Genomic DNA, 144179 nt, shown 5'->3' on the forward strand with positions numbered 1-144179 from the left:
ATGTGTTGGCTGTAAATAGTTGGGAGCCGTTCAAACGTAGGCCGTATCCCATTCCGGAGAAACATCGCCAGGAGGCTGGAAAAATTATTAAAGAGATGGAAGAAAGTGGGTTGATTTCCAAGGCAAATACACCATTCGTTAATTCCTTAGTTACCGTTCAGAAACCCGACGGGTCCCTGAGGGTATGCCTGGATGCAAGGGTCGTAAATGACAGACTAATCCCTGAAAATGATAGAGCTCCTCCCATCAAAGAAGTTATTAGGAGGTTTAGGGGCAAGCGCCGCTTCACTAATATTGATCTGACCTCGTCGTATCATCATATAATGCTCGATGAGAAGTCAAGATTGTTTACTGGATTCCTGTATGACCAGCACACGTATGTTTTTAACCGTCTCGCGTTTGGAATAAAAAACGCCGGTGCAGCTCTCATACGCGCCCTAGATCGCAACCTCACCGAACAAGTTAAGGCCATAACTACGCGCTATGTCGATGACATATTGCTTTCGTCGAAGGATTTCGAGGAAAATCTTCATCATCTCGAGTTGCTACTCGAAAATCTCAGGGTGGCTGGTTTTAAGATCAACTTGAAAAAATCAAATTTCGGACAGGAGGAAGTTCTCTTCTTAGGACACATCATTGATGGTGAAGGAGTACGCCCTAACCCAGTGAAATTGCAGGCAATCGACAACTTTCCAAGGCCTATCAAGGTAAAGAACGTCCGACAGTTCTTGGGTATGAGTCAATTTTTCAGTGATCATTGTCCAAATTATACGGAGGTTGTAGCTCCATTGCAAGATTTGCTAGTAAAGAACAATCGATGGAAATGGTCTAGGGAACATGAGATTTCTTTTCGGGATACTAAGGAGATGTTAGCTAGAAGTGTGAAGCTAGGGTACCCGAATTTCGATAAGGCCTTTATCTTGCAAACTGATGCTTCCACCGTAGGGATTGGTGCAGTTTTATACCAAGAGGAAGGAGAAGAACCCAAGAAGAAGAACTACTTGGCATTCTTTAGCCGTAAACTTAGGAAACACGAGCTAAAATACAGTGTCACTGAATTAGAAATGCTTGCAATTGTTCAATCACTACAGCACTGGAGAAAGATGATTTTTGGATTCCCTATAACCATTAGGACGGATCACAAGGCCTTGACCTTTGTGATGAAGACGGTAGTTGCTAGCGAGAGAGTAGCTAGGTGGGCACTGTTTATCCAGCAGTTTGATCTGACCATCGAGCACTGTTCAGGAATGTCAAATGTCCTGGCGGATGCCCTAAGTCGAAACCCAAACGATAACGAACATGAGGTGAACTTCGTGGAGTTAACTGACGAAGATAGAACCTTTCTAAATGAGCTGACACGATTACCAGAATGTCAACGACAGGACCAGTTCTGTGGCAGGTTAATTTCGTTGTTGAAGGGAGAACTTCCACATGACGACCCAGGACGTGGAGAAGTTGAGAAGCTAGCTGAGAGCTATTTGTTTGTCGACAACACCTTGTTGAAATTCATAGACAAGGATCACACTAAATCTCGAATTGTGGTACCACCACCACTTAGGAAGGGTCTTATATGGCATGCCCATAGGATAACCGGTCATGGTGGGATTGACAAGGTCACCGCCACCCTTCAGGAAACGTTCACCTGGGTTCATCTACGAGAAGACGTGAGAAGCCTTGTAATTACATGTGACACATGCCAGAGAGTTAAGGCGAACCCGTACCTCATTCGACAGGCACCGATACCTCTCTTACCAGCTAAACCTCGTGAATTGTTCGCGATGGATATTTACGGAGTCCTTCCCAAGTCACGTAGAGGGAATAGATACGTCTTGGTAACCGTGGACGTATTCTCTAAGTTCACATCGTTATGTCCATTACAGAAAGCAAACACTAAATTGGTATTAAGAGCTATAAATAGGACCATAATTCCAGCTATGGGGAAGCCCATGTTTTTATTAACGGACCACGGTACACAATTTACCTCAGCTCAATTTAAACAGGAGTTGCAAAGGCTTGAAATTCGACATATTCTTAGTTCAGTTCGCCATCCGGAGGGAAACCCGTCAGAGCGAATTATGCAGGTCATCGCGAAGTTCTGTCGGATCTTCTGTGCTCAAGAGCATTGGAGATGGATGGATGGATGTGTTACCTATCATAGAAGATTGCGTGAATAACACAATCCACGAATCTATAGGATGCGTCCCAAATGTGGTTCACTCCGATATTTATCCTTTGAGACCATGGCACGCAGTGGTGAAGTGTCCGAACGACCCACGGCCGACTCAAGCGATGCGCATTGAAGAGACAGCTAGGCATCTTCGTCAGCAAGCTGACCGACGTTTGAGACGCGTCAAAAATAAGAGATTTCATCGGCCCTTGAAAGAAGGCGAATATGTGCTTGTTCGTAAACCCGCTCTCTCAAAACCTGAGGACAAGTATTACGCGAAGTTTGCACCGTTGTATATGGGTCCATTTAAAGTCATCCAGAGTTTCCGAAATAATTCCTATAAAATCCAGTCGTTAGATGGACGCTCTGAGGCTATTTTCAATGCAGCCAACTTGAAGGTTTATCGCAAACCTGAAGATATGGCGGACCAGGAAGTTAACCTCATTGAATCAGTGGTGAATCAAGATGTGGAACCGCTCGAAGAAAAGCAGGATGACCCACTGAAACGATGTAGGGAATGCAGGCAGGTCCCAGACTCTGTGATATTGAGAGCATTTGAGGAGTATTGGAATCTTACAGAGAAAATCTCGATAGAACAGGGAGAATTTGAGGAAGGTTCTGAGGAGGAAGACTTTGACAGCGAGGAAGACTTTGACGGCGAGGAAGGGATAAATAGCTCAGTCGAAAATTCAGTGGAGAACTACCAGGAAGCTGAAGGCATCAACCAGTATCCGCACACCAGAAGATGACCAACTGCATAAGAGAGAAGAAAGGAATTTATGTTCAAAGGTCATGTTTCATCAGACGTCAAAATTAGAAATTTCGCCATCTGGAGTATTTTAAAGGAAATTCCTTGTCACTGCGCGAAAGGAATTCGTGTCTTGGGGGAAATATGAACCCATGACCTTTGTGCCCTAAGAACATTATGCATTATATAACAATTAAACTAAAAGTGGGATTCTTGATAGCATGGATTTGACACGTGACGAGGGGGTGATTACCTTCGGTCCCACGCTCTGGGGTACGTGACGTCAGCCACACGTGTCGACGGCGGAAGAATCTCAAGTAATTTTTATGAACTATTTCGAAGCGCGTGTACACGGCGTGACCACGCCAAGTCAAAAAATATAGTGCCTATCAAAGGGGGTCAATCATCTCACAAATCGAACCCGTAAAATTTTTAAATGTCCATGAACACTACCGTCAGAAATGTAGCAAGCATGTAGTCACTTTCAAAACTCTTGAAATTGCAGTTTAGGTAAGTCAGAAAATTTAGAGAAATTTTCTTGGCGGCAAAGGGAGAGATCCGAAGAGAGGGGGTAACTGCTATAAATATGAAGGGACGCCATGACGAAGCTTCCTTCTCCGGCATTTGTGATACATAGCGGACGACAAATTGTTGACCTGCTCTGCGAAATCAAACCAACGAAAGTGGACTGAGTTCGACTGCGGATTTTAGCCAGTGTGGCTAAGTCTTGACTCCATGGGGAGATAGTTTTCTTGAGAGAAATAAGTGTATCAGATAGGACGGTCAAAGTACTGAAATATTCTAATGTGATTAAGTAATTCGTGTGCGGGAGTAATTATAATCCATCGTGTGCGTTCAAGCAATCAAGTGAAGGGTATTTTCTTTTTTTTTTATGCTTTATTCCAGGAAACCTGAAGAAATAATTATAAATTGTAAAGCCATGAATGTAAAAATGGCTAAATAAAATGCCAGGGTCGCAGGTGAGCCCTAAGACGAATACTGGCATGAAGACATGAGGTAGGTGACTTCCCATCTTACTGCCTCTTATATCTCATCTCGTGATTTCTAAAAGTGTATTTTGCATGGGGATATACGACGCAGTGGTCACCCCTACTAAGTTTGTAAATGTGAGAGTACGACTAAAAGAGTCATTTGTTTTATTTTCCACTTGGATAAAATTTTGAAGTCTTGCGAGTGCCATATAATGTTGTAAAAAGTTATTGAATAAGGTTCTGAAGTGATATCACGTCCAATGTAGATCGTCATCCGTGTGAGTGTACTGCCTATATTTTGTGATGTCAAAGTAAGATGTTCATTCGACGTAAAATTCTTCTGACTGCAATTTGACGTGAATAATAATAATCCATGGTCACTCATTTTCAATCGAGTGGAAGCGCGCTGTCGGGTGAGAACCTAGGGGATGAATTTGGTCACGGAGAGAAACGTTCTTTTTTTTTAATGCCCATTTTAAACTGTGTCTGACTGACAATAAATGATCTAGTAGAATGTTTCAGTCATTTCTCGTAAAAATCAAGTTATTAAATACGATATAATTTATGCGAAGTTATTCATGATTAATGCATTGTGCGGTATTAGACGTCGGTATTTCTAGTGAGGATTTTATTCCAGTTCTTTGTCGATGATAATTGTGGAGCTGGGAAATAGAGGTCAGTTTTGTGAATCAGGTTGGACCTGTCATTGAAGCCGGGATACAGAGCCCGAGGAGTGTTTTATATGAGTTGAGATGAGATGTGCGAATCAGGTTAGAGTCCTGTCATTGAAGCCGGGATATGATAGCTCGAGGAATATTTTATAATGTTGAGAATGGAAAGAAATTCATAGAAATCCATAGCGGTACAATTGGCGACGCGTATAATTAGTGTGGGCATCTTGAAGCATATCTGTGCATTTTGTTGGTTAGAATATCGTATTTGTTTAATCATGTCGGCAGAGTTTAAAGGGAGCATTTTGAGAAGTCAGTCAGGTAGAACGAACCGGGTGGTTTATGTAACTGCCAAGCGAGCATGGGGTGAGAGACCTAAGCGGACAGCGGGGATAATAACGGGAATAGGAGTGGAGTTGAGATTGTACTGTATTCTCGGCCAGGGGATATGTTAAAATGCTGGATTTAGTTGAAAATTCATAGCCGGTAATGATCTAAGTATTGTGAAATACTGTAATTGGGGACGTAATGAACATTGGAAACCATGAACTTTGAGTATAAGGAACGGAGTAACCCAATTTCAAGGTTGTCCAAAATATAGAGCGATGGTCGTGATGATCGATTTGTCTGTGAGGGGTGTGCAAAATTCATAATGGTAATGACGAGATATGACATCGTAATTATATGGCGAGTTGTTTGGTTTGTACGTAGATTATTAGGATATCCAAGTGTTAAACGGTTAGGATTAGATTAGATTTTTAAGCATGATATCACGAGATGAGATATATAGCTGGACCTGAATGATGTAACAAATTCTTTTCCAGCCAGATAAACATCGCAATATTGAATTCACATCGCAGCTGCGTAGAAAGTTGTGAAGAAACCAGAATCCGCGGAGATAAAATTTACTGTTCTTTAACATTTCGATAAATCATTTAAATTTATTAAATTATTAAATTCAGTGAAACCGCATTTTGAAATAACTTTAATCAAGCGAATAACTTGGAGATGCATTCTGGAAATTTTAGTTTGTTGTCTGGGGAATATTAAAATAAAGTAAAGATTAAAGGGACATATCCGAAGGAAATGGATTTTACTGCCACAAAGTTTGTGAGCATTGCTATTGTTGTAATTATTGAACTTTGATTGATTGAGCAGTGAATGTGCTGGGGATAGTAAAGTGGAACTTTGGTCATCAACCGATGTAACTTAATTGTGTTTAGCCTTCAGCCTAGAAACTTGGATGGTCAGGGGGTCATCAACCTCAGTGACTTAGATTAGGGCCATATGCCATTGTAGCATCATTTCCTTGCGGTCATCATCCACAATGACTTTAAAGTAACTTAAAAGATTAGAGGTCGGTCCATGACATAGACGCAGGTCACATCGATTCAATTAAGGGTCCATGCCGTAGAACCACTGTGTGGCACACACCGATTGGACGGCCTTAATTATACTCAGAGTCCAGAGTTCGTGTTACGAGGGCTGGACCATAACGAATCACTATGATGGTACATGTGGTCTCACATGGAAGCCGAATTTAAGGATTTCCAGACTTTCCTTTCTTAAATGATTAATAATTGAGACAATGGTTTCTAGTAAGATTGCCCATCAGGCCGTTACGTTAAAGTCTCACACCAGTGTTCTGACATTTATGTAAAAATGATTGTGGTGTCCAGTGGACACAATTGACTATGACATCGTTGACATAGTAAATTACTTCATTTCCCTGAATAAATAGGAATATTTTAAATAGACCTTTCATTCCAGTAGATAGATTAGAATTAATGAACCCTACCTTTACCTCAGCAAGTGACGAAGAACCCGAAACGACCCAAGAGACAGATCTCATGAGCTTTGCTGATAGGTAAGGAAGGTAGGTATCCCTCAATATGGACCTAAAGGGTTCAATACGTTGAAAGTCTGTTTCGATTTCTATCATCATGTCTGGCCCTCGTGAAGTCCTCGCTCCCGGGTCCTTACGCAAAGAGGAATTGACTTACAAGCTACTCATCAGAAAGGTCCAGTCTGGAGGCACGGTTGTGGCAGATACTGCCAAACTTAAAGAGTCATTAGATTTTCCAATTTGTATCCCAATTTTGGAGGAAAACGAAATTGATGAGGCTATATCCACCATCACTGACAATACCACCAAATTAGCATCTATAGTAAGTTTTTTGAAGTAATTGATCCATCTCCTAACCGGCTTAAGGGGACTTATGAGTGAGTTTTCATGAAAATACGCCCAAAATTCCAAATTTTGGATTATGCCAAAAATTAGGGCCCAAACCTTTTGTGAAATAAGGAATGTTGAAATTTCTCCCATAGTGCCAGTTTTAAAACCCTGGCGGTGATTTAAAGATGGTTGCGCGTCATTATTAAATACCTGAGCATGGCGTGCCTACCTGTCTCATGTACTGAAACACTTCGGATTGTGTTTTCCATGTCATTGCTAACAAGTTACCACAAAATCCACTTGTAGGAATGGTCATGCAGGGGTCTTTTGACATCTAGGAACAGAAAATTCTCATACTTTACAATCGTAGTCAAGTTATAACCTTTATACACGGGAATGAAATAACCTGTCATAAAATATTGAAATAATTTCCTTTAGATTTCAAGTTTTATATTCTTCATGCCGTCCAATATATCTTTGTTATCACTAATGAAGTAAATAGAAGAAACTAGTCAATAAATGAATTGGTTATTTGAATACTATAGTTACTTCCTACCAATCTTTGTTGATATTCGCTCCATGTGGTTTGCTTTTTAAATATTTGTTGGTGTATATTGATCTCTGACAAGGGTAATATTGTTTGGAGTGTGTCTTATTATTCCTGGTTTGATACTTTACGCTATTAGTTGTGCGAAAACCAAGATTGGCCTCAGATGCCTTGCCGGAGAGGTGCAAGAGAGGGAAAACTCAAAATGCTTATGAGAGTCTTCATAGAATTATATTGCATAACTGCTTTAAGGAGGTCTTCGTTTCAAAGAAGAAGCTGGAATTAGCAGTTACAAAAGCAATGAGTGAATTTAACATGGGTTGTATGTAAACATTAGAAGTGATCTATGACATTAGGCAAGAACTTATGACAAGTTCTTCACTGAAGATCAGTGAGCAACGTGATCACAGTCGTCTTCGTCAACACTCCATGAGAGAAAACTGCAAAATGTGTCCTTAGAAGAAAGGATGAAGAGATCTGAGAGCTGTAGATATGGTGCAGGGCAGTTATGATGTAAGTAACGAACCACCCAACTGAAGTTATTTTTGTTACAGGTATTATGATAAAAAGGATCCCTGTATTTCAGTTTTCAAGTTATTTACTTCAAAGTTGGATTGGATATTTAAATATGTATGAAAATTGTAAGTAGCTCAGGATTTTTATGTCAGTGAAAATAACTGCATTATTTGTGCTTTCAAATATAAATACTTTCTGGTTTTTGGGCAAAACATAAATTTTATCACTTTGATTCTCTCTCCTGATTCTCATATTAAAGGCACATCAAATTCAAAAGCAATTTCCAATTATGAATGTGTTTATTGGTAATGTTTACCAGGTATGCATGAAAATGAGTGAAAACTCCATTGCAAGTAACATTTTTATGACCCAATGTTTTAATAATTTTATTAATATTTCAAAAACTATTTGAGCAATCAAGTTAAAATTCAGAATGTGTACTAATTATAGGCACATCTGCCTGTGGTTAAAATGTCAAACTGATCCGTCCAGTAGTTTCAGATTTTCAAAACTCAATCATGAGTCCCCTTAAAAGAGTACAGGCTAGATTGTTCCATTTTTACACGGTCTTACCTAAGCAGCGGACGGAAGCAGACGTTAGGAGCGGACAGTGCCGGTAGAGCGGGAGCGCAGTGTGTGCGGCGAGTGGGAAGAAAGACGAGAGGGAAGAGGAAGATGATTGGTGTGGACCAATATCGGGTGGTTATTGGAAGATGGCAGGGAAGACGGAAGATAATACAGGTGGCAGCGGTGATTATGGTACTGTTAATTATAGGGGGCGTGGAAGCAAATCCCGGTCCGACTCACAGTGGCAACATGAACTGGGAAGACGTGGAGGTTATAAGAAAAGTGGTCAAAGAAGTTGTAGAAGAAGTTTGCCCGTTTGAACAGATTAAAAATGTGATGAAGGAAGAAGTGAAAGAACTTGAAAATATAAGGCGATGGATACAGGGAAAAACGGAGGGAACAATGACCAAAGTGAAAACTAACGAGAGAGAAATTACATCACTCAAGACGAAAATAAGGAAGATGGAGGAAGAGATGTTAAAGTTGAAGTCAGTAGTAGAAGATGGTAACCAAGAACGCAGGAATAAATGCTTATTCATATATGGGGTCCCGGAGGAAATAGGTGAGGACAAAGTACTGACTATATACAAAGTAGTGGAAGTCGTCCAAAAAATTATGAAAATCAATTTTAGCGAAGCTGATATTGACGATGTGGGAAGGGTAGGTGAAGCACGGGGAAACAGACCGATAAAAATGAAGTTGTTTTCCACCCTGATGGCGGAAATAGTGATAAGAGGAGCGGATAATATACAGGGAGCAAAAATTTGGATTAAAAGAGATATGGGAAGAGATGGGATCAAGAATATAAACACCCTGAAAAGACATTTGGTCCGGGCGCGATTGCAAGGATTAAGAGCCTACATCAACGGTCAATTATTAGTGGTAACCAATGGTCAATGGACCAAATATTGGACAGTAACGCAATTACGTGAAATGAAGCAGAATGAGAAGGAAGTGGTAATGGGGAAGAGGGTAGAAGAAATGCGAACTACAGATAGTACAGTTGGTGAAGACGGGCATGGAAATAAAGGAAAAACCAAGGAAAATAGGGCATTAGAAAAGAGCTCGCAACGAGAAGGAGACACCACGGTAGAGGAGATCATACAGGTTATCAGTGAAGAGATGAGGAGGGAGTCCAAGACGAGGATTGAGGAGCTGAGGTCGGAGTTCGGTGCCAGAGACAAAAGGAAGGAACACGGAGTGAATGGGGGGGAGGAAACACAAGACGTGAGGAGTGCACATAAACGGAGTGAAAGGGAGAAGTCAGAAGCACGAGGTGGCTTGGTAAAAGGGAGGAGCTTGAGCCTGAAAGAAATGTGGGAGAAGACGAGTAACCTGGACATAGGTGTAATGACAAGAAGTAAAAAAACAAGCAGTAGCAGCAAGTAAATTGTTTAAGCTAAAGGGAACAGTGGAGGATGTGTGTTATTTGCAGTTGAAGTAAGAGTGATGAAGTATTAAATTAGTAGGAGGTGAAGTGTGTGTGGACAAAAGAAAACAAGTGTAGCGAGGCAGTGGAATTCAAGAACAGGCAATAGTAATGAAACGTAAGGAGAAAAGTGCACAGCGACACGGCAGTGGAGGTAACAATGAAACGGGAGGAGAAAGAGTGCTCAAGGACACGGCAATGGAAGTAACAAGATAGCTGGGTTTGCAACGTAAGTAGAAATACAGGAAGGTCAGTGTTCAGAAAAGATTGTGCTGAGTAACGTACCAGGCCGGAAGAGATATGCCGCGTGTTTAAAGAACAGACACCGTCTGCTTACACTATTACATCCTACATAGCAGTATGTTATTGTGTAGACACTCTCCACAGCAATGTGTTATGGGTTTAGTTCACACTCTACATAGCAATATGTTATTGTTTAATATCTATATGCAGCAATGTGTTATTGTTTTAGTTTCTGATTATTATACTCACAGACTACATTTCTGCCACGGCCAACAGACTATCAATAAGGGTGGATCTCGGGTCAGGCGACAGTGTTTATTCAGCATATTGCTTTTCATGATTATTATTATTATTATTATTATTATTATTATTATTATTATTATTATTATTATTATTATTATTATTATTATTATCATTACTATTATTATTATCATTATTAATGATTTGTTCGTGGGTCTGTTGTTTATCAGGTGACAGTATTTTCCTTTTCCTTTGTGAGCTGGTTTAGGTAAGATTTGTTATTTTTTTCTCCGCATAAATGGATCATATACACATTATGTAGATCTGGAGAAAGAATAAATAAAGAATAAAGAATTGTTCCATTTTTATAATAGGGCTGGGGACCTATTGTCTCTAGGAGGCTAGTAATTTAGTTGACCATCTATCAGAAATTTCAAATAGAGTTAATCAATTTTTGACGGGGGCAGCGGCTCCCAAAACCGACCAAGCCCCCGTGATAAACATAGCAAGTGAGGAGGATTCTTCCAAAGTAGGAGAAAGTAGAAAATCCGTGCCAACTCAATAAACTTCTGCCACATTGGATACTGAGTCAGGTCACCCTAAACAACCTTCTATGCAATCACCAATTATGTCACCCGGTTTCGGTAGTTTGCCTCATCCATTGGCTATGTTGCTTAGGGGAATTTCTAAATTTTCAGTAAACACAATTAGGCTAATAATTGTTATTTCATTTCTCAGGTTCCTTGTTGAATTTCAAGATCACGCTCTATTGTTTTCTCTCTCTCATTCCAAAATTCTTCAAATCCAGTAGGCGTCCTCTCGAACAAAATAGTTAAGGCCATTGCTGATCGATCATCAATAGAAGATTTCCACGCCCACCTTTTGGAAAATTTCATTCCGGCTAAGGAAATGTCATCTTTAATACAGAAGTTCTATTTTAGGGTACAACGTCTGGACGAAAATCTTGCGGACTTCATCCAAGATATCAAAATGCATACCCGAGTGTTCGCTCTGCATTTTTCTGAAGACCAAATAGTGCACACAGGAGTCTGTTTTCTCTATATTGCGCGTGCGTTCGACAAGGTTTGGCACCAAGGACTCATTTTTATATTAAGGACATTAGGTTTTCCGCCCTGCTTAGACGACAGAAAATTCCAGATGCAAGTTGCACGGCTCTGTCGGACCCGTAGTCTATAGAGGCTGCGGTACCACAGGGCAGTGTGATCTAGCTGACAATTTTCAACCTCTTCATGTCAGACGTGCCAAAATCAACGAACGCGCAATTGCATTTACACGCGGATGATACGGCGATATCATCTGTCTCGTGGAAGGCACCTAAGTTGAAATATTACCTCAAAGACGCGCTCTGAGCCATGGCTAGAGAAGAGTTAAAATCAATGTTGACAAGAGTAGCGCCACGCTATTCACTAAACGCCGCCCCCTCCGCCTTCCCTCAAGAGCCACTGATGTCTTCCGACCGACACATCAGGTGGACTAATCAAACCAAGTATGTAGGTGTCACCCTAGTCAGAGGGTTAACGTTCGAAAAACATGTTTCTAATATTACTGCGCAGGCAAATGTGCGCCTATTTAAATTGTTCCCGATGATTAGAGCCGAGAATGGGCTAACAATAGAAAACCGACCCCTGATCTACAGATCGACTATGAGACCGATATTAGAGTATGCCAGCCCTGTTTGTGGCACTGCAGGTACAAAGCGTGCAGAACCGTGCGCTGCGCCGATTGACAGGTGCCCATTAGTACGAAGCAAACGACGACGACCTTCATGAACGGTACCAACTCCCCACCATTCATAGCAGGACTCGCAACCCAGCCGCGAAATTTTATGACGCAATCACTCAGAGCAAATTCCGTTGATCAGGAACATAGGAAATTATGACACCGTAGGTCTGCGGTACTGAATACCTAGGGATATCCTCAACTAATCCCACCCCATAGATGGGTGCAGACAATATCCCGGTCAGCGTGAATTAAAAATTTCAAGGTTCAAAACCATACCAACAAAAATGCAGTTTTTAGCTAGTAACCTATTAAGAAATAGCACCAAGGCCCAAATTGGGGCGACGAGCTAAAATTATTCACTGGTATCGGGACTTCCCGGCACCGATGAGAATTGTGGCTGCTTCTAATAACACAGATTCGTTTCGAGAGCTTCGGACAGATCACTTGAGCTATCAACGCAAGAAGACAGAAGAGACCAGCGGAAGCGTAGTGCTACGGGTTGCGGTGAATAAACACACACTCGCCGCATCTGCTTTCGCTCTGTGCTATAGAGTTAGGATGCTGAGCATTTGTCAGGGGCTGTCCTTACATTTGGTTGTAACACAGACCCAAACGTGAGCTGTTTGTCTTGTATGAACCACTGTGCCACGTACCCGCGACCTTTGCTGCAGTGACGTGGGACCTCTGTCTTCTGACGTCACGGGCCCTCGCTGGGCAGCGAGCTGCTGGACCTTCTCTGCTGCGCTGCTCTGCTAGCCTCGCACTGAGACTGGTAGGGTAGGGGAGCGGGCCTTAGGCCTACTTGTAGATCCCTGATTTTAGTCGCTCCAGCGACCAACATAGACTTGGTGCACCACTGCTCGTATCTTGTCTGTCTCCCCAACCACTTTAGAAACTCGCCCTGATACGACAGTGACAACAAGTGTGTGTGTATCAAATGGGTTCTAAAAGCCGATGTAGAGCAAAAAAGAGAAAATTTCATGGAAACAGACATAGCAAGGTGAATGTCAGTGTTACTTGTGCTATCAGTATAAATAGTGAGACGGAAGGTAGGCCTAATGTAAGGGAATCATTTGCTAGTGATTCTCAGTCCAAACTTTCGTCTATAAATATTGAATCTGATAGTACTAGTGACATTTACAATATCATTATTGATATAGAGTGCTTTACACGTATATTATCTGCATTAGCTTGCCCTGGTTGCTTCAGTTGTAAAACAGTTTTTGTAAAAAAAAAATTGAAATTCTGAGTTTTGGTTGGGGAATGTCCCTTGCATTGTTTTGCAGCAACTGCGATTATGAATTCCGCAACTGACAGGAGCACTCATCGATAAGATGCAAAATTATTTGGAATTGCTTTACCTTCCAACACAAGCAGTATTCACGCCATGTCAAATGGCATATGAGCCACATTGTACCATTTGACAGCAACAAAGGATCGTCTCACCCACCATTGGTATGCTGCAGGAACTGACAGCTGGTGCTCATGTCAGTGAGCTAAAGAAAATAATGAGATAGAACAATTTTAATTCAAACCAGGCCTGTCCTTTGGCATTCTTCAAGCAGTGAAGCCTATATATGAGCGACTCACCGACCCAGAAATGCTAAGTCCTTGCATGGATTGACTCAAAATAATGAGTCATTCAGTGCCATGGTATGGAGAAGGTGTCATAAGGAGACATAAATGTGGAGCTTGATACCTTAAAATTAGGAGTGATGGATGCTGTTTGCCCTTTCAACTGGGAGAACGAAGTGGAAATAGAAATACTGAAGAGGATGGGAATTGCTCCTGGCAAGTACACATCACCTGGCGTACTTGAGCTGATGCAGTACGGTTGCACAAAGGTGCAAATCAAAGTACTGCAGAACAAAAGCAGAGGAGGCAGAACAAAAATAAAAGAAGACAAGAAACTTCTAAAAGAGGGTCCAACCTATGGAGCAGGCAAGTTTCTAGGTGCCCAAATAAGTGGGTTATGCTCATAACTTAGTCCTAAAACTTCAGTGCTGCTTTTCTTGAATGTAATTTTTTGCACACCTTCCCACATTTCAAATAAATTTAAATATCCTTAAAATTGAGATAGAAAAATCAATGATAGATTAAATTAAAGCTAATGAATATGGGAATGTTGTAAACTAGTACTTTCTTAATATTGTGAATATTGTTATTGTTATTATTATTTTTATGGCCACTGTAACACGGGTGATTAATTATTTTTAAACTTTTGTCAACAATTATGTCTAGCTCCCTTTCTGTTTTTTATAATTAGAAGATCGTAGTTCACAACATTCTATGAATGAAATACTTCAACTTGGTGAAAACAATTTCAAGATTATAACATTTTTGGAAATTTTATGACATTTTGAAAATGTATGTGTTTTTTTCATTAAACTAAATTTATGGGTGAAGATAAGGCACAACATTTTGATTGCATTATACGAAACTGTTAGTCTAATATTTTTTGTTTTATGGTACGAAACTCACAAAAATCGGTTAAGAATTTTGGATTTTCCTTCGAAACGTTAAAACATATCTTAAACTTGCCGTTCCTCTACACGATTTTTGCCCTGTTCTTAAACATTCTGCTTATCGTCAGTGGCAAGAAGATTGAACTCGATCTGCTTCTTATAAAGGTCGCTTTTATTACAATATCCAGCCTAGTATTCCCCCCAATCATTGGTATCTGAAGGGTAACTAATCTCGCCGTCAGATTACAAACATTATTCGCCTTCGCTTTAATCATGCCCTTACTCGTCTGTATAAACATTGATTGAACCTGTGCTCCCACTCCTGTCTATGTGGTACTCCGAGTGCTGATGTAAATCATTTATTATTCCAATGCCCTATGTATGATTCTTCTCGTCCGGATTTTATTTTCCGTCTTATCAGTCTTCAGAAATCTCTCCCCACCAACGTCTCCTGTTTGCTTACAGATATGTCTCCTGCTATCAAATATTGTCTTTTTCATTTTTCGCACGGTTACATACTCCTGCTTCCACTGTTTTTTTTTTTTTTTTTTTTTTTTTTTTTTTTTTTTTTTTTTTTTTTTTTTGTTTCTGCGCACTTCCTTTGTTATGTTTCTCGCTACTTAAGATGTGTACATAGACATGATATTCAACTCTATTCTTGTGACCTTCGTAATGAGAATAATTGTGTGTGATTTCGCATTATCAGTGTCATATCACGATAATAAGTGTTGTGACTGGGTGAAATAAAAGAGCCCACAACTTCTCCAACAAAAACAACACATTACACAGAGTGCTCTTTTCAATAAGTGTCATATACTTCGGAGTTGTCACTGGTAATAAATCGTTTTCTAAATTTAGCCTGTGCTACGGAATGATAGAAATCAAATTTGTTCTTCAAGCGTTTGTATTAAGTGATTAAACTACATTAAAATATCTGGTCTTGTTTCGAAGTGTCGGGTATGTTGTTATATGAGACGCGTATTAGCCAGTTGTAAGCTTAACCGTTAATTGTGTAACAGATTTCCTTCATTGAGGAATTGTTATTTCTATCATTTTACAGTGTGTTCACAACCTCTAACATATTATCGGTAATGTTCAAGTTTCAATAATTTACTTTTGCCAAACTTATAGATCTCAATTGGGAACTGAACTAACATAACACTAAGATTTCTCAGTTTCAGCATTCTAGCCTACATATTTTGTATATTTAATATTTTTAATTTCCTTAAATTCTATTTTTAGATGGTAGTTTCAGAAAGATGGTACAAAATGTAGTGTACCGGTACCGTATAATTTTAATTATTGTGTTAATATGTTATTTACATCTGTGTGCGAATTAAAAGTGACGCTGTGAATGTTGAGTTTTTCTTTACACTGCAACCTGCAAAAAAAGGATTCGAAATCTTGAGAGTTGTTCCGTTTAGGAAATCTGTAACATTATCTGAATATGTAGAATTCTTGGTATATAACTTAAATGTTGTTATGGAGATTCTTCTGTATCACATCATTGCCCCACAACAGCTATATCCAGTATTTATTCCTCATGTTTTACTTAACAGTAGGCTGCCTCTCTTTTGTAACATATTTCCTGATAATTATTGGTGTGTAGAAGATCTTCTTCAGGGGTGAGTGGTGGTGAGTTGGCATGGGTTCGAATTCTATGACCGGCAGCTCTGCATATTGTTACCGTGGTTTCCCCATTTTCTCAGTAATTAACCTTAATTTTCCTAATCCTAGCCCTTTCCCAATGATGTGTTGGTTCAATATTAAATTATTAGCAAGAAAGGAAGAAAAATATTCAGGACTAAATTCTGGCTCTGTAAACTGTTAAATGCATTTACTTGAAAGTAAAACCAATCTATATATTAAAAAAATTTATGAAAACTAAAGTCAGTCAGTACGGCCATTCTATCCGGTCGATTTCCTTCATTTTTTTTTTAAACTGAAAGGTATTCATGCACAGATTTGTCATCAGGCACTATAAATCACTTAACTTTCACCTTCCTCAAATTATTTGATTTTTTCAATTTTTTGTCTCTTTGGCTCTAATTGAGCTACGGAGTTCGTTTTGACCTAAGAACACTCAGTGGATCAAGATCTTTTATTTCAGCTCTTAATTGGTTGATTCTGAGGAAAGTTATGAGTGCACATTCAATTTGACGTCCCATTTCTTCAACATTTTTTCCTCTTTCGTTCTAATTGAGGTACGCAGTTTGTTTTGGTCTAAAAACACTCAGTGGATCGAGCGCTTTCTTTTGAGGTAATAACTACTTAAATTGGTAGATTCTGGGAAAAGTTATGAGTACATTCGTCTCCATGACGAAGATTTTTCAAGGACTTTTCAATAATTCAGTGCATAGTGTTGTTCGAAGGAACGTTTAATTCACTTTCCTTGTGTGATGTATTTTCAAGTGTTTTGTTGACATAATATTACATTCTATTACTGCAGCAGATCATGTGCTTTATTTCATTAAGTTGGAAGTTTGCAAATACATCCGTGAGGAGGGTAACGAACAACACCATACTTTGCACATTGCGGGCGGAGCCAGCGGGAAACTCCTAGCATTATATTAATAGAATAAACAGTGATGGCCAAAACAAGTAAACGTGGCACACATAAGTAGTGTCCCCTACGTTGAAGTATACAAAATACAATTAACCATAGTTTCCTGAATAGATATGTTTTTACATAGAAATATGTTTCCTGGCAATGAGTAAGAATCGATGCAATTGGCCAGAGGAACGAAGCTCATATTACACGTGTAAGAAATTGTAGTATTCACTGTTGGTGCAGTAAGTTTACTTTTACAGTAGAATATCACAAAGTGACTAACAAACACTGCTCTTGGCTGAAATGAATTCTGTGAGGCACCACTCACAGTATTCAATACAGACAAGTTTTGTACCATCTGAGGAACAATAAAAACTGCTAAACATTTAAATCAATCGTTCGACACTGTACTCCCTTCGAGGGGCGCTCTGGTAAGCAACCCTTCGTTGTGTCATTAGTCATGACATGCACAGACAAATAAAGATAGGACACTTAAATAAAGGTTGGTGGCATTGTTCAATGAAATGAGCTGATGGCAGTGTTGTATAAATTGTTGTCTTCAGTTCAACAGATTCTTCTTCATTTTCCATTTCCAGTCTTCTGGGTGGAGTTGTGAATCAAGGACCCCCTCAGTTTTCTATCTCTCCACCACTCCCTTCCTTCTTCCAATATATTTTCTATACATACTCCCATCTTCTCTGTACTCTCCTACACCATATCCACCCACCTCTTCCTGGGCATTCCCTGATGTCTTTCTCCTATCAGTTTCTCTGTAAATATTCACTTTGGAATTGTATTCTCTTCCATTCTCATCATGTGCCCATACCATTTCAGCTTACTGTTCCCTATACTGTCTTGCAGTTTAGGGAATCCAATTCTCTCCCTGATTTCTATGTTTCTGATTTTATCCCTTCATGTGTTCCCTATTATTCCTCTAAGGAATTTTATCTTTGCCTCTTAGGTTCTGCTTTCATCATATTTAATTGTTGTCCATGTGCCCGCTGCATATGTCTTAATTGGTGTGTAATACAGTGGGTGCAATATTTTGTAGTATTCGTGTGGGATGTCCCAATTCCAGACTATACTTCTCACACATTGGTAATGCCCATTGGCTTGTTCAATTTTCTTTCCACTTTCTTAGTTATTTTCCTATCTTCTGCAATTATTCTCCCCAAATACATGAAGCTTCCACAACATCAAATTTTCTTCCATTTACATCAATATTCCCTCTTCCTTCTCTATTACCTCTCGTCACCACTGTATCCCAGGTTACACTGTTGTTTCCTTCATTAACATTTTTAGATATGACATTCCGCTGTGGAAATTTGTGTTTCTGGGAATGCACGACTGCATATCTGTATCTTGTGGGAGTGATTTACGTATCATGGTATGGCTGTCCCATTAACTGTAAGTAATGCCTTGAATTAAATATTGGTGTGTTTCGGCATTGAATTCAAAAATCCTTGTGGACTAAGACATTAGCTTCTCGTGATCTTCATTTTGAACTATGTTGCGGAGCTTCTGAGTATTATGTCTACATAGCGAATCTTTGAAATTGTTTTCTTCTTAAATTTATTTCTGGTGTAACTTAAAATCTAAAATTTAAGCCTCCTAACAAGTTATGTGATTTCCATTTGGGGTGAGTTAAACTGTCTCACTCCTGTGAAGTTGATTAATTACCTTTATTATTATTATTATTATTATTATTATTATTATTATTATTATTATTATTATTATTATTATTATTATTGCAAGCAGGTTCCTTTTAAAATTTTATGTAATGCATTACTAATTTCAAATTTATGTTAAAGTCTGTTTAACTATTATGTGAGTTTCTGCAAAAATTTTAAATTATTGTCTGATCCCATTCTTAATATTAATTTTCTTTTCGCCTTTTATTATTTTATATTAACATGTAATTCTTCGAGTAGTGGAAACTAACTGATTCCTTTTGTTTCATATCATGTGTCCTTCCCATTGTTGTGCAGTGTTTTGGGATTGGTTGTTCTGTCTCCTTGTTTGGTTATTGCTATGGTAATGGCCAAGGCAGCCGGTGTGGCAGTTTTGTCTGTGGATATACACAGTGTTAGTGGTGTATTTAATGTTAATTCTTCAATTCCAAGTGATGCTTGCGCTCTTTCTTTTGCTTCTTCATGGTAATATTTTTCTGGTTTTTTTTGTTACAATAAACTCAAACTAGTAGATTATTTTGGTGATATGCCTTACGGAAGCTCAGTAAGATGTCTTGTAACTAGCAGAACTTAACTAAGGCTGAGAATTCGTTAAAAGAAAGAAATTGAGAGTGTACCTCAATTTATTTTAAGTTAAATTTACTGTAATTTGTGTTTTCTGGATTGCATGCCTGCATGTCTGTATCTTGTGGAACTGATCTGCGTATCATGGTATGGCTGTCCCATAAAATGTAAGTAATGCCTTGAATTAAATATTGGTGTGTTTCGGCATTGAATCCAAAAATCCTTCTGGAGCAAGGCATCAGCTTCTTGTAGTCATCGTTTTGAACTTTGTCGTGGAGCTTGTGAATACCACATCTACGTTGCGAAACTTTGAAAATGTTTTCTTCCTAAATATATTTCTGATGTACTGTAACTTAAAATCTAAAACTGACCATTGCTAACGAGTTATGCGATTTCCATTTCAACTATATCCATTTCCTTTCAACTATTTTCCTTTTGCATCGGCCGATCGCAGGGTTAGTCTCTTATTTGTTAGTCTTGTTCTCATTTAAAAACGTGTTATTGTTTATACCTTTCTTTGTATTTTCATTGAAGATGACCTTAAGTTTTGCTGTCTGCTAATTCAATTTTTAAACTTTTTTTTTTTTTTCCTTAATTAAATTTTGTTGTTCAATTTTAAGAGGTGTTTTCATTTTAATGGGTATTAGACTGATACCTTATAGGTATATTTCCTGATCCACTCCTTCCAGGTCTCTCTCTGGGTTTTAGGGTAAGTTTCTTTCCTTGTTTTTTTGGGGGGGCCTGGTGTTTTATTTCTGTTATTGTTATCATTCTGTGTTATTACTTGTGTCTGCTCATTTCAGTACCATTGCACCACACCATTACTATCGTACACTTCTTCTGCATAGTTAGTTTGATTCCATATTCCTCTATTTCCTGATTCCATACAGTAACTTGTTCTTGTACTTCTGTTTCACCTTCTCTCCATATTATTTTGTCATCTTACTATGCCTCCTTGGTTTCCATTTCTGTTGTATACTCTTGTGGATTTCATCCATGACTGTAATGAAGAGTAGAGGGGATAATGCACATCCTTGTTGAAGTCCTGTTTCTACTTTGAACCAGTTTGTTCTATCGTAGTTTTATAGTACTCATTTTTCGTTTTTGGCTTTTATAATTGGTTCTTCTCCTCTCCCTGCCTTCTTTTTTATCAATGCATCCAAGGCCACTTGTCGTGGTACACTGTCATATGCCTGCTCATTATCTAAATCTAATCACTAAATCCTACCTAAACGCCAATCTTTTCTTCATCATGTTCTTTAGATTCATTGGATTGTAAAACTTAAAATTGTGTTCACACAAAGTGGTTCCAAGAAAAGCAGAGTTGAAGCCTTTGAAATGCCATGTTATAGGAAGTTTTTGAAGATCAGATGAGTAGAACATGTCTCAAATAAGGAGATAGTGATTCAGCTTGATGAGAGGAGAATGGTTTGTGAGAATTTGATCCTAGGGATGAAGAATTTGATAGAACAAATCTCATGGCACTGTGAACTTGTTCAGTTAGTTTCGAAGCAAAGTGCAGAGGATAAAAATGGGGAACAAGGCCAGAATTCGCCAGCACAGCTATGACGACATACTTGCGGGACCCCCTGGGTAGGAGGGGTTTCGGGTGGGGAGAAATTAAAACTTACTGAAGAAATTTCGCCTCTACTTTCTATCTCTTCACCTTCTTTCAACTCCCGCCTGTACTTCACCGGCGTCCACTTAACCTAATTTATACGTACTTATTCTCATACTATACTAATTTTACTTACCTGTTATAAATTCCTGGCGATAGTTCGTCTTGAACCGGCAATCTTCAATTCCGTAGTCCATCAGCTTATCCACTCAGCTAACATGTTACTTGATAATTTGAGGTGTAAACGATGTATATATAGATACATATAGTACACTACCAGTAATAGAGATGGCATTGCGAAGTAATTAATATTTACCCCAAAAGATGACTCTGTCGTCTCTCTTACTACTGTTGCCAACTTAACTTCTACGAGGAACAAAAATACATCAAACTCAAATCACGAGTCTCTTTATTGGCAGTGTGATTATTGTTTGAATAGGGAGTACAACTAAATAACAGACGAATACAAACCAGTCGTGTGTCGTGTCTCCAGCTATGTTATAGCCATGATTACTGTCTTAAGAGGAAGTAGGCCTACAACTAGACAAAAGCAATCGAGTTGTGTGTCATAGTCGTGATTATTGTTTTAAGAGAAAGTATTACTAGACAGAAACAATCTAGTCGTGTGTCCAGCTCTGTAATAGTCGTGATTATTGTTTTAAGACGAAGTACAACTAGCCAAAACAAGTAAAACTAGCCTGTTCGGTGCTGTATCCATACTAGTAATTATTACTTTAAGAGGGAGTACATCTACGTAAACACAAGAAGTCCATCTTCTGTCCACTCCTCTGTCAATTTATGGTGAGTACCCATATATTCATATCCTGTCTCAGTGATTGCAGTATACTTGTATGTATAGTGTTGCCTTCCCATTCGTGATGTGATCACCATAAGTGTACTTACAACGGTCGCTGAATTAGCAATGCTGTCGCACCTATCCGACCCTAACCTAACATGTCACTACCAGTGGTTTTCTGTGGATCACAACCTAACCTGTCACTATCAATGGTTTTTGGTGGATCACCCCATTCAGTTAGCATTGTTGTCGCACCTAACCAAACCTAACCTAACGTGTCACTACCAGTGGTTTTCGGTGGATCACAACCTAACCTGTCACTATCAGTGTTTTTTGGTCGATCACCCCGTTCAGTTAACCATGCTGTCGCACCTAACAAAACCTAACCTAACGTGTCACTACCAGTGGTTTTTGGTGGATCACAACCTAACCTGACACTATCAGTTGTTTTTGGTGGATCACAACCAAACCTAACGTGACGTGTCACTACCAGTGGTTAACCATGCTGTCGCACCTAACCAAACCTAACGTGACGTGTCACTACCAGTGGTTTTTGGTGGATCACAACCTAACCTGTCACTATCAGTGGTTTTTGGTCAATCACCCCGTTCAGTTAGCAATGCTGTCGCACATAACCAAACCTAACCTAACGTGTCACTACCAGTGGTTTTCGGTGGATCACAACCTAACCTGTCACTATCAGTGGTTTTCAGTGGATCACAACCTAACCTGTCACTGTCAGTGGATTTTGGTGGATCACCCCGTTCAGTTAGCAATGCTGTCGCACCTGACCAAACCTAACCTAACGTGTCACTATCAGTGGTTTTCGGTGGATCACAACCTAACCTGTCACTATCAGTGGTTGTCGGTGGATCACAACCTAACCTTTCACTATCAGTGGTTTTTGGTGGATCACCCCGTTCAGTTAGCAATGCTGTCGCACCTAACCTAACGTGTCACTACCAGTGGTTTTCGGTGGATCGCAACCTAACCTTTCACTATCAGTGGTTTTTGGTCGATCAAACCGTTCAGTTAACCATGCTGTCGCACCTAACCAAACCTAACGTGACGTATCACTACCAGTGGTTTTTGGTGGATCACAACCTAACCTGTCACTATCAGTGGTTTTTGGTCGATCACCCCGTTCAGTTAGCAATGCTGTCGCACGTAACCAAACCTAACCTAACGTGTCACTACCAGTGGTTTTCGGTGGATCACAACCTAACCTGTCACTATCAGTGGTTTTCAGTGGATCACAACCTAACCTGTCACTGTCAGTGGATTTTGGTGGATCACCCCGTTCAGTTAGCAATGCTGTCGCACCTGACCAAACCTAACCTAACGTGTCACTATCAGTGGTTTTCCGTGGATCACAACCTAACCTGTCACTATCAGTGGTTGTCGGTGGATCACAACCTAACCTTTCACTATCAGTGGTTTTTGGTGGATCACCCTGTTCAGTTAGCATTGTTGTCGCACCTAACCAAACCTAACCTAACGTGTCACTACCAGTGGTTTTCGGTGGATCACAACCTAACCTGTCACTATCAGTGGTTTTTGGTCGATCACCCCGTTCAGTTAACCATGCGGTCGCACCTACCCTAACGTGTCACTACCAGTGGTTTTCGGTGGATCACAACCTAACCTGTCACTGTCAGTGGTTTTCGGTGGATCACAACCTAACCTGTCACTGTCAGTGGTTTTCGGTGGATCACAACCTAACCTGTCACTTTCAGTGGTTTTTGGTGGATCACCCCATTCAGTTAGCAATGCTGTCGCACCTAACCAAACGTGTCACTACCAGTGTTTTTCGGTGGATCACAACCTAACCTGTCACTGTCAGTGGTTGTCGGTGGGTCACAACCTAACCTGTCACTATCAGTGGTTTTTGGTGGATCACCCCGTTCAGTTAGCAATGCTGTCGCACCTAACCAAACCTAACCTAACGTGTCACTACCAGTGGTTTTCGGTGGATCACAACCTAACCTGTCACTGTCAGTGGTTTTTGGTGGATCACCCCGTTCAGATAGCAGTGCTGTCGCACCTAACCAAACCTATCCTAACATGTCACTACCAGTGGTTTTGGATGGATCACAGCCTAACCTGTCACTATCAGTGGTTTTTGGTGAAACACAATTGCTTTCGTAAGGAATGCTACAGGCCTGTTGGCCATTTCGCGGTTCTAACCTGGGGGCTTATGCCCCCAGACCCCTTTGCTTGTCCCCAGACCGATGGTTTTGCCACTAGCCGGACCTAACCAAACCAGACAAATAATTTTCGTAGTTGCCGAACGGACTTAATACTCGTAAAGTTTTCGCGTCATCAAGTGAGCCCCATCGTATCGTACCGTTAATACTTATTTCACGAACCAACTAGTCAAGTTGTAACCCAATCTAGTACCTGTAAATTGTGTTACGCAGTCTCAAACAGCTAAATAAACAGACCATTAATTTATACATTTAGCGGCCGCTACACGTCCCTTCGAATTATCCGCCATGTTTGCAAACATCAACTCGCCAAACACGTCATATATGACGTCATATAGACGCACAAGCAGCGGCCGCGGAGTCCGTGCTCGCCCGTGCCGGCGGATCCTGGACTTATACCAAAACTGGTAGGAAGATTCAAAGATACGGACCCGGGTGATCAGAGTGATATGCAAATGGAACAGTTACCGAATTTTCAAGGAATTTTGTTCATTTCGATCACAATCAATGTTTGTTGGATTTTTGAAAAGAAAAGTTTTGTTGCTGTGGATCAATTCCATATAAAACTGTATCTTATATAGCTAAGAATATGATAATAAGTTGTCATGTAAAACTAGGGATCCTATGACTTTGATCTCAGTATCAAAATTATGTTAAATTAGATATCGTATGAAAGTAATCACTGTATTAGAAGTCATGTAAAACTTGAGGTCTTTAGCTACGATCGTAGTATCGGTCATAGAAAACTTGAAGTCGTATAGGTGCGATCACGATATCAACAGTCACCTAAAATTTTGGGTCTTTTCTGTGTTATTATGATATTGACAGACATGTAAAATTACAAGCTTGTTGTTTAGTCTATTGACAAATAACCTATGTAGCAATGACAGCAATAAGGTAATATATTTTCTTGGCCTGTGTTTCAGTGTAAGGACTTCGGAAGTAACCAACAACCCCAGTTCCTTCTAACTACTTCGGTTGCAGTGTGAAATGGACCTGGAAGTGAACATCAAGGAGGAACCAGCCTGGCTTGAAGAAACAACAAATGCATCACTTGTAAGTCTGATCCAGATAATTTTATAGAGATCAGAATTTAACCCTTAGTAGCTGAATAAGTTTAGCAGGGGCAAAATTTACCATGCGCTTACCCAATATTAACACCAGCAGTCACCATTTTCTGCATGGGCTTCTAGGTGTGGTTTGTCTCTGTTTTGTTTCTTTATCTGAGAATATGCCACAGTGTGCTAAACAAAGATGCCAACTCTTAGGAACTATAAACATCACTATTGATGTACATCTATGGGTCCAGCTAGTGACAAAGCATTGTTCATGGGATAAGGAAAGAGGATCTGATGGCATAAGCCCCCAGATTAGGGCCGCTGAGTGGACAATTGGCCTGTAGCACTTGCTGGGGGGACGGCAGTGCATTCTATGTTTTGTAGTGTTAAAAAGCTGAATTAATGTTGGGGGCTTGAGAGTGAAGGAGCTGTGGATAGGTCCAGTTTGTAACAAACTTGAGAAGGCAGTGTCTCAAGATCGAGGCTTCAGGGAATTTCATGTGTTAAATACCCATTGACTGACTTTCTGTTGTTAATTGATTACCTCTATTGGTTATTGAAATGGATTTCTGGAAGGTGCTTGGTTATGAATTTATTCTGCATGGTTTGCTAATGGAATCTTTCTGTGATTGACATCATTTCCTATAACAGATCAGATGTAAGGCTTTTCATTTCCTATCATATGTCAGCCAATTGCAGTGCTAGTAGTTACTGAGGTGATAGAAAATGGTGGGTGCTAAATTGATTTGGGTTATGGCCAGTAGGTCACTAGCTCTCATGGTGAATATATTTTTCCTCGAAAAGAAATTTCAGGTAAGATTTGCATCATTTAACATTTGTCACAATGTTAGTAATGTTGGGTGAGCATGTAATAAAATTCTGCCTTGGCAGTTTATTGTGAGTATAGCTCACCTAAAACAAACACCCTGATAAAGGCGGAGATGCAGTCGAATATTAGGAGAAGATAGCAATATAAATGGTCCGTTATTGGACATTATAAATTTTCCAGCTAACTCATTCTTGGTTGCCTGAGTGCTACATCCAATAAAGTTTATGGTACCGGCTAGGAGTGGCAACTTTCTACTTGGTTCTCACGAGAAAATCACGCGTTGAGGCCTGACCTACTTAGAAGGACAAGAGAGACAACGATAACACCCACCAACCCTTGGGAGGAAATGGAAGCATCCATGCTGCGAAGAGCGCGAAAGTCTCAGCCAATCACAAAATTCCAAATTTGAATGAACTGTCATAGCGGGAATCTACAGTCAGTATTTCGCTATTTGGAGCCCGGAGGACAGGAAGTGACAGGAAGCCATTGATAAGTCAGCTCTGGTATTTTGTAACAAGTGAAGCAGAGAATGATCTAGAGATCGAGCTAAGTGAATAATATCCCTGATGATCTGCGTTGATAATGGAAATGTGATATTTGGACCCTGTCATGAACTGTCGTAAGAAATAGAGATGTGCACGACAGATATTTCGCCCGCCGGATACGAGCGAGGCCGTATTATGAGGTACTACGTCGAGAATAATGATGAGTAAATAGGATTGAGAGATGAATAATTTAACCAAGAGTGTTAAATATGTTACGACATGGATTATGATTGTAGGCAGAAGCCTGTATTTTGTTTCAAATAGTTCCAGGGAAAGTAGATGCTCGGCAAATATGCTAGTTATAGCACGAGGTATATGTGAGCAGAGCGACGAATCAATGTGCATTTTGACAGTCATGTAGAGTCATGGATGACATGGAAGAGCAGTAATTATTGTCCATAAAGGTTAAATAGTGTCATGGCCAGACATTTGTCGTCTGAGGTTAGAGATTGCCGTCGAATTCACAATATTTCTGCTACTCGTAGCGGGGTAATTTTTCTTTTAGACTCCGATATTTGCGCATTTTATTCTTATTAATTTTCAGCAGGCAGCGATGTTGGGATCTAGATTTGTTTATTTATTATTCTTTCTTTGTGTACTTTTTATTACCGTCTATTTGTAGGATCTGATCATATGTGAATTATTTGTATTTAATTGATGTAAATAGATAGGTGTAGTTAGGCTAGTTTTGATTTCAGTATTCTTTTGTTGGAGCAGTGTTTCTCCATTAACAGGTCTAATTATGTAAATAAGATTTCATGTGTTAGGATAAGAGATCATCGATTAGGTCATAGTCAAAACTATAGTAGTGGTATGCTCATACCAGACATTCAGTAATTACCAAACCTTTAAAATCCACTACATTTTAATTAGGAAATGAAGCGATCTTTAATAAACCAGTTGTATAATAACTGCCGCAATGAATGAGGTAAATAAGATGGGATCTGCCTCCATCTAGTGGTGGTACCACAAATAATGAGTTCGTAATGAAATGCAGTCAGCGGCAAATTAAGTAAAATTTTAATGTACAAGGACCGCTTTCATTTGAAGTGTAAACATGAGGCACTTGGCCTAATCATTTGAATTATTTTAAAGAAGTCCAGGCTATCACAGTCATGCAGGTGAAGTTTAAATAATTAAATGAGTGATTGTAACACTCAAGTTCATGTTTCAATAATTTCTTGTTTGGCAACCACGAGTAGTTTTGAATGTGGCAGTGGTTATGTGGTAAATGAAGTACGATGTTCATGGCTGTTTCTTTGAATTCTGTCTTTTATTTGTTACACATGGTTAGTGCAGTCCACGATTATTTTAAAGTTGGGTGTTTCCCAACTGAGTCACATGTGTTAAAGATTTGAAAAGCACCTCTGAGTCAGTGTCGATTTGATGATTTAATTAATTAATTAACTACACTAGTTTATTTTGATAGACTGTTTCAATGTATTACAATTCAGTACTTCAAATGAGGTGGTATTTCTGACCAGAGTTTTGAATTTATTCACGTCATCGTCTTGAAGACAGTGTCAACGTAATCTGGAATATTTAAATTTTGTTCGACCTTCAGTCAATTTTATTAGGCAGAGAATTGAGTTATTGTAAGGTAGATCTTTAATCTTTCTTTTAAATTTCTATTTCATTACACTTTGTTTATATTTTCCACCAGATTATTTTCAATTTTTGGCACTTTACACTTTGTTCAATAAATCGGTTTGTTATTTAAATTTTAATTCAGTCTTTGGGTACCGTCATTTTAGTTAGTTTACCCCATCTTTTCATTTCCTCATTCCCTGATCGACGTGTGGCCTATCACCGGGGATATTATCGGACGCACCGCGACTGAGGAAGAAGAGTCTACATGCAGCGGTGAGTATCATTTAAATGTCATTTATTACAGGAGCAGCCGGCGCACAGAGGAAGGAAGGAGTTCACCGCATTTGTTGCCTTAAGAAGGGCACAGGGGCCGGAGTGAGGAGTGAAAAGCGTCAATATAAATGGTCCGTTATTGGACATTATAAATTTTCCAGCTAACTCATTCTTGGTTGCCAGCGTTTCGCCCTCGTGTGCACACGAGTCACCATTTTCTGCATGGACTTCTAGGTGTGGTTTGTCTCTGTTTTGTTTCTTTATCTGGGAATATGCCACAATGTGCTAAACAAAGATGCCTGTAGCAGAAAATGGTGACTCGTGTGCACACGAGAGCGAAACGCTGGCAACCAAGAATGAGTTAGCTGGAAAATTTATAATGTCCAATAACGGACCATTTATATTGGTATTATAAATTTGCTCATTCAGGACAAGTATTTCAAACATCTATATCATCTGATGGCCAAGCAGGCATCAATTTTTGATAATGAGACAAAGTCTCTTAGTGCATTGGCACTGCCGGTGGCTCCAGTTAGCCTACGCAGTGGCCTCCACGGTATGCACTAGCCAGCGTATTGGTAGGTGTGCTAGGTACCAACTGATGAGCCCACCCTAGCACACGAGGGCGAAACGCTGGCAACCAAGAATTAGTTAGCTGGAAAATTTATAATGTCCAATAACGGACCATTTATATTGGTATTATAAATTTGCTCATTCAGGACAAGTATTTCAGATTCCCTATGGGAATCAACATCTATATCATATTAGGAGAAAAAGCGAGATATTTTCCTCATCTTTCTATGCTGTGTTTGTTGATAATGTATACACAGTCCATTGCAATCCTCTGAGTGTGTGGCTTTCAGTTCAGTGACTTCTTTTGATAGCTCAGAGGGTAAATTGGTGACATGCTAATTTCATATCAGCGAGTGTGATTCGGTTTCGGTCTAGAGGTATTTGAAGAAGCTGAATTATCCCAGCATATATCTGTAGTGATACAGGCATGAATGTGAATTCCTGCACATCATTATGGCACCAAAGATTCTTTGAAAAACTTGGAAGTTGTAAGAGGGATGTTCAGTGAATAACTGTGACTCAATAGTAATAACCTATTGCAAATACTGTGAAATGCATACTTATAGATGAGATACAGCCCAAGATTTGCTTAAAGCTAAAATTCTGCAATAAATGCACACTACACTCAGAATTAATATGTGCTTGTTGAGTTCTAATTTACAGGTGCTACAGAAGAGAATGGTTGCTGAACCTATCCGAGATGTGAGTGTACTGCTTTTCTCTTTATGTTCTGTGTCAAACTTGAATCTGACATATGAGCATCCTCCTGATCAAGAACTCTAGGTTTGATGTTTCTTATAATGTCACTGCATCATACTTGCACAGATTTGAAAATGATGTTAAAGAAATGTGTGCCAATATCAGCAACTGTTAGCGAGTGTGTTAATGTTGAGGTAGGGTTAGTCTGTATGTGTTACTGTCCGTATCGAAATTGCTTTGGTTACTCTGATTACAAAAGAGGATGGTTGGCCCATTGTACTTTTTAAAAACTGTAATATCCTCGAACACTACCACACACCCATTAGCACCGCATGTTAAAAATTATTACTCCTATCTTAATAGTGTAGACGAAGATAAATCACAAACTTTCTTCAGTGTTTTTGAGACTGGACATACCAGTCTGCTAAACAGAATATCAACACAGTTGTGATTACTCAGGGTTACCCTCACATCCGCAATCTGCTGGGAGATATGTGTGATAAGGAAAGAGCAGATTTGCCTATGGCATATGAGAGATAAAATAGCTCAAAATTCGAATGTAATTTCTCTCAAAATTAGTATTTTGCTGAAACGTTGAATTCATTTAGAAAGACAGAACAGAGATAAGCTCGTTTTATTCCTCAAATACAGGTCAGTGTCTGTGTTACATAGAGAACCATGTCTCAGGACTATAGAATTCATGATTTCTGAGAAAATTTTGTTTAATGGGCTCTGATACTTTGGGAACTTAAGGCACATTAAAAATGAACTTTTCTTTCCTCTTTATCATTATTTCCTTCTGTTTTTTGCATCTTTTTCTTCCTTTCTTTAGTATGGCTCTTTTATCTTTCTTCTGTATTGAATGGTTTAAGTCTGTATATATTGTAGACTTTTATACTTTAATTCTTTTTTATTAGTAAACTAGGTGTAGTACCCGGCGTTGTCCAGGTAGCTTTTGAATGTTTACCTTTAGTATTTGTATTCCCAGTTAAGTGTGAAGTGGATGCTTATTGATTTATTTTTGAGATGTTGATATTATGACCTAATATATAGCTTTAGAGTCATCTAGATGTATCTGATTTCAAGTTTTAGATTATTTAATTTCCGAGTAGAACCTTGTCCTTGTAGAAGCTAGAATTGACAGGGAAGTATTTGATTCTTTCCAAAAAAATAAAAGTAATAATTATATGTATTTACACGTCACACTATACATATGATGTACAAGATTTAGGCAGTCATTGAGACTATCACATCCAGCCTAGTGACCCCAAAAGCAGTGTATTCAACACTAATCTCGGTCATTTTATACTGTATACTTTTAAGCCCTTCTCAGCTCCTGTCTTAATGGAGACTGAACGTGGACTTAAACGGTATCAAGAGCGTCACAGTTCGTATAAGAGACACATAAACAATGGATTTTGACATTAATATTGGATATTTTCCACCATATTTGCATGTCAGCCCCTCTCATTCCCCACCCCCAGCTGAGGCTGTGATTTTTCCTCTCCATATACATTCATTTTCACCCCCTCTCAACCTCCATACTGATTGCAGCTCAGGTATGACTTAACCATGCAGAGTGTCACAGATCAACTCTGTGACCTCGTAAAGAACGTATTTGACATTAATATCAGTAATTAATCGTTTTTTAAATATTTCACCATCTCACCTAGGTGTGGTATGGGTGTTTTACCCCAACAGTATTTTTTTCAGATAGTAAGTCATACGTGTACCAATTTTATATGAAGGCTATGCTGGATGAAAGATACATCCGTATTCTTGGTCATTTTGAACATGTTTCTTTCCAAACCTTCTAATATCCATGCCGATAGGGGCTGAACAACGACAACTGGAGTGTCATTATTCATCTCAGCGACCTCGAAAAGTATGGACTGTACATGAATATTTGTTGTTATCTATTACTTTTTATATTTCACTCGTCTTCCTGTGTTTTTTATAATTCACCCTAGACCATAGGGGTGCTAGGTGTATCTGACCCTTTCTATATAGTAAGTCATGTGTATACCAAGTTTGGTTGTGAGGTATCCTAGAACATTCGTCTTTAAACTCTGTCCCTTTGGACATTTTCTTTTCTTTACCAGTTCTAACCCGCCTGCCGATTAGGACTGAACTTAAACGGCATCCAGAGTGTCACAGTTCATCTCAGCGATCCTGAAAACTATGGATTGGACACAGATATTGGTCGTTTTTGGTTTATGTTTACATTTGAGCTCTACTTTAGAGGCTAGGGATCTCTTACCCCAAAGGTATTTTTTCCAGACCTTAGGTCCAATTTTGATTGAGAGTTATGCTGGAATATACACGTACACGTCCATTATCTCGGTCATTTTGGAAATTTTGTTTTTCACTTCTTCTCACCGCTATGCGAAAGGAGGCAGAACTTGGTCTTCTAAAAAAATCGGAGCGTTACTATTAATCTCAGTGACCCCGAAAAGAATGGATTGGACACTATTTTCGATTATTTCTATATCTCACCCCCCCTAGTGGGTGTGCTGGCGTCATACTTCCATGCACTTTGTCTCTTGATAATAAGTGATAAGTGACTAAGTTGGTTGAATTCGCTCCTGTAGTCCCAAAAAGTATGGATTCAACTCTAATATTGTTATATTTCGTCCCCTTATCAAAGGCTTCTAGAGGTGTCTTTCCCCCACAGTATTTTTTCTAGATAGTAGAATATATTTGTACCAAGTTCAGCTGACAATTATATTGGAACCTACACACAAACATCCTTAAACTCGGTCATTTGGATATTTTCTTTTCTTCACTTCTTCTAACCCCCTTGCCAATCGGGGATCAACTTGGACTTAAACGACAACCGGAGTGTCACTATTCATTTCAGCGACCCCGAACTAATTTTAATGTGACCATATTATTGATTATTTTTATATCTCACCCTTTCCAATGCCTACACCTAGGGGTGCTAATTTGTCATAACCCCACGCAGTTTATCTCCATTAGTAATTCATGAGTGTACCAGGTTTTGTTAGAATTGCTCCTGTAGTCCAGAAAAGTATTATTGTTCGCTTTTAGTTACGTATATAAATCACCCCTGCTCTAGAGGTTCCAGGGTTGTCTTATCCTAAACAGTGCTTTCTCCAGATAGTAAGTCATGCTTGTATCAGTTTTGGTTGAAAGCTACTCTGTAACATATATAGGCTACAGTACATCCATTATTTTGGTCATTTTTGATAATTTCTGTTTTACCCCTTCTCTCCCTATGCCAAAGGGGGATGAAATAGGATTTATAAAAAAATCTGGAGTGTCATTATTAATCTTACGGACCCCGAAATTATGGATTTGACACTGTTTTTGTTTATATATATTTGTCGCTTCTCCCGCGCCCCCCACCCAAAAGGGGACTCTACTTGGACTTATAAAATATTCGGAGTGAGACGAATTATGTCAGTGCCCATGAAAATTACCGATTCGACACTATTTTAGATTACATTTATATATCACTCTCCCCTCTTCACCACCTCGAAGGGGCTGAACTTGGACTTTAAAAAATCCGGAGTGTCACTGTTCACCTCAGTGACCCCCAAAACTATGGATTCGACACTATTTTCGATCATGTTTACATCTCGCTCCCCGATAACCCCCACCATATAGGGTGATGAACATGGACTCATAAAAATCTGGAGTGCCACAATTCACCTCAGCAACCGCGAAAACTATGGATTTGATACTATTTTCGATTAATTCTTATATCTCAAACGCCCTCAACCCCCACCATAAAGGGGCCTGAATTTAAACTGAAAATAATCGGAGTGCCACTAATCACCTGTGCGACCATGAAAACTGTGGATTCGACACTATTTTCGATTATTTTGTATAGCTCTCCTCCCTCGTCCCCTCTCCGAACGGGGCTGAACTTGGCTTATAAAATTCTGGAGTGTCACTGTTCATATCAGCGACCCCGAAAAGTATGGATTCGACAATACATTCGATGATTTTCATATCTCACCCCCAGTCTACCCCCACCCCTAAGGATGCCTCATGTGATTTGTCTCATGATACTAAAATCCGGAATGCCACTATTTATCTCTGCGACCCCAAAAACTGTGGATTCGACACTATTTTTGATTATTTTTTATATTACACCCCCATCGCCCCCACCCCGAAGGGGGAAAAAAATGGCAATTAAAAAATTCTTGAGTGCCTCTATTCATCTCAGCGACCCATAAACGTGTGGATTCCACACTATTTTGATGATATTTATATCTCACACCCTCGCCCCCACCCGTAACGGTTCCTGATGGATTCTACACTATTTTAGAATGTTTTATAAGTCACCCCACTTGCGCCCCCACCCCACCCCTATCGGTACATGGGGTAACTTACTACCACGCGGTTTGTCAAAAGAAATCTGGAGTATCACTATTCGTCTCAACGAATCCAAAAATGATGAATTTGACACTATTTTCGTATATTTTGATATGTGACCCCCTTGCCCCCCCCCCCGCCCCTATGGGTACATAGGGTGTCTTACCCCCACGCAGTTTTTCTCCTGATACTAAGTCGTAAGTGTACCAAGTTTGGTGCAAATCGCTCCAGTGGTTTAGGAGGATATATAATACATACACACATACACACACACATACTTTCAACGACATTTATTTATATACTAGCTGTATTACCCGGCATTGTCCGGGTAGCATTTGAATGTTTACCTTTAGTATTTGTATTACCAGTTAGTTAAGTGTGAAGTGGATGCTTATTGATTTATTTTTGAGATGTTGATATTGCGACCTATTATGTAGTTTTAGAGTTATTTAGATGTATCTGATTTCAAGTTTTAGATTATTAATTTTCGAGTAAAACCTTGTCCTTGTGGAAGCTAGAATTGACAGGGAAGTATTTAATTCTTTCCAAAAATATAAAAGTAATAATTATATGTATTTACACGTCACACTATACATATGACGTACACTATTTCGGCAGTCATTGAGACTGTCACAATCAGCCTAATGACCCCAAAACCAATGTACTCAACACTAATGTCAGTCATTTTATACTATATACTTTTAAGCCCTTCTCAGCTCCTGTCTCAATGGAGACTGAACGTGGACTTAAACGGCATCCAGAGTGTCACAGTTCATTTCAGCGATCCTTAAAACTATGGATTAGACACAGATATCGGTCGTTTTCGTTTAATGTTTACATTTCAGTTCTACTTTAGAGGCTAGGGTCCTCTTACCCTAAAGTTATTTTTTTTACCAGACAATTTTGGTTGAGAATTATGCTGGAATATACACGTATACATCCATTATCTTGGTCATTTTGATCCCCTATGGGTGGAGGCGGTAGAATAACACGCACGGTATCCCCTGCCTGTCGTAAGAGGCGACTAAAAGGGGCCCAGGGGCTCTGAATTTTGGAGCGTGAGGTGGCGACCATGGGGCCCTTAGCTGAGTCCTGACATTGCTTCCACTTACTTGTGCCAGGCTCCTCACTTTCATCTATCCTATCCGACCTCCCTTGGTCAACTCTTGTTCTTTTCCGACCCTGCCGCTATTAGGTTTGCGAGGGCTAGGTAGTCTTTAATTTTCACTCCCTTCGTGGCCCTTGTCTCTCTTTGAACGATATCTTCATTTCTCAAAGTGTCGGATCCCTTCCATTTTTTCTCTCTGATTAGTGTTATATAGAGGATGGTTGCCTAGTTGTACTTCCTCTTAAAACAATAATCACCACCATCTTGGTCATTTTGGAAATTTTGATTTTCACTTCTTCTCACCGCTATGCGAAAGGAGGCAGAACTTGGACTTCTAAAAAATTCAGAGCATTACTATTTATCTCAGCGACCCCGAAAAGAATGGATTCGACACAATTTTCAATTATTTCTACATCTCACCCCCTCGTGGGTGTGCTTAGCATTGTCATACATCCACGCACTTTGTCTCCTGATAATAAGTCATAAGTGACTAAGTTTGTTTGAAATTGCTCCCGTAGTCCCGATATGGATTCAACACTAATATTATGTTTCGTCCCCTTGTCTAAGGCTTCTAGGGGTGGCTTTCCCCCACAATATTTTTTTCTAGATAGTAGGTAATATTTGTACCAAGTTCAGCTGACAATTGTATTGGAACGTACACACAAACATCCTTAAACTCGGTCATTTGGATATTTTCTTTTCTTCACTTCTTCTCACCCGCCTGTCAATTGGGGATCAACTTGGACTTAACCCTCCAAGTGCAATCGTATCGCTGCGAGACGATTCGGATCCCGGCTAAAGTGCTATCGTCTCGCAGTGAGACGATTCATGAAATCATTATAACAACTCGTAAAATCGGTATAACAAGCGATTTTATAAATATTCTCGCTGCGAAATGAAATTCTCTATCTGGTAGGCAGTCCAGTTAGGTCTTTAGTTGGGGAAGGAAAGCAGTAAGCGGCGATTTTGTCAGCTGTGAACTTCTCTTTGTTTACGTCTGCTCAAACTGTCCAGTTGCTTCGAGCATTTGAAGATTATTGTTTGCTAGCCAATTTGTGATAATTGTGTGCCTGATTTACTCTATTTTAATTGGTTTATTTTAGTTGAGTGATTATTATAATATAAACATGAGTGAACTAAGTGGTTCAAGTGCAATTAGAGAAGCACTGGAGGAGCTTGGGAGTGATGAAAGTGAAGACGACATTCGTAATGTAGAAGATTTTCCTGGTGATTTATCATCAGACGACTTTTCTTCTGGAAGTGGGGAAGAATATGACCCTAATTTAGATACCTGTGACTACAGAGATGCGTCAAAAAGTGATGTAGACAATCTAAATGTGCTAACCCTACCAGGCACATCTAGACCTAATGACCCAACATAACAGACTCTCTCCGAGTCCTTTTGCTGTGACTTTTTTATTATTCATTGAAATTCCTATTATTATATATCATTGTTATTGTAATGAAATTTGGCACATTTTGTATATGTTGGAATTTAATTTCAGACAATGTAGTGCTTGTGACTAACCTAAAAATTTGGAATACCTTTTGATTAGCTTTTTAAAATATGACTTATCATCCATTATATATTTACTGGTTACTTGCAAGTAAAACATCGTACCATTCTCTTATTCTCTAATTCTTCCTGAACAAATTGATATATAATATGCCATGTGTAGTTACAAATTTGAATTTATTACAATTTTTTAAAATGTATCTGCACACTGCCTTAAGAATGCTCAGCATTTAAGAGTGTAACGATCATTACTTCGAGGGATAAACGACAACTGGAGTGTCACTATTCATTTCAGTGACCCCGAAAACAATTTTGATGTGACCCTATTTTCTATTATTTTTATATCTCACCCTTTCCAACACATACACCTAGGGGTACTAATTTGTCATAACCCCACGCAATTTATCTCCTGATAGTAATTCATAAGTGTACCAGGTTTTTATGAATCGCTCCAGTAGTAAACAGTACTTTCTCCAGATAGTAAGTCATACTTGTATCAATTTTGGTTGAAAGCTACGCTGTAACATACATAGGCTACGGTACGTCCATTATTTCGATCATTTTTGAAAATTTCTGTTGTACCCCTTCTCCCCCTATGCGAAAAGGGGGATGAAATATGATTTATGAAAAATCCAGAGTGTCATTATTAATCTCAGGGACCTCGAAATTATGGATTTGGAACTATTTTCGTTTATTTTTACTTAACACTTATAAAATATTTGGATTGAGACGAATTATCTCAGTGCCCATGAAAACTACCGATTTCACACTATTTTAGATTATTTTGTACATCACTCTCCCTTCTTCCCCAACTCGAAGGGGATGAACTTGGACTTTAAAAAATCCGGAGTGTCACTATTCACCTCAGTGACATCGAAATATATGGATTTGACACTATTTTCGATCATATTTACATCTCACTCCCCCATAATCCCCACTATATAGGGGGATGAACATGGACCCATAAAAAATCCGGAGTGCCACAATTCACCTAAGCGACCCCGAAAACTATGGATTCGATACTTATTTTTGATTAATGTTTATATCTCATATCCCCTCACCCCCTACCATAAAGTGCCCTGAATTTGGACTTTAAAAAAATCCGGAGTGCCACTAATCATCTGAGCGACCACGAAAACTGTGGATTCGAACTATTTTCGGTTATTTGTGTATAGCTCTCCTCCTTCGTCCCCCCCCCCCCCCCCCCCCGGGAAGTGGCTGAACTTGGTTTATAAAATTCTGGAATCAGCGACCCTAAAAGGAAGGATTCAACAATACTTTCGATGATTTTATATCTCACCCCCTGTCCACCCCCACCTGTAAGGATGCCTGGGGTGTCTTACCTAAACGTGATTTGTCTCGTGATACTAGAAATCCGGAGTGTCGCTATTCATCTCAGTGATACCGAAAAGTGTGGATTCAACACTACTTTCGAAGATTTTCATATCTCACCACCTCCCCCTCGCCCCACCGCCCCTAAAGTGTGCCTGGAATGTCTTAACCCCACATGGTTTGTCTCATTACACTAAAAATCCGGAGTGCCGCTATTCATCTCAGCGACCCCGGAAACTGTGGATTCGACACTAGTTTCGACTATTTTTATATACCACTCCTCCCTCGCCCCTACCCCAAGGGGGGCTGAACTTGGACTTATAAAAATCCGGAGATTCGCTATTCATCTCAGCCACCCCGAAATGTATGCATTCGAGACAATTTTCAATTATTTTTATATACCATTCCCCCACCATGAAGGGGGCTAAAATTCCATATTAAAAATTTCCGGAGTGTCACTATTAGCTGGCCATACACGGAAAGAAATTGTGACAGGCGAGACCTGTTGTCAGCGCCTCAACGGAAAGACCTCGCTTCACAGATCAAGCCTCTTGTAAGGAAAGCATGGAGTGGACAAAGGTACTGCTAGAGAAATTTATTGAAATGTACAAAGAGCGGCCGTGTCTCTGACAATTAAATCATGAGGTGTCGCAATCAAGCTTTCTTTAGTATCCTCCTTTCTTCCTTCTTCACCTTAGAAGCTACAATATCCACAGTAAACACACTTTCAATTACATTGTTCTCCAGTAATAGCTATGCAAAACAAGTTTTTTTATTAGTGGCTTTACGCCGCACCGACACAGATGGGTCTTATGGCGACGATGGGTTAGGGAAGGGCTAGGAGTTGGAAGGAAGCGGCCGTGGCCTTAATTAGGGTACAGCACCAGCATTTGCCTGGAGTGAAAATGGGAAACCACGGAAAACCATCTTCAGGTTTGCCGACAGTGGGATTCGAACCCACTACTCCCGAATGCAAGCTCACAGTTGTGCGCCCCAAGTGCACGGCTAACTTGCCCGGTAAACAAGTCATTATGTATGTGTTGTGTATGTTTGGTATTCAGCCTGAAGGTTGGTTTGATCCTCCACAGCTATGCCAACAGCTGTCATAGCCTAAGCATCACTAAAGAAGCATACTAGGGAAACGAGGAGTGAGGTAGCTTCCTGTTGCATTCCTCACCGAGTCAGAAATTGCTCGCATATCAGTCTGCCAAGCCCACTGAAATACATGCACCAGCTGACCCTATCAGTGATATTTTCCTACCATTCATACCAGCGACTGGCTGCATAAGGAATGGTATTACTAGCATCGCTCATACCTCAGTCACTTTCATATTGTCAAAGCCAAGGATGAGACTGAGACAGATCAAACATTTAACATAATAACGAGAAAACTCCATTCATGCTTACTTTTTTTTGCTAGTTGCTTTACATCACCGACACAGATAGGTCTTATGGCGACGATTGTATAGGAAAGGCCTAGGAGTTGGAAGGAAGCGGCCGTGGCCTTAATTCATTAAGGTACATCCCCAGCATTTGCCTGGTGTGAAAATGGGAAACCACGGAAAACCATCTTCAGGGCTGCCGACAGTGGGATTCGAACCCACTATCTCCCGGATGCAAGCTCACAGCCGCGTGCACCTGACCGCATGGCCAACTCGCCCGGTACATGTTTACCTAACAGCATATCATAATCGCTGTGGTCCATTCGCAAATAATTCCTGTAATCATCCGGTTCATTTTCTCTCAGGTGTTGTGTCAGACTCATGTGACTAAAGTTGTCTCGCTCTCCTATCCATGATTTCATCCATTTCTATTGATTTCTCTGTTTGCATGATTTAACATACCGGTATAACAAAATGCAGATTCCATGAGCTGCAACAGCAATATATACATTCCTGGTTCGATGTCCATCGCACAATTCTAAGTACGACAGACCCGACCGGCAAGGATTTCAAACTAGTTTGAAAGGCCAGCGGGTGAGGCTTGGCCTGCCGAGAACAGAGGGATCATTCCATTAACGGGAGGGTCTGGAATATTGACAGATTATGTTGCACAACACGACAGGCTTGGTGTCACAGTTGATGGCGAGCAGCAGGCCGGGTCTCTGAAGGTCACGCCTGGCAGGCGGTCTGTCGGATCTGGCCCCAAAGGCGAGGCCTGCACAAAAATTTGTCCGTGTGTGGCCAGCTATTCATTTCAGCGACCGCGAAAAGTATGGATTCAACACTACTTTTGATTATTTTTATATCGCACCCCCTTGCCCCCTACCTGTAAGGGTAGATGGGGTGTCTAACTCCCACGTGGTTTGTCGCATGATACTAAAAATTCGTAGTGCCGCTATTCATCTCAGTGACCCCGAAAAATGTGGATTCGACATTATTTTCGACTATTTTTATGTATCACTCCCCATGGTAAATGGAGGGAATTAGATATTTTTCCACCAATAGAGCATATCAAAAATCAGATCAAAAATTTAGATGTATGGCTTTTCAGGCGTTTGCTCTATTAACCAGCATTTCGTCTTAGGTCTGACACTAGACTCGTCAGAGTGGGATGTGTCAGACACTACCCACTTATGCTGGGGTGTATGCAGGTAAACTTATCAGAAGCCTCTTATGTGGCACTCGCTCCCACCCCAAAGGAGCTGAATTTGGACTTATAAAAAATCCGGAGTCTCACTATTCATCTCAGCGACCCCGAAAACTATGGATTCGACACTATTTTCGATTATTTTTTATATCACTACCCCTATCCCCCTCCCCCGAAGGGGGCTAAACTTGGACATTAAAAAATTCTGGAGTGTCACTATTCATCTCAGCGACCCTTAAAAGTATGGATTCGACACTATTTTTGATGATATTTATATCTCACCCCCCTTGCCCCCACCCCTAACGGTTCCTGGGGTGCCTTAAACCCACGCGGTTTCTCTGCTGATACTAAAAATCCGGAGTGCCAATATTCACCTTGGCGACCCCAAAAACTATGTATTTGACATTATTTTCGATTCATTTTATATATCACTCCCCCCCGTCCCCCACCCAAAAGGGCGTGACCTTGGACTTTAAAAATATTCAGATTGTCACTATTCGTCTCAGCGACCACGAAAAGTATGGATTTGACACTATTTTCGAATACTGTATAAGTCACCCCCTCGCACCACCGCCCCAATGGGTACATGCGGTGTCTTACCCCCACGCGGTTTGTCGGAAGAAATTCGGAGCGTCACTACTCATCTCAGAGAACCCAAAAAGTATGGAATCGACACCATTTTCGGTCATATGGATGCATCACTCCCCCCTCGCCCCCCCTAGAGGGAGCTGAACTTGGACTTTAAAAAATCCGGAGTGTCACTATTAATGTTAGCGACCACGAAAAGTATGCATTCGACACTGTTTTCGATAATTTTCTTGTGTCACTCCCCCATCGCCCCGCACCCCAAAGAGGGCAGAATTTGGACTAAAAATTCCGGAGTATCACTGTTCATCTCAGCGAACCCGATATGTAATGGATTCGATACTATTTTCGATTATATTTGTATCACACCACACTCCCCCCCCCGCTCTTAATGGTTCCTGTGGTCCCTTACACCCAAGCGGTTTTCTCCTGATACTAAAAATCCGGAGTGCCAATATTCACCTTGGCAACCACGAAAACTATGTATTCGACACTATTTTCGATTAATTTTATATAACACACTCCCCGCCCTCACCCCAAAGGGGGTTGAACTTGTACTTTAAAAATATTCAGATTGTCACTATTAATCTCAGCGACCACGAAAAGAATGGATTCGACACTATTTTCGAATATTTTATATATCACCCCCTTGCCCCCTCAATGGGTACATGGATTGTCTTACCCCCACGCGGTTTGTCAAAATAAATCCGGAGTGTAACTATTCACCTCAGTGACCCCGAAAAGATGGATTCAGCACTATTTTCGGTCATTTTGCTATATCACTCCCCATTTGCCCCCACCCCAAAGGGGGCTGAACTTGGACATTAAAAAATCCGCAGTGTCACTATTAATCTTGGCGACCGTGAAAAGTTTGGATTCGACACTATTCCGATAATTTTCTTACATCACCCCCCCCCTCGCCCCCACCCCAAAGGAGGCTGAACTTGGATTTAGAAACTTCCAGAGTGTCAATGTACATCTCAGCGACCATAAAAAGAATGGATTCGACACTGTTTTCGAATATTTTTTATGTCACCCCCCCCCCCTTGCGCCCAACGCCCCTATGGGTAAATGGGGTGTCTTACCCCCCCCTCGCATTTTGTCAAAAGAAATCCGAAGCGTCACTATTCATCTCAGCGATCCCAAAAGGGATGGATTCGACACTATTTCCTATTACTTTGATATATCAATCCCCCCCTCGCCCCCCCAAAAAGGGGGCTGAATTTGGACTTGGTAAAATTGCGGAATGTCACTATTCATCTCAGCGAATTCAAAAACGATGGATTGGACACTATATTCGTGTATTTTTATATGTTTGCCCCCTCCGCCCCTTTGGGTACATGGGGTGCCCTACCCCCACACGGTTTGTCAAAAGAAACCCGGAGTGTCACTATTCATCTCAGCGACACTGAAAAGTATGGATCGGACACTATTTTCGATAATTTTCTTATATCACTCCCCCCTTGCCCCCCACCGAAAAGGGGGCTGAATTTGGGCGTTAAAAAATGCCGGAGTATCACTATTCCTCTCAGCGACCCCAAAAAGTGTGAATTCGATACCATTTTCGGATATTTTTAAATATCGCCCTCCACACACCCCCCCGCCCCTAAGGGTACTTGGGGTGTCTTAGCCCCACGCGGTGTGTCTCCTGATACTGAGTCGTAAGTATACCAAGTTTGGTTGAAATCGCTGCAGTGGTTTAGGAGAAGATGTAATACATACACACATACATACAATGACACATATATATATATACTAGCTGTAGTACCCAGCGTTGTCCGGGTAGCTTTTGAATGTTTACCTTTAGTATTTGTATTACCAGTTAGTTAAGTGTGAAGTAGATGCTTATTGATTTATTTTTGAGATATTGGTTTTACGACCTATTATGTAGTTTTAGAGTTATTTAGATGTATCTGATTTCAAGTTTTAGATCATTTTATACTCGCGTAAAACCTTGTCCTTGTTGAAGCTAGAAATGACTGGGAAGTATTTTATTCATTCCAAAAAATAAAAAATAAAAGTAATAATTATACGTATTTGCCAGTCGCACTGTACATAATGATGTACACGATTTCAGCAGTCATTGAGACCGTCACAATCAGCCTAGTGACCCCAAAAGCAGTGTATTCAACACTAATGTCGGTCATTTTATACTATACACTTTGAAGCCCTTCTCAGCCCCTGTCTCAGTGAATACTGAACGTGGCCTTCAACGGTATCAAGAGCGTCACAGTTCGTATAAGAGACACATACACAATGGCTTTCGACATTAATATCAGTTATTTTCCATCATTTTTGCACGTCAGCCCCTCTCATTCCCCACCCCTAGAGGAGGCTGTGATTTTTCATCTCCATAGTATTTTTTTTAAGATGAAAAGTCATATGTGTACGAAGTTTCGTTGAGAGCAATTTTGGAACATACCCACATACAGTACATCCATAATAGCCGTTATATTTAGATTCATTCCCCCCCGTCTCAACCGCCGTCCTGATTGCGGCTGAAGTATGACTTAACCATCCAGAGTGTCACAGATCAACTCTGTGACTATGTAAAGAACGTATTCGACATTAATATCAGTAAAATGGTTTATTTTTATATTTGACCATTTCCCATACGTGTGCTAGGGGCGTTTTACACCAACAGTATTTTTTTCAGATAGTAAGTCATATGTGTACCAATTTTATATGAGGGCTATGCTGGATGAAAAATACATCCGTATTTTTGGTCATTTTGAACATTTTCCTTTCCACCCCTACTAATATCCATGCCAATAGGGGCTGAAAAACGACAACCGGAGTGTGATTATTCATCTCAGCGACCTCGAAAAGTATGGCTGTACCTTAATTAAGGCCACGGCCGCTTCCTTCCAATTCCTAGGCCTTTCGTATCCCATCGTCGCCGTAAGACATATCTGTGTCGGTACGCCGTAAAGCAAATTAGCAAAAACAGAAATAAAAAATAGAAATGTATGGATTCGACACAGTTTTCAATTATTTTTATATATCATTCCCCCATCGTTCTCCCACCCCGAAGGAGGCTAAATTTGGACATTAAAAATTTCCGGCGTGTCACTATTCATCTCAGCGTCAGCGAAAAGTATGGATTCAACACTACGTTTGATGATTTTTTATATCTCGCCCCCTACCCCCTACTCCCACGTGGTTTGTCTCATGCATGATATTGAAAATTCGGAGTGCCGCTATTCATCTCAGTGACACCGAAAAATGTGGATTCGACATTATTTTTGACTATTTTTATATATCACTACCCCCTCGCCCCCACCCCAGAGGAGCTGAATTTGGACTTATAAAAAACACGGAGTCTCACTATTCACCTCAACAACCACGAAAAGTATGGATTCGACACTATTTTTGGTCATTTGGATATATCACTCCCCCGTCACCCCCCACCCCAGAGGGGGCTGAACTTGGATTTTTAAAATTCGGGAGTGCCAATATTCACCTTGACGACTCCAAAAACTATGTATTCGACACTTTTTTTTCGATTAATTTTATATAACACTCCCCCCGCCTCCACCCCAAAGGGGGTTGAACTTGGACTGTAAAAATATTCAGATTGTCACTATTCATCTCAGCAACCACGAAAAGTATGGATTAGACCCTATTTTCAAATATTTTATATGTCACCCCCTCGCACCCCCGCCTCAATGCATAAATGGTGGTGTCTTACCCACATGGGGTTCGTCAAAAGAAATCCGGAGTGTCAATATTCATCTCAGTGACTCCGAAAAGGATAGATTCGACCCCATTTTCGGTTATTTTGATTTATCACTCACCGCTCGCCCCTCACATCAAAGGGGGCAGACTTCGACTTTAAAAAATTCCAGAATATCACTATTCGTCTCAGTGACCGTAAAAATTATGGATTCAAAACTATTTTCGAATATTTCATATGTCACCCCACTTGCGCCCACCCCCTGCCCCTATGGGTACATGGGGTGACTTACCCCCACGCGGTAAGTCAAAAGAAATCCGGAGTGTCGCTATTCATCTTCAGCGACTCCGAAAAGGATGGATTCGACACTATTTCCTATTACATTGATATATCACTCCTTCCTCGTCCCCCACCCAAAAGGGGGCTCAATTTCGACTTGGAAAAATTCCGGAGTATCACTATTCATCTCAGTGAATCCGTAGACGATGGATTCGGCACTATTCTCGTATATTTTTATGTGTGACCCCACTCGCCCCCGCCCCTATGGGTACGTGGGGTGTCCTACCCCCACGCGGTTTGTCAAAAGAAATCCGGAGTGTCACTATTCATCTCAGTGACCCCGAAAAGGATGGATTCGACACTATTTCCTATTACTTTGATATATCACTCCCCCCTCGCCCCCCACCCAAGAGGCGGCTGAATTTGGCCTTGGAAAAATTCCGGAGTATCACTATTCATCTCAGCGAATCCGAAAACGATGGATTCGACACTATTTTCGTATATTTTGATATGTGACCCCCATCTCCCCTCCGCCCCTAAGGGTACTGGAGTGTCTTACCCCACATGGTTTGGACTTTAAAATATTCCGGAGTGTCAGTATTCATCTCAGCGACCCTGAAAATGATGGATTTTACACTATTTTCGATTATTTTGATATATCACTCCACCTCGCCCCCACCCGTAAGGGAGCTGAAAATGGACTTTAAAAATTCCGGAGTGTCATGATTCATTTCAGCGACCATGAAAAGTATGGATTCGACACTATTGTAGAATATTTTATGTGTCACCCCCCTCGCCCCCCATTACCACTATGGGTACGTGGGGTGTCTTATCCCACGCGGTTTCTCAAAAGAAATCCGGAGTGTCGCTATTCATCTCAGCGACCCCAAAAAGGATGGATTCGATACTATTTCCTATTACTTTGATATATCACTCCTCCCTCGCCCCCCGCCCAAAGGAGGCTGAATTTGAACTTTGAAACATTCCGGAGTGTCACTATTCATCCCAGCAACCCTGAAAAGTATGGATTCAACACCATTTTCGAATATTTTTAAATGTGATCCCCCTTACCCCCACCCCCACCCCAAATGGGGCTGAACTTGGACTTTAAAAGCTTCCAGAGTGGCACTATTCATCTCAGCGACCACGAAAAGTATGGATTTGACACCATTTTTGTTTATTTTGATATATCACTCCCCCTTGCCCCCCACCCAAAAGGGGGCTGAATTTGGACTTGGAAAAATTCGGGAGTATCACTATTCATCTCAGTGAATCCAAAAATGATGGATTCAACACTATTTTCGTATGTTTTTATATGTGACCCCCTCGCCCCCCCTGCCCCCCACCCCAAAGGAGGCAGAAGTTCAACTTCAAAAATTTCCAGAATGTCACTATTTATCTCAGCGACCATAAAAAGTATGGATTTGACACTATTTTCGAATATTTTATATATCACCCCCTTGCGCCTTCCCCCCCCCCCAAGGGTACATGGGGTGTCTTACCTCCACGCGGTTTGTCAAAAGAAATCCGGAGCATCACTATTCATCTCAGCAACCCCAAAAAGAATGGATTCGACACCATTTCCTATTACTTTGATATATCACATCCCTCTCGCCCCCCACCCAAAAGGGGGCTGAGTTTGGACTTGGAAAAATTCGGGAGTATCACTATTCATCTCAGTGAATCCAAAAATGATGGATTCAATACTATTTTCATATATTTTATATGTGACCCCATTCGCCCCCCCCCCGCCCCCAAGGGTACATGGGGTGTCTTATCCCCACGGGGTTTGTCTCCTGATACTAAGTCTTAAGTGTACCAAGTTTGGTGTAAATCGCTCCTGTGGTTTGGGAGGAGATGTAATACATACACACGTACATACATACAATGACATATATATAGATAGATAGATGAACTTATATTAGAACGTAAGCATTTGATCACAGTCCCTCCCCCACCCCTTCAGTGCTGATTTTATGAATCCAAGTGAGAAATTTTATGGTCTCGTAGTAGATCATGAAAGTGCTTCTGAAACTGTAGATGTACACTCCAACACTGCTGACTCTCCACTGATGGTGTTCTTATCCCCACAATTCCTCACAGAACACTACATAACATCTTTGTAGTGGTAAAACATTTTCATTTGTACAGTAGTTGCTTTGAGTCTAGACTACATCACATCTTTCACAGGTATCTGACTGTGATGAGCTTGCTTCTTTCATGATAGGTTTTTATATTTACAACTGGAAGCATTGAAATATGCTGTTTGAAACAGAACTGTCCCAATGCAGTATGTAGTCCCTGTGAGCTCGGCAAACCCGGAGTAGAGAATGTGATTCAAATATTTCAAGGTATTTTAATGTCTGTAAACAAACTCTGCTGAAAATAAAGAAAGATTTAGAACAGTTTTAACACTTCAAACTGGTTCAAACAACCTCTAAGATTTGATTGATATGATTGGACATACGAAAACAGTTCATAAGATTTCGTGTTTGTCTATGGCAGCTTCCTTCCAAATTCTGTGTGAGATGGCCCCAGTTCCATTCCTGGTAGGATGTCTTCTGATATGGCTAGAAAATATTTCTCATTTTATATTTCATTCTCAGTCTCATCCTTTCCCTGATATAAGGAGTGAGCAAGGATAGTAACACGATTCTTAGTAAAGTCTTTGGTTTTAAGAATCCTCTGCTGGTAGAAATCTTCCTTGAACATTAGTGAAATTTTAAAAGTAACTGTAACACTGGCAGGTAATGAATTATCATGCCCATTTGTTGTTGACTATATTTGTAGATGAGTGTTGCGTACCTAATATAACTTATTTTCCACAGGAAAATATTGAACATGCATCAGAAGTGATAGCTCTGAAAAATGAAGCCAAGTCAGAGTTAACAGAGCCAGAGTCAACACAGGAAAACTCTCTTGAGGTAATGTGCATAATTAGATAAGCCATCATAAGGTAATGAAAATAGTTAGAACATGGCTTAACAGATACCAGTGGTTGACCCTTCATGTAAATGCATGCGATTGATAGTCCTATGGAAAAATGTACTTATTTATGAGATTGACTGTTTACTTACCTAATTTTCACTTTTCCTTCAAGTTGTTCTATGATCTTGCATTAAGTATTGTGTAGCAGTTACAATTGGTTCAAAGGCATCTACATTGGGTTATCATTTGGGTCCTGGTGTCATTCCTAATAATTCTTTTGACTTCGTAAATATTTTTGAACACCGAGTTGCTATAAGATAAATGTTTTGTTACTGTTACTGGATATTTTACTAGTTTCTTCCAAATGATACACCTTTGTTTTTTCATTGATTACATTAATTACTAGCAAATGTACCCGTGCCTCGCTGAGGCATTCTACACTGTATACGGATATCGAAGTAAATTACTGTACATGCAGTGAATAAGATTTTTAAAAATTGCATGTCTCTTAGCATTATCCAGAAGCAGCAGGGTGAGGTTCCCATACGTTCTTTCCAATGTAAATTGCAAATAGCGGAGTTGTGATGATAATGACATGCTCACCTGCCTACTGCCATTCACATTCGAGTTGGTAAGTTTTCATTTCTGTGGGAGGCCGCACTACCTACTCAGAGGTGCCAACTATTACGTGTTGTGTGTAATTATTACGGGTTTCACCTCACAATTATGGCATTACGATCGAAGGGAAAATTATTACGGAAAAGCGACATTATCACGAAAGTCATTTTCTGCAGACAAAAAGAAATAAGGAAGGAAATATGTTCAGTCCTTTCCAGCTTGTCTGATAAATCCTCCTTGTTTCATTGCTTGTGAGTTGGCAACAGTATTTATTCAATCGTATGCATTGTCAAATTATTTGTGCTATGGAGTTTCTCTGCTCTTTTCCAGTACAAATCCTTAAGTAATGTTGAATTTAGAGAATTGAGGGCCACGTTAAGCACATATATACTGGAATCATTTATGGTTGAGAGACGTACATGTCATCACAGGGGGAAGGATGTTTCAAGAATAACGACACTGAAAAGCATCTGCTGGATGCAAAACAAGTTACAAAGAATGTTTTATCAGCAAATTAACAGCGAGTGTGCAAAAGTTATTGTGTAATATGATATACTTAAGAATAGATTGCGTCGGGAAGGAAAAAGGGGGTATTATTATCGAGAATGGAGGACATGCTTGGGACTTAAACTCGAACATTTTCTGAGAAGCGTGATTACTGATTATCGACTTCAAAGGTTGGCACCTCTGCCTACTGCATGGTCGCAGTAGATTTGGGGAGTTTTGGTTACAATGGCAGGTGCCCTTTCCTACTTCCAGACACATTACACTTGAGGAGTTTTTATTATAATAGCAAGCATCTTCCCTACTGCTTGTCATAATTGAGTTGTGCTGTTATCATTGTAATGACAGCCCCTTTTCTTAATGACAGTCACACTGAGTTGGTGAGTTTCCATTGTAACAGCAAGGCCACTCTGCCTAATGCCAATCACACTACATGTGTACAATTTTTTATAATGGCGGGCACACTTGCCTACCCCCAAACACAATCGATTAGGGGAGTTCTGAATAAAATTGCATGCTCTCTGGACTTCTGCCAGTCAAAGCAATGATGGAATTATTCATTAGAAAGGTAGTTCCTCCTTACTAATGCCAGTTACACAGGAGTTGGAAAGGATTCCATTCCTACAGTCGATGTGGAGAGTAATGATTGCAATAGCAGATGCCCTGCTGCTGAGAGTCACTATTGGTTTGTAAAATATTAATTATAAGGGCAGACACCCTTTCTGCATTGCTACAAATAGACTTTAATGAATATATATAGATTGCTTGCATGTGTACAATATTGCAAACTTTCATTCACAGATTAACTGCTGCTATACAATACATCATATCGACAAAGGGATTGTACCATAAGCCACCTCATTTAGTGGTCCAAATGGCTGGTCTTAAGATATTTTCTCCTGTCTCATCTATTTATGTGTAAAATTGAGTCAGAAATATTGAATAGGGTGAAATATGGATAAGGTTTCCCCAACTTTGGGTACTAACGTGGCAAATATAAAATTTGGCTCACGTGTGGATTCTGGGTGGGCCCATATTCATGTTGAATTAGATGATTCTATCTTTTGTTTAAGTCATTCAAACTACGAACTATGTGTACAATGAGGAAAATAGCAATCATAATCTCGAATATCCTCAAATATAACTATGTCCAAATATCAGACAACATAACCCTATCCAAAAACGTAACCCAAACAAACGGAGTCCTACAAGGTGACCAAATCAGCCAAATTTTATTCAACATCATGACAGCAGACATCACAGAAATAATCACAGATACCTCAGCATTTCTTATACTTTACGCAGACGATATGGCAATAGGCTCAGAAAACATAGAAGAGCTCCAAGAGGTCCTCAATAGGCTCACATCATGGGCAGAAAGAAACGGTTTGCAAATAAACCACAACAAAACTAAACAAATGACCTTTAGGAAAGGAGAAAAACATGCACCTAAAAATACAATAACCATGCACAACAAACCTCTGGAAGTAGTGCCGAAATTCAAGTACCTTGGAGTCACCCTCCAAACTACTCTAACATCCTACAATATCCACGTCAAAGAAAGAGCAGCCGCAACAATAAAAGCCATCTACAACATTCAACAACCTCAACAAATATCATTGGGTACAGCAATGCTACTGTTCAGGACGGCCATATCACCAATAGCAACCTATGGGATTAGCATCACCTGGGAAAAACTCACGCTCAGCGACCTGATGACAATAGAAAAAGTCAAGGCCCGATATCTCAAGAGAATACTAGGCATTGGGAAGTCAGCCCCTTCAAGGTTAACATATGTTCTAACCAAGGAGGACTACTTCATTGACGATATCAAAACACAGTTTTGTCTACCAAACACCAAGCCCTACGAGAATGCACGCCAAACTTTAAACAAGAAAAGGAATGCTATTTGGTCCGACTTCTATTCCACGGACGCTATAATGACGGAAGAGTGGAAGCAAGCAAATTACGAGCTACGGCACGTAATTACACGTTACGCCACTCATGGATTTCACCACAGATTCTGCCAAACCAAAAACTTCCACCAGCCGAACGAAGTCTGTATATGTAACCTGTGCAACGATCATTGTGAAAGATACCATGCACAAAACTGCAAAATGAGGACAACCTCAATAATAAGAATGCATTAGCAAAGTTGACCATCTGTACAAAAACTGTTTTTGCACATTGTGCGCTTTTCATTTAATAATAATAATGAGGAAAATGTACATATATTCAAGAAATAGAGAAAAATGTAACATATAAGGAATAGAGATAGGATGAAACATCACAGGACCGAAGTTTTAGATCACTCCAAATTGAACGGAGATTGTGCCATCCGTTTCGTGATACGACTTACCGTTTAGCCTTGAAATGGCTCGAAACAATTGTTTGCTATGTCGTTAAAATTGCCTCCATATTTTGATATTCTTTGGGGATAAAAAGTGACAATTTTAAAGATCTTGGAAGTTTTCTAGCAGTTACAGGCTGAAACTTAGAATTTTTTCTAATTTCAATTTTTTAGCTCGTCTTGCAGATTGTGCCTCAATCTTGAATGTGGGTGAGGGAGAGTAATATTTAGAACTTCAAGGAAACTGTAGTTAAAAAATTTGCAGATAGCCATTATTACACCTGAAATGGATAACTGTATGAAAATTTCACCAAAATAGTCAATGTACAGACGCACGGTCATTGCGATTTTATTTCTATAGTTAAAGAATCCGCTGTACATACACTCAAAATCTTTTGCATCTCATGGCCAGAAATATTTATTTCAGGCAAGAAATCAGTACAGCCTTCAGAACCACTGCTTACATGCTCTCTCTCATTGGTCACATTCACTGGATGCGTTAACACATGCACACATCTGAAGAGTGAGGGGAGGTGCAGAAAAGAAAGTACGATGATATCTAGCATGAACGATACACACGCGGAAGGGAAGTTACGTCCTTCCCCTCCTGTCTTGACGTCCCACTGGCTCAACAATGAAGGCAGAGGAGATGAAGGGAGGTACCACACGGCTCCTTCAAGGCAACAGACATGATGTGTATGTCAATGCATTGAGGGTCAAATTCTCCAGGTTGTTTGTAATTCTTGTGTGCGATGTCTGGCTGAAATGCTAGCAGTCTCGAATAATATGACTTCATTATCAAATGGCTTTGTGCTCCACCACTCTAAGAAAGAATGACCTTATTTTTGTCAATATAGGCCCTGTCAAATAATAATAATAATAATAATAATAATAATAATAATAATAATCATTGTTATCCTCACAAACCAAAGTAAGTATAACCTTGGCATTAAATAATTATGGTTATCAGAGACACAAGGGCATTTAGAAAACCGTTCCTATGAAGTTATTGTCAGTGCTGATCAAACAATGAAATGCCATGTGTTGAGGTGGGATTACATCGTGAACACTTCATCGCAATTAATTTACAGTTAATATTTTTACTTGATTTGGAAAAGCTAGTATAGCCAGAATGTTTAACCTTAGAAGAATCTTAATCAGTTCCCAGAAAACATGGAGTTGGGAGTGACCTTTGAGTGTGCAACATCGCGAGCTCCACCTTCTGGTAGATGAGCACGTGATGTTGCCTTGGATACTTCTCCTTATCTTCAGTGTTGGCCAAAATCTTTTCCCGAACATTACTTGTTTCCTTTTCCACCCGGAATTCTTGGGATCGCGATAGTACAACACCTCTTGGGCTACAAAACCGACCATTCATGATATTTAGTAATCCTCCTGTCAAAAATATGCACATGAGGAAAGTTTTAGAAATGGATTTCTATCAAAGTTGGTCAATTTGCAGTCAGGCTGGTCTTGTATACTTTGTGGGAGTAATATCACTGTTTCAGTTCCCTGTAAACCCCCAGTACTTTCTGATAATTTGAAATGGTATGGACCTCAAAATCTAACTTTGAACAGGTGGATGGTAAATATAAAATATGGTTCAAATATCTTCAGAAGGTTTCAACTTAAAAGAAATAACGCTTTACACGCCCCCGCTCTTGAGTTATGTCTGGTGGGACTTGTACCGAAAAACGGTCCTTGAATGATATCTGCCTTATCAATCCTCGTATCCAAATAATGCACATGAGGAAAAAGGTTTAGAAATTGATATCCGTTAAGGCAGGTAGATTACCATTAAGTTAGGCTGTGTGTACTTTGTGGGGGTGCAAAATTATGGTTTCAGTTTTGTAGAAATCTCCAGTCGAATCAGTGTTTTAGAAACAATATTGGCCCTAAAACCTACCCAAGGACAGGTGGATATTAACTATGAAATTGGGTAGAAATATATCAGTAGTTTTCAAGTTATAAACAGACACCAAATCTAAAAAAAAATGCAGATGGTTATTGTTACACCTGGAATATATAGCTGTACGGAAATATTGCCAAAATAGTAAATGTACAGACACACGGTCATTACAATTTTATTGATATAGATAAGGAATCTGCTCCATGTACAACACCTTTTGGATTATGTCCACTGAACTTAGCCTGAAAAACTGACTGTTCATGATATCTCATTATTCATCATTCTGTCAAAAAATGCCCATGAGAAAAAGTTTTAGAAATGGATTTCCATCAGGCTTGGTCGATTTCCAGTCAGGATGGTCTTGTATATATTGTGGCAGAGTAAAAGCACTGTTTCAGTTCACTATAAACCCCCAGAACATTCCGGGAATTTGAAATGATATGGACCTTAAAACCTACCTTTGGGCAGGTGGATGCTAAATATAAAGTTTGGTTGAAATATCATCAGTAGTTTTCAAGTTGTAAGAAATACGCCTTACTTGCAACCGCTCTTGAGTTACGTCCGGTGGGACTTGCACAAAAAAAGGGTTCATTAATTATGTCTCCCTTATTAATCCTCATATTGAAATGTTGCACATGAGAAAAAAGTTTTAAAATTTGATTTCCATGAAGGCAGGTAGATTTCCATTAAGTTTGGTTGAGTATATTTTGTGGGAGTGCAAAATCATGGTTTCGGTTTTATATAAACCCCCCAGTCAGTTCAGGGATTTAGAATCAGTATTGGCCCTGTACCGGTTGGTACACCTATATCCCGCACATTTGAATTTTCGGCCTTAAAGTACTTCTCTACAGCTGAATCCCTGAACTTTAAAACCGAATTAATTCAACCATTTATCAGAAGATGTCACTAAGTTAATTTCGAATTGTTTTTGTTTACTAATTATCAAGAAGTGTGGACATTCTCTCACAGATGTCTTTACCAAAAACTATGATCATGCACCCTGGTGCGAAGTGAAGATATTCTTGAAGATATTTTGTATTCATAAGTTTGTTCTTTACTAAATATTCTTTCATTTGTGGGTTGGCAGTATTAATCTTTCTTTCCGCCAGTTTTGAAATTAGCCAATCGTAAATTTCTGTCATTAATTTTTAGCCCATGGCGTCTTTCTTCCCCATTGTTGATGTGTAACTGTAAGCTATCCAATAACGACTGTGGGTGTGTCTTAATCATTCATGAAAAGTCTCGAATTTTCCCCGAGAGTATAAAAACTGCTGATTTTCCTGGCTCTCGGCCACTCGTACAACATCTTGCTTAGTGTATGGAAGTATACCAGGAAGCGCCTTTCATCCGCCAGCAGCTCTTCTACTAGGTAATGGCCTTTTAACATCTTTAATTCTTGCTAGCTCAGCAGTTTAGCCCTCGGGGAAGGTCCAAAACTTTTTCAATGTAACCTACCTTTCGAAAAATGTAACTTAGTGCCGACTTATGTAAAAGTTTCTTATTACTTTAACTTTAAATCGGGGATAGAGAGTGCTTTACCCTCTCGAGCTCCCCTTCATCTTGAGTTGAGGTGACTACGTTTTCATAACCGATTTTCTACTCTTAATGTCTTAAAATTTTCTTATACGAGTCACCTCCCTAGCTTGGGAATAGCCCCTGTGTCAGCGGCCTAGTGCCCCTTAGGTTTTATAAGGTTTCATGTAGGAGCGCAAGCAACGCCTCCATTCATATTGGTATTTTGGGCCATTTAATTAACCTATTATTTTTTTTCTTTTAAGGCCCTGTAGGCTGGGTACCAGGTACCCCTGTTTAATTCTTGTAAGTTGTGCCTCGATGGCAAGTTACTGTAAAGTCTGGTATTGCCTTTAAGAGGCTTGAAAAATTGAGAGCGGCTCAGCTCTTTCTTGTGTCTGAAAAGTGCCTCTGGGAGGCTTGAGGTTAAAAGTTGGGAGCAAGTGCTCCATGTAATGAGGGGTTTTCTGCCCTTCAGTAATTTGTGGTTGTGAGCTGAGGGCTCAGGAATTATAACTTGGGGCTCGAAGCCCAGAATTTGTAAAGACCTCTTAACTTGTGCTTTCGTTTGTAAAGTTACAATTGTACCTGATTTTCTTATTGTTATTTCCCCTAGTGAAAATTTGTTAAATCTTGTTGTCTATTGAAAATATAACCTTTATTGAAATTTTAATCCATTTTTCAGACTTGTAGTTAGACCCATTCCAGCCCGCACCTCCTTTCACCTCTGCTGTTCCACAGATACCTCGGAACAGGCCCTATAACCTACCAAACATCAGGTGGATTCTAACTGTGAAGTTTGGTGGAAATATATCCAGTAGTTTTCAAGTTTTCATACAAACAAATAAACAGTCAGCAAATCCAAAAATATGCAGATGGTCTTTATTACACCTAAAATGGACAACTGTAGGGAAATTTGGCCAAAGTAGTCAGTGTACAGACACATGGTCATTATGATTTTATTTATGTAGATAACGGGTAAGAAAGGGTATATTTGTAAGGGCAGACCATTATTTTGAGATTTACTTCTGCTAAACGATACATGATATCAACAAACAGTTTGCACCATCAAATGCCCCTTTTATTGCTCTAGATGTTTGCTCTTAAAACATTTTCTTGTATCTCCCATATTTAGCCTATGGGTTCGAATGTGTTACGATTTATGAATGGGGTGAATTTGGGTACATTTTTAACATTTTACAATATTTTTCACAAACTTATGTGGAAGCTAGAGTCATGAAATCTGGTTCGCATATAGCCATTGGTCTTGTCAATATGCTTGCCAAATTCAATAACTCTATCTTTCCTATAAGTGTGTCGAACCATGTAATATACGAGTAAAAAGCACAAAATTTAGGAACAATCAAGAAATACAGCCAAATGTAACATATAGGGGGGGGGGGGGGGGAGAGAGAGACGACAAAGTTCATAGGACCAAAGTTGTAGATCACTCCAATTTGAACTGAGGTTGTGCCATCTTTTTGTGATAGGACTTACTATATAGGCACCAAATAGCTCGAAATGAGGGTCTGCTCCGTCATCACAATTGGCTCCATATTTTGATATTCTTTGGGGATAAAGCGTGAAAAATGTAGAGATCTTGGAATTTTTCTGTATATATAATTTTGCATAATTTCAGTTTTCTAGCTCGTCTGGCAGATGGTGCCTCTATCTTGTTTTTGGGAGAGGGGGAAAATTAGGACTTTCAGGAAACTAAAGTTAAAAATTGTGCAGATGGTCATTATTACTCCTTAAACGGATAGCTGTACGTAAATTTCACCAAGGTAGTCATGCACAGGTGCACGGTCATTATGATTTTATTTATATAGATAAGGAATCTGCTCCACATACAACAAAATTTGGGCCATGTCTGCTGGAATTAGCCTGCAAAACCGACCGTTCAAGATATCTGCCTTATTAATCCTCCTGTCGAAGAATGCCCATGAGGAAAAAAGGTTTATAACTGGATTTCTATCAAGTTTTGTCGATTTCCAGTCAGGTTGGTCTTGTATATATTGTGGGAGAATAAAATCATCATTTTGGTTTCCTATAAACCCCCAGTCCAGTCTGGGAATTTGATATGGTATGGACCTTAAAACCAACCTTTGGGCAGGTGGAAGCCAAATAAAAATTTGGTTGTAATGTCTTCAGTAGTTTTAAAATTATAAGAAATATGCTTTACATGGACCCTCTTTTGAGTTCAGTCCTGTGGGATTTGCACTGAACAACAGTTCGTTAATGATATCTCCCTTACTAATCCTCGTATTGAAATGATGCACGTGAAGAAATAATAGGTTTACAAATTGTTTTCCAATGAGGCAGGTTAATGTCAATTAAGTTTTGCTGAGTATATTTTGTGGGAGTGCAGAATCACGTTTTGGTTTCATATAAACCCCCCAGTCAGTTCAGAAATTTAGAAAAAATATTGGCCCTAAAACCTACCCAAGGACAGGTGAATTCTAAATATGATGTTTGGTGTAAATATATCCAGTAGTTTTCAAGTTATAGACAAACAGACACCAATGTTTAAACTTATGCAGATGGTCATTATTACACCTAAAACTGTAGGAAAATTTTGCCAAAATCGTCAATGTACAGACATACGTTGTTTCGATTTTAATTACAGTATATAGATTGATTTCTAGATAATACAATTATTTGTAGATACAAGTTGCAGGTGACATGCTTGCTTACTGTGAACTTTCACTTATTTATACTACACACATTGTAGCCATCCCGTGACAAATGAAGAATGTTCTTGTTCTTCCTAACGTGGTTTGTGGTGTTACTAGTCTGTTGTGCACGGAACCCCTCCCTTACCGAGAACAATACCCCAGCATATACACACACATCGGGAGATTAGGACGCGTGGATGGTGACTAGAAAAGGCCAGATAAAACGGCCTTGAACTGGAAATGACCCTCATTACCAATCCAAATAAATATGGGACTAATACTACTAGCAATGAAATTCAAATTATGATTAATGAGGGTTTATAGGTATAATGAAATTAAAAACAGAAGCAAAGAAATGAAGCAAACACTTTAAAAATATAAATAACCAAAGGATACATACATGAGCAGAGTCTGTTGAGTTGATGTGGTAACATCATTTCGTGAGCAAGGCATTTTTCAACTCCAAGATAAAATTACACTTACGATGGGCTCACCGCTTTAAAAGTAATCTCATTTCATTATCTGCCATTACAAATACAATGCACACGGGACAATTAGATCGTTCCTTCTGCGAGATTACAATCATCCTTCACATTCGCATCTTTAAACTCCACCATCTTCTCAACAATTATCCTACAACGATAAGCTCCCATGTATCATGGAGAAGAAAAAACCCCGAGCAGATAGTGCAAAGGAATGTAGGTATCGTCATGGCACAGAGGGGGAACATCTCTGGACCAAAGAAATAATGATCAAAACCCTAAGAGAAACACAGGCATTCGCATAGCCTAAATATAAGGAAAACAAGCATGGCGGCATCGCGGGCAAGCCAGCGACCAAGATAGCCACATAGCTAAAATAAATAACACCGCATCCCAAACAAACATAAGGTACAGAAACAAGATCAAAAATGAAAATTGAGCCAAACGATACGTGATCCTTTCACTCACCTCACTCGCCAACACACACCCAAACATCCAGACATTGCCGGTATCGGCAACAATATGAGCTCAACTCCAGTTAACGGTCGAAATCCAATTCAAATACTATGATTCTCACGGTCATCGACAAAGGTCTCGTACATCTCGGAAGCAGCGTGCACGGCTCAAACAATTCAGCAGTGGGATCAGAGAGGATCCCGTATTCATACATAAACTCATCAGGTTACGCACCTCGTACAACACGAATGGAACTTCACGTCGACACGGGGGCGTGCGTTCTTTTGCTGGCATGACACTTTAGAATGCAGTGCACATAATAAAAATCAATCTGAGACCCAGCTATCAACATAACTCAATCACAATAAACAACAACAAGCACGCAGCCCATTAACACAGCAGAGCAGAAGGATGCGTATCAATCAGCTATGAATAAAAGCGAAAAAAATCCACGAGAGAACCGTAGAACCAATATTAAAACAAGAATTACCATACCTGAAATATTAGCCATCAAATTTAAATGAAGGATGGTAGTATAGGCTAAGTTTGAACCGATTAGAAACCCATCTGTAGCTTAAAAATTCCACTCCGATCTGCGTGCACTCCATTTTATATTCTTCTCTCTATAAACAATGCAAAGAATCGATCCAAAGAGATATGACAACTATCTCGTCAGAAAGAATGATGTCCCATGTTCACAACCGAGAGAGCTGCCCTCTCTAGTGCAATCTTGGAAATGGCTAAGTCAATCAATGAGAAGCCCGGAAAAGGCCATTAGCAATAAAAGAAAGGTAACTTTTATGAAGCTACCATTCAAGCATGGCTCAGTTGTGAGGCGCTGGCCTTCTGACCCCAACTTGGCAGGTTCGATCCTGGCTCAGTCCGGTGGTATTTGGGGTGCTCAAGTACGCCAGCCTCATGTCGGTAGATTTACTGGCACGTAAAAGAACTCCTGCAGGACTAAATTCTGGCACCTCGGCGTCTCCAAAAACCATCAAAGAAGTTAGTGGGACGTAAAACAAATAACATTATTATTATTGTTATTATTATTATAATGTATCAATAAGCCCTTCAAGAGTGATCTTGCCTTTCTGTTTCATACTTCATAAGGGATACTGTTTGTGAATAGGCCTTGAATGTTCACTGTTACTCACCTGGACATTCGTTACAGGAATGGATCCGTCACTGCCAGGATACACATTTGATCACTGCCATTGTCCACTACATAGCACGTATGTCGTCTTCTTTCAGTGTGACCATGTTGCTATGGGGTATTTAATTGCCCATTCATTGAGATATTCATTTGACCACCTCTTCCAGGAGTTCTGGGTTAGTTATTGACTATATAGCCATCTGGGTGAAGGGAGAGGAAGTATAATCAATGTCAGGGAGTGTAGCAGTTTGCTCTTTTATAAGGAAATGGGATGTAGTTAGATAAGAAGTGTCAAAAGGTCATCATTTAACTTGGGTGAGAGGATGTGTTTGTAAGAGTGATCCATTCTTTCTTTGTGAAACAATATGAATCCATCACTCTTCTCAGGTGATATATCAGACTATTGACAGCTGCTTCCCAGATTCCACCACAGTGTGGTGCTGCAGGAGGGATGAAGTGCCATCTCAGTTCCATGCCTGCAGTTACAGAGAAGAGTTGCTTTTTCTGAGGGTTGTTTTGCAGAAAGGCCTTGATTTCTTTAGCTGCTCTGATGAAGTTCATGCCGTTACTGCCTGTAATTGTTCAGGGAGGGGTTGGTCTCTATGAGAACCAAGTCAACAAAGAGAGGTGAGAAATGTAGTTGTGTTGAGATCAGGTATCATGGCTATGTAGACAGCCTTGGTAGCTAGGTGGTCTGGTGTTGTTCATTCAAAGTAATGAACTTCATTGTTAGGTTCCGTATTGAGTTGAGACTATGCTTAAAGTAAATACAAAATTTTAATATTCCACCTTCTCAATACTAAAAAATCATTTGATGTTTTTACAAAAACATTACAATGATATTAATAGGTACTAGTTTCGGTCTACTGTGGACCATCATCAGCCTAGCCAAATTACAACAGTAAAAGACATAGTGATAAAAATAGTATGGAGAAATGAGAGAGGATCTAGAAGGATGGGATAGTGGTGGAATGACAGACAAAAGTGAAAAACCGTATTTACGAATAATGATAAAAGTAACAGAAGTGTTCACATTGACAAGTAAAATCTTGTGAAGTCACGTAAAAACTCTTGATGAGATAGTCTTTGGTTGGCAGTTATTCCTGTGTTGCACAATTAAAATATATAACTAAGTATATGCTTCTAGAAAGTTCTAGATGTGAGTTCCACTTTAGCGTAGAGGGAAGAAATGTCCGATGAGACCAGCATAATATTAAAAGTTGACACAGTTGGACATGTTCTATGGTGGAGTGAAAAGCTTGCTGTGTTAAACAGAAGTAGTGTCAGTTCAATCGGGACCCCAATGAACCTTGCGCTGTGTGGAACAAACTTGCTGTATTGAATGCAACTTGCAAGTTGCAAGAAGCATATACTTAGTTATATATTTTAATTGTGCAACACAGGAATAACTGCCAACCAAAGACTATCTCATCAAGAGTTTTTACGTGACTTCACAAGATTTTACTTGTCAATGTGAACACTTCTGTTACTTTTATCATTATTCGTAAATGCGGTTTTTCACTTTTGTCTGTCATTCCACCACTATCCCATCCTTCTAGATCCTCTCTCATTTCTCCACACTATTTTTATCACTATGTCTTTTACTGTTGTAATTTGGTTAGGCTGATGATGGTCCACAGTGGACCGAAACTAGTACCTATTAATATCATTGTAATGTTTTTGTAAAAACATCAAATGATTTTTTAGTATTGAGAAGGTGGAATATTAAAATTTTGTATTTACTTTAAGCATGGTCTGGTGTTGTTCGATCTCACGCCAATTTTTATGAGAATTGGGCTAGAATAGTCTATTCTAGTGTTAAAGAATGGGTACATCAGGGATACATGCACCCTTTGTGCATTAGTTGTTCAGAAGTATCTTCATTCCATTTTCAATACTTGCGACGTGCATAAATGTGGCTCTTGTACTTGCTGATGGGATCCAAACGTTGTCTCTCAGGGTTGTGATGAAGAGTTGAGGGCCAGGATGAAGTAGACAAAGTTGTTCCGTCATCATAATTAGATTTGTGAGATGATGATATGGATACAGAATGTTCTAATGTTTCCACTCCACTAGGATTAGGATATTGTGCAGTCATCCACGGACAAGAATATTGCCTTCTTGATTTATAATTGTGTGTATAATCTTAATATGAGTTGATAGTTTCCTACACAACATTAATGGAACATTTGAGTGCAGGGTTCAACTCGAACACAAACAGTGGTCTTGAATTTCACTCTGTGGGTTGTTTACAACAATTTGAGATAAATCACAAATAATATACAGCTGCTCTCTGTACCTTGTTTAACACGTTGATTGCCAGACCGAAATTCATGGGATTTCCGTGTAGTGGCATGGGCTAATAACATTGGGTTACTCCCTGGTGCTAAAACGTTCATCGGCTTAACCAAGCAAGTGACCGCTGAAATGAGGATGTATTTACGATATATTAACTTATTTTGAATATTAGATCAAATATAGCGACCCCGTATAGGAGCGTATTGGTCATTACGAATTCTGTACGTACACGCACCCCCATATAGAGTCGCACTTATACAGTAGTTAATGTCCCAACGCTCAGCCATACTTACCTTTTCCTTTGCAGGGATGTGGTGTATGTCATTGATTATGAGAGACGTGTTAGCTTGTTCATACTGGAATCGTACAAAAGTACGATCCTTGATTTTAAATGGGGAAATATTTGTAAATGGCGATCTCCCGATTAAATGTTAGCACATTTTCGCATAAAATTTTATTATATAAAGTAGTGAAAATCATGTGAATTTGGTAATATTAGTATGTAACAGCATAATATTATAAGAAGAATTTGTAGTTAGGGAATATTAAATATGTATATAATTATGTTTGGATAACTTTTAATTTGGGTAAAAGAACCTAGCAATGATGATTGTGCAACATGCAAAACCAGTGGCTATATCATTGAAGATGGTTGAAGTTGGTCAAAAGTGTTGTAACCGGTGGCTTGGAAACCCGGAGTTCAGTGGGGAAGTGTATGCTGAAGATTGTAATTCATCAGTGTGGATGTTGTGTGAGATCGCTATTTACACTATACTGGGTTGAAAATCACTCTAACTGTATACTTCTTCTACATCATCATTGTCCGACTTGTTCAATATATCATCCAGTTATCTGCACTAAGTCTTCTACTGCTCGATTTACTCATAGTGACTTAAAGAAAAGGGAAACTCACAGCACTGCACACTTACATAAACAATCCGTGCGCGAAATAGACACTCTTGACATACACATTTGGGGTCGCGCCAACACAGCTGAAGCAGGTAATCCAAGGTCACAGTAGGGGTGGATTTTGACGACAACAACAAGATTATTGGGAAGCTCCTTTACTGATAGTAAAACAGCAATCATCTTCAAGGTTCCTGGACTAGCCGAATTCGAGACTTTTGTAAATTTAAAACAAATAGCAGCCACCTTGGAGGGAGTAAATGAAGTGAATACGTAGCAACATACAGAACAGTGACAAATAGCAAGTCATATCTTTTCCTGCTCTCCTGCTCCTTTGTTCGTCGTGAATTTCAGTCCGACCGGTTGCAAACTCTCTACACCTCTTACGAATATTTTTGACATCCATGCACCACTCAACATACACTTCCATCAATTGGCAATGGATTTCAATCGGTTCATTACATTTTGCATTCAAAAAACTGAATAACTACGCGCACTTCGCATTTGGCGGTAACATCCAACGGGAGCTCCATTCTCAACGGCTGCAAGCCAAGACTGAGTGCCTCAGCGCGGCATGCGGATGTTTATATGTGAGCGCGGGAAACACTCTTCACAATATTGTGACCGACAGCCACACGAACAGAGTTCTGTATTTATATATAAAAAAGGAGATTTTTTGGGATTATCCTCGTACTTTTTACAGCTTCAAAACACACACTTACCATGCACACAAATGGGTGCGCACTTTCCCGATTTCAAACGGACGTACGACCTCATATGTGGACGTGAATTTCAAAATCTTGACTAGTCTCACGTACCCAAATGGGGTCGCTTGTCACTCAACGTGTTAATCTTGAAACTTTGTTTTGAATAGATCATCATGTAGAGCTGTAAGAAGCATTGGTTGCATTCTTTGACCTTGGAGTTTAATTTGAACTTCACATTTTGATTTTTGCTTACTCAAGAGATCTTGATTCAACCATCTAGGACCATGCCAACAAACTGTATTGTTGATGATTGTCGTCTGGACACTAAGTCAGCGTGTTTCTCCTGAGACGGCACATGGTGCTACTCATTTGTACCTTTGCCAAGTTCAAACTCAGAGCCTTTAACCTTTTCTTGAGTAGTTTTGTCAAGAGAAAGGGTCCACAAAACTCAAACATTGAAGGGAGAGTTTTAGCTGTGCTACCTTGCATTTTACACAGAGCAACATTTTTGTCACTCAAATTTCATTCCTAGCTGATCTGACATTCACACGTTAAGGCTATTTGTTGAGCCCGCAGTCACATAATTATAGGGAAGTAATGTCCTTGAATAGATGCCCCTATATGGTGGATGAAGTTGAGACTTATGCCATTGTCAGTGTTGACTGAAGCATTGAAATTAACAAGGAGTTGAGCTGGAATTCAATTCAACTACACTGGGCAGATAGAGTTCCATTTCCGTAAGTTCCAGTCTCTTCTTCTTAGAAGGTTTAATAGTTCATAACAAATTTTGATTGTTTCCTGTAATTCGCCCATGCCAGAAATACAGCCATCTACATGGAAGTCTTGATTAATGATGTTTCCTCCATGAGGGGAGCTTGTACCTTCGTTGAATTCCTTCATGCATCTTGTGGAAAGGAATACTCTTCTGTAGGTCACCATAGTGAGTCCATATGTTTTAATTGTCTATTGTTGCCTATCTTGCAAGAGTATACATCATGAGAATTTTAAATGTTATTTTTGATGTTCACCTGAAGATACATTTTCCTATGTTGGCTGTAAATGCTATTTGTTGAGCCTGCAATCAGATGATTATAGAGAAGAGATGTTCTTGAATAGATGGCCCTACATGGTGGGTGTAGTTGAGACATAAGCCATTGTCAGTCTTGAGCGAAGCACTGAAATTAACCCGTGTTTTTGTTATTGAACTTGACATTTATGACAGGGTGATGTGGAATTTAATAGTGATTTTCTTCCTGCGAGGGTTTCACATTAATTTCTTTCATGTGGTCCAGTGATTTGAATTCACACATGAATTTAATACATTCCTGGCAAACCTTATCATTTAGTGTCAGTCTTTCTTTTTTTTTTTTTCAAGGACAGGACATGCTGAAGTGCCTTTTGTTTAGATTAACACAGTTTAAAGTATTTCTTAATAGGGAGTTCTACAGTATATCTCTCATCATGTGTTGCTGGAAGTCTGCTTCACACTCTTTTTTCCATTGGTGGAATTCTCTTGTATTATCCAAAACAGTTGAATTTTGTTTTGTAGATTGTATAGGAATAGAGATTGATGAGGTGTAGGTTTTATCTTCCTTTCTTGTTAGTAGATAGATGCAACTGACTATTTTTCACATTGTCAAATCACCTCTGCCATATTCATCATTTACCGCTGCTTTCTTCCTGGCATTTGACATGTCCACACTGCCACAGTTACGGGACTACAGTCAGCCAGTTAGCTGCATCAAACATGGATGACATCATTTTTAGATTGTACCATCAACACTCTTCATGGATGTTCTCGATGTTTCTGGTGCCATGTGTCATGACTTTTCCTGTACCTTCCTTCTTCAACTGGTCCATATAAGTAGTTCTCTTAGCCTGCTACCTCAAGGCACTCCTTGGCTGTTGGAGAGCAGGCAAAATATTTGTGTTATGCTGGTGGAGATTTTCATACTGTATGAATGAGCATTTATTGAACATTGGAGGCATTTAGCCCAGATACATGTTCACAATTAAATTACATTAAACAAAGAACCCTTAAACCCAGTGAAACTGAACAATTGTAGACATAACTAAAAATACACCAATTAAATTACTAAGTGGCCTCTTACACAGGCGGATGACCAGTCCACATGTAATGGCCAACCCTACAACCCTCTAATCTTACAACTAACTTGGTGGCCCCCCACACGGATGGAATACGAGACCCATGCAAGGCTCCACCCCTAACTAAATCTACTTAGCTGCCTCTGACATGGGCGGATGACCAGCTCACATGCTAGGGCACCCCGTACATCTAAATTAAGCCTATAACTAACTACTTACTACATTAAATCTATACTAATTCTATCCTAAATCTGCCTGACCGTGACACTCCCCTGGGATGTCACGGCCAGACATGTCTCATGAGGCTCGGGAACCGAAACCTCACCGACCCCTTAAGTTGTCAGCGTTATTCCTCACCACCCCATCATGTAACAACCCACAAGTGTGCGGATGCCAGCTCAACAGTTAGGCCGTCATGTGTGTATTCTTCTGCCGAGTCGGTGGTACGACTTGGCTCATCTTTTGCTGTCTCATTGACAACTTACTTCCTCTAACCTAATACTACTCCCTACCTTACTCCACTCTACACGTGCAGACGTACTGAATCAGCACGTAGCCTGAGATAGGTCAGGCCTATCTCCCCCTCTTCCATCTCTACGTCACCAGCCAAACACCACCATATCTGATAGAAAAAAACCAACAGACAGACAAAACAATTTACCAACAACCACAAACAACCTGATTAGAAGGAATACAATACGACTTACTTATCAATGAACTAAATACTACTAATTATAAAACATACAATACGTAAGGAGCAAACGATCAAAACTGGACATATATATAAACAGGACATAATACTAAAATTATAATTATTGTCACCCTTACTATTACTGACTTGAACTCTGTAACGTTCCATATCTGTGTATCCCTCTTTCATCACTTTCATCAGCATTTACCCTTCCCTCATTCACCACTTTTATTTTTCTCTCCCGGTCTTTTTACAATTGTCAATAATTTCGATAGTTTCCCTGGCCTTCTCCATTCCCTATTCATTAATTTGACAAGAGTATAATGTTCAGATTTTCTTTCCATCTTATTTATCTCTTCCGCTTCCAAGTATTTAACCCGTAATGTTCTTATACTTTCACACTGTCTCAAGAAATGTGCATTTCCTAACTCCTCCTCACACAATAAGCATGTATTTGCCACTTCAATAAAAGCCTTATTTTTATAAACTCCCATCATTCACCATATCAATACCCTGTATTCTCTTTTGGTTAATCTATCATGTATTATTTTCATACCTAGATATATATTCATGAATTCCTCCAGAGTTTTCCTATTATTACCCTCAGCTCTGTGCCACTTCCCTACAGACTTTTCTTTCTTCTAAATCTTTGTCCCAATAGTTCCCCATCCCAATTTCTTCTAGTACTTTCTTTAAGTTGCCCGCCCAGTACCCATTCTGGTGCAGGTAAGCTAAATCTAGAATTTCTCCCCCTACTTACCTTTTTAACCTAAACCAATATTTTATTACTATCTTAATTATATCCACCTTTATGTTAATGTCTGTACACAGTAATCTAACTCCGCTATTCGCTGTACATATTGGTAAACCTGTAATTATTTTAAGAAATCTACTAGTAACTGAATCAAGCATTGCGATTTCCTATTCTGTGCTCCATATTTCTGCACCATATAACATTTTAGATTTTGATCACAGCAGTGAATACATTTCTTTGTACCCTAAAATTAATATTAGGCATCCTGTTATCTAATATTCAGATATTAGCTAGGGCTGCTGCACCAATCATTTTTGCTTTCTTGATGTGTTCAGACCAATTTCTATTTCCTGATATAATTCCTAAATGTTCTAACTTGTTAACTACTTCTAGTTTTACTCCTTTCAAATACCATTTTTCTTTTTTTGCTAATTTGTTCCCCTTTTTGCACACCATTACTCTAGTTTTCTGTGCGTTAATTTTTCATTCCATTCTTTACAGTACTTCTCGATACTATCAATACTTTTTTGCAATGCAACTGGCGTTAGTGTGAACAGGAGTATGTCGTCAGCAAAGACAAGACCAGGAATATCCTGATTTTCTAAACATGGCAGTGCAAATCTTTCCTCAACTCCAAATTCTAGTATATCGTTAATGAACAATTAGAATAAAATCGGTGACACTTTCAGACCCATTTTGGAGATAATCTCTCCTACTACTACACCTTCTTCCACTCTCACAGTACACTTTACGTCAGCATCCATCTTTTCTATAGCTCTTATTTTTTTTTTTTTTTTTTTTTTTTTTTGCTAGCGGCTTTACGTCGCACCGACACAGATAGGTCTTATGGCGACGATGGGATAGGAAAGGCCTAGGAGTGGGAAGGAAGCGGCCGTGGCCTTAATTAAGGTACAGCCCCAGCATTTGCCTGGTGTGAAAATGGGAAACCACGGAAAACCATCTTCAGGGCTGCCGATAGTGGGATTCGAACCTACTATCTCCCGGATGCAAGCTCACAGCCGCACGCCTCTACGCGCACGGCTCTTATCATTTTACATGACACTCCACCCTGTCTCAATCTAGTAACGACTGCCCCCCTGTTCACAGTATCAGATGCTTTTTTCTAAATCTATTAATGTTATATAGAGCTTACCTCCTTTTTTCTTTACATATTTGTCAATAAGTGTTCTCTCTATAAAAACATTATCTAGTGTTCTTCTCCCTTTTCGGAATCCACTTTGAAATCTCGACAGGATTGAATGTCTCTCCACCCAGTTTCGTAGTCTATTTGCTAGTATACCAGTATATACTTTCCCCAATGTATCCAATAATGTAATTCCCCTATAGTTTCCAGGATTTGATCTATCCCCTTTATTTTTGTATATGGGGCATATTATCCCCTCTTTCCAAGCTTTCGGGAATACCCCTTTCTCGAAGATTTTATTGAATATCCTTGTCAAAATTTCCCACATGCCGTTTCGCTCTCCCACCTCTTTCCAAAATTCATATGTGATACCCAAAATAGCTCCTGATTTCCCCTTCTTAGCTCCTTGCAACTGGTTCATTATTTCCTGAGTCGAAATAGCCTAATCCAATTCAGGCAGAGTGACACTCAGAGACAATAATCCCCTCATGATGCGCTCTCCATTTGTCTTCTTTATTCAATAATATCTCAAAATACTGTACTATGACTTATATTGGTCCCCAGTGAACCGGATTTCTTCTTGGTCATCTGATTTATTTTCTCCCATACTTTCCTATTGTCATTTTCATTACATTTTTTATTTATGTCTGCAGCCATCTTTTGTTGCCATTCCGACTTTGCCGTTCTTAACAATTCTCTGTATTCTTTCCGTGTTTTCCAAAATTCGTTTCTAGCTACTTGACCATCATCCTCCCTGTATCTCCTAAGTGCCTTCATAACCAGTGACTTTTTCTTAGCACATTCTGTATTATACCATCCACATTTTATCTTCGTTCTACCTGGATTTTGCCTCATACATTTTCCTGCCATTCCAATTACATTTTCTATCCTGGTTAGGGCTTCTTCAACTCTATTCTCTTCTATCAGTTTTACAATACCTATTTTCCAGATCTCAAAATTCTCTCCAGTGAAGTACTCTCTAAATTCATTCCCTAATTCTTCTCTCCAACGATACCTGGGTATTTTCCTTTCCTTTGCGCTATCGTAAACTCTCTCTTGCACTCTTTTATCTTGAATCATTAATTTTTGAGATACTGGCATATGGTTTGCCTCCGCCCAATCTCTAACACATATCTCTTTGATAACTTGCGAACTATCCCTATAGCCTACACCTAGGTCAATTGTACTGCCAACCGAGCTCGATAGCTGCAGTCGTTTAAGTGCGGCCAGTATCCAGTATTCGGGAGATAGTAGGTTCGAACCCCATTATCGGCAGCCCTGAAAATGGTTTTCGGTGGTTTCCCACTTTCACACCAGGCAAATGCTGGGGCTGTACCTTATTTAAGGCCACAGCCGTTTCCTTCCCACTCCTAGGCCTTTCCTGTCCCATCGTCGCCATAAGACCTATCTGTGTCGGTGCGACATAAAGCAACTAGCAAAAAAAATTGTACTGCCCCCAATTTCTACTATATAGGTTAGTGTTCAACTCTCATCTTCGAACCACCATCCATTGCTCCTCTACCGCGCATAATTCCATTAGTTTTTCGTCCATTTCTGTTACATTCTTTATCCTGGCTGTTTCTGTTAACTATTAATGCCTCATCCTCATGGTGACTATAAACTGGCTTCTTGTCCCCTATCCTCGCGTTAAGATCACCCATAATAATAATGCTTGCCTGATCATACGTACTTCTCATTCGTCTAATTTCTGTCACTAAATTATCAAAAAACTCGCGCAAATGGGGAGCTCAGAGGTGGATTATATACAAAAGCTATACATATTTCATTCCTCCTATTGACCCTATCCAATATTCTTATCCAGATTAATTCCTTAAACTCAGATTCTAAGAGCTGTATCCTATCCCTTAAGTTGTTTTTGATTACCACTGAAATTCCTCCCGATATCCTTCCTCTGTTGGATCTCCTTGATACATATTGACTTCATACAATGCACCCTTCTATCTTTAAGTCTTTCTTGTAATCAGCCCAAGTTTCTACAAGTCCAAGAATATCCATATCTTCCAGTAGCTGTTTAAAGTCTTCGTTAGCTGTTTTTTTTTTTTTTTTTTTTTTTTTTCAATATTCCTTCGATATTGACACATGATACCTTTAACTCTAGTTATTTTTTACTTTTACAGTCTAAATTCCCTAATTTACTTCTGGTCATTCTAGATATTTCCATTTGTTCTATTTCTACCGTATCCCCTTCTGGAGTTTTAGGCATTTTGCCATTCTCTTTCCCCCCCTTATCAGTCTGTAACTTATTTCTCTTTGCCCATAAATCTTTTAGACTTAGGTTTTTACCCTTTACCATTGTCTCTCGTCTTCTTTCTTCAATCCCCTTGCTGACCCCTGGGCGTTGCTCTATAGGGCTGTCTTCCAGTGCGTTGCCCTCCGCTCCCTCTTGCGCCGCTGACTGCTCATCTCCTGTATCCACTCCTCTTCCTTCTGCCATATCTCTCCCACCTACGTCATCGCTGCCTTCCGTCAGCGTTACCTTGCTCACTTCTGCTACTTCCTCACACGTTACACTCTGCTGATGTTGGTGTTTTTCTTCTATTTCCTGTAGCTGAGCTGGTGTCCACGTGCGCCACCAGCGACCGTCTCCAACGATCAAACGCTGCCCTTTAATGTAGGCCTTTAGGCCTTGAAATCTAGCTTTGCCTAGGTGCCTGCGTAAAATGGTTTGTTCCTTGATGACGCCATTGTCCATGTCCCTTCTCACCCAAATTTTCTCACCTTTTAAGTTGCTGCTATTCCTCAACACTATTTCCGCCATCAGGGTTGATATTAACTTAACCTTGATCGGTCTCCTACCCTTCACTTTCCCCACTCTATATGCATCGTCTATGTCCACCTCACTAAAGTTTATCTTCATTTTACTTTGTATCACTTCTACCTCTTTAAATACTATTTCCACCTTGCTTTCGTTGTCCCCTTCTGGCACACCATAAATAAAAAGGTGTTTCCTCCTGAGCTCTTGGTTTGTCCTGTTTTCAGACCACTTGACTTGGCTCAGTTCCTCCTCTAAATCCCTGACTTTGGTCTTCGGTCGTTCTACTTCTTCCATGTTATGAGCCACTCTCTCTTTTATCACATTCATCTCCTCTTTAACACACTGTTTTAACTCTTTTATTTCTTTATTTATTTCCTTGGCTTGTTCTCTATTAGGTCTCTTGTTTGCTCGTCCTGACATGCTTCTTTGATCAGTTCCTTAATCATTTCGAATTCTTCCCATCTGATTGCACCAACTGGTCCAGGCCCCGGGTTTAGCTCAACTCCACCTATTTCCAATAAGGTTGCTATTACTGCAGCTACCAATAAGGTTACGAATACACCCATTTGCTGCCCATTTTTCATCTCTCCTCTCACTTTTTCACATTTCACTCCTCCATTCCACCTTCCTATAGCTGCCCTGTACTGCTCTAGTGAATCGCCCATGTTGAGCACTCTACTCAGCACATCCGCTCACTCCACTGTCTCACTCACGACTGATTTTCATACTGGTATGGGACTTCTTCTTGGACCATAAGCTGTTGTAAACTGCGCTTGATATGCGAGTGGTTGTGTTCGGTTATGTATCCATAAGGAAACAGCTGTATGTCTAATTCCTTTATTTGGAACACTTTTGGAATTTATGTGAAAATGAACTTTCTGTGTGTCAATTTTCTTGAAAACTTCTGAAATTCAAAATTTGTTTACGTTCTTCAACTGCGCAATAGTCTCGTCTCTAACTTGTTTACATTTATACTTTCTAGTCAGGTCAGTTCTTACGGGATGCCCAGATTTTGTAATTGAAAATGCTGAGCCTTAATTCGTTCTCCTGTTCTTTTTTTTTCTACGATACCTTACCTAATGTTTCTTATTGTGCAGTTGGTTAGGAAGCGTCTGTTCTGTTTAATGAATGTAATTGTAAATGTTGCTGTCAAACCCGCTGATCTTAGTAATATTCCCTTTGTGATTTCTTGTGAAATATCTTTCGATATTTTTTGTGCTGTACTATTTGTAACTTGTGTCTTGTTTTTCAGTACATCCAAAGTAGCCAATTCTTGTTCATCCACTAGTGTCCTTGTATTTTCCTGAAAGCTTGTACATTATTTATTTCTTTTCCCTGTGTACCATCCACGGTATACCCCTTGTTGGTCAGCACTTGCATATGTCTCTTTGATGATCACCTTTTATCTTTCATAAGTAATTATACTAACCTATCCATCACTGATTCATGTCAATTTAATGTTTTGGTGAACAGGTTATTTTTCATGAGTTTCCTGATTCATTATTTAATTCTGCATGAAAACTTGAGTTCCTGGGAATAAGACTGTTTGAGGAGTATGGAAATTGGGATCAGCTAGTGTTATGTCTCTAGGAATGTTCTAGAAGAAAAGGTGATGATCAGTTATTTTAGGAAGAACAATGCAGTCATTGTTGAAACTGTGGTTCTTTACCAGAAGTTTGTTATCCAGGGTGAAGACGATGAAGTAATTGTCTCTAGTGGTGTTTCTCCCTGATCCCTCAATATCCCTGACAAGTCTCAAATCCATGTTCCTTCCCTGGTTCACTTCTCTATGTCAGTTTACTGGATTACCGTTGTAAACTTTGGTGGTGCACACATAAGCTGTGTCCATATCTGAGAAGAGGCATAGTTTTATTCCATATTTTCCTTGTGGTTTGGTAGATAAATAATGCTTAAATGGGCATTTCCTACTAAAGTGAACCTTGTGTTCATCAACAGTAGTATTTATGTATGCAACAAACACTTTAGGTGGTTGTGAAGTGAACATGTCAAAGACATCCCTTATTGCAGCTAACTTGTTATATCTTCTAAGGGTTGGTTTGTCTCCTTTATTATCAAACCTCAAAACTGGGTTATTTTGAACTGTTGAAGAGATATTATAGCTCAAGAATAGGATGACCATCTGCTTCATTCCATAATCCTTAAAGTAATTTGCCTACTGATTTGTTGACTCTGGCCAGTAAAACCCAGCCTTTAAATATAGATAACTGCATGTCATTTTTGGTTGTGATTATTACCAGTCAACAATAATGACAGAAACTGCTATTGTTACTAAATTGTGTAAACCATACATACCTGAAAATGCTTCAAGCTCTATCAAAGAAATGGGCTTGTAGGTTTTTCCCTTTACACACAAAAACTCTCACCATTTCACATCTTGTTTCCTATAAAGTGGTTTCCAGCATTTTATCAATGACGAATAACTTCATTGCCAACATCTGTGAATCACCTGTCCTCTTGGGCCCAGGTGCAATTCACATTATGTTACACAATCTGGAATACACATAATTGAAATTTACGTTTCTCTGAAGTATTATAAACAGAACCTCCTGAAAGCTTGATGAGCTTATAGCTTATAGATATAGGTTGTACATAATGTAAATGAAGCAATAACATAGTTCATACTACAGTACAACCACTATTTTGCGTGACCTCGATTAGATTAAACCTGCATTTAACGGAAGAAATTTCCAGTCCTGAAAATTATTCCATAAGAGTGATGCAATTGTATATTCGATTTCACATAATTCAAAATAGGGCAAAATTCGCATTTAGCATTAAGGAAATCTTAAAATTCTCAAATATTTATTTGTATTTATTTAGGTTATGGGACATTAAGTACTTGTGCAAAAGACATCATAAGCTTGCCAAGGATGATTCAGGGCAGGAAAGGAATTTATGGCACGGGCACTTAGGGCTAAAGTAAGATGTCGGACTCTGATACACATCCTACCGTGGCCGCTGTAGGAGATGAGAACCCCTGTTTTAATGACTGTGTTGTATCCTTCGAAAATTTCCTGTATTAATCTGTGCAATATCCTTTAATTACAATTAGAACCCTTTTCACAGGCAAATTCGGGCATGTTAGTTTTGATCCGTTATCAATATTCATACACTTTATTCCAGCATTTATGTTGAATGTTCCTTATCGATTCCTTGCTACATGTAAGCGAATCATTCTTGAGAGAGCCTAAGGTCTTCTCACAACTCCGACTGGTGTACCAAATATCAGGATAACATGTTTTGGCAATATATGCTATGACAGAAGTTGTTAACTCCTTAGAAATATAAGCTGAATGAATGATAGCTTCATTTTATAACTATGTACTGAAATAAAACAAGAATGTGATACTTCCCCTTATCAAGATACAATGGCCTACATAACTAATTTAAGAGGTTAGGTTATATATTTTCACATCTCGTTAATTTTCAGAAAGGCTGTTCCCATCTAAATTTTTATTAAAAATGTTATCATTATTCTACAGGGAGCTTGAAATATATTATGATAATACGTACGCGGTATACCTAGGGTAGGTGATGCTGTCTGAAGTACTGGGCGAGTTGGCCGTGCGGTTAGGGGCACACGGCTGTGAGCTGTCATCCGGGAGATAGTAGGTTCGAATCCCACTGTCGGCAGCCGTGAAAATGTTTTTCCGTGGTTTCCCATTTTCACACCATGCAAATGCTGGGGCGGTACCTTAATTAAGGCCATGGCCACTTCCTTCCAACTCCTCGGCCTTTACTATCCCATCGTCGCTATAAGACCTATATGTGTCGGTGCGACGTAAAACCACTAGCTGTCTGAAGTAAGAAAATGGAAATGTTTGCCACAATCCTCTGGACTGATTCTATTGCAATTCTTAAGAAGGAAACAGAATATGCATGTTCAGTCTATTGGAGTTAGAAACTATGAGCTAATGAGTAAGCCGCTGCTTGGAAAACATCTGTGAAAATGTTTAAACATACCGATTGCTGTTTCATAACAATTTTAATGTGTTTTTGTGCAAGTTTTTTTTTTATTTTTCCCTAATTTTATGTAAATTCATGCATAACATTATAAGAAAAACCTTAAATTGAAACGGATTGCATTCACCGAAGAAAACTTGTCAAAATGAAGCACAAACTGTAACTACAGTACAGTGTGCAGATAGATATATTCTTTTATTTCTCTCATTGTGTAAATAACATATGATGGTACAATGTGTGTTATTACAGGTAAAAATCTCTTTGAAAGGTGTGCTTCATACTGAAGCCTCGATTTAAGGTTCAAAAATCAGATCCCTGTAAAAACGTTAATTTGGGTTAATCTGTATGTGTAGAATGTACCTAACATATGAATATTGAATTTTCACGACCGCATTGAAATCGAAACAGACTTTCAACCTATTGGGTCGATAAGGAACATTCAACATAAATGGTGGAGTAAAGTGTATGAATATGGATAACACGACCTAATAGATTGAAAGTCTGTTTTGATTACCTAACATATGATTGTCAATAGGGTTGTTTTCTCAATTGTGTCCCATTTCGATATATGTACACTTTTTGTTGCACAGAGTCAACCTCAATTTGTCGTTCATTATCAGATACTTGGAGCTTGTGATTTTCTTCTCCCTTGAGACAAATGTGATCTTCATCATCAGTTCTGTGGGAAACAATATCAGGATCAGCCAATGTGTCATCAGCTTCCTCTTCATGTTCACTCTCACTAGTTTCATACAATATATGTCGTATAGATTTCTCACATAACCGCTAATGACCAACCATATTTGAACACAAACAACTCAGTAATCCCTAGTCGTGGAGGTAGTTGAACATTGTTTCTGTAGCGACCGGCAGGTAGGGCAGCATTTAAATTAATAGATGGGTCCATTTGAACCATTAATCATATATGTCATTTAATGAACAGGTAGAGTAGTCAGCAACAGAAAAATATTTTAAATCATGTCAGTAACTTCTAAAAGAGATGAACAATTACACAAGGTTTTGGGCATTCTGTATACAGTCCATATTTTATCAGTTACAAACAATTGAAAATTAAATCTGGGTCGATTCGAACCATTTAGAGTAGAAATGTTAAATGTTGTGGAGACGAGCCTTAATGAACATGTCCAGATGATGATAATATTTTCTTATTCATTATAATGCTACAAGTGGAGCACAGCTTATTTGTGGATTTCAGGATGCGCATCACTTACCCTGCTGCAGTGAGCATAGGGCAGTGATAGCGGTTATTATTATTTATTATTATTTGAATCGTGTAGTTTCAAAACCCCCTATCTCCAATTTTCACGAAAATTGAGATAAAGATTGATTTGATTTTGCTGTGGGCATGTCCACCGCTGTATACTATTAGTACGCATCAAAACCCGCTCTAACAGTTCGAAATTCAATGTCAAAGTACGGGGTTAATTTCATATTCCGCCATCTCCAACGCCTTGCACTCGGCGATAGATAACATAACCCGCCATCTCCGCCGGCCAATAGGAAGGTAATACGTAACCATGTGTTAGGCGCGTGAGGAGCTATTGGCGCGACAGTGAGGAAGCATTTGTGTTGACACAGTGTCGTGTATTGTCTATTACTAATGGATTCACCTCATAAATGTATTGAGAAGTGTAGCCCTGGCAAGGGTAGGAAGAAATTACGTAACGAACAGCAGTGGAAATGCAAGGAAGCAAAAATATCAAGGTATGTTTTCTTATAGTAACATTATGTTATTACGTTCCTCTCTTGTGAGCATAATTGTAGAACTGTATCAGAAACTGCACTTTTAGAATAAGCTTTAGAAAACATGTATTGCTGCATGAAGTCGGCGCGCGGTGTTGTGCCGGATCGGTCGTTCTCCTGTCACAAAAATGGCCGCAGTTCGAATCTCGGCCAGTGCATGTTCGATTCCTGAAAGCCCGTACCATTGTGGCTTTGTGCAGCTTCTGATATTACATTCTATGGTCACGTTGAGAAGGGAACTTCCCTTTCATTTTCGATGCAGGCCATTCATAAATACCTATGATATTTTAGTAAACATACATATTCTCGTAAGTGAAAAGGGTGTTTATTACACAGGTACTCGTCGGCTGGACCTCCTGTCACACCAATGTGCAGCCATAAATCCAAGGCCTACCAGTGCGGAGATATTTCTTTGTTGGATGTGAAGAAGTTTCATTCGGTATTCTACTCTACAGCATCAAAACTGCAGCAGGATAGTTTCATTATCAAGCATGTTTCTTGCAAACCAGTGGCGAGACGCAAGCTGGGTAACAGTATCAGGTCCGGAAAAGCTCACACATTCAAGTACACTATTCGGAAACGGGATGGAACGATAGCACCAGTTTGCCGAGAAGCATTTATGGGAGCTCTCCTATTGAAGAAGGACAGAATTCAAGGGGTACTAAAGCGTCATTTTGAATCTGGGGGAATGCCTCTGGAGAGAAGAGGGGGAGACAGAAGAAACTATGCCAGTAAACCAAAACGTGAGCCCATCTGTAAATTTATTGAATCGTTTCGTGCTAAAGAGCCGCACTACTGCCGTACCAAGTCATCGGCACGTATGTACCTGCCATGTGAACTAAATATCAAAGAAATGTGGAGACAATAAAATACCACTGTTGAACCTGAATTGCAGGCAAAGCACGCCTTCTTCAGGAAGATCTTGAATCGTAACTATAATATTGGTTTCGGAAGTCCGAAGACTGATGATTGCTCAACTTGCTCACAACTAGACGAGGAACTAAAAAATTGCACATCAGAACATGCAAAAGTGAAGGATGTGTGCAGATTGGTTGAGAAACATTATGGGGCTAGATGGAGGGAGCTTGCAGATCTCCAGTTTTATGTTTCGCTGGAAACACGACAGGCTGAACATCGTTGCAGTATGACAGAAGAGCAAGAGGAAGAGGAATACTGTGACCCAAGAGATGATTCCGTATCCTTGTTGTATTAGATTGCAATAATATGATTATGCTTTTATTCTTCAGAGACAAAACCATTCCATCTCAATGAACATTTAAACATTTAAACATTTTATACTGTATTTCATGTTTTCAATTCGTTTTCCATCTCAGTGTGCTACATAGATGTTAGTAAGTGAAGTAAACAAAGTTTCTTTGAGCATTAGACAGTAAGGGTATGTTTGCAATATCCATGTTTACTTTCAAACCCCGCCATGTCCACCTGTGACTTTCAAAAACCCCTATGTTCTAGATAAATATTGCCCTAGAACAAAAATGTAGAGATGAAATTGCATACATTTTGTGTATTTTGTTCAATATGAGCTAATTAAAGCAAAAGTAAAGAAAATGTTAAAAAGGAGTGTAAAATGCAGTCATGGCAGTTTTTTGCCCTTCCTGAAAAATTTATTTTCTTGGAGATAGGGGTTTTTGAAACTACACGACTCATTTATCGTATGATGAATCTATGTACACACATGTATATAGTTCTGGGTAAATGTGCGTAGTCACAAGTCCGTACAATACTATAACTCTAGGTCTAGCATTTTGACCCAATCAACTGCTTCATCCGATGTGCGGTGAATGTCCATCAGCGTTCCTTTGAAAGCTCGAATTGGTCAGTCAGCAACAATGTGGTGGATTGACTGAGAAGATGCACCACAATCACAATGTGCAGACCTAGTCCAACCCCATTTGCACAACAGATAACCACATCTGCCTTGTCCAGTTCTTATCCGATTGATGATTCTCCACTGTCGTCTTGGAAGATCAAATCCTTGTACTCGTTTAGAAGGATTCTCAATCAGATGTTTGTTCACTACTGAAGACTGATCCCACTGGGCATTCCATGAACTGTTAACATGAAAAGAGGTTCTTTCAAGATCCATTGCTGTACGCCAGGGTGGTTTGCTTGATTTCAGTCGTTGATGTTCAGTGTGCGTAATATCTTGATGGATGGGTAGTTGGGGGTTCTGCTGAATGTTCTTCCAAACCTTTAGGAGAGCTTCTGATCGTCTTAGGGCTGGAGGTGCAATATTGCTGAGAACAGGAAGCCATAGTGTGTTCATGCTCCGAATGCAACCCGAGATTATGCGCATTGCCTGATTGAGTTGTACATCGATCTTCTTTGTGTGAACACAATTGATCCAAGAGGGGCAGCAGTATTCAGCAACAGAATATGATAAGGCTAATGCTGTTGATCTTAGAACATGAGTATTGGCTCTCCATGATGTACCAGCAAGTTTCTGAAGAATATTATTTCTAGTTTACCGGGCGAGTTGGCCATGCGCGTAGAGGCGCGCGGCTGTGAGCTTGCATCCGGAAGATAGTAGGTTCGAATCCCACTATCGGCAGCCCTGAAAATGGTTTCCCGTGGTTTCCCATTTTCACTCCAGGCAAATGCTGGGGCTGTACCTCAATTAAGGCCACGGCCGCTTCCTTCCAACTCCTAGGCCTTTCCTATCCCATCGTCGCCATAAGACCTATCTGTGTCGGTGCGACGTAAAGCCCCTAGCAAAAAAAAAATTTCTAGTTTTTACTTTAGCAGCTACATTTGAAAGATGTTGCTTGAAAGTCAAAGTTCTATCAAGTGTTATTACCAAGTATTTTGGTGTACTGCAGAACGGCAACACTTCACCTCAGATTCTGACTGTTGGTTTGTAATTAGACTGTCTGTTGCGTAAGTGGAATGTAGATATAACTGTTTTTTTGAGGATTTAGGAGAAGGCACCATTTCTTGAAGTATACATCCAAGGCTTCCAGATCAGTGGCTAAAGTAGTTTCAGCATCATAAAAGTTGGAGCACTGAGTCACCAAACAAATGTCATCAGCATAAATGAATTTTCTTGATGATGTGTCTGGGAGGTCATATATGTACAGACTGAAAAGAAGGGGGGAAAGGACTGATCCTTGAGGTAAACCATCATTTAATTTAAACACTCTACTTCTGTCATTATCAGCGTAGATCTGGAAGTACCTATTACTGAGCATATTGCTAAGTAAGGCCGTAAGTTTACGACATGGGATCACACTCAAAAATTTTAGAAGGAGTCCTTCTCGCCAGACAGTATCATAGGCAGCTGATAGATCCAAAAAGGCAGCCACGCTTACTGATTTCCTCTCATATCCATTTTCGATATACGTGGTGAGAGACAGTACTTGATCATTATAACTTCTTCCAGGTCTAAATCCTGCTTGCTCTATAGGAATGTAGCGGTTGATTATTTCATAAATTCTATTGTAGATCAGTCGCTCAAGGAGTTTATATGTAACACTTAGAAGTGCTATTGGACGGTAGCTTTCCACTTTAGATGGATCTTTATTTGGTTTCAGTTTGGCTATCATCTTGGTTTTCTTCATCAGAGGTGATATGTTTCCAGTTTGCAGAATATTAGTGAAGAAGTTGATTAACCATTTTATTGCAGCTGGTCCACAATGAGCCAAAAATTCTGGATAAATTCCATCAAATCTTGCAGCTTTTCCAAGTTTCATACTTTTTATTGCGGCTTCAGTTTCCACTTCTTTGAATGGAGTAGAAAATTCAGAAAACTGCAGCGCTGCCCTTTTCTTGATGTTCAACTTTAATTTGATATCCTTTTTGGTTCGCTTGTCATTTGTGTTTTTAGAAACTGATATTAGATGATTAGCAAAATCATTCAGATTGATGGCTGTTTTTGATCTCTTAGTTGCAGGGTTTGAGGAATCCAGTTTCCTAATTATAGACCAGGCCTATCTGCTAGAATGGGTGTAATCTAGGGATTCCACTGTTTTGTGCCAGATCCTTCTTCGACTCTCATCCAAGGATTGGAGGAGACCAGCTGCATTGTCGGAATTAGGATGTTCTTCATATTCTCGTAGTAATTCCTCACTCTCTGAATTCCAGCCAGGGATATACTCCTTACGATATCCTCTAGGGATGCATCGTCTCGCTGCACCTTTTATAACCCCTACAAATCTGCTGTAGTTGTTGTATGTTGGTTTGATCCATCTTATATTGGAGTCTATTTGCTTTGCAAATTCAGTCCAATTGGCTTTCTTGAAGTTCCATCTTGGTTTAGGATGTGAACGAACAATAGGTAAAGACATCCCAACCTCCAAGAGAACAGGCCGGTGTTGACTATGTGGGAAACCGTTGAGCACTGTACGTCGAACTTGACTGTGTGAATTATGAAGCCGATTTGTGAAACAAAGATCTGGGGTGTAGCCTCGAGACCAGTGAGCTGATTGAAAGGTAGGCAGGTCCTTAGCATCAAAAATCAGATTCAAATTTTCAGTTTCCATCCAGTCCACAAGAACTTCACCATTAGAGTCATCCTTGTTATATCCCCAAAGATAATGATGACTATTGAAATCACCGAGATATATAGTAGGATACTGCAGAGAAGGTATAGGAGGATTAGGCCAAGTAATATCTGGTGGCTTGTACACATTAACTATTGTCAAGTTTTCAATGTTAACTGTAGTAGTAAAAATGTCATTTTCAGAATTTACTGATAGTAATTGGTAATTTGTTTTATCATTCCTGACATAAGTTGCAAGTCCATAATTTTGATGATAGACGCTACCAATTTAAAGCCTGGAATTTTCCCCCTACTCTGTAACTGTAGTTCATCTGCTGTGTGTGTTTCTTGAAGCACGATGATATCAACTGCATATTTCAGTGCAATCCTCGAAGGATACTCGCATTTCGCTCGACTAATCCCTTCAATATTCAATTGACAAATGCACAGCGATGGTCCAATTCTACGAACTTGAAGATCCTGAAAAGGACCACACATCTCCTTCTTGTTCGCTCTTTGACCGAGAGGTCGTTTCCGACAGTTCGGTCTTATCTTATCACTGTTGCTTTCTTAGCACCACCCGGGGGACACGTGTAGGGCAGTGTAGTGGTTAAACCTACGGACGTGAAGCAACATTATAGGGACATTAGGTTCAACCATGGCAATGTGTTTTTATGGGGTTTTTTTGTCTTAATTTTAGGAACGGGGTGATATATTGAAATTTTCTTATTACATTTAGGCCTTAATTTTTAGTGATCATATTTTCAAAAGTGCCCTTGAAATATAGTCATTACATTATATCTTCGTTGAAACTTGGTAATTTTATTTTTGGATGCCGAACCTTTGTCGTGTTGACCAATTCTGTTGATTTAAATAGTACTTTGCTTGAGTTCTATTATTATTAGGTACTGGATTTATGGAGGTTATAATTTTTGTCCCCAGTATGTATTAATGATCTTTGCAGCCTTTTTGATATGTGCCATGTCCACGTCAGTAAGACGTTTGTGTAGTTGTACTTCCTTTTAAAAAATCCTTCAAAACTACTGTCACACTCCTTATTTTAGAGCATTAAGTGTGAAGTTCCTTAGAAAAGTTTTGGTTTTTATACAAATATTCTCATTTCCTTCAATTAGTTCCTAAGTCTTCCACAGAGTACTGTAATGTACTGCTACATGTTGTGTGACATCTGGATTTGTTCCAAGGCCATACAAAAGTTGATACTGTTCCAAGATTCTCTGCCATATACATAATGTGTGGCCGCTGGCAGCATAGCTACTTGTGGTATATTGCAGGAATTGCCCATTTCAAGCAGTGGTATGTTAGCTTGTTGTTAGGACAGTAGTGTGAATTTTGTAAAAGTTGTTCTTTCAGGCTTTGCTGTTACTAATCGAGGGAGTTATCTTCACTGTATAAAATTTCCTGCACTAATCCGTACATACAAAGTCGTCCCCATCCATGTGGTCATCTGACAAGGAACTGCTTGGGTGCGACCAGACCGAATGCATTGGAAACTGCAAGTACTTAGAAGTAGTCTTTTGACTCTAAACTGGAGTATCAAAGATATCGATTATGTTAAAAAAACTTGGTAAGATGCTCAATGGAGACATCAAGACATCGCCTAATTCCTGTAATTTTTATGAAGTTGTCCACAGCATGACAAAATGAATGATTTTAAACACTATTTATGTTTTTTGTACTAATGAAATGTTATCTTAATAGCTTGTATGTTTATATGTTGCCCCCAAACTACTCTGCACCCAGTTGGTGAACAGAGGAATCCAGAAGTGGACTGTTTTGTTGGCAAACACTTCAGTATTTCAGGCATTTTTGGATGTGGCTGGACTTGGATCACGTCTGGCAAATGACACAAAGTACAAGAGGAGACTACATTTATTTTAAAACATCCTGTTCAATAATCACAAGAATTACAAAACTTAATTCTTCTTGATGTTGTTCAATATGAAAGTATTTTTGAATTGAAAATCAACACTCACAAATTTCTGCACTATAATACTTTGAAGATATTCTTCACTGTCCTTGGAAGGTATAGAACATGGTTTAAGTAACACGGAGAGAAGAAGATATCGGTAGATACTATTGACAGGTACACCAGCCACTGCCACCACATGCCCCTGGAAGAGGCCTTCGCCACACGGAATGTGCTGACTGAGATTGCGAGGTTCACTTCACATGACCTTACTTGGTGGGAGATTTGAAACATTTGGCATGGCCAAGAGTGCAAGCTTAACCTAACAGGCACAGATTCGACTCAAGGCCTAACCTCACAGACTCTGGATTCGGCCCTAGGCTCAACCTTACAAGGGCGTTAGGTTTGCAGACTATTGTTTGATGCTCAAGTGTGCCAGCTTAACCTAACTGCCAACGTGATAATGGACAAGAGTGCTAGCTTATGCTAACAGGCATGGATTTGGTTGCCATCTTAACTTTTCAAGGGCGTTACAGACTCGAGTTTGGGATTCGATCCCAGGCTTAACCTAACTAGACAAGATTTGACATGGTCCAGGGGATTTTGGATCTGATCTTTGAACAAGATGACCGTGCGAATTGGCTGTGCAGTTAGGAGTGTGCAGCTGTTAGCTTGCATCTGGCAGATAGTGGATTTGAGCCCCAACGTAGGCAGCCCTGAAGATGGTTTTCCGTGGTTTCCCACTTTCACACCAGGCGAATGCTGGAGCTGTTCCTTAATTAAGGCCATGGCCGATTCCTTTCCACTGCTAAGCCTTTCGTCGCCATAAGACCTATCTGTGTCAGTCTGACATAAAACAAGTTGCAAAAAAATTAACAAGATGGCGGCTACACACATTGTTTTAATAGGGCTAGGGAAATGATGTAAGGCTTAATACATTTGCTTTATTCATAGGGCCATAACATTGAAAAGCAACTACAAAAAGGCCAAAGTACTAAAGGCCAAAAGGGTTGAATGGCTAAACGGCAAAAAGGCTAAATTGCTAAAGGGTAAAGGCTAAATGGATAACGGGCACTGGGGCAGAAGAGCTAATGGGAATGAGCTATGGTCTAGGGCTCAGAGCTGAACTGGGTACAAGATGGTAGTATGGGACTAGGGAGATGGTGAAAGGTTTAATACATGTGCGTTATTTGTAGGGGCATGCCTTTCTAAAGCTACTTCAAGGTCTTGAAGCCAACTGGCTGCAGAGTCAAAGAAGCTAGTGTGTGAGCTGATGCGTAACATGATGTTGTTTTTAGTGTTTGGAACTCTGATTTATTAGTTTTAATATTTTGAGCTGATTTGAATTCTAGAGAATTATAGTAGTTTACAGTACTGTTGACATCACTCTGACAATAAAATGTTGTGTTCAGAACAAAAAATGCTTGCACTTCAAATGGCTGGGAATAGAACCCAGGGCTCTTCCCTTTTTCACTCCTGAGTATTGTGCTAAGGAAATGACTGTGCATTGAAAACATGCATTTAATTTAAATCACCTAATGTTGCAAGAAAATAAAAGAATAAAAAAGTTGTTTATAATGAAGAGACGTTTACATACAGTCCACGGAGTTTACAACAAATCAATAGTATAAGAGAAACTGGAGGAAAACCGTTTAGGTTTTCGTATAAACCCCCGGTCTGCTCAAATATTTTTAAATGATATGCATATCAAAACATTCCCCGGGATGGGTATACACTAAATATGACGTTTGGTCGAGATCTATCCAGCCGTTTCCCCGTGATGGTGGAACAGACAAACAGGCGCAGAAAATAAAAACCACCAATTTGGTCTTGAGTTGACCTTAAACGGATAAATATCTGCGAAATTGGTAAAACAAACAAAATTACAGGCATCGTACCCCCTACAACTTTAATTATATAGATATAGGAGCATGGAAAGTAACAAAGAGGTGACAAGTTATGTCATGTATAGAATGGTGGGAATGTGAACAAAGAGGATAAGGATAATAGGTAGTCAGTGTGGAAATAGGGATCAGCAGAAAGAGAAACAAGGAATGGTATAGGAAAACAAGTTGGGGATAGTATTCTTTCATGTTCCTCTTTTCTGTCGCTACCTTGTCTACTGCTATCCTATGTTATGTACCTTTACATGTTCATATCTCTCTTTTCACTTATCCCAAAAGCGGTAGCAAAAGGGGCTCTGGTTAAGACCTAGCAGGTCGTTATGCTAGTTAGGTTCTATAAAGGGTACAAATTGAAAATAAATAAATAAATACAACATAAATTTTAATCTTGTAGCAGTTGTATAGTATTATTTAAAGTCATTCCACATACTGTATATGAGTTGATTATATTTGTATGTGCAGAAGATATTATGAGTAGAATTTTGTAAATAAGATAAATTTTTTAAAGGTGGGCTGTGTGATTCTTAAAAGTTGTTAGTGTAAATTGTATAACACTGTATTTTAGGAAAATATCTTCTTCTCTTGTCAATTTAAAATTTAGTGCTTGATAATAATGTACTTTAGTGTACCATTTGCCACCGAGGTACACACTTCTTTTGCAAATAATGTGACTTTGATTTGATTCGATTTGATTTGATTGTTACTTTCCATTTTTAAATGTTTATATTTTAAATTGGGCAATAAATTAATTATAATTTTATTGTGCCAATATGAAATTTATTTACTCAGATGTTTCTTGTTTAGGCCTTTACTTCTTTATTCTACTCTCTTATTTCTTACTTATAGCTGTCCGAAGATATAAAGAAGGAAATATTCATAGAACGAAATACTGATGATGAGGTGCTGGAGTACATCAAAGAAGAAACAAAGTACGTACACCACAAACCCTATACAATATGGAATATCTTAGAAGTGAAGCTTCCACGGTGTGAAGAATTGTTTAATTTAATTTTCGGGTTGAACCGTGTTGTACTTGTACGCACATCACGTACAGTTTGCCGACGTTTCGAATACATTGCAGTATTCTTTGTCAAGGCGACTGAAATACCCCTACTCGATCCGAGGTAATCAATCTCCCAGGCAGAAATTACACTACTAGAGTGGCCTGGATCTTGGCCTTTTATATCCTAGCCTTTCTGGCTGGCAAAGAATACTGCAATGTATTTGAAACGTCGGCAAACTGTACGTGATGTGCGTACAAGTACAACACGGTTCAACCCGGAAATTAAATTAAACAATATGGAATATGTTGTACCTATTCACAGTTGTGTTCAGCATTGGTTGTTTTATCTTTCAAACTTACCATTATTAGTTTAATCCTGTCTTTACAACGTTACATTTCAACATTTGAAAATGAAAACCTACAACCTGTTTTCCAGTCTTTGACCGGGTCAGGGATGTAATGAATGAAACATATATATAGGCTGTTTTTACAATGAGGTCGCCACTCCCAAGGTGATTTATTAATGAATGATTAAATGCTATGAAATGATAATGAAGCTGGAATGAAAGATGACAGGGTAAACCGGAGTACCCGGAGAAAAACCTGTTCCGCCTCCGCTTTGTCCAGCTCAAATCTCACATGGAGTGACCGGGATTTGAACGACGGTATCCAGCGGTGAGAGGCCGACGCGCTGCCGTTTGAGCCACAGAGGCTACATTTCACCAATTATATCTTAAAATTCTATTTGTTAAAATTATCTAAAATATTCAGTAATTTTAAGATCAAATTTATTTTTACTTCATGTAGTTTCATTGAATATGTATCTACAAAAAATCTTTGGAAGAACTAGATATTTCTGAAGTATGTTGTTATTTTTATCAGTAACATAAAAGAGTAATACAAATGTGTATCCTGTTTTCAAGCTTTTAATGCAGTAGTGTTTTTGAACTGTAAGTGTGCTATTGGACTACTTGCTAATTAATTTTTTTGCTGTCACTTTTTTTTTGTTTGCTGTGCAGATCGATCTTTGATAATCCCAGGGAAATGATTATATATGGTCGGCTTTGTGCTCTTAGCCGCACTCATGTATCGGTAGGTTCTGGAATGGCTAGTCATAGACTAATGTTTGACTTCAAACCTGATTATTGATGGAAACTATGTATTCTGAAAAGTTTATTTGATTCTGTTATTGGTTAGAGTTTTCTCATCTGTTATGTGATGCTTTGAAATGTTCCTACTGTTCATTCACAACTAGTGGCTATAAATATTCATTTCAGTCCTCAGAACAGCCCAGTATCAGCTTACCCTCTCTCATTATACAGACCAGAACCATGCACACAACTGAAGAACGCCCAAATACGTCATCTCTTCTAGGTTCAAATTCTGCTGTTTCCTTGTAATTCTTGTGTTACAGGACACGATAGACTATGTTAGAGAACAATCTTCTAATATGACCACCAATAAAAATGTTGCTTATGAATACTTTTCACATACAATATGAATATTACTATTTTTGACTGGATTTTAATTTAGCTTCGTTCTTAAATGTATCTAATGCAGAGGCACTCTCGAACCAGCAAAGTGACAAGCGTTTTGTGTATTATTTTATATCTCACCTCTGGCGCTGTGTATCGTGACTCTCATTTCAGCAGTCTACAAGTATCATGCAGCAAATTAAATGACTTCTTTCAAAATGTCTAATAGGTTTGACGTGTTAATTTGGTGCTGAATTACATAAGAATAGGTTTCAGTATTCATAAAATTTCCTAATTGCTGACTTGGGGAAAGAAACATATTCCTGAGCTTACTTATTAGTGATGAGGTTACCTTCCACTTGCGGAGAGATACATCGCCCTGAGCTAAATAATTAGTGGTGAGGTTAACTTCCTCTTTCTGTAGAGACACATGGCCCTGAGCTAACCAATTAGTGATGAGGTTACCTTCTATTTGTGGAGAGACACATCACCATGAGGTAAAGAATTAGTGATGAGGTTAACTTCCGTTTGTGTAGGAACACATGGCCCTGAGCTGACCACTTTGTGCCACTCTTCCATGGTCTTCATACTTAGAGACTTGATCAGTGTGAAAGAAAATTGATTGATCTGATCGTCTGCTATCTATGACGGATGTAAGCAGAAATATGAATTGCAAAATTCCATTCAGCCTATAATACACTGACAGACTCCCCTCTTGTTGGTACCTGTAGAATTTCACTGGATATACACACTGTCACTCCCGGTTAATACAGATAATCCTTACATTTTTGTTGAATGATATATTTTTCTATAAAATACATTTAAAGCAGTGTCTTAAGCACGAAATCCAGAAGCGTTCTGTCATTCAAACACTATTTTGTGAAAATAAATCATTTATAGATATTGGACACAGGCTTCATTGGAGAAAATTGGAACATACTGAGTTGAATGCTAGAATGTGTAACATATACATTGTATCCCATTTTTTACAGTAGAATATCCATCAATCTGCTTCTTTAATGTTAGTCCTGCCTCGTTGTGTCAGACCATGTCTTTATGTAGTTCCACAGCTTTCGGGTTGCTGTGCACTGTATCTGTCCTCCGCTGTCTTGTTTGTCCCTTGTGCCTCTTTCCGCTTACTTCCTGTGTGTATGCTGACTTTCAAAATATATTATCCCTTGCACACAACAATTGCCCAAACCAGCTCACACGGCTTTCCTCAATTTTCTTCTGGATCGGTGCAATGCCAAGACATTTCCTAATAACATCATTTGAAATGTGATCCAGTGTAGTTATGCCAGCCTTCCACCTAAGCATCTTCATACCTATGACGCATAGTTGGCGTTCTACCTCCTTTGTTGCTGGCTAGCATTCGTTGTTCTGGAAAACGACAGGAGATAACAGCTCAGTAGATAGTACATTTCATATTGTTCTTCATCCGACGGTCGTAGGGGTGCCCGTTGTCTTTCTCCACATCAGCCATGCTTTGTATATCCTTGACTTCATCAGTAAGTCAGCCATAATCAGAGATTGCAAAGCCATGATACTTAATTTTCACTACTCATGCTATATATTTTCACCATCAACATGCATGGTTCCAACTTTTCGACGGTGTAATGTCATGTATTCTGTCTTCTTTTTGTTGTGGCACGAGACATATTGTGCTAGTCGATTGTTCCAATCTTCTGTTTGGCGCTGCAGATCAAGCTTATACTCTGCAGCCTATATGACATCATTAGCATAGAGAAGTGTCCATGGTATTGGCTTGTGCAGGTCTGATGTAATGTTGTACATCACAATAATGAATAGCAGTGGTAATACGTCAGGGCCTTGGTGGACTCCTGTAGTTATGCAGAAGTCATCAGATGCTCCTGCAGCAGCTTGAACATAAGTCCTTCATTCTACGTAGAGCTATTGTACCCTCTCAACAAGGTGCTCTGGAATGCCACGTTCTTGTAGCGCTGACTAGATAAGGTCACGGGGTACATGATGGTAGGCTTTCTTATGGTCCAGAAAGTCCAGATGAAGCGTTTTATTCTTTTCACAGTTTCTCTCAACTAACAGCCCTGCAGTATGAATTGCTCCAGTTGTACCACAATTGTACACAAATCCAGGTTGGCTCGTTGTAATTTTGGCTAAGTCGCTAATTCTGTTGTTGAGGATTTGTTCGAAAACTGTCATTGTGTGGCTCAGAAATGTGATCTGGTGTTAATTATAAAAATCGTCAGGCCTTCCCTTATTTTTGGGCGGAGGTGATTGGGACTGGTAGATACGGAAGTTCAAAGATTAAAATTTTGTCAAAATAGTTCCGCCAGCGTTCTCGCGCTTCCCGCCTGTCGAGTAGCAAATCATCTGTTACCTTACTGATGCCGTAAAAACGTTGGATTTGTTCCGTTTCATGATGCCTCAGTTTGACTAGCTGTTAAATACCCCGCTCGTATTCAAGCATGTCTAGTTTCATATATAGACCTGCATAGCTGTTTGGTTTTATTTTTGGCAGTGTCTTTCTCTTTACTACTGGCTGCTTCGTGGGCATTCCAATGAGCAAGAAACTTGTGGAACAGCTGTTCCCCCAACGTTACTGCATCCTGAACATTGTCGTTCTGAAGCCACGTCTCATTGCCAATCCGTCGTCGTCGCATTCATTTAATTGTTCCAAGAATAGGGCATGCGGCGTCTTACAGTTTAGTCCGGCTGACTTCAACTGCAGTGATTGGTGGCACTGTAATTTTTACAACAACGTTGGCCTCCTTCAGGTGCCACCATTTGATCCATTTTGGTCCATTTCCTGTGAAGTTGTCTACAACATCTTTAAGATTCTGTCGTCTCACATGGATTTAGCAATTGCCAGTGGGATGGGAGCCACTGTAATACCTGCCTAGATGAGTATCACGCTTCTTGAACCGTGTGTTCGCGATGATCAGTTTGTGCATTATCGGGAATTCTTTGGTCGTCGTCATCATTCTTCTGTCCATATCCATGACCGCAGGGGGCTGTGTGGTCTTTTTTCCTCCGTCTGACGTCCACTCAGATGACAGGCAACAATAAGATAGTCAACGGTCATCTTGTCGAGCACTGCCCAGAAGGCGTCTTTGCTTTCCGTACCCAGGCTAGTTTGTGGAGCGTTGCACTGAAGAATTGGATTTTCCTTCTATCCTCAACGTAGATATGTTACATCAAGTGATTGTCATACATTTGCTCCTCAGAGAATAAACAGTCAAAATTTTGCTGATATAACAGTGCGAATGCAATCAGTTCTTCAGTTTCCTTTGTACATCGTTTAGTAACTGCACCCCATTTTGCATGATTTTTCTCCACTCCATCTTCTTTCCTGCACCTTACAGATGCCTATATGCCTTCTCCCAAGTGCTGTGGCTAATTCGCGACTTCATCGAGACGTAGTTCAGTGATGCGATATGAATGGAGGTCCTCGCTTGTTTAGCTGTCACAGGCTGTGCGACGTTTACCTTGCATAATTTTCACGCTGACTGGGCCTTGCCAAAGTGCGTCCCTTCCAGAGGATGGATAGATAGATAGATAGATAGATAGATAGATAGATATTGCCTTTATTGATGGCGAAGTTCTGGCTTAAGGCCCCCTGTTGCACTTAAACTCTAGATGTGTATACATTTACTTAACTTATAACTTCAGATACAAATAAAACAAATAATATTATTAGGAATAATAATAATAATAATAATAATAATAATAATAATAATAATGAAAGAATCCTTAATTTTAAATTACACAAACTAAGGTACACTTAAATGACGTAACTACAGTAATCCATTCATTCATTTCATTTATTCCTACATTCACTCAACAATTAACCAGCAAATCAGCGGGATCTACCCAGCCAATGCTCGCGGCAAGCCAATTTAAACTTGCGATGAGAAGGATTGTCTCTAATGTTCGCGGGTAGCGAATTCCATGACCTAGACAGAGAGATTATGAAGGAGCGGTTGTACACAGCAGTGCGGCTTACAGGTATGGCAAGAGGGGAGCCAGATCTTGTATTGTGTTCATGATAGGATGAGAGGTAAGAACAAGATGAAAACAGGTAGTCGGGAGTATTAGTGGAAAGTACTTTGTGCAGTAGCGATAGCATGTGAAGCTCACGGCGCTGGTGCACCTGGAGCCACGACAGCTTCTTATAATAAGGTGATATATGAGCGTCATATCGCAGATTAAAGATATATCTTATTCAGCTGTTCAGGCCCGGGTCAGTTTCTTGTTATGTCGCAGGTTATTTCAGTCAACGCAGTGTCACAGTAATCAAGTATAGGTAGTATCAGAGAGCAAATTATTTGTACTTTAAGTCGAACAGAGAATACATTAGCGAACCGTTTCAGGGGTTATAAGCATTTTTGTATTTTATTACGTATTACATGTATGTACTTTATTGGGCTTGGTTCCGATTCCATGACACGTATTTCCATAAGGATGTGACGCTTGTTATGAAGAGTTTTAGAGCTCATGACAGCCGCTCAGTACATGGCAATCAGACACCTTTTGCTGCCCTCCTCTGGAGAAGGAACGCTACGCTCCTTTCTGCATTAACTTCCAGAAAGGTAGAGTACGTCATCTGCGAACTACTCCGTACTGAACGTCTCCATCTCCGCCAAAGTTGCTATTAAGGACTTTGTGTGTATTTGGTCTACGAGTGCAATTATATTTCGCTCAAAACTGCCGGCAGACCAGTGGCACGTGTTATTGCAGTGTAAATGGTTCATCAATACAAAATGAAATGCCATTTTACTGAGAAAGCTAACTGAGAACCTGATAAATCACTTGTCACAAAAATCACTTAATCAAGTAAAAAAGAATTGCCGCAAAGTATTGCACCTTTTGCTTGGCGTGATAGACCACAAAACGTATGACACACAAACCAGTGTCGTATTTTCTGCCCAGTGTTGTCTTGTGGTGGCAATGTCAATATCTTGTGTGATGATCACGTGGTCTAGCCTGTGTCGTCTGGAATCATTGCCCCTCTTTTATTCCTATGAGTGCAGTAACAAGAAATAATCGAGCCTCCCACTACTTTGCTTTTGAGGAAGTTGTGCATTCCACCAGTACATGCGAATTCAGTGCATACAGAATGAATTGGGAAGTCCCACTTCATGTTACAATGAATTTTCTCCCGTGTGATCGACTTTTCCAATGTGCTTGTTGCAGGCGGACCTCACCTCTAGCCAAAAAACTTGTATTTCTTGCTCTTCTTTCCTAGGATATCTAGAACCACACTGCGATTGGGACACAGACATAGGCTTTGGTGCTATTCAACGATGTTATCATTTTACTAAAAATAACGGTTGATGAAGTTCTTGAAATGAAAAGAATTTCATTCTGTTCTTACATAGCAACAGTATCCCCTACCGTTCAATTCAATGTCCTGTCATCTCGAATTCTGGCTCAAGCCTTGATTTTCATGCTCATTTTAGGTGTAATGTTAAAGGAACCACTCGTATGAACATTTACTCGTAAGGACGTGCGTTCAAATATTTCCTAATATCAGAATATTTTAATAAAACACTACAACCTGAGCCATATTCTTTGTCGCCATCATAATGTTTATGACAGCAGTATCTGTAGGTGAAATGAAAGCATCAATGTTAGGAAAAAGGCCATCATCTGCATGTTATCTTTCAGCCTTTCGAGGATTTCACCAGGATTAGTTTTTTCTATATTGCATGCAGCCTCTCTTAAAGACAGCAATTAAGACGTAGACTGATGTGACACATGGTAATAGTACGAACTTCCTTGTGTAAACGTACCGTCCTATATTTACAGTATATCAGCTCTGATTGCACGTCAAAGCTATGTTATTAGAAATAACCACTCTGTGATGTAATATAATGCTGCACTGGTATGATAACAGTGTACAAGCACAATACGTATGATTGCCTGACAGTAAATAATATTTATAAATGAGAGAAGTAGAAGGAGACCAAGACGACGATGGTTAGACTCGGTTTTTAACGATTTAAAGATAAGACATATAGAACTAAATGAGGCCACAACAGTAGTTGCAAATCGAGGATTGTGGCGACGTTGAGTAAATTCTCAGAGGCTTGCAGACTGAACGCTGAAAGGAATAACAGTCTATAATGATAATGTATTGCACCTTTCGTTTATTAATGTTCCCACGGTAATTCCCACTATTACGCCGCGTTGGAGCATTAACTGAATATACACATGTTTAAATATTGCTCCGGCAACAAAGTTTAAGCATCGGGTCAAAAGTCATATCTAGACTCTAAACTGGGATACTATTTATGAACATGAGCCCCAACAACATGGTGCATAATCGCTTCTCAGGGTAAAATTTGCTTCGTTCTTCCCATATGCTTTAAATAAATCGCGGATTCCGTTGAAGAGTATCCGTCCGTTGAAACAGTCATACCGTATCCTTATGTCAAGGAAATTATCTGATCGTCACTTAATATTTAACGTGAACTAACTCGATAGATCCGTATATTATCATACTACTATATACTACAAGTTACTTAAGGAATAGAAATGCGAAATCAAATCTATACCTAATTTATTAGCATGCTAATGTATAATAAAATTGAATAACATGCATTCATTGGCAATCAAGAAAGGGAAATCGTGAAATTACATATATCATTCTCAAAATGCTTGGTTTCTGAGATAAACATATTTGAAAGTTTTTTAAGTCATCAACATATTTGCTTACATTTTTGTTAAGTATCAAAATATACCATATCTTCCATGTTTAAACTGATACAAGGGGAAAAATAAGGACCACAACTTTATTAAACCAAGGAGGAGTGGAATATCTTTCATTTAATGTTGTTTGGGATTTTCTTTGGGGCATCATTTAAGTATCAACTTGCTTTTCGGTCTGTTTGACCAAATTTACTTGGATACATCTTTGGATTCTTGTTTGTGACTCTCCACGTTACGAGATAAGCATTTCCATGTTTAAATATGGGTTCAAAACACCCATGCCGATATTATACTCCTATCATAACCCAAAATGAATAAACTAAAACGGTACATCACCATATGTACAAAATAAACCAAATAATTTTAGTACAGAGTGCCATAGATTTGATAGTACGCCAGTCTAACCTGCGAAGATTGGTGCCATGCAGTCCTAGTCATGTGTCAATATATTTACATACTCTCAAATATTTCTTCGCTGTGCCATGGATTTGATAAAGTAAACCGTACTCCATATAAGCGTTATCGTGCTGACCTTCAAATACGTAAATGTGCGAGATTCCATTCTATTCCTAAATATATATATATTACGTAATGTGTAACAAATACGTAACCTCTCCATATCTTCCTCTGAAAGTTACTTCGAAACACATTCTGCTTGGCTCGAGACATACATTCAACTCAACATGGCCTAAATCCTTCACTTGCAGTGCTAACCCAAATATAAATACAACATGTAACACAGGAATTCGCAATTCAATCATCTATCCCGTTCTTAAACAACGAACAGAAACATATCTCTTCACTCTAATTACAACTTGCCACATTAACATTCCATTTCCTTCATATATATATATACCCCCATATTTAAAAAATATCATCCTTCAATTCCACTAAAATAACCTCTGTGTTACGGTAGCAATACTTAATAACCTGATTATTCTCTCCTACACTGCAACTTCGTAATATTTTAAACACTTCTTTATAATGCTATTATCGTACTGGCCATGATTGGTACACATATTGACCTGAAATTCTAGGTTACGTCTTATATCTCGCCTGTGTTTTTCTACTATCACAACTGGTTAAACGCTTCACGGTCTACACGTATTGATTGGCAAAAAACATGCACAAATACTCAATCAGATCTAGTTTCCAATAACCTTAAAATTATCACATTAGCACCGTAGTTATATAGCATAAATTGGCACATTTCATCGGCTAATAATCGGAATTTATATTCATATATCCTTTCATTGGCACTTCATCTCTTACATCTAGCACTCCTGTACACCTATAAATATTTTTCATCAGTTGATTTGAAATTCATTACGATGCAACTCATAATACTTATCTCATAACGGGATTTTGCTGCTGGATCTCTGCTGGACTACGGCATCTTGGAGTAGGCAACCACTGCGATCCGAAGATTACATCATCTGCGGCTCCGGCTGGGGTCTTGGCTTGAGCTATTTAGTCTTGAGCGAACATTTCCATCTGTTTAAGCTGAGTCCATCTTGTCGCCAGTTATCATGCAATCATAAAAGAACAATGACATAGTAGAATTCATAGTGTACTGGTGAATAGTAGGCTATTCAATACGTAATATTTGAATTCGGAAACTCGTATTGGACGAGAATATTCTTTTCTTTAAATTTATAGATTTCTCTAATTTGGCCTATTTCTTGCTCTTTCTTTCGCTTAAACAGATATTGTCTCCCTCCTGGAAACAATAAATTATGCCGCTATGGTACTAATTTCGGCAATGTATAACTCGGCTGAAGTTTCCTTTCGTTTCTGAATTCAGGTGTCACAGTAACGAGTATTTCCTTCAAATTTACTCCTTTTCTGCCTTATGTTCTTGCAGATATAGTCTTCTCTGCTGTTAATATATTAATACTCTCGTATTTAATGTTGCGTTGATCCTTTTTAAATCTTTCTGTAAGCCGTGCTGCTTCTCTTCAACTTGTAATTCTTTCTTCTCAAGGTAGACAAGAATCGTTCTCTTTCAAATTTTTTCAGTCCATCATTATTTAACTCTTGAGATTCTTTTTCCTTGCGGCCGGGTGATATCGATTTATTAGATCTCTACTCTGTGTACTTCAAAACATACATGTTTGCCGAATTAAAGAGCTTGTATTTCTCCTTTAGCCTGGACCACTTCTCAACATTCTATAAATGATGTGTTTTCTCATACATTCCTATATCGTCAGAAGTTTCCTATGCGTAAAAATGTGATTCAAGGGAAAAGACGCAAAATATCCACGTAACAAGTGAGAGCTTTTCAAATCGACTACATCCTGAATTTGATCTCCGATCATTATTTCCCTCAGAAATTTGATGTTCCTAAGTAACGAGCTCTTTGATTGTGATATCAGTGAGTGGAATGTTCAGTAGCATTTCCTTTGTGTGAGAGTTGTATTGGAGTTGACCGTTACATAATTGGTAACATCAATTTAATTTCCTTCACTGTAGGTCGAGAACCGAGATGAGCTACGTAGATCATCAACCGCCGGATGACGGAGGAGCTTGTTTCAGGTGCAATATATGTGAGAAATCCTTCGGCCAGAAAGACAGTCTATGTCATCATCTGCAAGCTAATACACGCGACACGCACCACTATTGTAGTATCTGTGGCAAATCGTTCAGTATGAAATTTAACTTAACAGCCCACATCCGTACTCACACACTCGAGAAGCCATACTGTTGCAGTTTATGTAGCAAATCCTTCAACACGAAAGGTAGTCTTTTGATTCATGTACGGACTCACACGGGTGAGAAGCCATACCGTTGCAATATGTGTGGTAAATCCTTCAGCGTTAAAGCATGTCTGACAAATCACATGCTAACTCACACAGGCGAGAGGCCATACAAATGCAATGTCTGTGGGAAATGCTTCACCGTCAAGGCCAATATTGCAAGGCATATTCGATCTCACACGGGTGAGAAACCATATTCATGCATTGTCTGTAGTAAACGTTTGGGTCACAATAGTGGTTTAACACACCACATGCGGTCTCACACAGGCGAGAATACAGCAGTAACACCAGACTCTTGTCATGTCTGTGGAAAATACTTCACTTTCAAAGGCAATCTTGCACGTCATATGCGCACTCACACAGGTGATAAGCCTTACTGTTGCAATGTCTGTCATAAACGTTTCAGTTACAAATGTGGTTTAACAGAACACGTGCGGTCTCACACAGGCGAGATGCCACATTATTGTCGTGTCTGTGGGAAACACTTCTCGTTTAAAGGCAATCTTGCGCGTCATATGCATACTCACACAGGCGATAAGCCGTATTGTTGCAATATCTGTGGTAAATTTTTCATTGACAAGTGTAGTTTAGCAGAACACATGCACTCTCACACAAAAGAGACTTCACACCTCTGTCATATCTGTGGAAAGTGCTTTACCTATAAATTCGGTCTCACATCGCACATGCGAACTCACACATCGGAGAGACCTTACTGTTGCATTTTCTGTGAGAAATCTTTTAGGAGGAGAGGCGGACTTGTAGTTCATATGCTTACTCATAGGCGTGAAAAGTCACACTACTGCGTCGTCTGTGGTAAATCCTTCAGCATTAAAGACGGTTTGACACAGCATATGCGGACTCACACAGGAGAGACACCATACTGTTGCATTGTCTGTGGGAAAACCTTTACCACGAAGAAAATCCTTAGACGCCACATCCTGATTCACACGGGAGCTATGCAACATTAGTGCAATATCTGTGGCAAATGTTTCAGCCAGAAATTCAGCTTTACAGGCCAGATTCGTACCCACACAGGCAGAAAGCCACACTCTTGGAATGTCTGTGGCAAGTCATTCAACCAGACAGACAGTCTTACATGTCTCATGCGGACTCACACGGACGAGGGGCCACAGTACTGCAATACCAGTTGCAAATTCTTCAAGTACATAGTCACTCTGATACGTGACACGCACTCGCACAAACCAGAGGCCGCACTGCGGCAATATATGTGGCCAAACCCTTCAGACAGAAACTCCAAAGAAGACTTCACATGTGTACTCACACTGGAGAGAAACAACATTGGTGCAATGTCTGTGGCACATCCTTCAGCAACAAAGTCAGCCTAAGAGTTCAAATACGGACACACAGGGACGAGAAGCCACACTGCTACGATGTCTGCGGCCAGTCTTTCAGCCACAAAGTCGGTCAAGTAGATCATGTTCAAACACACACTGGCGGAATATCTGATGTAAAATTTTTCAGTTGCAATGTCAGTCTGGTACGTCAAAAGGCGACTCACATGTGCGAGAAGCCATACTGATATTTGGGAATCCATTAGCCACATTTTCAGTCCAACAGTTCGTATGCGGACTCACACGGGGGAGAAGGCACACTACGTCTATAACTGTGGCAAATCTTTCAGCCTGAAAATCTATCTAAGAGTTCACATGCGGATCACACAGACGAGAAGCCACTCTGTTGCAACGTCTGTGCCAAATCCTTTTGCAACAAAATGAGCCTACGAGTTCATATGCGGACACACACTAAAGTGAATCCACACTGCTGCGATGTCTTGGGGGAGCTCGGTACACACTTTCTCATTCCCAGATGGGGAGTGATATCCCTGATTGAAGAAAATATTTAACTACTTGCTCAAAAACAATCTTAGACTAAAATGAACAATAGAAGGGCCGCCAGGAAATATTTACTTCATTATAGTGTATCTAATTGTTTAAAAATTGTACTGTTTTAATTTTTGAACTCTTTGTGAGAGAACGTACTAAGTGCTTTCAGACTGTGATACCGAGTTTGTCTCTTCTGAATGAAAAAGCTCTCCTTTTCGTTCATACAGTTACGTATACCTAAATAGTTCAGGCAGTTTACTAAAGATCTCTGCCCGGAAATAATTTTTCTCTGCATGTGAATTCTAGATTTACAAGGTTTCCATGCACTTAAAGGATTTAAAATGGAATAAATGATGCTCACGAAAGGATGTTACGTTCGTTAGAGCTTCTGAGGTATCCAGTTTATATACCTACAAATCATAATTGTCACTAACGGATTGTATTGCACTAAAATATAGGTAATATGTACAATATTTGTAATCTTCACAGTGTTTTTCCTTTACAGCTGTTTATTGTGATCACTCGAAAGCAGATCATGTTGCATACTCTCTCTCGATTTCAATAATTTGTATGATTCCGTCCGAAACACGATCGTTTCTTTGGTATGTAGAATTTCTGCCGTAGCCACACTTTGATAAAGAGGGGTTCTCATCAATTGACACGTTGCCATCAGTGGTATAAGCTTCCAAACATTTTGCTACCAGGTGGTCATGTACTGGCTTTAACTTTTATAATTTTTGAAGAATATTTCATTCTACGTCTCATTGTCTCATAAATGTAAAAAGATGTGTAGGAATATCTGATAATAATAATAATCATGGCTTTACGTACCACTAACTAATTTAACGCTTTTCGGAGACGCCGAGATGCTGGAATTAAATCAAACGAGTTATTTTTCATGCCAGTAAATCTACTGACACGAAGCTGATGTATTCAAGCACCTTCAAATACCACTGGACTGAGCCAGGTTCGAACCTACGAAGTTGGGGTTGAGCCAGTCAGCCTGGCAAGAAGAAATTATTTTCGTACCATCAGCTCATGGGAAGTAGGAGTTGGTATTCAACAAGCAATTGCAAGAAATATAAAGACATTATTTAGTTTTCTATACAAGCCCCTGTGGTAACAGTATGCCCATATGAATCTCTATGTCGTCCTTCTTTGTACGGATCCGGCCTTGATTTCTATCCCTTCGTTTTTTCATACTAAACTCAGTTTTATATGCGATTTTCTGCTGGGCACTTCTTGTCTGTTCAGCTACAGTACGTTCTGGCATACCTCGTCATCAAAAAATCAAATGTTTCGCTCGGTTTTGTTTCCCCTGAAAGCTCGCCCTTAACATCATGATTGAATTTTGGGTCAAAGTGGGGACTTCTTTGTTCACGTTAGGTCCAGGTTGACTAAGAAGGTGCACTGGTTGGACTCTTATCGGTATTATCGTCACCACTGTCACTGTCACGTTCTCTACTTGAACAGGAATCGATCACGTGATATCTCTTTCGCGACTTCTAAATTTTTCACATCAGCTGGGCAGAAACTCTGTCATTTGAGCCTGAAGTACGTGTTCCATGTAAATTCCTGTTACTTACGAATTCTCCTGCGGCAGAACTTACTTCACTAAGATCACTATACTCCTTACTAAATATCAACATTTCGTTTATCATGACCCGTAAATCATCTTCCTCTAGCGGTGGGGACTGGTGATTCCTTTCAGACATTTTAGCGAAAAAAATTGTAAGAAAAGGAATTTAATAGAACCGTGGTCTATGCTGTTTGGATGGAAATCATGAATTGTACCTGTATTACTGAACACATGCGTACGATAATAAATGTCGTGTAACTCGCAGTAAACACAGACTCCAGTCGTGAAGAAAGAACCCAGCCCAAGAACGCAAAGTCGCAGTTCTAAAGTGACACCAGGGAGGTCTGTTGAGTATCACAGTCTCCAGAAGTACCTGCTACTGCAATATTATTTCATCCAAGGTACGACTAGGCGTTGAGCTAAAACTTCGGCGCGAGGCAGTTGGCCTTTAGCTCGTTCTTGCCCAGACGTAAGTTGCGTTCTGTATGATCGAACCCTTGGATGACGCATTGGAATTGAAAGAACACAGTTGAAAAACCCACATCAGAGGGTAGACTCATACAAAATACGCTACTGAAAAGGAAATAAACCTCTGCAGGCAGATAACTAAGAAAAATATATTTATAATCGGCGGATTATAGTCGGCCAAGCAAGCGATTTGTAGCCGCGGATCTCCACGCATCGCCCACCGAGCGAGTTAAAGCACCAAAGGCCGAATTTCCCTAAGCAAATATATAGTGTATCTAAACATTAATGTTCACACCCTAAAATCTCATGCCAGTGACACATTGCTATCAAAATCTACCGTTAAACGTAGGTAAATCTGTAAAGAAGGCAGAACAGATCACAGGAATTAAATAAGTGGATTTGAATCTGACCGTAGCGGATGCACTGCGAACTTTTTACTAGAGCCAAGTTTGAGAAATTTTCAGAGAGAGAAACTGAAGCATTTGCACCATACCAACTGAGTAGATATATCCTACTTATTATTCAAGAGCAACTTATATAGAATCATGATCGTATATCCACTGACGAATAAATAATAAATTAGCTAACTCTTTGAATACCACAATAGTAATACGGATCGCATGATGTAGAGATTTATGTTACTTCGCGACGATTAACACCAAATCCAAGTATACAGAGGTGCGCATGTGTGAGCATGTGATTGTTAAGTTAGGTACCATCCCGGCGTTTGCCCGAGGGGGAAGTGGGAAACCGCGGAAAAATACTTCGAGGATTGCTGAGTAAATGGCATAGGGAAAATTACCTTTTTATGCTCATTAACAACCCTTGCAGTCTGCCTCTTATGATGTAGCGGTTAGTGTTATTAGCTGCCACCCGCGGAGGCCCGGGTTCGATTCGCGGCCCTGACACAAAATATGAAAAGTTGCACGAGGGCTGTAACTGGGTCCTCTCAGATTTAGGAGTCAACTCAATAGATAGGGTTTCGATTCCCACCTCAGCCAACTTAGAAGTGGTTTTCTGTCGTTTCCCACTGCTGCTGGAAAATGCTGGGATGGTATCTAACTTAAGGCCACGGCCGCTTCCTACACCCTTTCTTGTCTATCCCGTTCGATCTGCCCATCCTCCAGAAGGCTCCTGTTCAGCACAGCATGTGAGGCTACCTGGGCGAGGTAGTGGTCCCCCTCTCCACTTGTATCTCCAAACAAATGTGTCACATTGCAGGACATTGTCCTTGAGGCGCTAGAAGTGAGATCTCTCGCTAAGTCTGAGGGAAACCCAACCCTGGAGATTAAACAGATTAAGAAAGAATAATGATTGTCGGAGTGCTAAAATAGAACTCCTAAAAGTAAAACACCGCGCTATGTCAATGGACTGGCCAGCCAGCTGGACTCGTGCCAACACCTCGTATTCTATGCTTTAGTGAAAAACTTCATTAAGATACGTTCCAGATTTCAAGTTCCTAAGAATTTAAACAGAAATAAAAATAAATGTTTATACATTTCTAAATATTTGAGTGTGATTTGATAGAATCGGGTTATGTTCTTTCAAGAATGAAACGTCACTGTATTTTAACTTGCACGCTGGACAAGTTCCTGTAGTGACTTTGTGTGATGAACGTGATTGATACCTCCCTCTATACCAAGACTTCATTTGTGACACGAACAGGATTTCGTGACTACGTGTTCTTAGTTCGAAGGAATGGTCGCTAATATATTTTCCAGTACGAGTGAACTTGTGTGTGCCCGTCAATTCCTTAGGTTTAAAATAAATGTGCGTAGGTATATGAACCGGAAATACAAACTGTGTAATTTACTTTGTGCTCACTTCCTCATCCTGTCCATTCCCATTAATGTTGTGGGTTCGTAGTTGAAATAATTGTTTACGCAAGTTACGTGTGACAAAATTGGTAAATATAGGTAATTTATTCATTATGTAATACGTACCAGTCACAGGTTTTATTAATTTGTATTCCACGACGCGTTTCAGAGCATATAGTTTGTTGCCAGGTAGTGAAATGGTGACATTTAATTGTTCCTCTATTTCATACACAGTTGTTTTCACAGTATATTATAGTATTTTGTGAAAGTGCATGGGCAATATACACTGTGAGTTGTTGAGTGAACTATAGGTGTGTGTCGTCTCAGAAATATTCAGTTACTGCTAACGCTTAGTTTTATATATTCATTTTGAATATTATCAGTGAGTATGTGTTGTAGCTCTGTTAATAGATATCTATAAATTTCTAGAGCTTTAAAATGTTCTTCAGTTTTATCCCTTTTGGACGATTTTTCATGCTTCTCTAAATAAAATTATTTTTTATTATTATTATTATTACTATTATTATTATTATTATAAATGAACTTTCAATATTTGAAACATTGGACGACCCCGTATTTTTCCAGCGCTTGTTCGGAAATATAAAGTGTGAATACCAGTAAATGAAACTAAAATAAAGGATCTCAAAACAATGGGAGCTGCGTCAGCATTTTCCCACGATTTCATTGAGCCCATGGCATCACGGTCACGTGCTATTGTTTACAACATGGCCACGGTCTCGTGTTTTGACAACTGTCATCCTGACGGATCCTAACCTCATTTTTGACCACTTGCTCGTGTTTTGGCGCGGAAATCAATAAGTGAGCGACCCTAACCGTACAAACGTCATCTTGACAGCTCCTAACCTCACCCCACGTGCTTTTTTACAGGTATGGGGGCGGAATTTGAATAAGTGGGCGATCCTAATTTCACTGCTGTCGTCTTGACGGGAATTAGCCACATACCGCATGCTTTTGACAAGGGTGAGGCGCGGAATTTTGAAAAAGAGAACGATCCTTACATCACTGCTGTTATTTCGACGGGACTTAGCCACACACCACGTGCTTTTGACAAGGGTGAGGCGCGGAATTCTGAAAAAGAGAATGATCCTAACCTCACTGCTCTTGTCCTGACGGGTCCTAGCCACACACCACGTGCTTTTAGCAGGTATGTGGCGCGGAATTTTGAAAAAAAAGAGAAAGACTCTAACCTCACGTCTTTCTTCTTGACGGGACCTAGCCACACACCACGTGCTTTTTTTATTGACAGCTGTTAACACGACCGCGTTCTGAGGCGCGCAAGAGTGTAAGGCTAACCTCACAGGCGCTGGGGCCTAACTACACAGGACCGAGTTTTACTCCCAGATGCCATTCTCGACGTCATCTTAATAGATCTCCCTTCCCCGACGACAGTTTGAGGGGCCTAATCTCACAGGGCCCTATTTCTAAGGCCAGATTTCCTTCCCGACGCCACCTTAGAGAGCGCAAATATTACAGCGCCCTAGATTTAAAGCCAGATGCCTTTCACGACGCCACCTTGCCGGATCCCCTTCCCGACACCACCCTGGAGAAGTCTAACCTTACACGGCCCCAGTTTTAAGAATAGATGCCCTTCCCGTCGCCATCTTGCTGGGACTTAGCCACACAGCATGTGCTTTTGACAAGTATGCGTGTGTGCGTTTACAGTGTCTATATTATAAAAATGTACGTGTGCGAGGGAGTGCCGGGTTCGATTCCTAGCCACACAGCCCTCCAACCAAGCCATTTGACGTACAGTTAATTTCCACAACGTCAATCAAACATTCAGTGTTCTAAACACCTGTGCGTGTGATAATTCGGTCGCTAGCTGCGCGGTTTGAGTCACGTAGCTATCAGCATACATTCGGAGATAGCGGAGTCGAACCCCACTGTCGGCAGCCTTTTTAGGTAGGTTTCCGTGGTTTCTCAATTTTATACCAGGCAAATGCTGGGCTGTACCTTATGCAAAAAGTCGCAGAAAGCCATTGTATGTTTGTTGCAGATAGATCATTCGTCTATAGTTGAAATTTTAATGTTCTAAACACCTGTGCGTTTGATAATGCGGTCGCTTGCTGCGCGGTTTGAGTCACATAGCAATAAGCTTGCATTCGGAGATAGCGGGGTCGAACCCTACTGTTGGCAGCCATTAAGAGAGGTTTCCGTGGTTTCTAATTTTTACAGCAGGAAAATGCTGGAGCTGTACATTATTGTAGCTGTAGAGTAATAATCATATTTTATACTGTAAAGTAGCGTTATGCATCACCGAGCGAATTGGCTACGCGGTTAGGGTATGCGAAAGCTCCTTCGCTGAAAGTAAGAGAGGGGAAGAACCTATGTCTTCAGACATGATAATAGATTTATGTTGTTCGTCAACAATGATAATAGATTTACGTGGTTTCCTATTCTTTACCAGGTAATCTCAACATCACAGTAGACAATCAAATGTATCCAGTGTTCATGTCTATAAAATTTAAATATTACAATCAAAAGTTCAGTGTTCTAAACACTAAGCACCTGTTGTATTGGCGACTAAAATGGGTGTCGCATAAGTACCCGTCCGAGCTATTTAGCCTAATATATTATTTTTTTGTGTTCGACTTATAGGTAGATTAGATTGTGGTATCCCCTTGCCTGCCGTAAGTAGTAAGTAATATATATTGTAGCGGGAAATGATTATGGGGCCAGAGCATGGGAAGGATCTAAGGTAGTGTGCGGTTACATATTGGAGCAGGTACAGAGAAGGATAGTTTCACAGGGCGAATAATAGATGGTAAAATCATTTTGACAATATTTATTGAAATTTTCATGTAAATCACCCTGCAGTTGAATTGTCAAAATTAAGTTTTCAGTCAATCTTTTCAAAACGCAAAAATCAAATATCGGCGCTGTTATATTCTGAGACATACACTTGATGTTAAAATGTTCAAAAGAATACTAATTTTCTGAGATCATAAACACCCTACATCTAGGATTTCTTATATAGATTTAAATTCCAAAATAACACTTTGCACATAGTACTCTATTTAACCAAATTGCGTAAAATCCAAGTCCATCACTTATGATGCAAACCTACAGTTTTCTAAAAAAAATGTAAACTTAATATTAACACACACCTCCATTAATAATGATAGTTCAAATAAAAGTTGTCATTCATTTGCTGTATACTCCTACAGTTCATCTAAATCGATTTTATAAGAAAATAATATAGTGCACTTGCTTAATGGCAAACCCTATAGTTCGTCTTAGTGAAATGACTTTAATTTATAAAAGATTTTAAAGAGAAATCTACAGTTCAAAAACAAGACATGAAGTTTTCTTGAATGATTAGGAATAGTAGGATTAGAATTCACATGAAGCGCTTTTCTTTTGACGAATGTAGCACTATAAATGGTTTCAGTGCTTTGTTAAAAGTCAGTTAGTCTAGGTGGAATTACTCACTCACAAATATATGAAAAACTCTCATATCACCTGCAATCCGCTTATAAGGATTGATGAAGTACTGTCCTGCGTCTTGGTGACTGGAACTTCCTGCAGCGTGCAGCCAAAACTCGAACTCATCACCAGCAGCGTGACACGTCCATTCAATGAAGCCACCACGTTATTATCCCTCGTCGAAATCACGATCAATCCCTCGCTGGATACCACGATCGAAGAAACCACGATTAATCCCACGCAGTGTAATATCACGACACTTCGCCAAGATTTCCGATGTTCTTTTAGAGAGAAATGTTGAAACACGGAAAGTTCAGTTGACACAATATAATGGGCTGTAGAAGTCTTAATTATTATTAAGACAGGTATTTTACACCGACACAAGTCTTAATGCACAGTCTGTATTCTCACTTTTGTTTTACGATGTTAAATACATGACTTAGAATATCACAATATATGCTACCGTATGATCTGTAAGTAAAGTTAATGCAGTAGTGACCTACAGTCGTTTTCAAAATGGAAAACACAATCCTTCACTCACAGTTTATGAAATAAGAATTGAACACTGTCACAGTTCATAATAGTCACTGATTATGTCTTAGGTTCAGTCGTAGAATAATCATCACAGTCCATGAAACACTCGAGAAAATGCCATTAATATCATGCCTAACAGTCTCTGGAATAATGTTCATGGATTAAGAAGTTTTAATGACTGAATTTGCTGGACATGAGTTCGTATGACCTAATATTGCCATAAAATGTCCTTAACATTCAGTTAGTTTTTCAAGTTGATAATCGAAAATTCGAGAGAATACGTGAAAAAAATGGTCACATTTAGTCCTGTTATTTGTTGAATATTTAGTGCAATAGTATTTCACACAGTTCATAATCGTACTAGTATACGAGAAATGCGTCTCAGAATTAATTAAATTATCATAAATTGGAAGTTCTGTTTATCTCACAATGTCCTAGTATGCTGTTACTATCATTGTCTAAGTTCCAAATTACTAGAGATTGACAAAGCTTGCAATACCGTCAACTGGTAAACTAAACACTTGATTTCCCAATTACACTTCAATGCACAGTCTCCACCGTAAATTAACTTGGTTAAGACATTCGCAGACCTTGTACAATGACGATTTAGCCGGAGAAAATTTTATAACGCTGAAACTTTACTTGCGACGTCCTCGCACACTAGAGTGTAACTTTTTTGTCTCTCGCGAAAAGCGACGGACAATACTGACGTCTTTTCATGATCGTAGAGTTTAGAATACACTGACTATACCCTCGGTTCGTCGACCTATTTATATCCGGCTGGGAGCCGCGCTCTGAGTCAGGTGAGAGAGGGGTGATAATACTTCCCAAACTTCAACTCGTCATATCTTTGAAACCACTGGACGGATTAGTCTCAAATTTGCAGGGTTGTACTTTTAAAATGTGAGCTACAATTTGGTGTTACCTTAGTCTCATATTTATTGGTCCAATCGTTGAGAAGCTTAAAAAATAATTTCTAGACGTTTCTGCGGAGGGGTGAGCTACAAGTAGTTCTGACGTCACTCGACCTTGCCCCACTCATGCTGTCTTCCTCACGCAGTGCAGTTGGGACGAGAACATTCTCTCGCACAGCTGTTCGTACGTCGTAACTTAGCCGTTCGCTCATGAATAAAAATTTTATAACTCATATGTGCCAGGAGCACAGGTCATTACTGTATATATATGTGGTTGGGTGGGTGGGTTGTACCACATCTTCTCCTAAACTATTGGAGCAATTTCAACCAAATTTAGTACAATTATGACTTAGTATCAGGAGACAAACCGCGTGGGGGTAAGACACCCCGAACACCTTTCGGGTGGGGAGGGCGAGGGGTCATATTTAAAAATAAACGAAAATAGAGTCGAATCCATACTATTCGGTGTCACTTAGATGAATTGTGACACTCCGGGAATTTTTAAAGTCCAAGTTCAGCCCCTTTGGGATGGCGTGCAATGGGGGAGTGATATATAAAAATAATCGAAAAGAGTGTCGATTACTCTTCGGGGTCACTGAGATTAATAGTGACACACCGGATTTTTAGTATCAGGAGGCAAACCACGTGGGGGTAGGCAACCCCAGAAACCCTCAGGTGAGGGGGGTGAGCTATAAAATCACCGAAGATAGTGTCGAATCCATACTTTTCGTAGTAACAAAGATGAATAGTGAGACTCCGGATTTTTATAAGTCCAAGTTCATTGACCTTTAGGATCGGGGGCGAGGGGAGAGTGATATATTAAAATAAACAAAAATTGTTTCCGGGGTCACTGAGATGAATAGCGGCACTCCGGAATCTTTTAAACAAAGTTCAGCCCCTTCGTGGTAGATGGTGAGAAATATAAAATTATCGAAAATAGTGTCGAATCCATAGTTATCGGGGTCGCTGAGATGAATAGTGACACTCCGGATTTTTTAAAGTCCACGTTCAACCGCCTGCGGAGTGGGGGAAGAGAAGTGAGTGGTATAAAAATATAATCGAATTAGTGACGATTCCACAATTTTCGGGTCACTGAGATTAATAGCGGCACTCCGGATTTTTAAACTCCAAATTCAGGTCCCTTCGTGGTGGGGGTTAGGGGGTATGAGATATAAAAATCAATCGAAAATAGTGTCGAATCCATAGTTTTCCGGGTCGTTGAGGTGAATCGTGACACTCCGAAATTTTTATAAGTCAAAGTTCATCGTCCTTTGTGGTGGGGGTAACGGGGAAGTCAGATATTAAAATAAGCGAATATATTATCGAATCTATACTTTTCGGGGTCGCTGAGATGAATAGTAACACTCCGGATTTTTTTAAGTCCAAGTTCAGTCCCTCTTTGTGGTGAGGTTTTTGGAAGGTGAGATATATAAAAGTTAATCGAAAATAATGTCGAATCCATACTTTTGGGGTCACTGGGGTGAATAGTGACGCTCCGGTTTTTTAAAGTCAAAGTTCAGCCCCCTTCGAGGTTGGGGCGAGGGGAGAGTTATATGTAAAATTAATCGAAAATAGTGTCATATCGGTAGTTTTCGGGGACACTGAGATAATTAGTTTCAATCCGAATATTTTATAAGCACAATTTCACCCCCTTCGGTATGGTGGCACGGGGAGAGTCATAAATAAAAATAATCGAAAATAGTGTCAAATCCATAATATTCGGGGTCGCTGAGATTAATAATGACACTCCGGAATTCTTATAAGTCCAATTTCATCACCCTTTGGCATAGAGGGAGACGGGTAAAACAGAAATGTAAAAAAATGGCCGATATAATGGACGTAGCCTATGTATGTTCCATCGTAGCATTCCAACAAAGTTGATACAACTACGACTTACTATGTGGAGAAAGTACTGTTTAGGATAAGACACCCCTGGAACCTCCAGAGGAGGGTTGATTTATACACGTAATTAAAATCGAACAATGATAGTTTTGGGGACTACTGGAGCGATTCACCCCAAACCTGGTACACTTATGACTTACTATCAGGAGATAAACTGCGTGAGGCTATGACAAATTAGCACCCCTATTTGTAGGTGTTTGAGAGGGTGAGATGTAAAAATAATCGAAAATAGTGTCACATCCACGGTTTTTGGAGTCGCTGAAATGAACAGTGACACTCCGGTTGTCGTTTAAGTCCAAGTTGATCCCCACGTTCCATTTTTAAAAGTCCATTTTCTGCCTCCTCTCGCATAGCGGTGAGAATAAGTGAAAAACAAAATTTCAAACATTACCGAGATAATGGACGTATATTGGACCTACTGTCTTAGTGGTAAGAGACTCCTAGCCTCTAAAGTAGCTGCGAAATGTAAACATTAACCGAAAACGACCGATATTTGTGTCTTATCCATAGTTTTCGGGGTCGCTGGATGAACTGTAACACTCTATAACGTTCTAGCATACCTCTCAATCAAACATGGTACACACTTGACTTGCTATGTAGAAAACATCACTGTGGGGGTCGGATATACCTAGCCCCCGCTGGTGTTGGGGAATGAGAGGGACTGACGTGCAAAAGTAAGGAAAATGACCGATATTAATGTCGAAATCCATTGTTTGGGTATGTGTCGCTGGTACGAATGGTGACGCTCGGGATACCGTGTAAGTCCACGTTCAGCCTCCATTGAGGCAGGAGCTGAGATGGGCTTAAAAGTAAATAGTGTAAAATGACCGACATTAGTGTTTACTCGATAATTAAATAATCTAAAACTTGAAATCAGATACATCTAAATAACTCTATAACTACATAATAGGTCGTAAAATCAACATCATGAGCTCGATAGCTGCAGGCGCTTAAGTGCGGCCAGTATCCAGTATTCGGGAGATAGTAGGTTCGAATCCCACTGTCGGCAGCCCTGAAAATGGTTTTCCGTGGTTTCCCATTTTCACACCACGCAAATGCTGGGGCTGTACCTTAATTAAGGCCACGGCCGCTTCCTTCCCACTCCTAACCCCTTCCTGTCCCATCGTCGCCGTAAGACGTATCTGTGTCGGTGCGACGTAAAGCAACTAGCACCGGGCGAGTTGGCCGTGCGCGTAGAGGCGCGCGGCTGTGAGCTTGCATCCGGGAGATAGTAGGTTCGAATCCCACTATCGGCAGCCCTGAAGATGGTTTCCCGTGGTTTCCCATTTTCACACCAGGCAAATGCTGGGGCTGTACCTTAATTAAGGCCACGGCCGCTTCCTTCCAACTCCTAGGCCTTTCCTATCCCATCGTCGCCATAAGACCTATCTGTGTCGGTGCGACGTAAAGCCTCTAGCAAAAAAATAAAAAATAAAAAAAAGCAACTAGCAAAAATCAACATCTCAAAAAGAATTCTATAAGCATTCACTTCACACTTAACTGGTAATACAAATATTAAATGAAAACTTTCAAGAACTATCCGGGCAACGCCGGGTACTACAGCGAGTCATTTCATAAACGAGGTAAATTAACAATACATTTCCGATCCCTCTCACAGCTGACGTGAATTCTACGCGGTGATTACTGATTTAAAGCATATGACAGGGTGCCGTGGGACCATACTGGGGGACTATGCGATTAAGGGTAGATTATTAAAGGCAATCACAGGCATTTATATTGACCATTTTATTCTGTTACGGTAACTGTGGTGTTTGAAATATAAGAGTACTGTTTGCATCCATGAATTTTTATTCTGTTATGGTTACTCTGTTACGGTAACTGTTGTGTTTGTGATAAGAGAACAGGGTTTGAATCCATGATTTTTTTATTCTGTTACGGTAACTAGATCAGAGATTGAAATCTATATCTGTTTTACAGATCTTTCTGTTGCATGTATCATTGTTCGAATCCCCCAGCAAAATCCATCTCCTTAACACAATATAGGTAGGACAATGATTTTTCATGGTATCCCCTGATAAGTAGTAACTAAAAGCGTAAAATTATTTATATGCATAGAGGCAGTGATTATTGTTTTAAGATGAAGTACAACTGTACACTTTAAAATCCCATCAATCAACAAGATACCGCGCGTCCTCCTCCTATCACACAATCAAGGTAAGTTCAAGTCTTTACTGTAAGATACGAACTGTCCTGTTTAACAGAATTGAACCTGCTAACATGTTTTCTCTTGTCGGATGGAGACATACAGCATTTGCTCATCCTACAATCAAATCTATATTGTTGCCTGTGTGTTGATTGCATTCTGTAACAAGATTAAACCTGTCATCATGTTTTGTCTTGTCGGATGGAGACATACAGCATTTGATTATCCTACATTCAATTCTATATTTTTGCGTGCATGCTAATTTCAATCGAAAAGGAAAACTGAAGAGGGTAAAAAGTATTAACTTCTCCTTACCGCATCCTCCTCCTACCGTTCCCTCCTCAATCGAAAAGAGTAAAAAGGAGTAAGTAAAAATCTGATGCGACGAGGTAAAAAGAACAAGAGGACAACGCTACACCATGCTTTCCAGTTTAATAATGTAAGTGTATGTGGTAAAAGGTATTATTTCACTAATCTTTTCTCTGCAAACTAGATTAGGATATCGTCATCAGTTAGCTCTTAATGTCGAGAAGGGCAGCTTGCTTTAAAACTATTAACCTCTCTCCAAAAACAGTATCGGGAAGGGATCATGTCGAGAAGGGCAGCTTGTTTTAAAACTATAATCCTCTCTACCTCACTCATTTCCCTAGTACGCCTCTTCAGTGACACCTAGGCCATCTACGACAGCTAATGGTGAACCTGTTGAGGATCCAACCAGCCTTCGGGCTGAATACCCAACATACATACATACATACATACATACAATCCACTCTCCAGAAATAGTGTGGGGAAGTGATCATGTCGAGAAGGGCAGCTTGTTTTAAATCTATAATCATCTCCAAAATAGTGTCGGAGAACGAACAATGTTGGGATGGGCAGCTTGTTTTAAAACTGTAATCCTCTCTCCAAAATGGTGCCGGGAAGGAACTGTAATGAGAAGGGCTGCTGGCTTTAAATCTATAATCCTCTCTCCAAAATTGTGTCGGGAACGAACCATGTCGAGAAGGGCAGCTTGCTTTAAAACTGTGAGGTTCGATCCCCGGGCTTTAGGATCGTACAAAAAATTACGCAACGTGGCCAAGTCCTCGCAAGTTCATTTAAATTCCGCAATCCCTACATAGTTGGTAGCAGTGAGGTTTGGCGCTGTCAAGATTGTATCACTGAGGTTAGCCACGTTCATTTGTTTTAAATTCCGCGTCCACGTGCTCAAAGGACCTGACAACTGTTAAAAAGCACGTCGATTTTAAATTCTGCGCCAGCGTGGTTAAAGATGGCTGCTGTCATCTTGACAGCTGTCAAAAAAGCATGTCGATTTTAAATTCCGCGCCCCCACGTGCATAAGGTGGCAGCAATTGAGGTTTAGTCCCGTCAAGATGGCAGCAGTAAGGTTAGCAGTGCCTACGTGGTTAGGATTCCGCACTACTACGTGCATAAGGTAATAGCAATTGAGGTATGGCCCCTTCAAGATGGCAGCAGGAGGTTAGCGATGTTCTGTTGTCCTTAAAAGTGAGGTTAGGGACCGTTTGACAGCTGTCAGAAAGCACGTGAATTTTAAATACCGCGCTACTACGTGCATCAGGTGGCAACAATGAGGTTTAGCCCCTGTTAAGGTGGCAACAGTGAGGTTAGCGATGTTCTGTTGTCCTCAAAAGTGAGGTTATAGTTCGTTAAGATGACAGCTCTCAAGTTGACAGCTGTGAGAAAGCACGTGGCTTTTTTTGTAAACAATCGCACGTGGACCTGACGTCACGGTCACGTGGTCATGACGGCATGGGGTCAATGACGTCGGGTGCTGATTCAGCAGAAAAGTGCTGACGCCAGTGATTTAAAACTCTCCTAGCCCTACTACTTTCGTCAGCCCTGAAAATGTTTTTCCGTCGTTTCCCTTTTTCACACCAGGCAAATGCTGGGGCTGTACCTTTAGTAAAACCAGGACCGCTTCGTTCCAACTCCTTGGCCTTCCTATCCCATCGTGGCCATAAGACCTATCTGTGTCGGTGCGACCTAAAGCCAGTAGGAAAGCAAAAGATATTCTCAAGGTGAAAATGAATTCCAATAATTTGAAAAGAGCACGATTTTGTTTCTCTATGCAATTCCCACGGGTGATTTTTAAGCTGTTTGTACCACACACTGGGACACTGGGTTTAGGACGTCAAATCCATTTTAATCGCGAATACAGTCTCTCCCATATACCAGACCTCTGGGAATTTATGGCATACTGCTTTACCCACAGTCAGTGATAACAGTTCAGCGGCATTCCGTTCACTTTGCGTTTCCATTCCAATCACAAGAATATGCTTCGTTGAAAGTTTATGCACATGTTTAGGGATGGGTCCAGGTAGTTCATTTGCTCGAACTAGTTCATTAGATACCGTTCATTGCCTTGAGTCGTTCAAATGAACTAGTTCAAATGAACGAGGTAGTTCATGACGAAATATAGGCCTAGAAACAGCCCTCGCGGAACTTCGTTCAAATGAACGAGTTAGTTTATTATGAGCACGAACAGAAAACAGCTACACAATGCTTCCGCCCGTCTGCCTAAGTTAAGGAATGGTATTTAAGAGACGGAGAGACTTATAAGCTTTCTAATTTTGTATAACTCATCCCCCATTTGAGTAGTGTGAGTGATGTGCTGTCACGTGACCATTAACCCGTTACGCCATTGGCCATTCTTGTGCAAGCTTATTTGTTGTTCAAATGAACGAGGTAGTTCATTTGTGCTGTCTGAATGGAAACATCTCTCGCGGCACCTCGTTCAATGAACGAAGTCGTTCAAATGAACGAGGTAGTTCATTTGTGCTATCTACATGGAAAGAGCTCACGCGGCACGTGAAGTCGTTCAAAAGACCGAGGTAGGTTATTATGCGCATCTTAGCAACAGCATAGCGGCACGAGTTAGTACGTATATTTTACAATGGCTGGTGCTTGCTTAGGTCTTAATATGAACGACAAACCGTATAGCCTTCAACCGCAGCGCACCTCTTACTCTATTTAAAGCTCGGCGGTTCGAGGGGCGTATGAATCAGCTGTTTGAGAGAGAAGCGATTTACCTGTTTTATCCACGGGAAAACATTTCTCTAAGATGATAATTGTCCTTTTTAGCTGTTAAAGAGCTGGGGAAGACGAATCCTGTGGAAACGTCCTGTTAATAAGGAATGTTCCTGAATAACTAACTAATATTACAATATTAGATATAAGTCTATACAAGTATTTACTCTATAAAACCAATGTTTTTTCCTTATACCTGACACTGCACTCATCAGAATGGGATGTGTCAGGCCCTACACACTGACAGCGGGATGTATGCTGGTGTTTTATCAGAAGCCCGTTAACTTTTGATATGCTCTATTGGTGTGTAAAATCTAATTCCCTTAATATTTCCATTAATATTATATTGTAATAAGAGGAGTAATGACTGAAATTATGACCTTCTGTAGTTTTCTGTCGATCACCACCTAATTTTAACCACTACTACATTCATCTCATTTTAGACATCATTACACATGGGGAAGGACAGACAGTAGCCGAGAATAAGAATCGTCTCACAGGAAAAGGCAAAAGGGTTGAGCAGCTATTATTTTATGAACAGTAATATCTGAACTGTTTTACGGCCCCCATTTATTGTTACGGTTTCCATGAAGGTCGAGGTGCCGAAATTCTATCCCGCAGTAGTTCTTTTACGTGCCAGTAAATCTTCTGACAAGTGGCTGTCGTATTTGGGCACTTTGAAATTTATGAGCGTTTTCTATGTGGTAGGAACAATTTTAACATATGTTATTTTAGTTGATTATTCTTCTACATCAATACACTCATCTTAAGATAACCTATGCGTACTGAATACAATACCGTAGTCTCGTGTCGGTTACCATGTGATAACATGATTTTGCTACTCCGCTCCAAGTGCGTGTGATTTCGTTATGCCTCATGTTGTTTACATTGATTGTTTTGTGTATAGACAAAGTATTTATTTACCAGTGCCCGTGCACTACTACTACTAACAATGCGTTCATTCCCCACCCTGAAGGGGTGGGGCGGGCCACCTAGAAGGTAACGCCCTCTCTCTGGCCAAGAGATGCAGGCAGGTTGGGGAGATGTGATGGAAGAAGGAGGTGGGTAAAGGATGTGAAGAAGTATGAGATGAGATAGGAATTATGTCTATGTCTAGGGATTGAACAAACGCTTTATTTAATTCATAAGTACATAGTAAAGCACATAAATGATTTACGGAAAAGTGTGAGGGAAAAGGTGTTGTGCAAGGGGGAGAGATGAAGTTTGGAAGGAAGTGCCGGGGTAAAGGAGCAAGGTGAGGAGATGGAGGGTGGCTGTCATATGATTGAGGGAAGCGATGAGAAGACGAAGGAGTTCAAATGTTGGGAGGGGTGGAGGGATGAAACCAGTTGGAGGAAGGGCGGACACACTGGTGGAGATAGGTAAACAGGATGAGGAACTTGCGGGGGGTTGGCGACCGGGTGAGGGTGGGGAATGAGAGGGTTCCACTCGATAATGTTGGCCGTGGACACTGGCACCGGTGGTGATGAGCTGGAGGACGGCCTCAGATGTAGACAGTTGGAGCCGAACCAGAAATGTTGGGCCATGGGCGTTCCGAATCCGGATACCACGTCGGACCGGAATGCCCGCTGCTCGAAGTTCTTGTAGAACGTCCCTGTCGGAAATTTCAGGTGGAATTCCACGTAGTACACAGCTGGAGGAGACTGTGAAAATGACTGGGTCGATGATCTTTGGACGGCGGCTGCTGCGGTGTTGGCTGGCGAAGATATCGATGGCGAAGCGGCGATAGTTGAGTCCCGTATGCTAGCAGGGAGTTGCTGAAGGGCAGTGGACGAAGAAATTGAGAGAGATGACGACATAACAGGTGATGGGTGACAAGTAGTAACTGTTGTGACAGGAAGAGAACAAAGGATACTAGCGGACTTCGTGGTGGTGGTGGTGGTGGTGGTAATGGTGGTGGTTGTTGGGAAGGAGGGTGTTGATGGCTGAAGCGTCGTCCGGGATGAGGGCTCGTGAACAACTGAGACAAGTGTTGGTGATTCGAAGAGTTGGGCTTGAATGTCCGGAGGGGTTGGCACCACTGCATAGTTCTTACAATGGATCGTCGCGCCGGAAGCGAAGAGGCGGCGGAGGGCGTGCTCTCCGCTGAGATGCACTAGAATCTGCGTAGAGGGTGTAGAGGTGTGGCCAACCGCCAGTCTGTAGGCGTTATGTACCGGGAAGTCAGAGGCGAGTAGGTCATCGATGATATCTTCTTCGGAGATGTCTGGATCCACTCCGGGGATGATACAATAGGCCATGGTCGTGGGGAGATCAACAGCCAACGAGGCGTCAACCTATATGCTGATTAGGATCGGCTGGGTGGCAGGTAGAGATGAAGGCCGCCCGGCCGAGCAAAAATTGGAAGTTGCGACGGCGGAGAGTATGTCCACTTGTGTGTATGTGGTCAAGTGCTGTGTAAATTCGTGTGCCCGTGTATAATTCCCACAACTGTTGTGAATTACAGAACGCTTACAGTATGTAAGTGCCAGACTATAAACACGTTTTTTTCGTACCGGTAATGTTTTAAGAGGTAAATAGCTATATTATCACCCCATTGTGTGTATTGTGGCCCGTATTTTGCATTAGACCGGACTCGAACAAACACGAGCTCATTTATAGCTAGCAGGCAAGTAGCGGTACGACATTTTGCGAACTTGGAATTTGATTGTCGTCTTTCGGAGCTCCTAGCACGAACAGAAAACAAGTACCCAATGCACAGCGCCGCCGCCAGTTGAGAAGTGTGAGAGGAAATGTGCTGTCATGTGATCATTAACACGGCACGCCACTGGCCATTTATGTGCGAGCTTATTTTGTCGTTCAAATGAACGAGGTAGTTCAAATGAACGAAGTCGTTCAAATGAATGAGGCGCCAGCTAGTACGTACATTTCACAATAGATGGTGCTTGCTTAGGTATTCGTTCTCTAACATGCTGTGTTCTTGCGTGAACGACCCGTTCAAATTATTTGAACGAACTCGTACTAGTTCAAATAAAAGAGTCGTTCAAATGAACTAGTTAGTTCATGAACGACCCAACTTTAGTCTCGGAAAAGGTGCGGTATCCAACCGATGAGCCCATGCCGCGCTCTGGGCGAAACACTGGTAATTTTTTGACGATTGAGTTTCCTGAATTTTAATTTTAGCTATCTCAATCGGAAGCCATTTTTGTCAATGCGTACCGGTATTACATTTACCGGTACTCAATTTAATTTCATTGGAAACGATTCCACCCACAATGTAAAGCAAACTTCTTTCCGCGATTACTAACACCCGTTCAGAATTACCTACTGGCGAAATCTTTTTGCGATGTAATACAATAGTAACTTCCAGGAGTTGTGGCCAGCAGTAACATGAGAGGTGGCGAACTCTTGTGGTCAACTCTAATACTATCTCTAGTTTGGGGGTGGTTGCAGACGGAAAGGCACACATACCTTACCGAACTCCTCGATCGTGGAGGTTATCCGTGCATAAACCATGACGCCATCAGCATACGCATGCATATAGTCTTCACGTTCGTAGCACCAAGGCCCAAAACCCACAGACACATAGTAAATAGACTATCAGCGCTGTATATATATATATATATATACCTGGTGAAGCCGGAAACATGCGGCGCCGCCTTTCACTGTAAACATATAATGTTATTGTGTTACGTGCAGTTTTGGTTTATGTTGCTTTTATGCACATTTCACTCGTATTTTCGACAAACTACCCTGTGGTAGAATATTGAATACCTGCGTAGTGTTTGGATATGGTTTTTCCTATTCGCGAAGAAAGAAGAATGAAGGAACAGAAGTTTCAATACACCGATAAGTGGCTCACACGTGCTTATGTACACTTGTTGTCTAGTTATTAATGCTATTAAATTTACTATTAAAGATGCCTAATTATGCAGAAGACAGAGATAACTTCCTTCCCATGTATATTTGCTGACGTTAGCCCCTTTGTGATGGAGTGCGGAATAATAATAATAATAATAATAATAATAATAATAATAATAATAATAATATTGGAATTGGGGAAGCTCGCTGGCTCTGCCGCCAGCAAAGTCAGGGGGTAGTAGGGAAATAAAATACCACCGTGAAAAAAAACTGGTCCCTTGCCAGGGTTACGGCGGAGACTGGTAAATGACCAGAAGCCAGAAAAAATATTGAGGCAACCTCTAGGGCTAACAACCCTAGTTGTAAAAGGATGGGTACCCGTCCAAAGCAAAGTCAAGTCAAAAAGCATGATGGCACAACATTTCAAGAAACATACCCCAGGGGGTAAATCTTCGGATAAATCCCTCGTCGTGAACGCCACGGCGCACGAGTCTCGTTCGGATTCTGGGGGAGACTCGACATCATGCAAGAGACGAGTCGGAGCGTCTCGGTGTACCCCGAAGAGTCAAAAACTCAGGCCAAAATCTAAAACCTTTCTAGCAACTTTCAACATAAATTCACTTACACAAACTGGCAAGCTGAAAACCCTCACCAAAGCTCTTCACGAAAATCAGATATCCATAATGGCCCTACAGGAAACAAGGTACCCAGATGAAGAGATTTTTGAATCCGAAGGCTACCGATTTTTCAAGAGCAAAGCGCAAAGAGGAATCCTCAATGGAGCTGTGATGCTTGGAACCGCGTTTGCTGTTAGAACCAAGATCTTTAAATCGGTTGCAAATTTCGAACCTGTGAATGACAGATTGTCTATACTCACAATTAGATGCGCGAACAAAACCTACGCCCTAGTTAACACACATGCTCCTACTAACGATAAGAACAAGACTGATCCAGACGAAGTTGATAATTTCTGGGACCTACTGGATGAAAAATTAAACAAAATCCCCAAACACCATGTCAAGCTTCTTTTGGGTGACTTCAATGCCCAACTAGGTCGTGAACAGAAGTACAAGAGAGTTATAGGATATTACCCTGCTCACAAAAGAACCAATCCCAAACGGCAAAAGACTGGTGTCCATTTGCGAAAATCACAACCTGCAGGTCATGTCGACCCACTTTCGCCATCTACCCAGAAAGCAAATGACTTGGCGTTCTCCCGTCCAAGCTCTCGGAGAGTTCCAAATTGATCATGTTGCAATCTCCAGGAGAAACAGCCCTGAGATTATGAATGTCAAGGTAAAGAAAGGCATCAATGTGGCCTCTGATCATTATATGTCTCTTATCAAATTCAAACCAATTCCCGCAAACACAAGGAAGACAACCAAACAGATCACACGCTTCGACAATGATAAACTTCGGCAAAGGGTCGAGGAGTTCCAGGAGAAGGCTAGACCAAATGACACTGATTTTAACAACGCCAAAAGTCTCCTTGTTGAGGCCGCCAAAGACGTTGCAGAAATCAAGAGAGGCAAAAAGCATGCCTGGTGGAATGGTACCTTCGAATCAGTCCTCCAAGAAAGACTCAATGCGTGGAAACAGTACTACTCTACGAAATCAGAAAATGATTGGGAAACCTACAAAACCCAACGTGCCCAAGCAGCTAGGGTGTTCAGAACTGAGAAACGTAAATACGAAAAATCTCTCATTGAAAAGAGAGAACAAAACTTTAGGAAGAATGAAAGCAGAGAGTACTAGAAAGCCTTCAAACGCAAACTCACTGGCTATAAACCACCATCTCTATGCTTTGAGCGAAAGGACGGCACACTAGCGACATCAAATGAAGAAAATTGCAGCATTCTGGCAGATTACTTCAAGAATTTGCTTAATTGCTCTAAACCTCAAAGCGCCATTGAGACCAAGGAACCCTTACTCAGGTACCCAGATTCCAGACCACCCGACAGAGATGAAATCAAGCGCCACATTGCCCGTCTCAAAAATAACAAAGCGCCGGGGGAAGACTCAGTAGTAGCAGAACTATGGAAATATGCCCCAGAGGAATCACTTGATATCTTGCAAAAGCAAATAGAAGAAATTTGGAACAAGGAGACCCTACCCGAAGATTGGAAAATAGCTTTGATCCATCCATTACACAAAAAAGGCAGCATGAAGAACATCAACAACTACAGAGGAATATCTTTGCTACCCGTGACTTACAAAATTCTATCACTTGCTATCCTGGAGCGTTTGGAAGCACAAGTCGAACATCAAATAGGTGAATACCAAGGAGGGTTCAGAAAAGGTCGCTCAACAGCTGAACAGATCCAAAATCTCAAAACGATCATCAGATATTGTACGCTAAGGTCCAAGCAGTATGTGTCTGTCTTTGTGGACTTTAAGAAAGCGTACGACTCCATTGACCGGGAAGTCCTGCTAAACATCTTAAATGAATTTGGAGTTGATTTGAAACTGCTGGCATTAATTAGAGCCACCCTGACCGATACAAAATCCAAGGTGAAGTTCCACGGATGTCTCTCGCATTCCTTTGACATCAAAACAGGGGTCCGACAAGGTGATGGGCTATCCCCGATACTCTTCAACTGTGTTCTTGAAAAGATCATCAGAACCTGGCGGGTGAGATTACAGGAAACCAACTACAGTCCATTGAGAATAGGAACCAAATCCAAGGGAATCGCAACAGACTGCTTAGCATTTGCCGATGATATTGCTGTTCTCTCAAACGACGTAGAAACCGCTAGAGCTCACGTTGAAATTTTAAAGGAAATTGCCGAACAAACTGGTTTGCAGATATCGTTTGAGAAAACGGAAGTATTGACTAACATCAAAGAGGCTCCACCAAAACTCCATACAAAATACGGGGACATCACCCGAGTAGACAAATTCAAATACCTGGGTGAGATCATCATGAAAAATGGACTGGACAAAGGAGCACTTCAGGAGCGAGTACGTAAACTGGAAATAGCGTACCAAACATCCCGCACAATCTACAACAAAAAATGCCTTTCCCAAAACACCAAGATACGTCACTATGAAACAGTTCTGAAGCCAGTAGTTCTATATGCAGCCGAAACCCTGTCTCTAAATGCCAACAAAGGACTCCTTGAAGAACTGGAGAAAAGAGAACGCAAAATTGTGAGAGGAATCTTGGGATCAAAGTACAGAAATGGAATCCATCAAAAGAGATCCAACAAGGAAGTCTACAGCAAAATAGAGAAAATTACCGACACATTCAGAAAAAGACGGGCACGATTTTACGGTCATCTGAAAGAATGGACGGAAGAAAGTTAACTAAAGAAATCTTTCACTTTTTTGATTCAAACCCCAAAACCACAATTCCCTAGTTTAGAAATACCAAAGAAGACCTGCAAATGCTACATATCTCAGCTGAAGACGCCCTTACGAGAGATCTCTTCCGCAAGAAAATATTGATGTACGGGCTAAACCGAGACGAGCAACCGAAGAGAAGACACGGTGCCACTTGGACAGAGGAGCGTAAGCAGGCCTACTCACAAAGAATGAGGGAAATTTGGGCTTTAAAGAAGGCCAAGTTCGGTGTCAAATGCAACAAGACTTAACGTGGTCCTTGATGGCCCCAGCGAATTATATATATTATAATACTGCAACACTTGGTTATAGGTTGAGTTTTTGTTTTGGTTATATTAGTAATTAAATAGTAGTGGAATTGGTCTCTTCTATTCTTTATGGATATTTTGTAAGGATGGCAATATTACTGTTAAAATTAGAGTGGAGGGATTAGTAAGCTTGCATAAATCGATAGGTATTAAGTTTATTATCACAGAATATTATTGAATACTTCTCAGAATTTGTGGTAAAGTTGTTAGTCAATTCCGTACAATGTGATACTTATAAGGAAGCAGCTGTACAAAAAGAAAATCCTTAGCCATTCGTTTCTTTGAAGAATAGGGAGCAATCCCTATGTGTCTACGAAAGATGTTGTTCATGTGTGAAAACATACTGAGATGTATTTTAGAGAGAATACATGTAATGGTCTAAGCGCAGTCAAAAAATGGTGCATACCTAATGAAGCCACAGCTCATATGAATGAAAGAAATTTGTTTTCAAGGTTAAGCTCAAACGCTTTAGAGCTAAATCCAATGGACACGCATATTTATCGCCTTATTAGCATAATTTCATCACTGTTCTTGAAAATACATATGAGTCATGATGTAAGAGAGTTGAATGAAAACAGATCCGGCCATAGATCGTCTTAGGAGGACGGAGATTTTTAAGCATTTGTAAATTGATATACCAATGTTTCTTTTTTTAACAGTAAAATAAAGGAGCTAATAGGTCTAATTAATCAGTATTGTTATTATTTCGATGTGCTTTTAATTATTTTAATTATCACCTGTCCAATCTTCCCGTTTCGTCTACTATTTTACATAATGCATCGGGATAGTGTAGTGACGTAAGATGGTGGCGGCCGCACGCTTCCGGCTTCAGAATCCTGCTGCTCATTGCCAGTCTAAATCTGGCGAAGAGATGTCCATGCACGTACCGCCATATTGAGGGCACTCCTGAGCTCGTCGAGGAGATCGTAGTACGGAATACATGCATTAACTTACATTAACACTCGCATGAAAATACCTGCCGTTGTTATTATTATTTCTATGACACGAGATAACACGGTGGTCAGTAGATGCAGAGTGGGTCCCGACCCTCAAGTGGCCACGGCTGGTCCGTAGTCCAACAGCTCTGCACTCTGAGCGGCCAACCGAGCAGAGGAGGGGTGGCCACGCCTCTACCGTGGCTCTACGCCTCTGCATTCGGGAGACGGGACAGGGCTGGACCTCATGGCTGGCCCCAACCGTCGGCTGTCCTGAGAATGGTTTTCCGTGGTTTTCCATTTTCCTGCACTATGGCGAATGCCGGGACAGTTCCTAGTATAGGCCACGGCCGCCAAACCCCTCACCTTCTCCGTGCATCTACTTCATCGTAGTAAATCTCCCAGTCTAAGAGGCTCGCCTCCCCTTCAGGGGATGAATGAAAACGTTTTTAGTAGTAGTAGATAACACGGGCCTCTCTCCAAACTCGGATATCTCCGAACTTCTATACCTCGCAGAAGAATCTCCTCATCTCCTTTTGACCGTCCGGGTGGCTCAGCATCGTTTACTCCAAGCTCCCTGCTGCCCTGAATAAAGCAAGTAGCCGACTCCACGATTGGAAGTTAGCTTCCCCATCATGTACTCATACCTTTTCGCCATGACTACCACCACCACCACCTCCGTCCTCACCCTTCCTTACGTTCCCATCACCACTCTCCCATCCTTCACCAATTATGACATCATCACTTCCTATGCCACCAACCCCTGTACAACCCAGTCTCTATACATTCCACCCGGCTACCTTCAACGCCAGCAAACCGACGACGCATCTGCCACGCCATCGGTTACGACCTCAACTCCCACAGCAGAAGCCGCCCCACAAACGTCGTTACCACAGCCAACACAATCTTACCACCCCATGTTGAGTTGTGTCATCCGTGGCGTTGATCCCAACATCCCCGAACAGCAAGTACTCCACGAACTCCGCGCAGACGGCATCCCAGTACGGCGAGCACTCCGGATCATGAACACCTCTGGTCCGACCTATTTAGTACGCATCCATCTCCCAGCTGGAGAAGACGTCCATCGCATCATCGGCGGAGCATACATCTATCGATATCTGCACAACGTGGAACACTCGCTGCCCTCCCCGACAATTTACCAGACATCCCTCTCCAACACACGTCGACGAATCAGGCCAGCCCCTCCTCCATATCGACCTCGTCATCACGTCCGTCCACCCCTTCCCCCAACTCGTTCCTTCTTCCCACCAACCCCGACAGCTAACCTCATAAGACTCCTTACCACTTCCCTGTGTAATATCGCAGCAGCACTCCAAATCCTCGCCCTTCACCTCAACCTTAACTTCATTCCCCCTGGAACTCCCGTCAGAAACTCCACTCCTTTCACACATCCTCCATAATTCACATCACCCTAGCCAAGAGGCCCCCATCATTCCTCCTCGAGCAACTATTATCTTTTCTTTTCCCATCTCCTTCGTCTAGTGCATGCACCGATCTCTACCTCTTCTCCTGGCCAGAGAGTGGGCATTACCCTCTAGGTGGGCCGCCCCGCCCTTAAGGCGGGGAATGAAAACGCCTTCGTCGTCGTCGTCGATAACACGGTAAGAACGAATGTTAATTAGGTACATCGAAAAATATTTTAAAAAGGGACCGCAATAGGAAACAGAAGATCCATACGGATGTTCTCGTCAATTTTCAAACCATTAACACTGTACTGCTAATTTTAAATCAACAGGCAGAAGATGTATACAGGGAAGTAATCCGAGGTCTGAAGTGGTAAAAGTGGACCGTGAAGTGTGAAAGTCTGTGTTCTTTCACATTGATTCTCAGTAAATGCCCGACAGTGCCTCATTAAGGCCTCACAGGAACTTAACCATTCCCAAGTAATTGATAATGAAAGACACAGATAAAAACTGAACACACATTGCATTGTTATTGAACAATATCATATACCGGTACATGAAACTGATAGTCTTAAGAAAGACCACGTAGCTCACGGGCTTGCAATGGGCATTTTATAGACTTGTGCCTAGTAAAAATGCTCGGAATGGTCAAAACCATTCTTCTATCATAAAACAGGTGTAAAAAATAAGAAATCAAAGACTTGCGGGACCTATAAATAATTTTTCAGATAATGTTTAATAGTTTGAAGCAATGCATTGCCCTAAAACTAGACAGGTTTTATGTAGCTTTATCAACCACATTTTCCGCATTCTAGGCCCATTTTTCCCCAATATTATTAGTACCGGTACACAGTCTGTAAGAAATATATGCACGTTTATTTTTTCAAAATAGATGTTTATTTCTTAAGAATTATCCCTCAATAAATTGAAAATGCTAAGAATAAGAAGCCTACACATTCAAACTTCCACGTCCACACGTTCACAATCCGCCGTCCTATAGCCTGCTTAATTCACGATTATGGTACCGGTAATTGAAAATAATTTCATAACTGTTCAATTTCCAATCACTTATGTGAAGACGTACCTGGTCCCTTCTGATAACGATCTGTACAATTTAAAGCTGCACTAGAGTTCACCATCCTTGAATTATTTTCCATTCCACACATAAGGCCTAACTTAACTCTCCTTTACTATTGTCCATCAATTTAACTACTGCAAAAGCTCTCACTTATTCACTAAAAACGTTTGTCAATATATTATCACTCCATCACACATAATACTACAACAGATCCACTAACTGACACGATTCAGTATGAAAGGACGCAAGGAAAACTATGCATTCAAAACTGAAGTGCCCACAACATCGCGATGCGTGAATGTGTTCAATATTCCGCATAGCATCAGCGCGCTCTGTGAGTCTAGATAAGTAATATTAAAGTATTTGCATAGCACAACCGTTGCCTACGTGATACATAAGGCCGGGAAATACAGCACACTAGACTCGGCCTCGAGATACTTCCGACAAGCGACGCTAGAGTTCTCTTTACTGAGCTGTCTCGCCCGCTCATTGCAACACGTTCGAGCACGAAAAGCTACAAAAATTAATTAAAAGTAGTAATTTCAGAAGACACCTAACAGGTGTGAGATTTTAAAAAATAGACCGAGAGCAGTGTTTCTTACATTTTGCTTAAACGAAATAAGTAATTCACGAAAGAAGCAGAGAAGTCTGTTAGCGAGTTTGTCACTTCTTCCCGTTTTCTCTAATTTTGCCTCAGTGTATCCGATAAACTGATCGAGATTGCGGTCATAAATAACTTTGAGTTTAAACGCCGTCTTATAGATTATCAGCGATCCTATCTTTTCCTCCACACATCTGATGTTGCGACATTCGTAGGCCTATTGAAGCCGCTGTCTGGAGAGCGATTTTCTGCCCGTTTCGCCATTAGAAAATCGTATGTAATTTTTCAGCATCTTCTGGTGTGGTACAGTTAGGCAGTGCAAGGATCTCAAATATGTAGCCGGTAGGTGCTTTCCTATGCCAGAGGACGCAGATTTTTAGCGTCGTTTCTTCGTATTTCGCTTTTTCTTCCCGTAAGATTCAATTTGTTCTAACAGGAATAAAGCTCTTAAATGATCATTTGAACCATTATTTTCAATTTGGTTTACCTCAAATCATTTTTCTAATTTCATTACCGTATCCTACTGCTCAATATAAAGACTGTTTTCCGTAATCTGGCATTTGAAATAGCATCAATATATATATATATATATATATACAGATTTAACACAGAATCTCTAAACCTTTCCTTGACATAGAAACGAGACTTGTAGGAACTTCCTTTTTTGTTTGTGGCTGATGTAGAGCAGCTATATACTGAAAATATGGTATGTTCATCGTTATCTGAATCAGAAATTTTACCAAATTTTGATGGCAATACGCATCATTTCTGGGAGTTGGAGCCTTCCTGCGTTTGACACTTTTCTGTTTTGAACAGGATATACACTAAAAACAGAAGGAACTTCGTTGGGGAGAATTCGCTTGATTGATATGATTACACTGAAATCTGATGTATTAAAATGCAAGCTACATACTCGTGCCTCGAAATAGCTTGCCTGCATTTCTCCCTTAAAGCGCACTCCGAAGGAAAATTATGGAACGTCACATTTTCTTGCTTTTTAGCGGTATTCGAAGTATATAGAGGTACACAACAGTGCACCATGCTTTTCAACCTCACGGCCACTCACCGACAGAAACAATATTTACAATAAATTGCATAAAATCAACACAACATCACAATTACTCCGTACATCACAATGTTAAAGTCAATCAAGAGCAGAACAGAAACCTGACATGTAGCGGCCAAACCGTGAACACGGTCGGGCCGTCTTTTCAGCGGCAAATTAGTAGCTATGCCCTGGCCTTGTATATCTCGTAGGCAACGGCACAACCGCCAGTGTGCTTCCTGCATTGTTAGTCGAAATGAACAACTGTCAGTGCAAGACCAACTCCAATCCTCAGACCGTAATATAAAAAAACATGGCGGCCGAAGTAGCCGGATTGCTGGCATTGGCTAACACGAAAATATCACGTACATATTATATAAACGGCGGTAAATTAACATGATAAATGCAACATCATGGGGAAAATCACTTTTACGCGTATGAAAACGCTTCGCCAACATTCTACTAGAAAAGAGGCCAACAAATTTCAATTCGTCAAATAACGCTTTTTCTTAGACTTCACTTCGCTGGATAGATGAAAATACATGATAAAACTGTTAAAATGATACTTCAAACATCATTTTGAATGTTTCAAAATACATTTCTTTCTTTCTTAACCCGTTTACCCTCCAGGGTTGGTTTCCCTCGGACTCAGCGAGGGATCCCACCTCTACCGCCTCAAGGGCAGTCTCCTGGAGCGTGAGACATTGGGCCTTGGTGGGGAATGCGAATATTGGAAGGGATAGACAAGGAAGGGGGAAGGAAGTGGCCGTGGCTTTAAATTAGGTACTATCCCGGGATTTGCCTGGAGGAGAAGTGGGAAACCACGGAAAACCACTTCCAGGCTGGCTGAGGGGGGAATCGAACCCACTTCTACTCAGTTGACTTCCCGAGGCTGAGTGCACCCCGTTCCAGCCCTCGTACCACTTTTCAAATTTCGTGGCAGAGCCGGGAATCGAACCCGGGCCTCCGGGGGTGGCAGCCAATCACATTAACCACAACACCACAGAGACGGACTCAAAATAAATTAAGGTACGAAATTCCTCGATTTATTCGCTTTCATGAGAACTGTGAAACACAATTTGTTGCCTTAGTTTCGAAGTGTACCGGGCGAGTTGGCCGTGCGGTCAAGGGCACGCAGCTGTGAGCTTGCATCCGGGAGATAGTGGGTTAGAATACCACTGTCGGCAGCCCTGAAGATGGATTTCCGTGGTTTCCCATTTTCACACCAGGCGAATGCTGGGGCTGTACCTTAATTAATGCCACGGCCGCTTTGTTCCTACTCCTAGGCCTTTCCTATCCCATAGTTGCCATACGACCTATCTGTGTCAGTGCGACGTAAAGCAACTAGCAAAAGAAAAGTTTTGAAGTGGTGGACAAGTTCTTAAATTCAGCACCCAACGAATAGGAAGTACACCCGAAATAATAATGTTATTGGCTTTACGTCCCACTAACTACATTTGTTACGGTTTTCGGAGACGTCGAAGTGCCAAAACTTAGTCCTGCCGTAGTTCTTTTACATGCCAGTAAACCTATCGGCACGAGGCTGACGTATTTGAGCACCTTCAAATACCACCAGACTGCCAGGATCGAATCTGCCAACTTGGGGTCAGAAGGCCAGCGCTTTAACTTAGCCCAAGTACACCCGAAATGATTATGTTAACCCAACGAATTGCCCTGGTAATGTTAAGATAATATTGACATATGGCATAACAGCACTTCACACAATGATAGTAACCTTAGTAATGAAACGTTCAGACACTAAAGACATAATAGGTTTTTAGTAATTAAAGAACATGAGTGCAAGAACTCTATGACTAAACATTTATATTTAACCACATGCACGAGCTTCAATTCGGTGCATTCTGCTTGATAACAGATAACCACAACATGAATCGGAAGGTTGTTGGCAGTGTAAAACTCTACGTTACAAACCCAGCTAATTCCTCTAAGTCACTTTCTTCTGTGTAACAGTGTACAGATTGCTACAACTGTCACACTTATACGTTTTGTTATACTCCAAAATCCAGCCAAACATTTCCGCAGGCAAAGCACAGATTATTGTAAAATAAACTTGCATCTAAATCGCTCGACACTTTGAAGCATACAGACACTGACGGAATAACACAATATCAATTATATTTTATCTAAATTAAATTGTTCGAGGAACACGAATAGTTTGGAAGTAGAGAAATGGCTTTCCTAACCCCAGATTTATTCTCAAAATGATGTATGCACGCTACAGTTTTGTCATGGACTTCAAAATAATCATGATGTATATTCCTAATCCATTTCTATCTTAATGTTCTATTCCGTAGGAAACTTAAGAATAGTTGTATGAGAGGCATTGCCATAGTTAGACTAAAACCTGGTCCACCTAGTGCACTCATGTTCTGAGTAAAAACACGATCAAATCAAGCATATTCTCATATTACTGCGTATAATTACAGATCGCATGAGTCCACTGACTCATATAAATACACTCGCACACTTATATTCTACAAAGAAACTAACATTTATCGTCAACTTTCATAAAATTACACACAGTACATACCATAACAACAAACCAAAACAAATCCAGATTTCCAACAATTACGGCTACTCGATTCGCCATCTTTGAACGATCGAGAGTAGCATTAAGGTCTGAGCAAGACCGACTACAATATATCAGACCTTAATGTTACTATCGATTGGGAGGAAAATGGCGACTTCGTGGGCAAGCGTTTGAGACATGCGGTTGGTTCATATCTGTGTTTACTTTTTGTTAAAGAGTGGTATTTTGATCGAGTTATTGAAGTATAAAGTATATGTTTGGTAAAATAGTTATCTATAACGGTTTATCAGTATGGTGTTTTGTTAGAAGTTCATATGATGGTATTTTTAAAGTATAATAGTGTTTATATTGCCGTGCTGTAACATAACACAAAATGGGTCGTTCCTGCTGCGTTCGTGGTTGTAGAACAAAGTATACCGTTGCTGAAGCTTTTAAATTCCCTGAAGATAGATCTGCACTGGAGAAATGGATAAGGAATATTCACCGGGAAAATTTGGAAGTCAAAGACCAAACTATCGTAGGCTATGTGTGTAACCAAAATTTGTGGTTAGGGAAGATCTCTTTCCAACCGATAATGGTGAGCCTATTCGTTTTTGTTTTCTTATTCAGTCGGAGTAATTTCATGTAAGTTGACGATAAGTATTAGTTTTTATGTAGAATATAAGTGTGTGAGTGTATCTATATGGGTCAGTGGTCACTAGGATCTGTAATTATACGCAGTCATGTGAGAATATGTTTGTTTTGATCGTGTTGTGAACCGGATTTAAATCGAACTATGGCAGTGCCTCTCATACATCTATTCTTAAGTTCTCTAAGGAATAAAACATTAAGAGAGAAGTGGATTAGGAACATACATCGTGAATATTTCTACAAAACAGTAGTGTGCATATGTCATCTGAGAGTAAGTCTGAGATTAGGGAAGACTATTTTTTCTAATTCCAAATGGTGGACCCATTCGTATTCCTCGAAAAAACAATTCATTTAAATATATGATAACTGATATGGTGATGTTCCTTCAGTGTCTATGTGCTTCAAAGTGTCGTGTGATTAAGATGCAATTGTATTTTGAAAGAATCTGTGCTTTGCCTGCGGGAACATTTGGCTAGATCTTGGTGTAGGCCTATAACAAAACTTATAGTGTGACGGAGCAATCTGTACACTGTTACACAGAAGAAATAGTGACTTGCAGGGGTGGTGGTGGTGGTGATTACTGTTTTAAGAGGAAGTACAACTAGGCAACCATCCTCTATATAACACTACTCAGAGAGAAAGAATGGAAGGGGTCCGACACTTCGAAAATGAAAGTATCGGCCGAAGGAAGAAAAGGGCCACGAAGGGCATGAAAATTAAAGACTCCCTAGGCTTTCATACGTAATACCGTAGGGGTCTGAAACGAACAAAGGACGAAGGGAGGGCGGATAGGATAGATGAAAGTGAGGAGCCTGGCACAAGTAAGTGGAAGCAATGCCAGGACTCAGCTTATGGCCCCGTGGTCGCCAACCCACGCTCCAAAGTTCAGAGCCCTTGGGGCCCCTTTTAGTCGCCCCTTACGACAGGCAGGGGATATCGTGGGTGTTATTCTACAACCCCCACCCACAGGGGGGACTTGCAGGGGTTAGTTTCGTTTGTAACTCAGGGGTTTTATTGTACCAATACTTTCCGATTCATGCTGTGGATATCTGTTATCAAGCAGTCTACACCAAATTGAAGCTCGTCCATGTAGGTTAAAGACATCATTGTTTAGAGTCAATAGAGTTGTTTTACTCATGTTCTTCAATGGGGGAAATCCTATTATATCTTTAGTGGTTGAACGCTTCATTTCTAAGTTTACCATCATGGTTATATATATCAACATATGATATAAGAGTTTCCAGTAAGGAAGGCTTAACATCACCGGGGCTGTTCATTGGGCAGGCATAATCATTTCGGGCGTACTTTATTTTCATCGAGTGCTGAACATTAGAAATTGTCCACCACTTCGAAACTAAGACAACACGTTATGTTTCATAGTTCTTATGAGAGTGAATAAATTGAGGAATTTCGCACCTTAAATTATTTTTAAACACTCCAAATGATGTTATAAATATTATTTAAACAGTTTTATAGTGTATTTCTCTCTATCCAGCGAAGTGTAATCTAAGAGAAAACGTTATCTAAGTGAAATTTCGAAATAATCAGCTTGTTGTTCTCTTTTGCTGTGGGGCTGTCCATCTATTCTAGCAGAATATGTGTGTTTCTAGTTGATGTGATGAGTAGTTGTTCGCGAAGCGTTTTCATAGGTGCAACAGTGATTTCCCCTACGATGTTACATTTATCATGATAAATTACTACCGTTTGCAAAATATATACGTAATTTCTGGCGGATTGAACCAGATATTGTGTAGCTCTTTCAGTGGTATCAACACAAGTAATTTAATGTGACGCCGGACTGAGTGGCTCAGACGGTTAGAGCTCGGGCCTTCTGACCCCAACTTGGCGGGTTTGATCCCGGCTCAGTCCGGTAGTATTTGAAGGTGCTCAAATACGTCAGCCTCGTGTCGGTAAATTTACTGGCAGATAAAACAACTCCTTCGACACTAAATTCCGACATCTCCGAAAATCGTGAGTTGGTTTATCGTCGAAATGAAATCATTGCGTGCTACCCTAAACTTCATCAGTCGGCAGCTACTGCGCTCACGACGTCCACCATCTTGGTTTGATATTACGGTCTGATATATTGTAGTCGGTCTTGGTCTGAGGATTGGAGTCGGTCGGAGCTTCGATATAAGTCGAATGCTTGTGACTGATTGATGAAACAAGATCAAATGAAATCAGGTCGAAACTAAGGAAACAATTTTGAATTATCCATGAATGAGTGAATATGCATTAGAATTGGGTGTTCACGTGCTCATGTGCTCCCGAGAGCCCACCGCCACTGTTAAAAAGAAGAGTATTACTAACTGTGTCATGCACGACAATTTTTATGATTAGCTGTCCATCAAAATATTGTATGTCTCGCTATGATTCGAATTAATAATAATAATGCTATTGGCTTTACGTCCCACTAACTCCTTTTCTTATCGTTTCCGGAGACGCCAAGGTGCAGGAATGTATTCCCGCAGGAGTTCTTTTTCGTTCCAGTAAATCTACCGACACGATGCTGACGTATTTGAGCACCTTCAAATACCACCGGACTGAGCCAGGATTGAACCTGCCAAGTTGAGGTCAGAAGGCCAGCGCCTCAACCGTTTGAGCCACTCAGCCCGGCATGATTCGAATTAGGGTTGCCACACTTTGATATCAGAAATAAGGGACATTTACCTAAAAATACGGAATTTTTTATTTTAAAAATAAGGGACAGTTCATAAATATTAGAATATCAAACGTTAAGTAACAATTTCAAGTAAATTATAATTAGTTTCATTAACAGAATAAAATAATTAGTTGAAATTCGTAAAAGATACTAACTTCAACCCTTTCAACAGTACATACAGTACAATACAAACATCTGACAACTTAACACTGATGTCTTTGATTAGCTTTGATAACTTCACAATAATTTACGTAGATTTAGTCTCAAACAACATGAACAATCACGTCGGAAATTGGAATGGAAGACCTGCGAAAGTACGCGGCGGAAGACGAGGTAAATAACCCAGCATGCTCAGCTTTACCAGCAAATAGCGAGACATCACGAAATGTCTTTCTTCTGAGGCTCCAAAGAGAAAACGTAATGGAGCTGCTTTGAACTTCAATGGCGCTCGAATCAAATATGGCATTCAAAATATTTCGAGACAAAAAAAACTCGTCTTTACGGGACAACAGTTCACAGGCCTAATACGGGACACAAAATTTTCACCTCAAATACGGGATGTCCCGTGCAGTACGGGACAGGTTGCAACACTAATTCGAATTAAAGTCTTAGTTAAAGATTCCATGCCATTACAGTCCACTTAATTTCGTAGCAGTTGGATGTCCGTGTCTATTTCTGTGATATGTATTACTTCCTTCGGACATGCAATTGGCAGCACATAGGACGATGCTACAAGTTCTGCGATCTTAAAAATGGCCACTGAGGTTTTGTAGGGATTCATTGTATCATTAATGCAATTTATTTGCTCAGCTACGCCCAATGTAGGCCTAATGTATTTTATTTTACTTGGCTATTCGTTCGGAATGGCATTCTTTGTTACATGCTGAGGTTATGTGCAAATGCGTGAAACTACCTGATAATGCTTGATAATACAAGGCATGATCAAAACGTTTCTGTCTGAGGGAGTTGCTGCAGCGGACATGCAACGTAGCGCGACTTCGAGGCGGGTGTATAAGCACGGACATGTAGGCAAAGAGATCGGTGTGGCAGTCGTGTCGTGCTGAGGTGCGGCCACGTGAACTACGGCGATGTTATTACCAAATGCGTCCAAACAGGACCAACGTGCTATTATTCTGTTCTTGGCTGGCGAAGGACAACACCGGTGGACATCCATCGGAGAATGAAAACTATGTATGGGGCAGCCTGTGCGTCGAAAACCACCGTTATGGAATGGTGTACAAAGTTCCGTGCGGATCGCGTTTCGACACATGACGCCGGTCGATCTGGTAGGCCAGCCTCATCCATTACGGACAACAACAAACGGGCGGTGGATGAGGCCTATAGTCCTGATCTCTCCCCGTGCGATTATCACGACTTTGGTCTCTTCAAAAAGGCCTTGAAGGGTCAACGGTGTCGAGGATGTGCAGCAGGCGGTTACGGACTTCTTCACGCAGCAGGACACGGTGTTTTACCACACCGTGATCTTCAACCTGGTACGTCGGTGGGATGAGTGTCTGAATGCTCACGGCGATTTTGCCTGATTGGCATCCCGAATCAGGACTGTACGACCGTCGAACCGAAACTTTTTGATCACCCCTTATACGTAGCATTTGAAATAAGTGAAGCAGGTGTTGCAGCTGTAGCTTCTTATTTCCAGTTCGATCTATCATTTACTTCAAAAAGAATGAAGTCATCTTCGTATAGGCCATGAAGGCCACTGGAGGGGTGGAAGGTAAAGGCTTCTACAACCCGTAACCTCGGCACTTGGTGGGGTAGAGTGGTTAGCTCTGCGCCCGGCCGCCTTTGCCCCCAGGAATTAACTTGGTACTCGTTTTTAGTGTAGGGTGTGTGAACCTCAGGGCCATGTGTACCTCCAGAAGTGGAAACCTCGTTTCTTAAACTTTTCGACTTCCTGATAGGGAATCGAATCCACGTCCTTCCGCTCACTGAATTTCACAACGTACATTGCTAGGGTGACCAACTTCAAATATGAAAAGAAAGGGAAGAAAAGCTGCAAATGAGGGTGTGTAGGGAAAAGATGAAGCGCAAAGTTGTGGTAGAAGGATGAGAAGTTTATATGGGATGTGAGCAGTAGGCGAAGAATGTCTGAGGGGGGGGCGGAGGGGGGGGGAAAAGTTATTGGGTGGGGGTGGATGAATCCGCATATTGGGAGTAAGTGGTGGGAGAGGAGGGACAGGCCAGGGATGCCGACGAGGCGAGGTGGGTCGGATCAAAGGTTGAGGAGGTGAACGGGAGGGTTCTATTCGATGGTGGCGGCCGGAAAGATGGATTCCATGAGCGATGAGGCGTTGATTGTCTGCAGACGTCGGAAGTTGGAGGGGCAGGAGATATGTGGATCCATCGGCGTTGTGCATCCAGAACGCTCTCCGCACGGGGATCCCTGCCAGGCGAAGTTCGTGGACGATGACGTCAGTCGGATCCACGCCGCAAAACAACACAGCTGTAGATGGTATGCTGGTCTGTCGGCGGTGATGGTGGAGATGGTGGGCATGCTGTATCTTGAACGGTGGCATTTTCCTCAGCAGGCGGCTGGTTTGTTGCATGTTGTTGAGGAAGGGAGGATGGGATGGGGAGAAGAAACATCATAATGGGGGAGGAATGGGACGTAACTGTAGTAGTTAGAGTAATATTAGAGGAAGCGTGGACAGAAGTGTTGGTGGTAGTGGTGATGGTAGAAGTGGCGGTGGTGACAAGGAGGTTGTAGCAAGAGAGCGATGACAGGGGAGGCGGGAGTCCTTGGAATAGTATGGGTGTGGCGAGGGGCTCAAAGGCGGCGTCAAAATATGAAGGGCAACGTTCCACACGGTGCGTGGAGAGGTCGAGGTACACACCGTCTTGGAGCAGTTGTTATACGGCATCTTCTGTTGGAACTTGAACAAGAATCTGACGAGTGGGAAGACAATTGTCCTGTACCCGAGATACGTTGGTAATCGTAAGCAGTTATTGCGGAAGTATTGGAAAAGTTCTTCATCAGAGTAGGTGAGATCGACATCGTGAAGAATGCAGTTGGGCATGGTGGTGATGGGAAGGCTGACTTCCTACTTGGTGTCAGCCGATGTGCTTTTTTATCGCGGCTGAGTGTAGAAGAAGAAGTGCGGCGTTACCCGGCTGATCAAAAAGAAGAAAATGGGTATTGAGTACGGAGAAATCCACCTTAGAGACGTGCGATGTGTGTGCCCGCCTACTTTTTATTTGAGAAAGTACATCATTCGCAGATCACTGCTATCATCCAAGAGGGCTGTGTATCGTCATATTAATCTAATACCCTTGGAGCTGTTCAGATATCTCATTACTAACTGTTGGGCCCATCACTGACTGGATATTCACTTCGTACGTATCGTAATTTCCCGTAACTCTAATCCAGGCATGCAACTATGGACCAAGTACACTTTTACTTAGTTCTCTGTTTGGAACATGTTTTTTCTCCGTTGAACATGGAAGCTTAGTTAGTGGTGCCCTCTTTGGAGGAACTAATTTACTACCGGGAAAGAAGTGACAGCTGGAGACAGCTTTATATTTGGAAAGCCATTTTGTTGTGAGGCGACACCTCTGCAAACTTCGTTGTGCGTTGAGAGCAAGATAAGAAACGATTTAGAAAGGAATACCAGTGGACCTGCACTGCTCCGCAGCAGTGGTAATAATAACTCGTCTTGATATGCCTGTCCCTTTTCATTAGTTTCATGAACATTTAATACCTGTACATAATAAATTATTCATTCGTTGTGTAGTTTATAACACTTCTTTCCATACACTCTTCACTGTGCTTCGACCGTTCGGGCGTATCTGGAACTTAACATTTTCAGACGATCTTGCCCGAGACCGTGCAACATACAATTGGCTGTGACTGAATACTGGTTCGGGTAAGCAGACACCAACTTTATCAAGAGGTTGTCCCTACACTTTATTACTGGTAATGGTCATACAGAAAGCTAGTGGACTTGATACCTTCCCGTCTGTACGTACGTCGATGTTCTCTATTAGCAGCCTGTAATGTATTAGGAAAGTTCCGCCATATGTTGAGTATATTACGAAGCTGGGGAAGGTCAGAGGATCATAGCTGGTCACTTTAACATACAACTATAGTCCACATATTTTTATTTCTATTATTAATATAGTTGAAATGTAATATACAAAATGTGTTTTGGTTACCTTATCTGTGCTAAGTTACAGAGTTATTTTTTATTTTGGTTGCATTCCACTGTAGCATTTATGAATGACATAGATAAATATACTAAAAGTGGACTATTGTTAAACAACTGATAGGGAATATTCCACCAGGTGGACACCACTAAATGCAGAATCATCTGTGATTGACTGAACTTCAGAACTGCCTCTCGCAGTAGGTTCAGTGGTGAGCATCAGCGATTGTGTGTTGCGTTGTCTTAAAAACTTATCCGCAATTCATGTAACACGTTGTTTACTGAGACAACAAGCAGAGATAATTTCTAAGTATCGTTGTATAATGAAGGAGGATCCTGTCCCACTTCGGGGCCGGGAAAGCACAATGTTGTTGGCGTTAAAAACGCCACGTAAGGCCTAGCATGCGATGTGGGCGTCGGCAGAACAACTTGCAGGGGGATGTGCTTGAGGTGGTCTTCCACCTGTGGGTCGGGGCGATAGAATAACACCCACGGTAACCCCTTTCCGCCGTAAGAGGTGACTAATAGGGGCCCCAAGGGCTCTTAACTTGGGAGCATAGGTTGACGACCATGTGGCCCTTAGCTGAGTCCTGACATTGCTTCTACTTATGTCAGGTATCTCACTATTCAACTATCCTATCCGAACTCCCTTGGTTAACTCTTGTTCCTTCCGACCTCGACGGCATTATGTCAAAGTAATAATAATTTCGTGTGGCTATTTCTAGCCGAGTGCAGCCCTTGTAAGGTAGACCCTCCGATGAGGGTGGGCGGCATCTGTCATGTGTAGGTAACTGCGTGTTATTGTGGTGGAGGATAGTGTCATGTGTGGTGTGTGAGTTGCAGGGATGTTGGGGGCAGCACAAACACCCAGCCCCCGAGCCTCTGGAATTAAACAATGAAGGTTAAAATCCCCGACTCGGCCGGGAATCGAACCCGGGACCCTCTGGACCGAAGGCCAGTACGCTGACCATTCAGGCAACGAGTCGGGACATTATATCATAAATCCCAGGGCGTCTTTCATTTTCACGCCCTTCATAGCCCTTGTCTTTCCTTGACCGATACTTTAATTTTTAGAACTGTCGGACCCTTCCCATTTTTCCTTCTAATTAGTGTTAATAGCCGATGGTTGCCCAGTTGTACTTCCACTTAAAACAATCACCACCACTCAGTTCATATTAGCACAGCAAAATGTTGAAGTGAATCCAAAATATTGGCGCGCAATCTAGTAATAAATATTATACGGGGTGGAACCGTGATGATGTTACAAGCTTTCAGGTATGATGGAGGACGTCAAATGGATCAATTTGACATATGGAACCATAATCTGCAAATGATCGAGTCAAAAGTTAAGCAAAATTCTCCTCATTTCAGTTCATTTACCTGTACAAGTTTCACAAGCTGTTCCATTTGCAACATATGTTCGAAATGGCGTCCGTCTGCGTCAATGCAGACATAGCATCGTCGCACAAAGTTCTGCCGTACCCGTTCGAATATCCTCGGTGTCGTTTGAACAGCGAGAATTCTTGCTAAGTATCCTCTTCAGTCTCGAAAGTTGTCTCATACACAAGGCTTTCAAATGGCCTCACAAGAAAAAATCAAGTGGGACGAGATCAGGTGAACAAACGGGCTACGAAACAGGACTTTCTCTTCCTATCCACTTTGCAGGGAATGTCAGATCCAGGTGTTCACGAACCTTCAGTCCAAAGTGATGCGGGGCTCCATTATGTTGGAACCACCTCCGTTAACTAAGGGCAAGTGGGATGTGTTCCAGGAACGTGGGTAATACATCTCTGAGCACCACTATGAACACTGCTGCATTTAGTCAGGGATGAAGAAGAAACGGGCCTACTGCGTAATCATTGACTTTGCCTGCCTACACGTTGACTGAAAATTTGTGCTGATGGCTCTTAACAACTGTGGTGTGGGGATTCTGATCGGCCCAAACATGACTATTGTGACTATTTAGCATTCCGTCTCTGGCGAAACAGGCTTCATCTGTGAAAAGCACATACGCAGGAAGGTGAGAATCGACTGCACGGCGCTGCAAGGCGCTGCAAGACCCATTGGCTGAACACGACTCGTGAAGCCAGCAGGACTCAAAGCCTGCACTTTCTGTGGATGGTAGAGATGTAGCTGCATTTCATGCAATACTCGCCACACAGTCATATGCGAAACATTCCTTTCACATGGAACTGCTCGAGTGTTGATTGCAGGCGCCTCATCCACGCGAGCAACCACTGCATCTTTTAAGTCAGGAGTCCCTGTAATTCGTCGTCCTCCTCGGTCATTGGACTGTGGTACCAATTGCCCTGTTTCTCTTAAGTTTTGGAACAGCCGTGGAAACATGGTATGAGCCAGATGTCTCCTACGTGGACATTTGGTCCTGTACAACCGTTCGGCTTTTCTGCTGCTTCCATTTGCTTGCCCATGCACGACCACCGTATTTGCAAGTTCCGTAACCGGGTACAAATCCATTTGGACAGGGCCGATTAACGTACCATTTCAGGCTGTAAACACGACCGAAGCCTACAGTACAGACATCGCACACCGATCACGTCAGTAGATCAGGGTAGATCATGGGAGACTACTGGCAAAAATGAGTGCAATTGGACTTGACAAAAGAGTGACTGAATGGGTGGCTATGTTTCTAGAAAACAGAACTCAAACAATTAAAGTAGGCGAAGCCTTATCTGTCTCTGTGATAATTAAGAGGGGAATTCCTCAAGGCAGTATTATTGAACCTTTATGTTTTCTTATATACATCAATGCTATGTGTAAAGAAGTGGAATCAGATATAAGGTTTTTTGTACATGATGTTATTCTGTACAGAGTAATAAATAAGTCACAAGATTGTGAGCAATTGCAAAATGATCTCGATAATGTTGTGAGACGGGCAATAGTCAATTGTATGGTGATAAACGGGGTTAAAAAGTCAGGTTGTGTATTTCATAAATAGGAAAAGTCCTCTCAGTTTTAATTACTGCGTTGATGGGGTGAAAGGTCCTTATGGGGATCACTGTAACGCCAAAGGCAGTTATTTTAAACAAGTGGGGGCACATGTTTCCCCTAGTGCACCGTCACTGCATCGTCCTACATAAGAGGCTTGCAGCGGTGTCTTAACGGCGCACTAGCCGCCAGCGTCTTGGAAAGATGTAGCAATCCAACTGATGAACCCACTGCTACACTGGGGCGAAATGCTGGTAATGTCACTATTGAAAACAGCCTTAACTTGGATTATTAATAAATTTTGACTAGAACGTTTCCGGACTATGGTTCCTTATCCCAAATCGATCCATTTGCCGTCCTCCATCATCCTTGCAAGTTTGTAGGCTAATATCATCACGGATACATCCTGTATAACCTATCACCACCGTTCGTAACCCGCCGGCCAACATTCAGATGGTGATGCCCGGCTGAGTGGCTTGGACGGTTGAGGTGCTGACATTCTCACCCCAACTTGGCAGATTCGATCCTGGCTCTGTCCGGTGATATTTGAAGTTGCTCAAATACGTCGGTCTCGTGTTGATATATTTACTTCTGCAGGACTAGATTTCGCACCTCGGCGTCTCCGAAAACCATAAAAGTAGTTAGTGGGACATAAACCCATTATTATTATTATTATTATTATTATTATTATTATTATTATTATTATTATTATTATTATCAGTTTGTGATTATTTTTCATCAACGGGACACAGTCTAGACGCCTTAACAATCATGGCTAACAGGAAGGCCTTAAAAGGCAAAGTGGAAACGTGTTTTTTATTTTTATTTTAAAATTTTCGTTTCCTAAATGCTAAATTCGTCAAAGAACGTTTTGCCTCCTATACCTCTCATCTCTGTCATACAACCCTTCCCCGTCACTCAGATTATCGTTCTATCTCACACGCAACCTTCCCCTGCCAAAATCTTCCTCTGTGGATAGGAGTGGTAGAATAAATCCACTGAATCCCCTGGCTGTCGTAAGAGACGACTAAAAGGAGCGTGCGTGGGTTGGCGACCACGGGGCCCTTTGCTGAGTCCTGGCATTGCTTCCCTTCAATTGTGCCATCTATCCTATCGGATCTCCCTTGGTCAACTCTTGTTCTTTTTCGACCCCGACGGTGGTAGAGCATTCGAGGCCTAGAGCGTCTTTCACATTCATGCCCTCCGTGGTCCGTGTCTTTCTTTGGCCGATACCTGCATTTTTCGAAGTGTCGGACCCCTTCCATTTCCCTTCTGATTGGTGTTAACAAAGAGTGGTTGCCCAGTTGTACTTCCTCTTAAAACAATAATCATCACCACCACTCCCAAGTAGGCCTACCTTACAATGCAGTCGTGAAAATTAAATATTCACTTGCTGTACCTCGATGCAATTTCACTTTGTATACTTCCATCCTCGGATAATAATAATAATAATAATAATAATAATAATAATAATAATAATAATAATAATAATAATAATAATAATATAATGTTTCTACGTCCCACTAACTACTTTGTAACGGTTTTCGGAGACACCAATGTGCCGGAATTTTGTCCCGCAGAAGTTCTTTTACTTGCAAGTAAATCTACCGTCGCGAGGCTGATGTATTTGAGCACCTTCAAATACCATCGGAATGAGCCAGGATCGAACCTGCCAAGTTGGGTTCAGAAGACCAGCGCCTCAACCGTCCGAGCCACTCAGCTCGGCCCTGGGAGAACACACATCCCAAATACTTGAAGTGATCTACCTGTTCCCCTAATATTTTTTTTTAACCTGACCTTCGATTCTCTTACGTTTCCTCTCTACTGAATTTTAAATGCTAATTACCATGCCTTAGTCACTACCCCTCTTTTCAAGTTGCAGGCATTCAGAACAACCTGCCATTAATACCAAGTCGTCGGGATAGGCCAAACTGCTTACTACATTTTCATCCGACTGAACAAAGCTAATGCTCGCTCATAGTGTCCATTCTTAACTTTGTCTTTTCCCTCTTCACTGTGTTAAGCCTCCTGCCATTTACCCCTGTGGGTGGGGGCTGTAGAATAACACCCACGGTATCCCCTGCCTGTCGTAAGAGACGACTAAAAGGGGCCTCAGAGGTTCTGAAATTTGGAGCGTGGGTTGGTGATCACGGGGCCCTTACCTGATTCCCGGCATTGTTTCTACTTACTTATGCCAGGCTCCTCCTTTTCAACTGCCGGTAGCCTATCCTATCCGACCTCTCTTGGTCAACTCTTGTTCTTTCTCGACCCCGATGGTATCCTATCCTATCTCTCTTGGTCAACTCTTGTTCTTTCCCGACCCCGATGGTATCCTATCCTATCTCTCTTGGTCAACTCTTGTTCTTTCCCGACCCCGATGGTATTAGGTTGTGAGGCCTAGGGAGTCTTTCATTTTCACGCCCTTCGTGGTCCTTGACTTTCTTTGGCCGATACCTTCATTTTCGAAGTGTCGGAACCCTTCCATTTTTCTCTATAATTAGTGTTATACAGAGGATGGTTGTCTAGTTGTACTTCCTCTTAAAACAGTAATCGCCACCAGCAGCTCCTGTAATTGTTCCCTGTTACTACTAGTCACTGCTGTTAATTTCAGCTTTTAGATAATTTATTAGTACCTACCTATTTCCTGGCGTCGCTGATTATTTATGCTTTGAACTGAAAAGAAAGTAAGGCCTATTGTAAGCTCCTTTAACATATTTCTACCGTGAGAGAATATGATTCAGCAACCACTACCATTCTTTGCAGAGCGTCCAGCTTATGTGGAAGTGATTTCCGATAGCCAATATTCTCTTGAGAACAAAGGAACAAAGAAGATCTTATTCAAATCTACGAACAGGGCACTGCTCGAGGTAGGAATTATTTTGATTAAAATCCTAATTAAAACTTGAGTTTACTGCTAAAATGTGTCGATAATTTCCTGCCTTCTACACAGGTCTTTGTATTCGATCATAGAATGTTGCAACAGCGATCGTTGGAATCTTGTATATACCGTACCTACCGGTATTCCAAAAAGTGACGAAAACATCATCTAATTCAAGTGCAAACTGTTTAATTAATCATTCGTGAGTGCTAGATCATTCTGATAGTGCTATTTCTCCATATAATCGGGAAGTTATACCTGATACCCTGTTGTGCAACACTGTAATCAAAATGGCTGACTGCATCCTTTGTGATTTGCAAGTGCCAGTGCAAGTCTACAGAATCAACTTTCTTTAAGAATACGAAGTTTATGTGTAATATGATATTTTATTCGTATCAGAGCTTTCTTATTTGAATTCTTTCTTTTCTCGCTTGATAAAATGTTATTTTGTGACCGGATTGTAAATGCAACCCAACATTCCGTTTTCACATTATTTCTGTCGTAAAGTGGTTTTAAAACATGAAATATTTACGTTTTGGCTTATCTACTATATTCCTTGATAATTACCTGTGTTGTGGAATGGCGTAAAGGTAGATTTTTGGTTAGGTTGGTAGGCTATTCGTCCCCGGTGAATCACCGGACAGATGTCCTGCATAAATTGAGCTAAAATAAAGAAAGTTATTACCCTTTTTCCCTCATACATTTGGTATTCCTTCCAGACAGAAGTAGCTCTACATTTTAAAATTCGCATTTGGAAGAGCAAGCTGTTTATTTGGGGCAGTTCTACCGAGGCTGATCAGACGCGGCAACGTCGCAGTTTTGCAGTTAGATTCTTTCTTTACACCTGTCATATTCTCTTTGACACCTGTATCCACCTGTGCTACCCACGCTTTAATCCACTGTGAATTTTAGAATTGGTAGGTACATTGATATACGGCATGTTCTGCTCGTAGCTTGTAACTTATACCAGCGTATGGAACACATCTCTCTACCACAATCATTTTCAGGTGAGAATAGCAGCATTTAAAGTAACATGTCATGTAATAATCCTTGCGGCCCTTTTTTAAAAATTTCTACCATTGCTTAGTGTGTCTTCGTGCAACTATCTTGAGTAATTTATTAACGAGTGATTGGTTCACAAAAGTAATAAACAGTGTCGTTTACCTCGGAATCTTAACCT

The 144179-nt window shown here is 40.4% G+C and overlaps 1 protein-coding gene across 1 annotated transcript; it reads left to right on the forward strand.

The window, feature by feature from the left end:
- The first annotated feature begins 15160 nt into the window (after window positions 1-15160).
- LOC137502995 (zinc finger protein 33B-like) lies at window positions 15161-99144 on the forward strand. The gene is made up of 5 exons (XM_068230317.1): window positions 15161-15461; window positions 24858-24987; window positions 47756-47851; window positions 85820-85902; window positions 96617-99144. Exons 2-5 carry the CDS (start codon window positions 24922-24924, stop codon window positions 97866-97868), a joined length of 1497 nt encoding a protein of 498 aa, XP_068086418.1. The 5' UTR covers window positions 15161-15461; window positions 24858-24921; the 3' UTR covers window positions 97869-99144.
- Window positions 99145-144179: the final 45035 nt, after the last annotated feature.

Source organism: Anabrus simplex, chromosome 14 (genome assembly GCF_040414725.1).
Source record: "Anabrus simplex isolate iqAnaSimp1 chromosome 14, ASM4041472v1, whole genome shotgun sequence".
NCBI classification, from domain to species: Eukaryota; Metazoa; Arthropoda; class Insecta; order Orthoptera; family Tettigoniidae; genus Anabrus; species Anabrus simplex.

Coding starts and splice junctions, on each gene's coding strand:
- LOC137502995 (XM_068230317.1), top strand. CDS start 24,922: ATGGACCTGGAAGTGAACATCAAGGAGGAACCAGCCTGGCTTGAAGAA. Junction 24,988..47,755: donor AAACAACAAATGCATCACTT/GTAAGTCTGATC, acceptor TATTTTCCACAG/GAAAATATTGAACATGCATC. Junction 85,903..96,616: donor TACATCAAAGAAGAAACAAA/GTACGTACACCA, acceptor CCTTCACTGTAG/GTCGAGAACCGAGATGAGCT.